Source organism: Jaculus jaculus, chromosome 14 (assembly GCF_020740685.1).
Source record: "Jaculus jaculus isolate mJacJac1 chromosome 14, mJacJac1.mat.Y.cur, whole genome shotgun sequence".
Classification (NCBI taxonomy): domain Eukaryota; kingdom Metazoa; phylum Chordata; class Mammalia; order Rodentia; family Dipodidae; genus Jaculus; species Jaculus jaculus.
This window is the reverse complement of record NC_059115.1, coordinates 62405600-62549778: the sequence shown is the minus strand read 5'-3', so window position 1 is coordinate 62549778 and position 144179 is coordinate 62405600. Positions and strand designations below refer to the sequence as shown.

The 144179-nt window shown below is 42.1% G+C and overlaps 3 protein-coding genes across 6 annotated transcripts; 1 reads left to right on the top strand and 2 right to left on the bottom strand.

The window, feature by feature from the left end:
• Positions 1 to 32400: 32400 nt before the first annotated feature.
• On the bottom strand, positions 32401 to 49164 carry Cdo1 (cysteine dioxygenase type 1). 2 transcript variants are annotated; one of them, XM_004651563.2, is made up of 5 exons: positions 48980 to 49164; positions 43696 to 43773; positions 40621 to 40775; positions 35507 to 35676; positions 32401 to 33293 (listed from the first exon to the last, which is right to left on the bottom strand). In XM_004651563.2, the coding sequence occupies exons 1-5, from the start codon at positions 49147 to 49149 to the stop codon at positions 33264 to 33266; spliced, it is 603 nt and encodes a 200-aa protein (XP_004651620.1). In that variant the 5' UTR covers positions 49150 to 49164; the 3' UTR covers positions 32401 to 33263. The 2 variants fall into 2 exon arrangements, with proteins under 2 accessions (XP_004651620.1, XP_044989755.1); XM_045133820.1 differs by having other exon boundaries at positions 40621 to 40772.
• Positions 49165 to 58866: 9702 nt separating this feature from the next.
• Positions 58867 to 78303, bottom strand: Atg12 (autophagy related 12). Of its 2 annotated transcripts, none has more exons than XM_045134475.1 (4): positions 77884 to 78303; positions 73775 to 73911; positions 64914 to 64976; positions 58867 to 59063 (listed from the first exon to the last, which is right to left on the bottom strand). In XM_045134475.1, exons 1-4 carry the CDS (start codon positions 78047 to 78049, stop codon positions 58926 to 58928), a joined length of 504 nt encoding a protein of 167 aa, XP_044990410.1. In that variant the 5' UTR covers positions 78050 to 78303; the 3' UTR covers positions 58867 to 58925. The 2 variants fall into 2 exon arrangements, with proteins under 2 accessions (XP_044990410.1, XP_004651619.1); XM_004651562.2 differs by lacking the exon at positions 58867 to 59063 and adding an exon at positions 63026 to 63976 and having other exon boundaries at positions 77884 to 78298.
• A 210-nt stretch (positions 78304 to 78513) lies between these two features.
• Ap3s1 (adaptor related protein complex 3 subunit sigma 1) lies at positions 78514 to 139226 on the top strand. Of its 2 annotated transcripts, XM_045134240.1 has the most exons (7): positions 78514 to 78656; positions 99761 to 99852; positions 105214 to 105325; positions 125090 to 125161; positions 129848 to 129955; positions 132917 to 132957; positions 138545 to 138676. In XM_045134240.1, the coding sequence occupies exons 1-6, from the start codon at positions 78588 to 78590 to the stop codon at positions 132950 to 132952; spliced, it is 489 nt and encodes a 162-aa protein (XP_044990175.1). In that variant the 5' UTR covers positions 78514 to 78587; the 3' UTR covers positions 132953 to 132957; positions 138545 to 138676. The 2 variants fall into 2 exon arrangements, with proteins under 2 accessions (XP_044990175.1, XP_004651618.1); XM_004651561.2 differs by lacking the exon at positions 132917 to 132957 and having other exon boundaries at positions 78515 to 78656; positions 138545 to 139226.
• The last annotated feature ends 4953 nt before the right edge of the window (positions 139227 to 144179 follow it).

The following is a 144179-nucleotide window of genomic DNA, read 5'->3' as shown; positions in this document are numbered from 1 at the left end:
GTCTAGCAGCAATAGTCCATCATTTTGGTACCAACTTTACTGTTGCAGTCAGGTTCACATTGCTGCAGTAAACACCTGACCAAAAGCAGCTTGTGAGGGAAAAAAAGATTTATTTTGGCTTTCAGGCTCGAGGGGAAACTCTGAGATGGCAGGGGAAAAGTGATGACATGAGTAGAGGGTGGATATCACCTCCTGGCCAACACCAGATGAACAACAGCAACAGGAGAGTGAGCCAAATACTGGCAAGGGGAAATAGGCTATAACACTCATAAGCCCGCCCCAACAATACACTGCCTCCAGGAGGCATTCATTCCCAAATCTCTATCAGCTTAGAATCCAACATTCAGAACACCTCAGTGTATGGGGGAACACCTCAATGATACCACCACATGTTTTGCCTAAACACAGTGCTGGCAATGAAAATCATTATTTCTCTCATTCACTTACCAAAAAAAGCCATAAAGCTTTGTGCGCTCAGTTCTGGAAATCAACATATATCTGCCACAGGCTCACATTTTTGTTATTGGCTCCACACTTCACGTAGTTGTTCAGACTTATCACAGTAACTGGCTTGCACAATTGTGTGGGCAGGCCGGGCAAGTAAGAAATGAAAGCACGTGGCAGGCCAGGAGACTGGGAACTGGACAAGAAACTGAAGCTGTCTTTAAAGCCTCTGGTTACCTTTAAAGGCCTTGTGGTAACGAGATGAGGCATGAATATTACTGAGAAAGATCTCCTTGATTTATGGTCAACTAGTTGCAGATGTTAGTTACAGCTACAAAAATACCTTCCCAGTAACAAATAGATTAGATTTTATTGTTGTCTTTAGTACTAGAGATTGAATTAGGGCTAGGCAAATGCTCAACCACTGTGTAAGATGTAAACATATAGTAACTTACTTTTTTAAACATTTATTTTTATTTTTATTTATTTATTTGAAAGTGACAGTCACAGAGATAAAGAGGGAGAGAGAGAGAGAGAGAGAGAGAGAGAGAGAGAGAATGAGAATGGGTGCACCAGGGCTTCCAGCCACTGCAAACGAACTCCAGACATGTGTGCCCCCTTGTATCTGGCTAACGTGGGTCCTGGGGAGTCAAGCCTCAAACCAGGGCTTCACAGGCAAGCACCTACCCACTAAGCCATCTCTCCAGCCCTAACTTACTTTTTTATTGAGTTATTTGGTACAGGCTCAAAGGTTAAAGGCTCTTACTTGAATTACTTGGTAATATAAGCTAAACAAGTTGACACATGATACATGTACCATTCCAACAAATGAGAGACATTGATTAGATAAATCAGTGAACAAAAAGAAATCAGTGAGCGAAGTCCCTGTTTGGGGGAAATTGTGTAAATAGATTCTTACACAACTGCAAGGCAACTATGCTTTTGGAGGTGTTTTTTTTTTTTTTTTTTTTTTTTTTTTGGTTTGTTTTTTGAGGAGACAGGCTCTCAAAAATGCCAAACTAGCCTCCAATTCACTATGTGGCTGAGCCTGAACTTAAACAACTCCTTCTGTCTTCCTGCTTCCCCCTCCCACGTGCTAGAATCACAGGTGTATGCCACTAGCTTGTGATGTCTCCAGGGAGATATGCAGTGCCTTAGACATCCCCAAAAGGGGCACAAAAGGTCACATCTATTAAAATCGTCATTCTGGTCCTTATTTAATTAGCTATAAGATTTAGTCGGGTTTCTATCAGTGTCAAGTGAAGTTACATTTCTTCCTGGGATCAGCTAGAACTTTCCACCTTGCTCTGAAACATCTTCCAGGACAACCTCAGTTTATGATGCTTTCTTTATTCACATGCAACCAGCGAACAAGGTCATGGGTAGAGAAGACGTGTCTTTGTTAGCCTGTAGTATTATGTGAGCCTGTAGTATTACATGCTAAGACCAAAGGCAATGTGCACATGCCTGTAATCCCAGCATTCAGGAGGCTGAGCTATGAGGATTATCAGATGGAGGCCAGCCTAGGCTACAGAGAGAGACTTTGTCTCAAAAAGCAAAACAAAAGCTGGCTGTAGTAGTACACACCTGTAACCATCCTTAAACTCGGGAGGTGAAGGCAGAAGAATTAGGAATTCCAAGCCAGTCTCAGCTACACTACAAGTTCAAAGCCAGCCTGGACTGCACAGTGCTCTAAAGGGCTTGGGTGTAGCTCAGTTGGCGGTGTACTTGGCTAGCAAGCTTGAAACCCAAGATATGATCCCCAGCACTGGGTTAACTGGGTAGGGTAGCAAACCCCTGGGACCCCTGAACTTGGGAGGTGGAGGCAGATGGATTAGAAACTCAAGACCATTTTCAGCTACATAGAGAGTCTAAATTTGAAAATAAACCAAAGCTTGGGCTGGAGAGATGGCTTAGTGGTTAAGCGCTTGCCTGTGAAGCCTAAGGACCCCGGTTCGAGGCTCGATTCCCCAGGACCCATGTTAGCCAGATGCATAAGAAGGCACACACATCTGGAGTTCGTTTGCTGTGGCTGGAGGCCCTGGTGTGCCCATTCTCTCTCTCTCTCTCTCTCTATCGGCCTCTTTCTCTCTCTGTCACTTTCAAATAAATAAATATATAAAAAATTATTAAAAAAAAAACAAATCCAATGAAAACATCTAAAAGATAGCTATTAGTCATAGAATTTGTGTGTGTGTGTGTGTGTGTGTGTGTGTGTGTGTGGTTTTCTGAGGGAGGGTCTCATTCTGGTTCAGGCTGACCTGGAATTCACTAGTCAGCCTGTACCAGAATGAGACCCTCCCTCAGAAAACAAACAGCAACAAAAAAAATAGACTCGGGAGAGGACTGGGTTGGAGCTCAGATGGTGGGATGCTTAGCTAGCATGAACGAAGCCCTGGGGGTCATCTCCAGTGCCACAGGAGTCCACAAGGCAGCTTGTGATATGTGAAACCCTGTCTCAAAGCAACAAAACCCCACACAAAATCATACAAAACTCCACATCAGAATTGGGAAGGTGGGAAATAAAGCAAGTATTACCCCATCCTTTAATGAAATTAAGAAATCAAACATACCACAGCAATGGGTAGAATGGAAATCGAACCCTGCTTTTGTATAACAACGAGCAAGTGGATGAATATCTATTAGGAATATGAGAAATTAGAGATTAGCTTTCAGTCAAATGGACAAGTAAAAACTTGGAAAACAAAGGCCATTAGCCAGGAGGGTTTGGAAAGAATCTCCTTCCTGGTCTCATGTCCAAACTCTTACTTATCTGGCTTTCAACATGTAGTTGAGAATTCCGCAACCCAGTTGGTGCCAATCAGAAATCTGCCCCATTGCAGTTTGTTCTGGGCCATTGATTTCCTTATCTGTAAAGTGAGGATCAAAGTAGTTCTCTCCCCAGCATGTTGTAAAGGTCAGGTGAGGGTCTGCAGAGGTAACTGAGATGGGAGGTAGAGAGCTTGCCTCCCTTGCATGAAACCCTGGATTGATTCTTAGCAGGGGGTAGCACATGCCTGGAAACCCAGCTCTTGGGAAGTAGAAACAGCAGCATCAGAAGTTCAAGGTCACCCTCTGGTACACAGTGAAGTCTCCGTCAGCCTGGGCTAGAGACTCTGTCTCAGAAACAAGCAACAGGGCATGGTGGCGTACACCTTTAATCCCGGCACTCAGGAGGCAGAGGTAGGAGGATTGCCGTGAGTTCGAGGCCATCCTGAGACCCCATAGTGAATTCCGGGTCAGCCTAGACTAGAGTGAGACCTTGCCTTGAAAAACAGAAGCAAAAACAAAAAAAGATCAGTGAAATAACATGTATAGTGTCACACAGTGAACACACAAGTGCTATTTACACTTCTTGTTATTTGTTATGGTTTGAATCTGAAGGGGCCCCACAGGCTCATGGTTTTGGTTGCATTTTTAAAAATATTTTTTATTTATTTATTTATGAGAAAGAAAGAGATAGAGAGAGAGAGAGAGAGAGAGAGAGAGAGAGGATGTACCAGGGCCTCCTACCACTGCAAGTGAACTGCAGACACATTGTACCACTTTGTGCATCAGTCTTCACTTGGGTACAAGGGAATCAAAACCAGAGCATTGGGCTTTACAAGCAAGTTGAATGTTTTGATTCCCAGCTGTGATTTGAAGGTTATGGAGCCTGTAAGAGGTGGGACCTGGCTGACAAAGGTAGGTCATTATGGGCATATCTTTGAACCAGGCCGTTCCAACTTTTGACATAGTAACAAGGCATTGTCATGTACATAGGTCACACTAGAGAGCTATAAGTTCCAAAAAAAAAATCACAAGCAAATCTCATTATGTTTTAAGTAAGTTGATGATTGTGTGTGTTGGGCCACAGTCATAGTTCTATGGGATGGATGTAGCCAGTGGGCCATGGGTTGGGTATACCTGGCCCCACTTCTAGCTCTGCTCCCACACTTTCTGTCTCCTGGTCTGCTGTGATGTAAACAACCTCCCCCCCCCACTACAGCCTGCATGACCTAAGCTACTTAATGCACGTCTGCACCATTCTGCTGGACTAAAGCACCCTGAAAGTGTGAGTAAAACCATATCTTCCCCACTTACATTGTTTGTCAGGCATTGTCACAGTGAGGCAAAAGTAGGGAACTCATTTCTCATCACATCTTGCCCTGGCCTGCCCACATGCTCTTCGGCCCGGGGTTCAGCTGGGAAGCCCGGGGCTTCTGACTCAGTGTCTGCTGTCTGTTGAGCTCCTTCTAGTGTGACTGCCACCGTCTTATGCTGACACCCGGCACCTCCCTAACATCCTATCTTCTGCTTAGACTCGGGTCTGTTTACTTGAATCTTGTAATTTCTTTTGAATTTTAAAAACCTTTAATGCTAATATTCATGCATGTATATATTTTGATCATAATCTACTCCTGTTCCCTTCTCTTCTTTTTTTGCATGTGTATGTGGTACATGTATGTAGGCCACATATGTGTGTGTTTACGTGTACATGTGTGTGCATGCATGTGGAGGCCCGAGGTTGATGTCAGGAGTCCTGCTCAGCCAGTCTTCACCTTAATTTTTGAGACAAGCTCTTGTCCTGAACCTGGAGGTCACCAAGACAACTAGACTTGGCAGCTGGCAGGATCTGGGCATCTTCCTGTGTCTGCCTCCCCAGCTCTGGGAGTACATACACATGGTGTCATGCCTGGCATTATTGTATGGGTGCTGGGGGATCTGAACTCAGATCCCTGTGCTTGTGTGGCAAGCACGTTACCTGCCGAGCCATCTCCCCAGCCTCTTAAATGTCTGTAAATGAACCGGTTCACCAGTTTCTTTACATTGCATGAAGAGAAGGCGGGATGAAAGGAGCAAGCGCATGACTTGTTTGTTTCTTTGTTTGTTTGTTGAGATAGGGTCTCACACTAGCCCAGGCTGACCTGGAATTCACTATGGAGTCTCAGGTTGGCCTTGAATTCATGGCGATCCTCCTACCTCTGCCTCCCAAGTGCTGGGATTAAAGGTGTGTGCCACAATGCCCGGCAGAGAGAGAGAGAATGAATGCACCAAGGTCTCCAGCTCCTGAAAACTCCAGACACCTGCACCACTTTGGGCACCTGGCTCTATGTGGGTACTGGGGAATCTAACTCAGGTTGTTAGGCTTTGCAGGCAAACATCTTAACTGCTGAGCCATCTCTCCAGGCCCACATGACATTTTTATGGCTATTCTCAAAAGTGTAAAATTATGTCATGAAAGAGTTCTGTGATGGCCACAGTTTCAGATTTTGAAGTTGCAATAATTGAAGTTGTTCTTGGCTTTCCCAGACTAATAGTGATTTATATGTATAAACTGAAAACATTTTTTTTTTTTTTTTCCAATTGGCACTGCTTCAGACTCTGGTGTGGTTCACGAAAGATGTGTCAGACTCAGGAGTGGTTGTCAGGTCATATTTATTACATGGATCTTAAAATATTACAGATTGGGAGGAAGCCTTGATGTTCTAAGAAAGGCTGAACTAATATATGTAGGAATGTTTGATCTTAGAGAAAGATAAAGGGAAATATGTAGGACTAAATTTCCAAAGGCCCTGAAACTACCTTTTTTTTTTTTTCCAAAAAGAAAAACAGTTTTATTAAGTTGTTTGAGATAGAGAGAGATGGGGGAAAGGAGGGGTGGGGAGAGGGAGGAAGAATGAACAAACCAGGGCCTCTGGCCACTGCAGCGAGATTCCTGATACACGCATCACTTTGTGAACCTGGCTTTACATGGGTACTGGGGAATCAAACCTGGGCCAGTAGGTCTTCCACTTTATGATATCCACAGGAACCTTGTTTTGTGTTGTTGTTTTGTTTTTTAAAAATGTAACATTTTCGATCATAAATGTTGGCGGGGATGTGGAAAAAAAGGAACCCTTCTGCACTGCTGGTGGGAATGCAATCTGGTCCAGCCATTGTGGAAAACAGTGTGGAGGTTCCTAAAACAGCTAGAGATTGATCTACCATATGACCCAGCTATAGCACTCCTAGGCATATATCCAAAGGACTCATCTCATTTCCTTAGAAGTACATGCTCAACCATGTTTATTGCTGCTCAATTTATAATAGCTGGGAAATGGAACCAGCCTAGATGTCCCTCAACAGATGAGTGGATAATGAAGATGTGGCACATTTATACAATGGAGTTCTACTCAGCGGTAAGGAAAAATGAAGTTATGAAATTTGCAGAAAAATGGATGGACCTGGAAAGTATTATACTAAGTCAGGTAACCCAGGCCCAGAAAGCCAAGCACCACATGTTCTCTCTCATATGTGGATCCTAGCTACAGATGACTGACTGGGCTTCTGCGTGAGAATGAAAATACCTAGTAGCAGAGGCCAGTAAGTTGAAAAGGAGACATAAAGGGTGGAGAAAGGAAGGGAGGAGGATACTTAATAGGTTGATATTGTATATATGTAATTACAATGATTGTAATGGGGAGGTAATATGATGGAGAATGGAATTTCAAATGGGAAAGTGTGGGGGTGGGGAGGGAGGGAATTACCATGGGATATATTTTATAATCATGGAAAATGTTAATAAAAATTAAAAAAAAAATGTAACATTTTCCCCATCATATAACTAAAGACACTCTACCATATTTCGCAGCAACCTACTTACCCAAGTAAATTTGTTTGTTTTCGGAGTAGTTCTCACAGGATAGGCTGTCTCAGGCTTTCTTTTCTTTTCTCTTCTTTTCTTTTCTTTTCTTTTCTTTTCTTTTCTTTTCTTTTCTTTTCTTTTCTTTTCTTTCCTTTCCTTTCCTTTCCTTTTCTTGTCTTTTCTTTTCCTTTCTTTCTTTCTTTCTTCCTTCCTTCCTTCCTTCCTTCCTTTCTTCCTTCCTTCCTTTATTTTATTTTATGTTTTTGCTTTTAGACAAGATGTCATGCGATCACTATGTAACCTTGAACTTCTGATCCTCCTGTCTCTACCTCTCCAGTACAGGCATTGGGGGTGTAGAGCACCCGCAGTTGATGCACTTCTGGGGATTAAGCCCAGGGCTTCACGTGTGCTCCCTGGGAACTGAGCTACATCTCCAGCCCCAGGTTCCCATCTCTGTTATTTCACTGGTTACATTCATTTTCCTTACCTTTTCCTTCAGGCCATATGCTATTAATGTCATGGAAATTCGGTTTAATAAGAAAAGTACCATATAACAGTAAGTTAATAACACCATTTCCCTATGAAATTACTCAAAGTCAAACTTAATTTTGTCTGCCCAAGCTATGTTTCTTCCTGACTTACCTGCATTAAACGCATCCGGGCCCCTCTCCTTAGACCCTGCTGAGGTCTGAGGCCTCGCTGACGACCTACCCAGTCTTTCCCACAGTTGACGGAGTTCTGCGGATCCTGCATTGGCAATGGCCCCTCTATCCTTTGCCATTGCTGTCTGTTTCTGCAGTCAACTCCTGGTTCAGATCTCCTTGCTCAATTCCTGTAGGGCTCTGGAATAACCTTTAGGTAGCTCTGATCACATAACTCCTCTGTCAAAATCTCCAGGGAAAGATACCCTCTTTAGACTTTTCCTAAAGAGCTAAGCCTCCTTAAGTGGATGATTAATGAAAGGTATTCTAAGAATTTCCTTCTTTCTGTAATATCCTATTCCCTGGGTCTTCCTCCAAAAATTTCACCCATCCTTCATTTATTTTTTGTTTTGGAGACAGGGTCTTATGTAGCCCAGACTGACCTTGAACTTGCTATGTAGCTAAGGATGTAGCCTTGAACTCCTTCCTCATCCTGTCTGTGCTTCCCAAGAGCTAGGACGACAGGCCTCTGCCACCATTCCTACCTCCCCATCCGGTAGGCAGAAGAACTCTCAAGCAAGGCTCAACTCCCCATGGTTCTTGGCTTATTTGTGATTTTTCACCAGTTTTCCTTTTTGCTGTTGTTTTGGCGTTTGTGCACATACGTCCACATCAAGTGGAAACAGACCTTGGGTGTCATTCCTAAGGAACACCATCGCCTTTTACTTAGACTTCAATATTTTTGGCATGTGCATGTGTGGTGTGTGTTCATATATGTTTGTATGTGTTCATGGGAGGGTGCACATGTATGTGTGTGTGCGTGTGTGTGGAGGCCAGAAGTCAATGTCAAGTGTCTTCCTCAAGCACTCTCTACCTTTTTTTTTTTTTTTTTTTGAGAGACAGAGAGACTTTCATTGAACCTAAAGCGCACAGATTCAACTCGACTAGTTAGCCCATAAGTGCCAGGGATCTTCTTATGGCCGCCTCTCTAGCACTGGGATTACAAAAGCAGGCTGCCGTGCCCAGCTGTTTACATGACTTTTCTGACTGAGCCAGCTTCCCAGCCCGTCACTCTTCCCCAATCCCTTCCTTTTTTTTTTTTTTTTGAGACAGGGCCTGCCATTGGCCTGGAGCTTACCTAATAAGCTAGACGGATGGGCCAGTAAGTCCCAGAGACTCACTGAGCGCTGCCCAGCACTGAGATCACCAATCCCAGTCATATCTGGCTTTTCCACCACGGGATCTGAGGAGTTAGGTCCGGTCCTCTAGCTTGTACAGCAAGCACATGACCAGCTGAACTAACTATCCCCAGCCCCTTTCATTATGCTAAAGCAACATTCAGTCTCTCTCTGGGTTATTCCTGTTCAGGATAGGGGATGTGCACTATTTAGATTTGCTGCCAAATACTCATATAGGTTTTGCACTTAAGAGTGGCCAACAGATGTTCATTGAATAAGTGAATAAATTCATTTACAGAATCGATTTTCCCCAGAGCTGTCTTTCTTTCTGCAACGAACCCTCATGCTTACTTTCTAAGTAGGGGAATCTGACCTTTGGGCAATGTTTATTACATTATGGAAAAAAAAAGATTTTAGTTCTATATCTGCAAGTTACATACATATATGGGCTGTAAATATTTATTTTTTCCGATCAGCAAATTTAAGGGCTGCCTATAGTGGTAATGCCAATCTATCTGGCCAGGAGATGACTACACCAGTTGTGGCCACACGTTGACTAAGGGCCAGTTCAATGCTCGTGGCTGAAAGGCTGGGTGGAAAGAAATCAATCGCTTGGTGAGAAGGAAAGAAGAACACTCCCAGATGTTGATGGCAGCTGGAAACAGAGTATCTAGACAGAGATAGCAAGGATTTCCTTGTATTACGCTTTCATATCTATACACATGAATGGACAAAGGATTCTCTAATTTATTTATTTTTTTTGTTAAATATTTTTGCAAGGAGAGGAGAAAGAGAGAGAGAGAGAGAGCGAGTGCATGGGCACACAGAGCCTCTTAGCCCTGCAAACAAACTCTAGACATGTGTTGCCACTTTGTGCATCTGGCTGACGGGGGATCTGGGGGGCTTGAACACCTGTCAGGCTTTGCAACCAAGCACCTTTCCCTGCTAGCCATCTCTCTCCAGCCCTAATTTATTTATTATTCTTTTAAATCTATTTTATTTATTTATTTGAGACAGAGAGAAGGAGAGAGAGAGAGAGAGAGAGAGAATAGATGTGCCAGTGGCTCCAGCCACTGCAAACGAACTCTGGATGCATGTGCCACCATGTGCATCTGGCTTACCTGGGTCCTGGAGAATCACACCTGGGTTCTTAGGCTTCTCAGGCATATGCTTTAACCACTAAGCCATATCTCCAGCCCCTATTTTTATTTTATTTTTTTTTTGCAGTTCTGGGGTTTGAACCCAGGCCTCACACATGGCAGGCAAGTACCCCACCACTGAACTACACCCCTAGACTGCTGATTGTTCATGAATGGAAATCATTAATCACTTCAGGGCCTCAATCCTCCTGGCTGAAGGAAGAATTTGGCTTTTGCCAAGAATCGCCTTACCCTTTCTGCTCAGTGGGTTGCTGTATCATCACTGTTGCCAGCCTGAGAGGAGAAGTCCCTTATTTCCTTACTGGCCAAGGCTGTGCAGTCCCGAGGGGTTTCCCGCTGGGGTGAGAGCATGCTGTTCTTGAACAACGAGAAAGGGCTCTGGGAGAGTGTTTTATCTCATGCTGATGCTGAGGTTCTCTGTGTCCTTGCCACAGCTGCGAGGGTGGGAGTGTGTCAGGCTGTGAAGGGGGTGCAGTGCAGAGGAAGCAGTTACCCCAACAGAGACAGGAAAGCAGATAGATGGGGCATGGTCCTCTGGTGACTCGTGGGCCAGCGAGGGTTAGCACTGAGGGTCGCCTTGGCTGAGACAGCCATTCTTGCCTCTACATCTTCATAGAACATGGTTTCCCAGAAGTGCTTGTTCCTCCCCAAATCATAAAGGGGGCGTCATAGATTGGGATGGGGCAGGGAAATCCCACAAAGATGAAGTTGTGCCAGAGGTTGCACCCAGGGTTCCTGGAATTAGAGCCAAAGGGTCTCTGTAAAGACCTCCTGAAATATGATGTGAGGGAAAAGTTCATTGGCAGGGCTGCCGATCTGCCCAAGTAGAGCTGTTCCTGTAATTGCAAAATATACATTAAAACATGAAAGCCCGGCTGGCCTGCTGTTGAGGAGTTTTAGGATTGGGGCATTAATCCCAGATTACCTTTACTGCTCATGAAACTTAAGGTCTGGGCAAATTCAGGAATCCTAGGACCCAATAAAGCATAGGGTTGGTTTTCTTTTTTTTTTTTGAAGATTTTTTTTTGTTATTTTATTTATTTAAGAGAGAGAGAGAAAGAGAGAGAATGGGTACACTAGGGCCTCCAGCCACTGCAAATGAACTCCAGATGCACGTGCCACCTCGTGCATCTGGCTTACATGGGTCCTGGCGAATTGAACCTGGGTCCTTCGGCTTCACAGGCAAACACCTTAACCACGGAGGCATCTCTCCAGCCCCCCCCCCCACCTTTTTGATCCTTTAATTGAACAGTGAGGAAACTAATGTCCAAAGAAGTAAACACTTAGCAGTCCAGGCTCCCTTGCGTGCGTGTGCAACATTGCGTGCTTGCGTCACTGCGAGTCTGGCTTATGTGGGACCTGGAGAGTCTAAAAGGAGTTATTAGGCTTTGCAGGCAAGCACCTTAACTGCTAAGCCGTCTCTCCAGCCCAACACATTGATATTGAGTCCAGCTTGGGCTGTAGGAGACCATGTCTCAAAAAACCAAGCAAGGGCCAGGCGTGGTGGCGCACACCTTTAATCCCAGCACTCGGGAGGCTGAGGCAGGAGGATTGTTGTGAGTTTGAGGCCAGCCTGAGACTACTTAGTGAATTTCAGGTCAGCCTAGGCTAGAGTGAGACCCTAACCTTACTTCCAAAACTAAAAAAAAAAAAAAAAAAAGACAAAGGCTGGAGAGATGGCTCAATGGTGAAAGGCATTTGCTTGTGAAAAGCCTGAAAACCCTGGTTCAATTCCCAAGGACCCACATAAAGCCAGATGCACAAAGTAGCACATGTGTCTGGAATTCATTTGCAACAGCAGGAGGCCCTGGCATGCCCATTCTCTCTCTTCCTCTCTCTCTCTCTCTCTCTCTCTCTCACTTTTTTCTGTCTCCATCTCTCTGTAGCAAACAAACAAACAAACAAACAAATAAATATTTAAAAAAAAATGAACAAGGGCTAGAGGTTAAGGCACTTGTCTGCAAAGCCAAAGGACACAGATTCAATTCCCCAGGGCCCACATAAGTCAGATGCACAAGGTAGCATATGTGTCTGGAGTTCATTTCCAGTGGCTGGAGGCCCTAGTCTGCCCACTCTCTCTCTCTCTCTGACTCTCTGAAATAAATAAATAAAACAAAACAAACAAGGCTGGAGAGATGACTCAGTGGGTAAGGCACTGCAAGGCCTAAGGACCAGAGTCCAGTTCCTTAGGACCCACATAAAGTCAGATGCACAAAGTGGCACATGCATCTGGAGTTCATTTGCAGTAGCTGGAGACCCTGGAACACCCATTAGCTCTCTCTCTCTCTCCTTATAAATGTGTTTATAAAGGAACAAGCTGGCCCTGGTGGCTCATACCTGTAATCTCAGCCCCAGGAAGGCTGAGGTAGGAGGATTGCTGCCATGAGTTCAAGGCCAGATTAGAATACAGAACGAGACAATGCCTCAAAAACCAAGAGAATATAAAATAAGGCCGAGGGCTGGAGAGATTGCTTAGTGGTTAAGGCACTTTCCTGTGAAACCTAAGGACCCAGGTTTGATTCCTCAGTACCCATATAAGCCAGATGCTCAAGGTGGCACATGCGTCTAGAGTTTGTTTCAGTGGCTGGAGGCCCTGGTGGGCCCATTTTCTCTCTGTGTCTGCCAATCTCTCAAATAAGTAAATAGATATCTTTGAAAAAAGAAGGCTTGAGTTAGGAAGATGATTCAGTGGTTAAAGGTGCTTGATTGCAAAACCTGTGTCCTGTATTTGATTCCTCGGTACTACAAAAAGCCAGACACACCAAGTGGCACGTGCACATGGAGTTCATTTGCAGGGGCAAGTGGCCCTGACACAACTGTTATTTCTCTCTCTCCTTCTTTCTTTCTCTGCTTGCTAATAAGTAAATTAAAAAAAAAATTTAAAAAAAGAAGGTTCACTGTATCTCTGGGATAAACCCCACTTGGTTGGGGTGAATGATCTTTTTGATATATTCTAATATTCAGTTTGTCGATATTTTGTTGGGAATTTTTGCACCTATTTCATGAGGGAGATTGCTCTGTAATTTTCTTTTTTTTCTGTTTTTGTTTGGTTTGGGTATCAGGATAATGTTGGATTTGGAAAAGGAGTTTGGTAGTATTTCTTCTTTATCTATTTTATGGAAAAGTTTGAGAAGAAGCATTGGTGTTATTTCTTATGTGAAGGTCTGGTAAAATTTACTGGTGAATCTAAAAAAAAAAAAAAAAGAAGAAGAAGGTTCAGGCTCTACGAACTGAGCAAGCCACCTATAGACACCACCATCAACAACCCACGCACTGTGACCTTCACCCTGAGGGTGGTTTGGGGCTACACTCTAAGGTGAGGAAGTTAAAAAGGGGAAAGGCAGGGATCAACTACTAACTGCTGTCACCAAAGCTGAGCTAAGAGAAGAGGTAAGGCAACAAAAATTTGCCTCCAAGGCCCAAAGAATAACGGGAAATGCCCGAAGGTTCAGAACCCAGAATTATGGTGGTTAATCTTTATTGTCAAATGAGATTAAGAAATAATTAGGAGATTAGTAAAACACACCTCAGGTGTGAGGGCATTGCCAGACTATTAGACCATGAAGACAGGTCTGACAGTAGCTTAGTCCTTTAGGGGGTTTAAATAATTACATGGCATTTGTTGGGAGAAGATGACAGGGTAAAAGGCCCAGCTGGAGAAAGTGGGTCACTGGGTGTGGGTCCTTGGGGAGTTAGGTCTATCCTTGGTCTCTATTTTTTTAATGGTTTATTTTTGTTTATTTTTATTTATTTATTTGAGAGTGACAAACAGAGAAAGAGGCAGATAGAGAGACAGAATGGGCGCGCCAGGGCCTCCAGCCACTGCAAACTGAACTCCAGAAGCATGAGCCCCCTTGTGCATCTGGCTAACGTGGGTCCTGGGGAATTGAACGGAGGTCCTTTGGCTTTGCAGGCAAATGCCTTAAGCGCTAAGCCATCTCTCCAGCCCTCCTCAGTCTTGTTTTGTGTGTCCCCTTTTCTCTGCTGCTTATCCTCCATGAAGTGACAGATGGCATCTTCCCCATTCCCCCATTGGCACAATATTCTGTCCTAATTCATGGGGCCAAGGGATCATGTACCCAGATCTCTAAAGCCAGGAGCCAAAATAAGTCCTTCCTCTCTTTATTTGCTTATGGTAGGCAGGCAGTCACAACAAGTCAAAAGTAACTAACACAAGAAAAACGGAATCATTCGGAATACAAATCACACTGACTCCTGCCCAGGGTGCTGTGGTCCTGGAAGAAGCAGGCGCCTCCATTATCACCTAACACCACGTCTACTTCCCGCCTCGTGATTCCTCTGCAGCTGGTCTACCTAAGGATTATATGATTTTTATCTGTTTATATTTGCTGTATTGGAACCCAGGGCCTTGAGCATGCTAGACAAGTACCCTACCATTGAACATCCCTACTCTAGGATTGGACTATTAAAAAGAAATAGTGCAATGTAATGTCTAATGTTTCTTCACTGAGCATCAGTTGTGTTTTGTGGTTGCCATTGATCCAGCATTGTGAGGCGAGATTGCAAGATGGGGACAATGAAGGGAATGGAAGGCAACTCTCACCCTAGAGTCCAGATGACATTTCTCATTAGCTGAGAGTCAGGAATTCCAGCAGAATTAAAATTTACTGTGAAAGTTGACAACATAGAAGCAATATTTTTAAAAGTTTATTTATTTGAGAGAGACTGAGACAGAGACAGAACATGGTCATGCCAGGGCCTTCAACCACTGCAAACAAACTGAAGATGCATGTGCCCCCTTGTGCAATCTGGCTTACATGGGTCCTGGGGAATCAAACCTGTGTCCTTTGGCTTTGCTGGTAAGTCCCTTATCTGCTAAGCCATCTCTCCAGCCCACAATATTATTTTCATATGGAGATATTTCAAATAAGAATCTTCAAATAGGTTTGGAGAAATGGCTTAACAGTTAAGGTGCTTGCCTACAGTGCCTAAGGACTCAGGATCGATTCCCCAAGACCCACGTAAGCCAGATGTACAAGGTGGTGCCTGCATCTGGCGTTTGTTTGCAGTGGTAGAGGCCCTGGTGTGCCCATTCTCTCTCTCTCTCAAATAAATAAATAAAAATATTTTTTTTGTTCATTTTTATTTATTTATTTGAGAGTGACAGAGAGAGAGGGAGAGAGAGAGACAGATAGAGAATGGGCGCGCCAGGGCTTCCAGCCTCTGCAAACGAACTCCAGACGCGTGTGCCCCCCTGTGCATCTGGCTAACGTGGGTCCTGGGGAACTGAGCCTCGAACCGGGGTCCTTAGGCTAAACAGGCAAGCGCTTAACCGCTAAGCCATCTCTCCAGCCCAATAAAAATATTTTTTAAAGACTATTAAAATAGAAGGCCTCTACAGAAAGGCACAGGTATAAGGGAAAGGATGGTACCAACATGTGTTGCTTACATACTAAGTATGTACATATGTAATAAAAATAAATTAAAAAATAAAAGGGAGAGTGATTGAGAGGAGGAAGGGATATGACGGAGAGTAGTTATGAAGGGGGGGGTGGGAAGGAATTATCATGGTTTATTGTCTATAATTATGGAAGTTGTGAATAAAAGATTTTTTTAAAGGAAAAAAAGAATGTTAAATAGTAATGAATCATGCTTAATTTCTAAGTGTATATGGTCCTGCTCCTTTCCTCACTATGAACCTGTGATTTTCTGAAAATCTCACAAACAAGAATATACACTAGGTTCACAGTAAAAACATATCTTTTTTGTTTTGTTTTTATTCTTGCCTTTAAAACATAGCTTCACTTCCTTATAAACCCCTGTGACCTATGGTTCTGCCTTATCGGTTGTGATCCTATCGGATGTATCTCAGGAAGGGCCCTAAGAACTCATTTAAATTTTTGTAAATCCCTTTGACACATAACTTCCAATCCCCCCCCCCCCAAACCATACACATGGCCATTGTAAAGATGTGTGAGCATTCCTCTCTCTCCTGAGAATCCCATGTTCACACTTAGATGTGTCCTATTCTTTCCTTGAGCCATTGCCCCCCTGGCCTTCCCAAGGCCTGTGCTTAAATCTGTGTTTCAAATCTCTTCTTAATAAACTCTGGTCCTACTTCATGCAACTCTATTTATTTATATGATTTTTTATACATGTATTTACTATATTTTGATCCTAATCCCCTCCCAGTTGTCTCTGCTGTTCCTGTTCCCATACTCCTCCCTTCCACTGAGTCCCTTCTTCAAAATTAGTCCCTTTCCCACTTTTGTCTTTTTTCCTTTGGCAAGCATACGTGCACATGAGTGCGCGTGTGCGCATGTGTGAGAGGAGAGACAGAGACCCACTGAGTTGAGTCCCCTACTTAGTATGGGTGGGGGATTGTTTACCAGGGCATGTGCTATTTACCAGTGGCTACGCCACTCCCCAGCAACCATTAAGGAGTCAGTGACAGGTGAAATCTGGAAACACAGAATGAAAGCTACTTACCTTGAGACACTGTTTCTATAATAAACTCTTTAAAAAAACTTTTTGGTTATTTTTATTTATTTGACAGTGACAGAGAGAAAGAGGCAAAGAGAGAGAGAATGGGCACATCGCCAGGGCCTCCAGCCACTGCAAACGAACTCCAGACGCATGCGCCCCCTTGCGCATCTGACTAACGTGGGTCCTGGGGAATTGAGCCTTGAACCGGGGTCCTTAGGCATCACAGGCAAGCGCTTAACCACTAAGCCATCTCTCCAGCCCTATAATAAATTCTTAACAGGCTGCAAGTGTAAACTTTAGAGCTTACTTCGGTTAAGTATCTCCATGGCAAAGGCTCCAGACTCCATTGTCATGACTTTGGATCCTGGTCCTTTGTGGAGAATGCACTCTGTGAGACATACAAATGCACACATGTATGTCTTTTCACATTGTCATAATTTGTTGATTAACAATAAATTCACAATCTATGTCAGTTTCATTAGCTGTAATTTGCCAAGTAGTTCTCATTTCACTTGATAGCTGGCCATTTGTAAACACAGGTTCTTTTATTCCTTTTTCGTTCATTCATTTTATTCTTTTAGCCACTTTTTTTGTTTGTTTTTTGTTTTTTCAAGGTAGGGTCTCACTCTAGCCCAAGCTGACCTGGAATTCACTATGTAGTCTCAGGGTGGCCTCGAACTCACGGCGATCCTCTTACCTCTGCCTCCCGAGTGCTGGGAGGATTAAAGGTGTGCGCCACCACACCCAGCTTTTTTGTTTTTTCGAAGTAGGGTCTCACTCTAGCCCAGCCTGGCCTAGAATTCACTATGTAGTCTTAGGGATTCTCCTACCTCTGCCTTCTGAGTGCTGGGATCAAAGGTGTATGCCACCACACCCAACTTAGCCACTCCCATCATGCATCATACAGAAAATACGTTTACATATGTGTAGGTTACAGAATGGCTAGAACATGGTTAAAGATGACATAGACTTCAAAAAGGCCTTACTTGGGCTGGAGGGATGGCTTAGTGGTTAAGGCATTTGCCTGCAAAGCCAAAGGACCCAGGTTTGATTCCCCAGGACCCACATTAGCCAGATGCATAAGGGGATACATGGAGTCTGGTGTTTGTTTGCAGTGGCTGGAGGCCCTGGCATGCCCATTCTCTCTCTCTCTCTCTTTTCCTCTTTCTCTGTCAAATAAATAAGTGAATAAAAATAAAATATTTTTTAAAACTTTAAAAAGGCCTTACTGGAGTTAGAAAACTCACACAGATGCAAAGACAGTCATGGAAGATGCTGCTAAGTCTTTAACGAGCCCAGTCCGAGGGCCCCACACAGAGCTATGCTGAAGGGTCATAGGTCGAACCCCCGTAAGCTTCGGAAGCATAGCTCCCCAGAGGCCGCGGAAGCAAGGCTAGACCCGGGGAAGTAAAGCACCGGCAGGCGGACGGCAGTTGGAGAATCCGCACCACGACGTGGGGACCGAGCTGCACCGAAGCCCTGAGGACCGCTGGGCACTCTCTGCCAACGCGGCCATCGCCGGTCAGGGTCATCCCCATGGCTGTGCGTCGCCCTGCCTCTGCGCTTGCAGTCAGGATGGGCTCGCCCAGGGCAAGGCTCAGCCTGACAGCCATTGTTTCCCACAGTACAGAGTAACTTAGAGCAGGGCACAGCCCGCCCTCCACATCCTATAAACTCCTGTGTGTGTGTGTGTGTGTGTGTGTGTACCAGTTTGTTGACCGCCTCCATATATATAAGCAATATACCATATCATAATCCCCTCCCTCCATCCCCCCTTTCCCTCTCCCAAATCCCACTCCACCGAATCCCTTCCTCTTTCCAACAATGTGTGCTTTTGAGAATGCCTCACACGTGTGCAGCCAGTCCCTTTGGTCGGCTGTGTTGCCAAGCCGAATAATGCTGCCAGTGATTCCCATGCATGACTGGTCTTTGGGCCCATGGCTGAATCTCCAGTTCTGGCCTCAGCAAGAAGGCAGGCACCCTACGTTCTCTGTGGGCCACATCCGACCTTTCCACGGATCCCTAACAGCCCTTCGATGACCAAGTCGCCCTGCATCTCACTGAACACAGTGAGATGAGCTGCACCGAGTGCAGAAACTCGCAGCCGTCCGCTGTGGCTTGTTTGAGACCTCAGGCTCAGGACTGCTCTAGTGCCTGCCTGCTTTGCTTAGGCCATTTTAACTTTCTTATTTCTCAGTAGTTGTTATATCTTCTTCAATGGACATATAATATTAAAAAGAAAAGCGAAAAGTTACGTTATTTAAGTTTTCATCAATAACTGTGAAATCTGTTGAGTAGATAAATGGCAACCATTGCAAACAAACTCCAGACGCATGCGCCACTTTGTGCATCTGGCTTCTGTGGGTCCTGGGGAATCAAACCCGTGTCCTTTGGCTTTGCAGACAAGCTCTTTAACCACTAAGCCAGCCCTCTACTTTTCTTTTTTAATCAATAATATTATAGATGTGAATAATGTATTTTGATCATAACGCCCTCCCATTAACTTCTTTTGACCTCCTTCTCTGTCCCTTTTCCACTGGGCCCCTTCTTTCCAAGTAGTCTGTTCTAGGGCCTTTTAAAAAGTCGCTTTTTTGGGCTGGAGAGATGGCTTAGCGGTTAAGCGCTTGCCTGTGAAGCCTAAGGACCCCGGTTCGAGGCTCGGTTCCCCAGGTCCCACGTTAGCCAGATGCACAAGGGGGCGCATGCGTCTGGAGTTCGTTTGCAGAGGCTGGAAGCCCTGGCACGCCCATTCTCTCTCTCCCTCTATCTGTCTTTCTCTCTGTGTCTCTCGCTCTCAAATAAATAAATAAAAATTTTTTTAAAAAAGTCACTTTTTTAATAGGAAACCTGCTGACCCCATTCCTCCTTCCTCCCACTCACCCACCCACCCACTTTTGGTCTAGTCCTTTGGTCCAGACAGGTTTTTCGAGGGAGGGTTTCACTCTAGCGCAGGCTGACCTATGTAGTATGGATAGTGTCAGGGTGGTCTTCAACTCATGATGGTGACTATCCTCCTACCTCTGCCTCCTGAATGCTGGGATTAAAGGTGTGCAACACCATGCCCGGCAGACAGGATATTCTTAAGAAAAACAGTCCAACACCAATACTGTCTCAAAGTTTGGCTGATCTATTCTTGAAAATATGAAGAGAAGAATGTCCCCAGCCTATGCCATTCCCTTCTGTGGTCTCATCCACAGAATGAGGTGCCCCTGAGAGATCTTGGCTCTCTTGCAGGTCTCTACAACTGGTTTCTTTCTGATGACCCCAGCTGGAAGACACAACATCCATAAAAAGGAAGGATTTATTCCAAAGGAGTAACAAAGTCTGCAGAGGCATAAATCCAGGTCATATCACATCCAGAGCATTTAGCTGACTGAATTAAAAGTCTGCACATAGGTAACAATGACAGCACTTTTCCTAAGCAGAGAGGTAGGAGCCTTCCCCATTCTTTGAATTATACTTACTTCATTAAAATATATCTGAAAATGTTTTTCAAGAATAAAGAGTTGAACCAGGTGTAGTGGCATATGCTTGTAGTCTAAGCATCCAGGAGGCTGAGGCAGAAGGATTGTTGTGAGTTTGAGGACAGTCTATGACTACAGAATGAGTTGCAGGTCATTTTGGGCTAAAGTGACACGCTGCATCAAAATAAACAAACATCAATAACAACAAAAGAATGACGAGTTAATATTTCTCAAAAGTAAATTCAGATAGTACTAGAAATATTTAATTCATATTTTTCCAATAAAAATATTTTATTTGTTTGTTTGCAAGCAAAGAGAGAGAGAGAGAGGCACATCAGGCCCTTTTGCCACTGCAAACAAACTTCAGATGCATATGCCACTCTGTGCATCTAGCTTTACATGGGTGCTGGGGAAAAAAGAATACCTAGGTCTTTAGGCTTTGCATACAAGCATCATCTCTCCAGCCCTCCCTAATTTTTCATTGTCATCGAAGTTCCTAAGAGTATCAAGGTGTTCTACAATACTTGTCCATCTCCTGCCTAACAAAGATTTGAGGATTTCTATGTTTAGCATATGTTGATATAGAAAGACTTTAACAGTTGTGTTGGTTGATGATGCACATTTTGAATCTCTGTAAATGCCTTTTCCAGGCTATGAGCCCAGAACGACTATCTGTGTAACCTGCTATACAGCAGGAGTGCACTTTTTCAGGAGAAAGCAGAACGAAGTTCATCTTCCTACTCCATAATCTGAAAGGGCTCTCCTGATTCAAGTAACTGTGTCCTCTGTTCTTAACACTGTCTTTTGCTAATGATTTGGATCTTCGAAGTTCATCTTCCTACTCCATAATCTGAAAGGGCTCTCCTGATCCAAGTAACTGTGTCCTCTGTTCTTACACTGTCTTTTGCTAATGATTCGGATCTTTTCTAAGTGAGACAGTCCTGGGCTTTCAGTATATTCTTGTCCTGATGTCAGATGGAGTGCCAGTCTATGAATAAATGCAGCAGCCAGAATCCTCCCACCTTTACAAGCTCTTTTATTTCATTTTCGATGAGTCAAATTCACTTCAATTCTTATCCAATATTTACTAGGCCAGTAGGAAATTCCATTTATTTTTATTTATTTATTTGAGAGAGAGAGAGATTGAGAGGAGAGGAATGGGCACTCCAGTTCTTCCAGCCACTGTAAATGAACTCCAGACACATGTGCCACCTTGTGCATGTGGCTCATGTGGGTCCTGGTGAATCGAACCTGGGTCCTTTGGCTTTGCAGTCAAATGCCTTAACTGCTTAGCCATCTCTCCAGCCTATAACTTCCATATTTATTTATTTATTTATTTATTATATTTATCTATTTTTGAGAGAGAGAGAGAGAGAGGCAAACAGAGGAAGAGAGAGAGAGAGAGAGAGAGAGGCAAACAGAGGAAGAGAGAGAGAGAGAGAGAGAATGAACATATGAACATGCCAGAGCCTTTTGCCACTGCAAGCAAACTCCAGAGGCACGTGCCACTTGTGCATTGGCTTCACATGGACACTGGGGGAATTGAGCCCAGGCCATTAGATTTTTCAAGCAAGTGCCTTTAACTGCTGAGTCATCTTTCCATCCCCTATTTGTTTTTATTAGATATGGACATACTTAGTATGTAAACAATACACGATGGCACCAACCTTTCCCTCCTCCCTGCCCCTTTTCCAAAGAGGCCCCCTCCTTGTTGGGGATGCAGGTTAACCCCATGGGGATCGTGGGTCATGCATTATGGGGGCAGCAGTCAGTGATGGGGGAGAGGCAATGTGTCTGTGCATAATGTCCCAACGTGTGGCTCTAGCAATCTTTCTGCCTCCCTCTTCCACAAAGTTCCCTAAGCCATATTGGGTTTGTTTTAAGTCTACTCCAGTGATGGGCTCTTAGGAGACTCTGGATCTCTGGTTTGGTAGGAGTTGAGTGTCCTCAGTGTCTGTCTCCTTCACCCTTGTGCTGCTATCAAGTTCACTGAGAAAGCAGCTCTCTTGATCATTTCCCCATTACTCTGTCATTGCAGCTGGGGCCAGGGTGAAGTGTACTGGGTCATTTGTCTCCTCAGCTTCTGCTCTCATCTGAAAAAGAAGCAGATTCTCCAACAGAGAGTGAAGTCAACACCGGTTAAATGGGATAACCATTATTAACTTAGAGAGAATTTAAAGGGTGTCAACCCTTTTGTAGTCCAAGATTAGTGGGAGCTTGACATTGGAAAGAAAAATTATTATCTGGATATGATTCTGCCTTGTTTCCCAGTTCCAGATATGGGTTCCTTTCCACTGAGTGTGTCTGTTAGCCAATCCAAGAGCAGTTGGTTACCCACCATGGCTGTGTGCCACTATTGCACTTGTGTGAGCATCACATCAGGTTGTTTGCTTCTGAGTAGCTTAGACTTTGAGTTGCTCAGACAGATGTTGGCCACTTTCCCCTGGTAGCTCATGTAGCACCTTCCAGCACTAGATGGGCTGTCTGGGGACTGACTCTCTTCTAGATTCCAACCAAGTCTCTCCATGGTCCATGTTGACAGTGTATGGCGTCTTCAGCTGTAAGGTCTTACCATTAACCTCTGGTGGGTAATCAAGTATTCTGACAGAAGTCTCTCTTGTTTGTTTTGGGAGAACTTGTAGGTCTCTCCAATCAGTAGCTTGTTATGGATGCTAACTATGTCCTAATATAGGGAATTACAGGCCAGTGCCAAGGGGAGGGGCGGGGAAATAGAAAAAAAAAAAAAGAAAAACAGGAGAAATTTAAGGTTAGGCTTTATCTCACCCTCTCCACAGTCCTTCAATTCAGGTTCCAGCCCCTATTTTTGCTAGAAGAAGTTCTCCTTCTCTGGTATTGAGGAAGAATTGAGGAAACATATAAGTGAGATATTGAGAAAATTAACAAAATACATTTAGGTTTCATTTCATCTTGGTTACCACTAATGTGCTTATTGCTTAAATCTGTATGGTTCCTTGAATGATCCTATTTTGTGGTGAGTCTGGACACACTAAAATCTGAGGCTTAGAAACCAACTAGCCTTCTATTCTTTTCAAAATGGTTTTAAACAGCCTGGTGTGGTGGTGTATGCCTTTAATTCCAGCACTTGGGAGGCAGAGGTAGGAGGATTGCTATGAGTTCAAGGCCACCCTGATACTACATAGTGAATTCCAGGTCAGCATAAACTAGAGTGAGACTACACAGACACACACACACACACACACACACACACACACAGTTTTAAGATTTGGAAAAGGTCCCTGCCACAAAAATGAAAGCAAAATAGGTCCTTTCCCATTTGATTCTCATCTGGAGAGGCTTCTAAAAGTGGTCTCCTCACCCTGCCCAACCCATGAGCCCCATGATCTCTGTAATCACCACAGGCTTTTGAAAAAGAACCCAAAATGGGCTGGGAGGAAAGAGTTTCTGAAAGCATCTTCAGTCCCTGGGGGGAAGAATGCACAAGTAACCTGAACCAAGAATTGAGGGAAGGAAAATGCAATCAGAAAAATCCTTACCCTCCTCCTCAAAAAAAAAAAAAAAAAAAAAAAAACCTGGCTGGGCGTGGTGGCACATGCCTTTAATCCAAGCATTCAGGAGGCAGAAGTAGGAGGATTGTGGAGAGTTTGAGGCTACCCTGAGACTATATAGTGAATTCCAGGTCAGATTGAGCTAGAGAGAGAGAGAGAGAGACCCTACCTCAAAACACACAGACACACAAAAAAAGAATATTCATTTTCCCTCTCTCTCTCTCTCTCTTCAGTGCTGGGGATGGAATTCAGTAACTGTGCATAGCCCTTGACCCCCAGGCTGCATCCTCAAACCACTGAAAATCATTAGGAGAGAGATTTGAGAAACTCATAATGGCAACAGCAAGGTGACGGTGGAACAGCAGTCCACTTAGAACCGGCTCAGTATATCCTACGGGAAGGGGCAATCAAACCCGAGCATTTAGCCTTTCCTTCTCATAATGTAATGTGGGATTTCCCTGGTGATCCCAACATGCACACCAATTCTGGGCTTGAGTCCAGAGACACAGGTATGATGCAAGCCAAGTCAGAGACCAGACTCTACATCCCCAGGAAGGTGCTAGGGAGAGAGGCAGGCAGCGCAGTCAGATATACATATAGCTACAGTCCTTACCCGCCATAGACAGACCGTAAGAACATCCTGGCAACATGCAAACTGAAGGTTCGGGTTTTTAGCCTAGAAGGGTTGGGGATCACGTGAACACTAAGTCAGACTTTAGAATCAAAGAAACGTGGTGAGTGAGACAGAGCCCTAATAGATTGCATGACCCCTTGGTCTAAATTCCCTCCGGACTTTGTAGCAGCAAAACTTCATTCTCCTCAGGCCCATTTGGGTGTCTGGGTCACATTTTGTCATTTGTAGCTTAGTGACTCCAAATTGGGACAACTTGGTGCCTCAGGGTAGTTATGACTCAGTCCCAAAGTTTATAACCTGCAACAATAAGTAAGACTAAAGCTCAGTATAGTCCCAGCCTTTGCTATGATGTACTATGAATCAGAACACTTAGAAAAAGTAAAACTTAGGTGCCTCATGAATATTTTGTAAGCTATGAAGTCAGATACCAGTTGATAGATTTCAGACAAGAAGCCATATAGTCACCATTGCATGGGCCACACAGTTAACTTTCTGTTCCTGCTCAATAGTTGTTTCTTTCTTTCTTTCTTTTTTTTTTTTTCCTCTCTCTTTTGCCAAAGGTCCAATGTGCCCTGGGCAGAACTGGTATTTATTTATTTTCCTGTTACCTAGCTGTGTGTCCTTAGGGGAAAATGTATTTATGTGTTCCTGAATTTTCTTGTTTCTGAAATGGGGTAGGGAGAAGTAGTGTTTTTGTCTTATCTTAAAGGATGTATTTTTCTGCTATAATAATAACTCACATGTGAAATTAAAACAAAATAAAACTTACAAGTCCAATAAAAACAAAAAGCTAAAAATGTGGATTAAATAGTCTAGGGAAATTTTGTCTTTACTGTGAACTGATTTTGAACCTTGTACTTTATGGTTTGCTGTCAAATGTTTGAATAACAGGCTCTCTCTAGGAAGAAAACTATCCCAATTTATAGTGCTAGCTAATTTGCATGGAATAAATGCTTCTATTGTGGTGAATTTTTTTTTAATGTTTATGTATTTATTTGAAAGTGACAGACAGAGAAAGAGGCAGAGAGAGAGAGAGAGAGAGAGAATGGGCCTGCCAGGGCCTCCAGCCACTGCAAACGAACTCCAGATGCGTGTGCCCCCTTGCACATCTGGCTAACATGGGTCCTGGGGAATCGAGCCTTGAACTGGGGTCCTTAGGCTTCACAGGCAAGTGCTTAACCACTAAGCCATTTCTCCAGCCCTTGTGGTGAATTTTTAATCTGCTAATTTTAATTTTTTTTTTTTTGTTTTTGAGGTAGGGACTCACTCTAGTCCAGGCTGACTTGGAATTCACTATGAAGTCTCAGGGTAGCCTTGAACTCACAGTGATCCTTCTACATCTGCCTTCCAAGTGCTGGGATTGAAGGTGTGCACCACCATGCCTGGCTTTAATCTACTAATTTTTAAAATATATTTTATTTATTTATTTGAGAGAGAGAGAGAATGGGGCACACCAGGGCCTCCAGCCACTGCAAAAGAACTTCAGAAATATGTGACACCTTGTGCATCTGGCTAATGTGGGTTCTGGAGAATTGAACCAGGATCCTTTGGCTTATGAAGGCAAACACCTTAACAGCTAAACCATCTCTCCAGCCCCCTAATCTACTAATTTGATTGAAAATGTTCTGCACATAAGTTCAGCCCCATGGGACTGTATGAGTCTGTACCTGCTCACTTTGGTTGACTTCACCTGCCTCAGTTTCCTCACTTATCAAAAACACCTGTTTTGGCCAGGCGTGATGACACACACCTTTAATCCCAGCACAGAGGTAGAAGGATTGCTGTGAGTGTGAGGTCAGCCTGAGACTACAGAGTGAATTCCAGATCAGCCTGGGCTAGAGCAAGACCCTACCTCAAAACAAACAAACAAGCAAACAAAATAGTGTGTGTTGGTACACGTGGTCATCTCAGGACTTGGGAGGCTAGAGGCAAGCTCGATCCACATAGTAAGTTCCTGGTTAAGGCTCCATAGTGAGCACTTTGTCCCCCAAAACATCAAATAACAGGAACAACTGAGGCCAGGAGTGGTGGTGAACGCCTTTAATCCCAGCACCCGGAAGGCCAAGGTAGGAGGATCGCCATGAGCTGAAGGCCACTCTGAGACTTCACCGTAAATTCCAGGTCAGCCTGGGCTAGAGTGAAACCCAGCCTCAAAACCAAAATAAATAAATAAATAACCAAAAATTTTTTGTAAAAATTAAAAAAAAAAGCTGGGTGTGGTGGCGCACACCTTTAATCCCAGCACTCAGGAGGCAGAGGTAGAAGGATCGCCGTGAGTTCAAGGCCACCCTGAGACTAGAGTTAATTCCAGCTCAGCCTGGACCAGAGTGAGACCCTACCTCGAAAAACAAAACAAACAAACAAACAAAAAAAATTAAAAAAAGAAATGTTATTAATTCAGTTGTGTTTGAGAGTTGTTTGGCCTTGTGATTGTTAAAATGTTTAATTTCACAAAGTTGTTTTTTATTTTCCTGAAATTAATTTGGGGGTAATATTTAAAACGAGAGACATTTTGTAGCCCTGTAAAATATATAGGGAATATAACATTACAGTGTACACAAAGAAAGCAAATTCTTTAATCAAATAAAACAGTATTATAAAATGAAAAAAAAAAAAAAGAGTGGCGACTTTAAGAGGTAGGTGATAAAAGGCGCACCACAAGGGACCCTTCATGGGCTACCTCTTTTCCTAGGACTGCCATCATGCTTGACTTAAAACAGAGAAACAGACCAACTGTTACCTGTAAAGTGACATGAACCCTCCTGGTGTTCATGACGGAATTGTTTACAATGGTAAAAGGTTTGGAAATGTCTGCATAAAAGTCTACTGGTACAATACAAGGCCGTTTAATTGAACTTAATGTAGTGGAATAACACAAAACAGCTATGCAAAAGGATAAAGGAACTGAGCGAATTCTGATGTGCAAAAAGTGTCTGAGTGCCCAGTATTGACTTTAAAATACTGTCTTGTTTTTATATTAAAAAAAAATGGAGACGAAAATGAGGAAACATGGAAGTGGTATACTGTTTGCCTCTTGAGAAGGAAACTGTTTACCTGGTGATAGGAATGGAAAACATTTACATATGCTTTTTATATTCTGCAGCAATTTATGGACATGGTATCTTTCCTATCCCAAAACACACGTATACACATTTTTTTCACATATAATTTTTGGAATAACTTATCATTGTTGGAGATATATTTCCTCTACACAATGCTGTGGTATTAAATTCATTTATGTAGATGTAAATCTATCATCATCATCTATACATAAATGTTTATGGTGGTTTGATTCAGGCGTCCCCCATAAACTCCGGTGTTCTGAGTGCTAGGTTCCCAGCTGATAGATATTTGGGAATTAATGCCTCCTGCAGGGAGTGTATTGTTGGGGGTGGGCTTATGGGTGTTATAGCCAGTCTCCCCCATGCCAGTGTTTGGCACACTCTCCTGTTGCTGTTGTCCACCTTATGTTGGCCAGGGGGTGATGTCCACGCTCTGCTCATGCCATCGTTTTCCCCTGCCATCGTGGAGCTTCCCCTTGAGCCTGAAAGCCAAAATTAATCTGTTTCCCAGAAGCTGCTCTTGGTTAGGTGATTTCTACCAGCAATGTGAACCGACTGCAACAATGTTTTATTATCTTTTTAATAAATAACTTCTATTACCTATTAAACAATAATATTTTTTATCCTTCCTCCCTCCAGCCCCCAGCAACCTCTATTCCACTTTCTATCTCTGAAGTTGCTTATTCTAGGTACTTCAAATAAGCAGACTCACACAATATTTATTGTTCTGTGTTTGATTGACGTCATTCTTTCACGTGCATTTTTCCCCCTAGAAACACCTTACCTGTTGGATAAATAATTATGAAAGTCTGAAATGTCCTCAGAAACAGAGAGTAGATATTTGTGAAATGTGTAGATGCACCTTAGACAAAGAGACTCATGCCTCTTATGCTTCTTAGAAATCCACTGTGGGGCTGAAAACACAGCTCAGTGCTTAAGACATGTGCATTACCGCAGCATGATGGCCTGGGTTCGATTCCCCAGTGCCCATGTAAAGCCAGATGCACAAAGTGGTGCATGCGCCTAGCATTCATTTGCAATGGCAAAAGGCCCTGCTGAGTGTGCCCTCTCTTTCTCTTTTATTTTAAAAAATAAAAAATATTTTTTAAGAAAGAAAGGAAACCCCACTGTGACCTTTACAAGGTGGCTCAGGGGAAAAACACTCACTTGGCATGTAAAAGGCCCTAGATGGATCCCCACCTCCGAACAACAACAACAAAAAATTAACTGCCTGGCGTAGTGGTGCAAGCCTTTAATCCCAGCACTCAGGAGGTGGAGGTAGGAGGATTACTGTGAGTTCGAGGCCACCCTGAGACTATAGTGAATTCCAGGCCAGCCTGGACTAGAGTGAAACCCTGCCTTGAAAAACAAAGCAAAACAAAACAAAACAAAAACAAAAATTAACTACTGTACCAGCTACCTTCTTGTTACTGAGACAAAAACCTGACAAGAAATCAGTTTAAGGGACAAAGGCTTTACGGCACTGCGTGGTTCTAGGTTACAGTCTGTCGCTAGGGAAGCAACGGCGGCAGGATCTTGAGGCAGCTGTTCACATTCAGTTCACAGTGAGGAAGCAAGTCGAGCAATGAATGCATGTTGGGGCTCGGCCAGCTCCCTTCTGTACAGTCCAGGACTCTGGCCCAAGGAATGATGCCTTCCACATTTAACATGAGTCTCCCTCCCTCAACCAGCCTAAGCAAATTTACCAAAATAATTCCTCACAGATGCAAGCCGAGGCTAACCTGATCTAGAGAATGCCCCATGGGTTATTCTAAGTCCTAATCAATATAAACAATCACAAATTGCTTGGCAAATATAAGGCCCTAGATGGATGCTCTGCACTGAAAAAAAAGAAAGTTCAACTTTTAAAAATATTTAAACATTAAAAAAAAAATTTCCTAGCCAGGCTGGAAATGCATGCCTGTGAATCCCAGCAGTGGAGTGACTGAGGGTAGAGGGCTGGAGGATGATGAGTTCAAGGCCAGTGTCAGCTACAGACAAAAACACTACTTCTGAAAACAGGTTAACTAGGGCTGGAGGGATGGCTTAGTAGTTAAGGTGTTTGCCTGCAAAGCCAAAGGACCTAGGTTCGATTCCCCAGGACCCATGTTAGCCAGATGCACAAGGGGGTGCACGTGTCTGGAGTTCGTTTGCAGTGGCTGGAGGCCCTGGCATGCCCATTGTCTTACTCTCTCTCCCTCCTTCTCTGTCAAATAAGTCAGTAAATAATTTTTTTTTTTTAAAAAAGAAGTTAACTGTTGGCCTTGCATTTCTACATTTTTTTTTTACTTTTTTTTTTTTTTGCATTTCTACATTTTAATGCCATCTTGATTTCAGAAAATAAATGTAAATAAATATGATGTACCATAAACCATTGTTCATAAAGGGGCATTACCACACTTGTATGTTATAGGTGTTATTTTGAGGGTTTAAAAATATATATATAACATTTTGTTTTCATATAATGGGATACACAAACATGGGAAGTGTTTCAGGTTGCTTCTCCACTGAAAGACTCAAATATGAGAATGCATTTTAAATCTATTTATAATGGGGGAGAGAGCAAGGGGGGAGAGAGAAAGAGAGAGAGAATGGGGGTCTCTAGCCACTGCCACTGAACTCCAGATGCATGCGCCACCATGTGCATCTTTTGTGGCTTCTGGGGAGTTGGACCTGGGTCCTTAGGTTTTGCAGGCAAATACCTTAAGTGCTAAACCATTTCTCCAGCCCAAGAATGCATTTTAAAGGGTAGTTGCTTGAGTCCATTCCTGAATTTAAGTCCCAGATCTCTGATGTGTTATTGGACACTTCTGGCAAGTTTCTTAACCATTCTCAACACATACAGAGGAACTGTGTTCAGGGATAGATTATACTGAACTGCCCTCATTGCTAAGTTAGGTGAGATTTAGAGAAGATTTTGATCTGGAATTATAATGAGATGAATTGGAAGATCTAGGTCTGAGTGAGTTTGGCTTGTATGGCGGGTAGACTTGGCTCTTTGGGGCCCAGAATAGACAAGGGTAGGCAAGGGTAGACCACACAAACACATCTGCATCCCAATCTCATTGCCCTTAAATGTCTCTGGCAAGAGATAGGGTTCAGGGCATAACCTCGAGATGAAGGGGACATTGTCTAAGCCCGTGTCCTTCAGACCAGAAAAGGAAAATGAAGGTCATCAGAGAGAGAGGAAGGACCGAACCCACCATCGTTGGCTTTGGAGATGGAAGGGGACAGTCACGAGGCTGGAAGAATCCAAAAGCAAGTAACAGATCCAGCCCGGAACCCCTAGAAAGGGATGAATCCTGATTCCACTTCGATTTTACACTGTGAGGCTGTCAGACTGCTGACTACAATGCTACCCTAGTGTTCCCAGAGTCTCTTGGGTGTTCCCAGGGTCTTGGCCTCTTTCTCAAAGAATTGAAGGAATTGAACAAGTAATGAAGCAGCAAGAAGTTTGTGAAAAGTGAAGTGATTATAAAGGTTTGCATTCAACTGTCAAGAGGGACAGTGAGCCGCTTGAGAGGGGAAGTACTCAGGGTCCTAGTTATTGCCCAGGGCTCCTTTTTAGGGAGTCCACAGGCATGAGGCATTGGCTGCTAGAGGCAGAGTCTGGGTAACGTTCTGTGTGACTGACAACCTCAAGGTGCATACTCTTTTCTCTCCTGTACACATCCCTTCCCCCACGCTGCTGATTTTAATCATACTTAAGCCTAGTTGAACAGACATGCGACAGTAAATGTTTTTTATTTTTTTCTTCTTCTTAAAACTTAAGAAAACAGACTGGGCTGGAGGAATGGCTTAGAGGTTAAGGCATTTGCCTGCAAAGCCAAAGGACCCAGGTTCGATTCCCCAAGATCCACATTAGCCAGATGCACAAGGGGGTGTACGCGTCTGGAGTTTGTTTGCAGTGGCTGTAGGCCCTGGCGCGCCCATTCTCTCCCTCCATCAAATAAATAAATAAACAAACAAAATATTTAAGAATATAGAGTGATCACACGTAATAGCTGAAAGGGGAGGAGAAATTTCTTTCATTGTTTGGACTGGGGTGTATATACAGCTTGGTGCAGGTGTTGCGTCGGGGGTGGGGGGTCCCAGGTGGCAAATAGGTTGTTCGAGTCCAACCTTTAGAAGAAGGAAGTGTTGGTCAAGTGCATCCCTAAAGTACTCCCCAGCTTGTCTGCCTCAGTAATCTATCTTGCTTTAGGGTGCTGTTTGTGTCACGATTTTCAATAGAAAAGCAATAGTGTGTGAGTCATGAAGCTTGCTTCTTCAGCACTAATTTTCTTGGTATGTCCAAATCATCTCTAACACTCTTTATTATGTGGTCAATATTCAGTAAGTGTCAGAGAATTAAGCGAAGCTATAATTCTGAGGGTTTAAAACAACACAGTTTACATAGAGTCCTCCAGAAAAAATTTTCAGACTTTACTTTCTAAGTAGGAGTCCGAAGGTAATATACTGGGTGTGACAGATATTAAGAAAACTGTCTAAGTCAGGGTAGCACATTCAGACGCACACACTCTGAGGGGAACCCCAAGGGACACAAGCGGATTGGGGCTGCAGCAGATGAAGGATGGCCCCTTTAAGGGGAGACCCGAGCCAGTAGGTGCTCAGGAAAGTGTAATGCAGGCTGGCATTGCTAGACACTTCACACTGTTAATACAGTAGAAATCTTTGCCATCTGTCAAATCTCCAACTTTACATGTTGGAAACGAGGTCATGCTTGAACACAGATAAACACAGACACACAGTTTTCAGGCAAAATGTCCCCTGTGTTGGTATTCTGGCCAACAGTGGAAACACTGGAAGCCAACAGTTACTTCGGAATGCTGCTTTTGGGCCCTCACATTCTTGTGTCGTAAAAGCATCTTTTTTAGCCAGGTGTGGTGGTGCTACACCTTGAATCCCAGCACTCGGGAGGCAAAGGTTGGAGGATCACTGAGTTAGTCAGCCTCAAACTACATAGTAAACTCCAGGTCACCCCGGGCTAGAGCAAGACTCTACCTCGAAAAAACAAAATAAATAATAAAAGCAGTTTTTGAGATGGAATATAGCTCAGTGATGGACTTCCTGCCTGCAATGCAAGAATCCCTTGGTGATCTGATCCCCAGTAAAAACACACACACACACACACACACACACAAACTAAATGTTCTTTCACATTGCTGTTAGTAATCTAATCTAAAAAAGTATGCTTTATGAGAAGATTTTGTCACATCAGAAAGACAACTTCAAATTTTGCTAAAATCCAGTTTTATTAAAGTTATTTGGCAATTTTGGCAGTAGTACAAAATCTTTGCCTATGATCATGAGACACATTAGATGTGAGTTTACGTTTTGGTTGGTAGGAGGTTTGGGTATACGCACATTTCTTAACCCTCTGCCCTTCATTATCAAGTGACAAACTACTTTAAGCTTCTCTATTTTCCAGCAAATTAACCCCAGATGCATGTGCCACTTTGTGCATTTTACATGGGTACTGGGCAATCAAACCCAGGTTGGCAGTGGCAGGCTTTGCAAGCAAGTGCTTTTAACTGCTTAGCCATATATCCACCCCACGCTTCTCTATTTTCCATAGCCTAGGAATTTGTAAAGTGGGATTGAAAAAATAAAATCCACAGATGCAAAAATTTCTCTTCAAAGAACATACAAAGTATATTAAAAATTTCTACCTTTAGTTCTCTAGGTAACAAAACAAGCATTTGATAGTTTGTAGTGTCTTGTTTTTACTTATTGATAATTATAGCTCGGAGATCAAAGTGTTTCCAATGGCTTTACCCCCCGCCCTCCACCCAAACCCAATTGAACAGCCAGTGTCGTTTCAATGGAATTAGAGGACAGAATAAAAAGGGAATTTGATTTAGCCTTAAAAAAAAAAAAAAAAATCACAAGATTTTCTCTTTAATGGTATTTTTCTTCCAAGGAGCTCGGAGCGCGGCTGTTCGCTTACTCATGCTTAGCGTTAGCATCGGCCGGGCAGCAGGTCTAAGTAGGGGGCTGGTTCGAGCTGCTACTGCACAGCAAGTGGCCGGCAGCCTTTCCGTCCAAGGCAAACATTCTGCAGACTTGAAACCAAATCCGAGCTGGGTTCGGTTCGCCTTAGTTGTTCTCCAGTGAACCTGAAGTTGGCTATAGGAAAAGAAAAAGGAAGTTGTGTGAGCATCTTCACAGAAGCATCTAAGCAGGCTTGTTTTTCCGAGCAGGACATCCACAGTTGGCCGTGGCAATGCGGTGTTGTTGGTTTGCTCCTGTGAGAAGAACGTCTCCCGGCGTTCAGAAGAGGGCAGACGAGGGCACAGCAGGGCAATGGCTTATCTGAGGGTCGGTCTTGGGCACCACTGCTAGACACTCCAGGTACTAAGTAAAGACTATTCCCATTTATTTTGCCAGAGGCAGAACAAAACTATAGCATGATAGTGTTGGTTATCTTTGGGGGGGGGCGGTAAAAATATATGTTCCTCAAAAAGAAACATGTTCATATGTAGCAAATTCTTGTTTACTCATGGTCTAAATCGCATCATGCCTCAGACAGCAAGAAAATTTTGCACAAGTTCCAGAATAGTTTCAATAGGGCTAGAGAAATGCCTGTGAAGCCTAAGGACCCAGGTTCGATCCCCCAGGACCCACATAAGCCAGATGCACAAGGTGGCACATGCATCTGGAGTTCTTCTGCAGTGGCTGGAGGTCCTGAAGTGCCCATTCTCTCTGTGTCACTTTCTCTCAAATAAATAAAAATAACATATTTTTTTTAAAAAAACAATAGTTTCAGCTGGGTGTGGTGGCGCACACCATTAATCCCAGCACTCGGGAGGCAGAGATAGGAGGTTTACCATGAGTTCGAGGCCACCCTGAGATTACATGGTGAATTCCAGGTCAGCCTGGGCCAGAGTTGAGAACCTACCTCGAAAAACCAAAAAGAAAAAACAAAAAGATACTGGAAAAAAAAAAAAAAGAACAATAGTTTCAACATACATGACTTATTGATTATTGTTATCTTTAGGAAGGAACACACACATTGAACTTTTTTTTTTTGTAAGTATATTTTATTTATTTATTATTTATTTTGGGAGTGTGTGTTGTGTGTGCATGATGCGGGGGTGGGGGATGCATGCCTACTACGGCGGGCATGTGGACATCAGAAGGCAACTTTTGGGTACCAGTCCTTAGCTCCCACCTCCTTTGAGGCAGGCTCACACTGTCCACTGCCACGATAGGTAGGCTGGCTCGCCCCCTTAGCTGCTGTCTCTGCTTCCCTTCTTGTCCACAGGCATGGCTGAGCTTAGATGCCTGCCACCACATCAGACTTTTACATGGTTCTGGGGATTTGAACTCAGCTCATGCAGCAAGTACATTATCTATGGAGCCGTTTCCCTAATTCATATCTTCAAGTTTCTTCTTCTTAAAAAATATTTTAGGGCTGGAGAGATGGCTTTGCGGTTAAGCGCTTGCCTGTGAAGCCTAAGGACCCCGGTTCGAGGCTCGGTTCCCCAGGTCCCACGTTAGCCAGATGCACAAGGGGGCGCACGCGTCTGGAGTTCGTTTGCAGAGGCTGGAAGCCCTGGCGTGCCCATTCTCTCTCTCTCCCTCTATCTGTCTTTCTCTCTGTGTCTGTCGCTCTCAAATAAATAAAAAATTTAAAAAAATATATTTTATTTCTTTGCACACAGAGAGTGACAGAGAGGCGAGAGAGAGATAAAGAATGGGTGCATCAGGGCCTCTAGCCACTGCAAACAAACTCCACATGCATGTGCCACTCTGTGCATCTGGCATATGTGGGTACTAGGGACGCAAATCCCAGGTCATCAGGTTTTGTAGGCAAATGCCTTAACTGCTGAGTCATCTCTCCAGCTCTTGAAGTTTTTTTTTTTTTTTTCCTTGAAGTTTCTTAATAAGATCTTTGCATCTAAGTGAATAGATGGCTCAGTGGCAAAAGGCACTTGTGTGCAAAGCCTGACAGCCCAGGTTCAACTCCCCAGTACCCGTGTAAACCAGTTGCACAAAGTGGCATGTGCATCTGGAGTTCATTTGCAGTGGCAAGAGGCCATGACATGCCCATTCTCTCTTTCTATCTCAAATAAATATTTTAAAAGATCTTTGCATCTAGTTTTTAAAAGTAACAAGAAATGAATATATCATTTCCAAAAATTACGGAATGTTGGGACATAGTGAACTTTCATTATGTTGTTAAAGTTATGTCATTTGTTAATACGATTTAAGACTTGTAATGTTCCGATAATATTTACAACAATAAAAGCAAGGCATGCAGTGTAATGTTGCCAACCCACAAGGCATTGAACCCTAGGACACGGAAGTTGTACTTACAAATGGGAAATTGTACTTACAAATGGAGTCCTGACTCCAAATTTGCTGTGGAATGTCATGGTGACTCTGTTTTTATGCCCTGTTCTCTGATCAAAGGCATGGCATGTGTCAAAAGGTGGGCTGTACAAGTGAAGGCTCACGGCAGGCTCTGTGTGACTGACATTCTCTACTCGATGTAACCCAATAGAATCTGCAAGCATGAGAGAGAGGAGAAAAGACAAAGAATTGAAGACATTAGCTGAAGGAAAAATGTTACTGCTTAAAATCTTCATTACCAGTGATAGGTATGGAATTAATATAAATTAAAATTAAACTGCTGGGTTTTTGTTGTTGTTGTTGTTGTCTTATTCTCTGCTCTCCTGTGGGACTGGGGTTACAGAGATGCATGGCCAAGCCAAGCTATCTGTGTGTCCTGCGGAATCAAACTTGAATGATTTCTCAGACCTCCTCAGGCCCTCATCCTGGCACAGGAAGTGCTCTTAACTGCTGACCCACCTCTCCAGCCCTGAACTGCTCTTACAGTGATATGCATGTAAACGTTCGTGCATCTTTCCAACTGTTTTCCCATTTCAGAGAATAAAGAAGCCTAGGAATGCAGCTTGGTGGTACAGTGTTTGCTTGCAAGGCACAAGGCATTGGGTTCAACTCCTAGCACTGAGACTACATGGTGAATTCTAGGTAAGCCTGGGCTAGAGCAAACCCCTACCTCAAAAAACCAAAAACAAAAAATAGACATTCAGGGGGTTGGGGACTTAGCTCAGTGGATAAGTGCTTTCCTATCAAGAGCAAGGCCCTGGGTTTGGTCCTCAGTGCTGGAGGAAAAAAAAAAAAGCTTCATAGAAAGATTTAAAAGAATAGTAGGTTGGTAAGATGGCTCAGAAGTTGAAGGTGCCTGCTTACCTGGGTTCAATTCCCCAGTGCCCACGTAAAGCCGGATATACAAAGTGGTGTGTATGTGTCTGGAGTTTGTTTGCAGTGGCAAGAAGCCCTGATATGTCCATACACTCTCTCTCTCTCTCTCTCTCTCTATTTACAAATAAATACTAAATTTAAAAAATAAAAAGATTTTCCAGGCATGGTGGTGCACACCTTTAATCCCAGCACTCAGAGGCAGAGGTAGGAGGATCATTGTGGGTTTGAGGCCACCCTGAGACTATTGAGTGAATTTCAGGTCAGCTGGGTTGGAGCAAAACTCTACTTCGAAAAAAAAAAAAAATTAAGAGAATCTTGTTGCATTTTCGACAAGAGCACTCTAAACTTAGAGATGAAGTGATTACTTTAATACTTTTGAGGGTTAATGACTAATGGGCTAATGGGTGACTATCAATATCAGCTAAATTACCTATCAAGTTGCAAGGGTTATTACAGGGGTTTTCAGATATGTAAGTCCTAATAAAATTTTTGCCTTCCATGACTCCTTTCTTATAGAGCCACTGGACAATATGTTCAGCAAAACACGGTTTGAACCGGAACAAAGAAAACGTGAGCTCAGGAAATCAACTCAGGAAAAGGGAAAGCTCACCAAGACGCGGAAGGGGGATCTCTGGCTGAGCCCTGGCCTAGAAATCAACCGATCTGTACAGCACCAGTCACAAGAAATACCTTAGCTGGGTGTGGTGGTGCACACTTTTAATGCCAGCACTTGGGGGGCAGAGGTAGGAGGATCACTGGGAGGTCAAGGCCAACCTGAGACTTCATAGTGAATTCCAAGTCAGTCTGGGCTAGAGCGAGACCCTACTTCCAGAAAAAAAAAAAAAAAAAAATCTATAAGAAGATTTTAAAAAGAAAAAAAAAAAAAAAAAAGAATTACTTAGCGTGCTATTACTCCTGGTAAATAAAACTAATGTGAAGTCGAGACACCATAGCACATGCCTACAATTTCAACCTTTGGTAGGAGAGGCAGGAGGATCACCATGAGCTCTACTCTAGCCTAGTTTACCTAATGTGAGCTCCAAGCTAGTCAGAGCTACAGAGTGAGACATTTTCTCCAAACACCCAAAACCAAGACAAATAAAACCAAAGCCCAGAAGCCGTAGGGTCCACTCCAAGCCAGAGTGACCAGCCAGGCTACCTTTAAACAAGTTAAAACGCTCGGGATCTTCCATTTTCCTTATTTCGAAGACTGGGACCTACTCTTCACATATACAAATACTTTGATTCCTTTACTTTACTGCTTAACTTGCTTATGCACAATTGTATTCAAACATCCAATGTACCTAGGGGCTGCTGTTTATACAGATCACTGCTTCTTTAATTGCAGGGTCACACACTGTGCGGTTTGTGATAGACAATCCCGTAGGCAAAGACCCTGCCCGTTCTTTAGAAGTGTCCGAGGTTCATCATGAAACGCCGTTAATAATCTTGCATCTTCATTATTATATTTTGATCTTTCCTTCTTTTTCCTTTGTGTTTCTGATGTACCTTATGTCACAGTAACACTTTACCTTTCTTGGTGATTTTTATCAAGGCCAGTTAAGTCCAGGCCCAGTGACCTTTTGCCAATTGCAACAGGCACCGTGGTCTTTGCCCCAATTCTCCCCCTCTTCTCCACTCAGTGCTGTGGACTGCTAACCAAAGCGACAGCTCTGCTGACGGAAGAAAGGTTCTCTGGCAGGCCTCCTTCTTGATCTTGCTGTATCCTCCTCTCCAAGCCTTCCTTCCTCCCCTCCCTTTGCCTCCATTGCTGAAGTGTCTACCCTTTGCAGGGACTGTGTCTTCAGTCACAGACTCACTCCCCTGTTCGTGAAATATCTTCCCCCTGATTGCCACCTATCTCCACCCTTAGTCTGCAAAAATCAGAGACTAAAAACTTGTAGCTTTAAGTTATATATATATATGATGGGCTGGGGAGATAGCTTAGCGGTTAAGGCACTTGACTGCAAAGCCAAAGGAACCAGGTTCAATTCCCCAGTACCTAAGTAAAGCCAGATGCACAAAGTGGCGCATGTGTCTGGAGTTCATTTGCAGTGGTGGGAAGCCCTGGCGCACCCATTCTCTCACTTTCCCTCCCTCTCTCTCTCTCTGCCTCTTTCTCAAATAAATGAATGAAATATTTTTAAAAATTATATACATGCAGGACATGGTGGTGCATGCCTTTAATCCCAGCATTTGGGAAGCAGAGGTAGGAGGATTGCTGTAAGTTAGAGGCTACCTGGAGACTACATAGTGAATTCCAGGTCAGCCTGAGCTAGAGTGAGACCCTACCCCCCCCCCAAAAAAAAACCAAAAAATTATATGCATAAATAATTAAACTACAGAAATATTTAGTGTAGTTCTCACAATATTTTGTTGGTTGGCAAAAATATATAGAAACTAGAATTCACAATTTCTTTCAGTTTTTCCCCCCACGAGGTAGGGTCTCACTCTAGTCCAGGCTGACCTGGAACTCACTCTAGAGCCATAGGCTGGCCTTGAACTTGCAGCTCTGTTCCCTAACTCAGTCTCCCAAGTGCTGGGATCAAAGGTGCCACTTTGCTCAGTTGAAATTCAAAATTTCTATGGCAAAGAAGACAACAGGAGAGTCTCACTGGAGCCGGTGACCACTGCTGTTCCTTTAGCAGAGCTCTGGCCTTTCACTTCCTCAGGACCTGCCAAAGCCCTTGTCCCCAGCCTGCATCTCCCCTCCCCTTCCACATGTGGCTGTTACAGCCTCTTCCACTGGGAACCCCTGACAACACTTACTTATTTTTCAAGATCTAATGTATTTTCAAAGACTAATTCTACTTTAAAGTGGTTATTCTGACAGGCTTTTAGCTGTCTTCTTGTTTTTGTAAATCTGGAATGCCTTAAATATAGCAGCCCTCAAGTATTTGAGAAAATGAATTTAAAATTTCCTATCACATAGGAAACATCTTTGCATTGTGAATGGAAAGTTTCTCATACAATTGGACCTTTTGTATGTGACTTGTATTCCTAAACTAATAATCTAACAAAGTTGGGCCAAGTAACAAAGCCAACACTAGACTGTAAGATATATGAAGGAAGAACTGGATCAGCCAGAGAAACTCTATGTAATACTTTATTTATATAAGTAGGAAGGCATCTTGATTAAAAACATATGTTTGGAATCAAACTGCTTGGGTTAAAATCCTGGGTCCCATTTAAACCTGGAGTGAATTCAGACATGTTATTTAACCTTCAGATGTGTGGGCAATCTTAACTGCAGATGAGAATACAAAATTATGGATCTCATATGTTTTAATGAGCCTTTGGAAGGTCACTGTCTTTTTTTTTTTTTTTTTTTTTTAGAATACAGAAAGAAAACACTGCCTCTCCTGAGAAGTATTTGGTCTATCTCACAAGATCTTTAAGGGAAAGAATGCATTTTTAGTAAAATATCTATAGATCACTGCCCAATAATTTCCCTTGAGGGATGACTCTTAGATTTGCTGTATGCATTTTAGAAAAATAAGCACTAGCTAATGTTCTTAATCAGTTCCAGAACACGACCTTACATTTTCTACCACAAAACATTACACCATTTCCCACTGGATAAAACTCTTATTTTTCTGTCTGGCCTTTTCAAAAATCAAATTTATTTAGTTATTTTTGTATTTATTTAGGTAGGGTCTCATTCTAGCACCGAATGACCTGGAACTCACTCTGCAGTCCCAGGCTGGCCTCAAATTCACAGCCATCCTTCTACCGGAGCCTCCTAAGTGCTGGGATTAAAGACATGTGCCAGCATGCCTGGTCCCAAACTTTAGTTTTTAAATTGAGAACATTAATATATGAATGTGTTGCAAATGTCTCCTCTCCCCAGCCCTCATTCCACTGAGGGCTCTCCTCAGTGGGGTCACTGGTAATCACTGAGGCACTGTCCCCTCCCCTCCCAAGAATCAGTGGTAACTCTTTTGCTGAAAGACTACAAGAGGTAAATTTCATATTCTATTCTGTGTTCTAAGTTTTGGCAGGTAAATGATTTTTCAGTGAACAGTAATCTGCAGGTACATGTTCTGAATAAATGAGTCCAACCCAGATGCAGAACCTTGGGAAATAAGACCATTGTGGTCATTCACCAAGTGTTTTTCTTAAAATGACATGGAGGCTTTTAGTACACATGCTAAGTAACCAGTGTTTCCAATACGAGTTCAGCTTCTCCCGCTTGTCCTTAAGAGAAAGGGTAAGTCGTTACCGTTAATGTAAGCACACTGGTTCTCCCTCAAGGTCCTTTCAGACTTCTTGGTCATCTCATTGGATTTTTTGTCAGGCCAGGCAAATAATGTCTCCTTTAGGTCTCCCTGGAGCATCTTCAGAAAGCAGTGGGAGTCCGTGTGGTCATGGATACTGCTGTAGACACAGAACGACAGTCGAATTCAGGAGTTATCCCACCAGCCTGTCAGCCTGCAGTGGAGCCCCGCACATTATCACGAGGATGCCTCTTAGGCTTCAATCCATTTCCCGTGAATTTAAAACACAATCTATTTTATTTACTTTCATGTGTGTATATGGGTGTGGTGTGTGTATACACGTTTGTATGTGTCTGCACACCTGTATGTGTGTGTGAAGGCCAGAGGTTGATGTTGGGGGTCTTCCCCAGTCACTCTCCAGTGTATGTTTTTGATACAAAGTTTCTCCCTGAACCTAGAGCTCATAGATGCTGCTAAGGTTCTCCTGTCCCCCATTCTCCAGCACTGGGATTACAAACACATGCCACAACGACTGGCCTTTATGTGGGTACTAGACATCCAAACTCAGGTCCCTCATGCTGTGTGGCAAGCACTTTACCCTCAAAGCCATCTTGCCAGTCTTTACATGAATTTTTAAAAATCCATCAGTTTATAACTCAACATTGTTCATGGCATGATAATAACATATCCATAACAAAGTTCTGGATGTTTTCTTTCAGTTTTGATGTTATCCTCTGCTAAAGAGGAGTTATTTTAAAAATATTTTATTTTTATTTATTTATTTGAGAAAGGGAAAAAGGGGAAGAGAGATAGAGAATGAGAAAGAGAGAGAATGGGCATGCCAGGGCTTCCAGCCTCTGCAAATGAACACCAGATGTATGCGCCACCTTGTGCATCTGGCTTACAAGGGTCTTGGGGAATCGAACCAGTGTCCTTTGGCTTTGCTGGTAGGTGTCTTAACCACTAAGCCATCTCCCCAGCCCGAGGAGTTACTTTTAATTGTTATGCTAATTTGATATAAAAACATAAAAACTATGGGCTGGAGAGATGGCTTAGCGGTTAAGCGCTTGCCTGTGAAGCCTAAGGACCCTGGTTCGAGGCTCTGTTCCCCAGGTCCCACGTTAGCCAGATGCACAAGGGGGCGCATGCATCTGGAGTTCGTTTGCAGAGGCTGGAAGCCCTGGTGCGCCCATTCTCTCTCTCTCCCTCTATCTGTCTTTCTCTCTGTGTCTGTCGCTCTCAAATAAATAAATAAAAAAATTTAAAAAAAACATTTAAATAAAAACATAAAAACTAAAAACCTTTTATTTGCCTTTTTTCTTTTCTTTTCTTTTTTTTTTTTTTTGAGTTTTTGTTTCTTTTGAAGCAGGGTCTCACTATGTAGCCAAGGCTGGCCTGGGATGGATGATCCTCTGACCTTTGCTTCCTTAGTGCTATGATTGTAAGTATGTACTGCAACACTAACAAAAATGGGGCTTTTAATAATTCATTTAAGCTGAGCTAGAATTTGATTATGAAAGCATATTAAAAGTAGAAGGTGCTTGCTTAGTTTGTGAGGCCTTGGGTTCTATCTCTAGCATGAGAACAAAACTATAGTAGAGAAATTGTAAAAAGAATAAGGATAATAGTCTATAATAACTGTACCACACTGGAGTAAATTAATATGTTTTTCCCCTAAGCTTTTTCTTCCTTCTAGGAGGTCATGAGAAGGTATGCATATGCTGTCATCCTAAAAGTATAATGCAAGGTTAACTTAACATAATGTTAGCCGTGTGTAGGTTAAGGGTAGCCTACCTGTGATTACCTCCCATTGTTGATGGGAGAAAACAAACTGCATTTAAGGTAAAAAGGATTTATTCATGTAATCTTAGGTCAGATAATTCTGGGTATAGGAAGCAGTAATGACTATAAATACAATATATGAACTTGTATATTTTAGCCTTTATTTTATGTTTAATTCTATTAACAAACCATATATATATATGTATATGTACATACATACATGCATGTACATATACACACACATATGTACACACATATATACATACATGTTTCCTGAGTCCACATTATAGCCTTTCCTGTTTTCAAAAAATTTTGAGAGAATGAATAAACACTATTCAATCCCATATGAGTAAATAAATATATTCTAAAGATCTAACTTTCTAAAGCCTTATAAATCACATTTTGTTTCTTCCCAACTATGGGACTACACTGGTTTTTTTGTCTGTTTGTTTTTTACTGAAAATTGAGAAATCTCTCTTTTAAAAGGTAATAATATTCAGTTCAGTTGTTAATAAGATAAATTAGTACAATGTAACAAGAAACTAATTTGTTTTTTTTTTTTTTTGGTTTTTTGAGGTAGGGTCTCACTCTGGCCCAGGCTGACCTGGAATTCACTATGTAGTCTCAGGGTGGCCTCGAACTCGTGGCGATCCTCCTACCTCTGCCTCCCAAGTGCTGGGATTAAAGGCGTGCGCCACCACGCCCGGCTCAAGAAACTAATTTTTAAAGGACAATTTCTAGTTAGGCAAAGAAGCTAAACAATCACTTAGAAGTAGAGAGAAATATTCTGAATTTGTGAAGTGTTTTTCTGACTTGAAATCATACTGGTTTGGTCTTTGGTCCCACACTTGTTTACATACCTCAACCACAAAGGTCAGGTTTAAGCACAATTGCATAAACAGTTTAACTCCATAAAAGACAGAGGGGTTAAATTAAGGTGAATGTTTGCCACCTTTAAGTTACTGCTCATTTGGGGATTTAGTTTTAATATACATAGCATATGCCTGAGCCCTCCATGCTAACTATCATGGGAAGGTTTGCTGAGATCAGGGGACAATAAACAGCTCTAAAATATGATGTTTTAGTTTTGGAAAACTGTTGCTAGCCTTGTTACTATATGATGGGCCAAGTGTTGTAAGAAATATCTTGAATAGACTGGGGTGTATGCCTGTGATATCGCATTTGCCTCGTAGTATACGTGAGACCCTGGATTTAATTCTTAGCACTTCCAAAAGAAGGAAGAGGAGAAGGAGGGGGAAGAAGGAAAAGAAAACCTTGATGAATCATTATGATATTACCTGCCATGTCCTTCTCCCCAGCATAGAATCATCAGGTTAAATTTCCCATTTCCTTGATCCACAAGATTTCGAGTATACCTAAAAAACAAACAAACAACAAAAAAAAAAAAACATATTCACAGGTTTTTTAAAAACAGTATTTATTTGAGAGAGAAAGAGGCAAATATAGCAAGAACGAATGGGTGTGCCAGGGCCTTTAGCCACTGCAAACAAACTCCAGATGCATGTGCCACCATGTACATCTTGCTTGTGTGGATACTGGGGAATTGAACATGGGTTCTTAGGCTTCCCATTTCATAGGCAAGTACCTTAACCGCTTAACTATCTCTTTAGCCCATAAAATTTCTTTAAAAAATATTTATTTATTTGCGGGGAGAGAGAGAGAAAGAAAGAGGGAGAGAATGATTGTGTCAGGCAGGGCATTGTGCCATGGCAAATGAACTCCAGAGCCAGGTGCCACTTTGCGCATGTGATTTTACGTAGGTACTGGGGAAATGAACGTGGGCTGTCAGGCTTTGCAAGCAAATGCCTTTAGCCAGTGGGCTATCTCCTCTACCCTACTAAATGATAAGTTTTCTACTTCTAAGAATTTTGAATATGGTTTTATAATTAGAAATCCAGCACAAATAAAAAAAAAAGTTTTCAGTTGATTTTTGAATTTTCTGTATTTTGTGACCTTTCTGTATTTTGAATTACTGCATTTACTGAGGTAACAGGAGAAAGATTTCCAAATGCCATGTTTCTCTGTTTATCAGTCTCAAACTGACCAAAAGTAACTTTCCCACAGAAGGTATTTGGAAAGTGAGTTATTACTCCAGGAAAGAATGTTGCTATTGTTTTGGGCTCTTTTCCTTCCAGTAGCAAAGTGGGACTTGAGAAACAATGTTTCATTAATAGCTGTTCTAGAATTCTCCTTAGTTTTACTACTAAAGGCCAGACACAAAACCACATTCAAAAGCATTCATAATGAAAAGTTCCACACAAATAAGTTGGGGATTGACCTAAGTATGAGAACAAAGGCTACATTAGGTTAGAATACTAAACTTTTTACCATCAGAAGAAACAAATGATTGGCAGAAAAAAAAAAAAAAATCCAACCCCCAAACAGCTATTTTTTTTTAGCGTACCCCTACCATGCGTGGTGACAAATGAATTTTGCAATTGTTGTTTGGTCCAAAGGGTGCTCTCGCTACCATCTCACTAGCAAAGTTTGGCAGTGGCGTTCTTTTCAGGCTGCCATATTTCAGGACAGGTCCACACTTTGTCTGGTGGTGTTTGTTCACTTGGTCATCAGTTAACTTGTGTCCTTCATGCCGCTTCCCTCCTGCCCAGCCCCTCTTCCCCTCCCCCAGGCTCGGGGCTGGGTGCTTGCAAACAGGATCCACCCAGGAGTTGCTTTGTATGTATTTGTATTTTAGGAATTAGTCTTTCTTACTTTGTAGCTCTTTATGACCCAGCAAGGGGCTGTACACACAGCCTTTAAATCGCAGTCAACTGAGTCCTTTTCTACAGAATTCACTATCTGGGCACACTGGTGCATAGTTTGCATTGCCCCTGACCCCAAGGTCACAGATCAGCATGCTTCAGAGTACCAGGCACCTACTGTGAGCCAAAGCACTACAAAACTCATTTCTGCTCTCCCCACTGCCCATTCAAGCGACATCAGGACTACACCTTGATTGCCATGAGCTATGACCTGGATCCAACAATCCAACGTTTGGTTTGTCAGTGAAGACCAGTGCAAAGACCCTGGAAATACTTGTTTTAAGTATTAGGAGCTGTTATAGCTTACTCTGGTTAGTTTCAGTTGGCCGGTGCTATCTGCTACTATAATAAGTCTGTCTAGAGGAAGTTGAGTAGTGGATTGGAGTCTGGCTTCTTAAACTGTGGGTTCCCTAACTGAATGTGGGGTCATCAAGGTACTTGGCAGTAGTAAAATGCACATTAATTCAAACTCAAATGCAACAAGCCAGTCATGGTGGCACATGCCTTGAATCTCAGCACTCGGGAGGCAGAGGTAGGAGGATCACTGTGAGTTTGAGGCCACCCTGAGACTACACAGTGAATTCCAGGTCAGTCTTGGCTAGAGTGAGAACCTACCTCGAAAATCAAAAACAACAACAAAAATCAAATGCAAAAGGTAATAAATCAGTTTCTGGCAGTGCGTGCCTGGGCTGCATCATGTGACTTCACTACTTTCTTGGTTGGGAACATACAACATATGTGCACTTTGCAGTGTGCAATCCATCAATACATCTGTTTAGCTTCAAATCTTGTATGGTACAACTTACAATTTTATTATACATACAGTTTTCAGCTCTTCTAGAAACATATAGCTTAGGTAGGAAACAAAGACTTTAAATACTTTTCTTCCATCATGCCTCAGCACGTCAATATCAAATTAGTGTATCATTGGCTTGTATTGTATTGTATTGGAATATTTAATTATTATTTTTTGTCATTTTTTGAGGTAGGGTCTTGCTCTAGCCCAGGCTGGCCTGGAATTCACTATGTAGTCTCAGGGTGGTCTTGAACTCACGGTGATCCTCGTAGAGTGCTGGGATTAAAGGCGTGTGCCACTCTGTCCAGCTCACATATTTTTAAAATTGCTTTTGAAGGGGTTGACGAGATGGCTCAGTGGTTAAAAGCACTTGTTTGCAAAGCCTCTGGTCCTGGTTCAATTTCTCCAGCCACCCATGTAAAGCTGCATGGGTGTGTGTTTGTAGACCCTGGTGCGTCCCCCACATGCGCACAGGCATGCAAATAAGTAAATGTAAATGAAAGTTTAAAAATTGCTATTCGAGTTCCTGACCTAAGTTTCATAAAATGTCATTAAATGAAGTTTGTCTTAGGATTAGGTCAGAATTTCCAACCATTTCTGAAATGGCCATAAGATATTTGAACCATTTTTTTTTTTACAACATATGTATGTTAAGCAGAATTCTCATAATGATGATTAGAAAATCAAAATCTCAAGCAACTCTAAAAACTGGCAAAGATATTCGACATCCTGCAGCATCAAATGCCCAGCTGAGATATCATACTTTATGTAAAGATAAGCAAGCCCAGTCATCTCATTAGTTTGCAAATTTCAGCTTTGCTCCATGGTAAAATTGGGCCCGGGGCGCTGGCTCAGCGGCTCAGCACTTCCTTGCCAAGACTGCTGGCCTGGGATCAACTCCCCAGGCACCCGTATGAAGCAAAGCAAGCTTTCAAGTGCAGTGGCCAGAGAGCCTGGCGCACATGCTCACGCATACACCCACGTGCAAATAACTTTCAAAAATTTATTTATTTATTTGCAAGAAAGAGAGGGAAAGAGTGAGAAAGAGGCAGATATAGAGAGAAAGAGAATGGGCACACCAGGGCCTTCAGCCACTGCACACAAACTCCAGACACATGTGCCACCTTGTACGTCTGGTTAATGTGGGTCCTGGGGATTTGAACCAGGGTCCTTTGGCTTTGTAGGCAAGTACCTTAACTGCTAAGCCATCTTTTCAGCACCCCAAATTTTTTAAATTAAAAAATGATGAAATTGATACATCTGCCACTTTGTTTCCCTGGAGAGAGAGAGGGGGGGGGGTAGATATTCTATATTTGACAGAGAGAAATAGGCAGGAAAAGAGAGAGACAGAAAGAGAATGAGCATGTCAGGGTCTCCAGCCACCATAAGAGAACTCCAGATGTGTGCGCCCCTTTGTGTATCTGACTTACATGGGTTTTGGGAATCCAACCTGGGTTCTTTGGCTTTTCAGGTAAGTGCCTTAAACACTAAGCCATTTCTCCAGCTCTCCATCTGGTTTTATGTGGGTACTGTGGAATTGAACCCAGGTCATCAGGGTTTGCAAAAAAGCACCTTTAAAAATATTTATTTTTATTTATTTGAGAAAGAGGGAGGGAGGGAGGGAGGGAGGGAGGGAGGGAGGGAGGGAGGGAATGGGTGTGCCAGAGCCTCCAGCCACTGCAAATGAACTCCAGACGCATGTGCCATATAGTGCTTACGTGGGTCCTAAGGAATCAAACCTGGGTTCTTTGGCTTTGTAGGCAAGCGCCTTAACCTCTAAGCCATCTCTCTAGCCAAAGAAAGTGCCTTTAACCACTGAACTATTTCAGGCCAAAATGGCTAACAAATGGAAAAACGTTAAGAAGTCCCGGTTTGGAGTGTGGGCTCTAGCACAATAATGCCAATGGGAACTTCAAGAACAGACCCTGTGCAGGGCATCCTGCGCTTCTTGCCACAGTCATTGCTTGCGAAAACAGAGACGACTGGACCTTCTGGTAGGTCTACTGACAAGCCATGACAGGACCTGGCCAGAAACTGAGTGACAGGAATCAGAGGAAATTCCTACGGTCCTCACTTCTAAAGTAGGCAATCAGAGTTCTGTTTTAAATACTAAAACATCATTGAAACGCCCTAGCTGACAAAAACTTTATCACACACCGTACAGGTTAGGGAGAGTCAGCCCAGAGAAACTATTTCCAAGGAAGACACATTCCATTCCTTCCCTGCCTTCAGTCAACGACCTCTGGGTGGCTTCAACCTCATCAAGCCCAGCGACTTAAGTGTCTGTCCGCGGCTGCCCTTCTGCAAAGCGCAAAGCTTCCATGGAGACTGAATTTTACTTCTGGCCCCAGAGGACTGACCCGTCATTCTTTCTTAACCACTAACCTCGGGTTTCAAAGGTCCGGGGCTCCCAGGACGCCTTACTCAAGCACGCTGGGAAGCAGAGGTCATTAGTTTTCTAGATCCAGGGAGCCAAGGATAAAAGACCCAAGTTTCCTGGCTGAAAAAATGGGGTGCGGTGTGCCCGGTTTGCAACACCCCCTCCCCACCCCACAGCGATCAGAGAGTGACTGGAGTGGTTTGGGAGAGGGGACAGCTGCCACTGACATTCAACTGCTCCAGGGGTGCAGATGGACTGACTTTGGAAGCGTGATTGATTTCGGGAGCCTGATTGATTTTCTCCGGGAGCATCTGACCTCCAGCTGACAGCGTTTGCCTTGTTTGGGGGTAAGGGGGACGGGATGTCCCCTGCACGTCCAGCCTGGGGTAGGTGACCGCTCCAGAGAGGAGGACGCTGCTCTCCCCAGGCTGCACGCGAGCGGTGGGGGAACGGGGCGCAGGGTTGGAGAGGGTAGCACACCTGTGTGTCCCACGGTGGCCTCCCCCGGACGCCGGCTCGCCCGCTATGCCCGCTGCGCCCGCGGCTGGAAAAGCGGGGCCCGGCGGCTGCGCGCGCGCGCGGAGGAGGAGGAGAGCCCGGGTCCCGGGCTGCGGCGCGCTCACCTGTACTGGTCGAACTTGGCGTAGAGCGCCCACTCGGCGGGGTCGCTCTCGTAGGCTTCCAGGACGGCCTGCACCTCCTCCACGTTGACCTCGTCGCCCGCGAAGAGCTCGTGCAGGACGCGGATGAGCTCGGCCAGCGTCCGCGGCTTCAGCACCTCGGTCGGCTCCATGGCGCGCGGCGGGCGGCGCGCTCACGGCGGGCAGGGGGCGCGGAGGGGACGGGGGACACCCGGGGGTGTTGGGTGGGGTGGAGGAGGGACAGAGCCTCGCCACCGCCGTCCCCGCTGGGGAGACAGCCGCACCGCGCACCCCCACGACGCGCGGGGACACCGCGAGCCTGCGGAAAGCTGCCGCGACGATCTGGAGACACCCACGCGCCGCAGCGAGGGCCCGGAGACGAGCCTGGCGCGCGGGTCGGCACCACGTCGGAGGGGCTCGGCCTCCAGAGTCCCTTCTTTTATGCTCCCCCCGAGCGAGCCAGAACGTACCATCGGCCCGCGGGGGGTGGAGGGAGGCGGAGAGAGAGAGCGCGGGGCGGGGGGGGGGGTGTCAGCGGGAGGCGGGGACAGCAGGGGTGGGCCAGGTCCCCGGGTGCAGCCCAGACTCTCCAGCGCCCCCAGTCCCCCCTCCAATCCCGCTCGATCCTCCCATTCTCGCCCACGCACAATGCCTGCCGCGGTCTTGGTGTAATCTGTCCCCCGCCTTGGTGGCCAGTTTTGGCGGTCCATCCCACCCTGGCTCCTAACTCCGCCTCTTTTGGGCATGGTCCACAAAGGACAGGGCCGAGCCGGGTGGTGGAACGAAAGGTTCAGAATTTTGGGGACGAGAGAGTGGACGCAGGAGAGGGGAGACAGAGAGCCCGTTTTCCGAGTGCAAGAAAAGTGTCCGTGAAGATCAAAGATGTGACCCACTCCCAGCTAGGGAGTGATTGTTTTGTGAGGTGACGCTGTCAATAGATTAAAAACACAAACAAACAAACATAAAACAGGCCAGGTGAAAATGGGTAGATTTTTAAGAACAGTCAACTGCACAGTAGGATAGTCTAAATTTTAACAAAGGAGACTGGAGCTGCTTAGTAAAATCAGTGACAGGACAGGAGGCCATACACGCCGGTGCTTTGATTATTTATTTATTTATTTATTTATTTATTTATTTATTTATTTATTTATTTGAGAACGACAGACACAGAGAGAAAGAGATAGAGGGAGAGAGAGGGAATGGGCGCGCCAGGGCTTCCAGCCTCTGCAAATGAACTCCAGATGCATGCGCCCCCTTGTGCATCTGGCTAACGTGGGACCTGGGGAACCGAGCCTCGACCCGGGGTCCTTAGGCTTCACAGGCAAGCGCTTAACCGCTAAGCCATCTCTCCAGCCCCGGTGCTTTGATTTTAAACCGTAATTAACATGCAAAGAACCCAGGGTTTCGGTCTATGGTGGAAATAGGCTTCTCATTTTCTAGGGGTGGCAGGGAGGTGATGATGCAGTTATTTAAAAGGCTTTGAATCCTTCAATTTTAGGCCTTTGCTTAAAGGAGCTTTCTGGTGCACACACTTAAGGAAATACATTTCTAATGTGTGGCACCTAGCATGCTTTGGAAACACCACAAATCAAACATGGTTGAAAAAGAAAAAAATAGGAAAGACAACAAATTAGATTCTTTCCCAAGCACCTTTAACCGCTGCCAACTCCCTTGCACCATGCCACGCAGCCTTCAGCATCCCTGATTAACGTCTAGCATGGTTAAGTACTCTAGCACAGTTGTTAAGGGCAATTAACAGCTCAATCACCATTGCTTAAAGGCAGGTGTGGCCACAGGCACCTGTTATCCTAGCAGTTGGGAGGCTGATACAGGAGGATTGCTATGTTTGAGGCAGTCTGAACTACATAGTGTGTTCCAGGACCCCTAGGCTACAGTGTGAGACCATCTCAAGAGAGCCAAAACCCACTAAGAGATACCAGTTTATAGAAAACATCCCAGAAACCAACCTTAGAGATAATTTTTGCTGGTGTGATAGCAAAAAGTATTTGGGATCAGGTTAACTTTTTTATTTTATTTTATTTTTTATTGTTTGGTTTTTCAAGATAGGATTTCACTCTAGCTCAGGCAGACCTGAAGTTCACTCTGTAGTTTCAGGGTGGCCCCAAACTCACAGCGATCCTCCTGCCTCTGCCTCCAAAGTGCTGGGATTAAAGGCGTGTGCCACTACACCTGGCTAACTTTTTTATTTTTAACTTTTTTGAGGCATGTCCAACAGATTGGCCTTTTAAAAAATATTTTTATTTTTATTTATTTGAGAGAGAGAAAGAGGCGGGGGGGGGGAGAAAGAAAGAAAGAAAGAAGAAAGAAAGAAAAAAAGAAAGAAAGAAAGAAAGAAAGAAAGGACACTCCAGGGTTTCTAGCCACTGCAAATGAACTCCAGCTGCATGCACCACCTTGTGTATCTGGCTTATGTGGGTCCTGGGGAATCAAACTGAGGTCCTTGCCTTTGCAGGCAAGCACCTTAACCACTAAACCATCTCTCCAGCCCTTTATTTTTGTTTTTTACCCCTGAGGTAGGGTTTCAGTCTAGCCAAGGCTGACCTGGAATTCACTATGTAGTCTCAGAGTGGCTTCCAACTCACAGCAATCCTCCTACCTCTGTCTCCAGAGTGCTGTGATTAACATGTTTTCTCAAAACGTATTCTTGTTGGTTTTTTGTCTTGTGGTTAGGATGTGAGGTGTCCCCAAAAGGCGCATGTGTTTGAGCACTTGGTTCCCCAACTGGGGCCACTGCTTGGGAAGGTTGTGAAGCCTCTAGGAGGTGGACCCTAGCTGGAGGAAGTGGGCCACTGGGGGTGTGTTAAGGCTTTGTCGTCTGAACCCCCACTTCCTGTTCTACTCTGCTTCCTCACTCTGCTGAGAGGTGACCAGGTCTGCTTCTACTGACATGGCTTCCTGGCCATGATGCCGCCTCAAAACTGTAAGCAGAACTACGTAAGCCCTTTTCCTAAGTTGTTTTTGCCCAGGTATTTGTTTACAGCAATGAGAAAGTAACTGATGAGTCTTGTGCTTTGGGCTGGAGAGATGGCTCAGTGGTTGTGGCATTTGCCTGCAATACCTAAAGACCTGGGTTGGACACCCGAGTACCCATGGAAAAGCCAGATGTACTTGGCACATGTATCTGGAGTTCATTTACAGTGGCTGCAGGCCCTGTGAGCCCCATACTCTTCCTCTCTGTATCTGTGTTTGCAAATAAATAAATATTTTGTCTTGTACCTTTAACATAAGCTTATCTTCTCTGTATTTTATACCTGAGAACATTAAATTTTTTGACAATTTAGTTTTTCTAAATCTTTTTACAATTTTATTTGAAAGATAGAGACAGAGAAAGAGGCAGAAAGAGAGAATGGGTGTGATGCAGGTGAACTCTAGATGCATGTACCATCTTGTGCATCTGGCTTATGTGGGTCCTGGGGAATCAAACCTGGGTCCTTAGGCTTTGCAGGCAAGTGCCTTAAGGGCTAAGCCATCTTTCCAGCCCTTTATAAATCTTTTTGATCTTCAAAGATGTTTTTTGTTTTTGTTTTTCGAGGTAGGGTCTCACTCTAGCCCAGGCTGACCTAGAATTCACTATGGAGTTTCAGGGTGGCCTTGAACTCATGGCAATCCTCCTACCTCTGCCTCCCGAGTGCTGGGATTAAAGACATGTGCTACCACGCCTGGTGTCACTCTAAGTAGTACTTTACCTCCTAGCCATTATTTTTCTTGCTGAGTGCTTAAAAACCAAGTAGGTGGGCTGGAGAGATGGCTTAGCGGTTAAACGCTTGCCTGTGAAGCCTAAGGACCGCGATTCGAGGCTCAGTTCCCCAGGTCCCACGTTAGCCAGATGCACAAGGGGGCGCACGCATCTGGAGTTCGTTTGCAGAGGCTGGAAGCCCTGGCGCGCCCATTCTCAATCTCTCCCTCTTTTCTCTCTGTGTCTGTCACTCTCAAATAAATAAATAAATAAAATTTTTAAAAAAAATTAAAAAAAAAACCAAGTAGGAGCCAAAATTTACCTCTCTATATTAATTTTTTCTTCATATATATGTGTGTGTGTGTATGTGTGTGTGTGTAGTATTTTTTATTTTTATTTGGTTATTTGAGAACAGAGAAAGAAGCAGAGAGAGAGAGAAAGAATGGGTGCACCAGGGCCTCCAGCATCCGCAAACGAACTCCAGATGTGTGTGCCCCCTTGTACATCTGCTTAACATGGTCCTGGGGAATCAAGCCTCGAACCGGGTCCTTAGGCGTCACAGGCAAGTGCTTGCTTAACTGCTAAGCCACCTCTTCATCCCTATATTATATTTTTAAGGTCAGTTGTGGCCTGTTTGGACTTCTAGGAATCTCTTGTTTTCACTTAAAAAAAATATTTTATGTTTATTTATTTGACAGAAAGGGTGGGTAGAGAATGGGCATGCCAGGGCCTCCAGCTACTGCAAACAAATTCCAGGTGCATGTGCCACCTTGTGCATCTGGCTTACATGGATCCTGGGGAATCAAACCTGGGTCCTTTGGCTTTTCAGGCAAGCACCTTAACCGCTAAGCCAACCCTCCAGACCTTATTTTCACTTTTGTCTATCCTTATTGCTATTTTACTTATGCAAGCCTTTTTCTACTGTGGTTGGATCATGCGCTGGCCTCCCACACTGGATTTGAGGGCTCCTGCTTCTTTCCATGCGAGTTCTTTCTTCACATCCTTTTAATTATAGCACCAAACTTGGGTTTTCTGGTTACCACTGTTCAGCCTGACCTAAGCTCCCCATGTTTTCCTGGTTCTAAGGTACCTTTTAAAAATCTTTGCACCTTTTACCATTCCATGTTACAATTTTTTTTTTTTCAGCTGAATTGAATTATTTCCCTGTTTCTAGTGCTTATCTATATGCATTCTTTGGCTCAAAATTTTCCTTCTGCCTATATTCTAGGCCCTTCTGGCAAGTCCAAATCTTACCCTGGCTTGTTTCCCTTAGTGAACTATTTGTTCCCCTCCTTCTGAATAACCTGGACAATGGGAGCACTAATCTCTGTCTCCCTTAGGGCGCCGCCAGTTCTCAGCAGGATTACCCTTAAAAACCATGCCTGCTTTTTATGTGGGAGCTGGGGATTGAACTCAGGTCTTAATGCACATGCAGCAAACATTCTTGCCCATTGATACCTGGCACACAACTCTCTGTGCATGTTGGGGAACATAAACAAGTGGTGATTAGGAAAAGCCTACTGATAACTGGCCAGAGCAACTTATTTAGTTCTTTGGGGGATTTCTGAAGGAATTGAGTTTAAATCCAGCAAAGGCATTAGAATTCTTCCTAGGAACACTGTAACCTAAGTAGTCAGTTACTGACATTATAAACTTCACTGATATAAACACAACGTGAAGGTGCAGAGTTTTACTATACTGATTTACATTGCATTTTAAGACACTGGCATGAGGACAAACCAGAAAGACCTACATCAGAGGTCTGGAAATAACTTGTCTATCCACACATACAACATGTTCTCAAAAGCATGTAGTGTAAGCCAGGCACTGCTCATACGAACAAGTTCCCTAGGCTTTAAGTAACTGTCCCCAGAGGATTTAGTCTAAAATAATGCACATGGAGAGACAGACACACAAATACTGTACACAACACACAATGAGCAAAGTAGGCAAAGCGGGACCGTAGGCATTGCCAATTTAGGGGGAGCTCAGGGGCAGGCTTCCTTAATTAAAGTGATGTTTGAGCACAGAAGTAAGGAAAATGTGTGTGTCTCAAGCAGTTTCCAGGTGGAGGAAACATTAAGTGCAAAAGCTTTCAGATGGATCTAATCTTTCTTTTTTCTTTGAAAACAGTTTTATTTTATTTATTTATTTGATACAGAGAAAGAGACAGAGAGAGAAAGACAGAGAGAGAATGGACACGCCAGGGCCTTCAGCCACTGTAAATGAACTCCAGATGCATGCGCCCCCTTATGCATCTGGCTTGCGTGGGTCCTGGAGAATTGAACTGGGATCCTTTGACTTTGCAGGCAAGTGCCTCAACCGTCTCTCCAGCCCAGATCCAATCTTTTTTTTTTTTTTAAATATTTTATTTGATTTATTTTCTTTATTCTAAAGACAGAGAGAGAGAGAGAGAGAGAGAGAGAGAGAGAGAGAGAGAGAGAGAGAGAGAGAGAATGGGCACGCCAGGGCTTCCAGCCCCCTTGTGCGCCCCCTTGTGCATCTAGTTTATGTGGGTCCTGGGGAACTGAACCTGGGTCACACAGACTCTCGTGGGTCAGCCACATTTCCAGCTTGCTCTTTTTTTAACTTTATTTTTATTCATTTATTTGAGAGAGAGAGAGAGAATGGGCATGCCAGAGCCTCCAACCACTGCAAACAAACTCCAGAAGTATATGTCCCCTTGTGCATCTGACTTTTATGGGTCCTGGGGAATCGAACTGAGGTCCCTTGGCTTTGCAGGCCCAATGCCTTAACCGCTAAGACATCTCCCCAGCCCCCTCCAGCTTACTCTTAAGGCAAATGCCTTAAGTGCTAAGCCATCTCTCCAGCCCCCAATCTTTTTTTTTTAAAAAAAACTATTTATTGACAACTACCATAAATGTAGACAATATTCCATGATTATAATACCTTCTCACACCCTCCCTTTTTCTTCTCCCAAGCCCTTCTCCACAGAATTCTGCTCTTTCTAACCAGTCTCTTTTGGTTGAAACCCTTGATAGCAGCTCTAGATACCATCATTTCCCCCTCCCGTTGTGAAGGTCAGTGCAGGCAGTGTCAGGCATTTGGAGGTCATGGATTCCAAGGCCACTGTGTGTCTGGATGAAAGCACTAAGCAGTCCTTCCCTTCCTTGGCTCTTACTCTTTCCGCCACCCTTTCTGCGATAGTTCCTGAACCTTGGAGGGTGTGACAGATGTCTCACTTAATGCTGAACACTCCACTGTCACCTCTCAGAATTATGGTGACTTTGGAGTCGCCCCTGTGGTCACTGCCATCTGAAAAAGAGCAGCTTCTCTAACCAAAAGCAAGAGTAGCATTGATATCTGGGCATAGATCTAAGTGTTCTTCTAGGGCCTATGACCTCCATAGCCAGAGGTTTCGGTTTTCAGTGCCACACATGTATTCCCTCTCCTGGAGTGGGCCTCCAGTCCAATTGGAGGGCAATCAGTTTCCTTCATAACAGACATGCCACTATTGTACCAGCTGGCACACTGGGCTTGGCTGGCTGGCTGTAAGGCCTGCAGGGTTCACTTTTTTAACACTTCTCTCCCCCAAATGGTTACATATAGCCTAGCTCATTCCAGCATTCTTTTTTAAGATTTTATTTTTATTTATTAGAGAAAGAGAGAGAGAATGGATGTGCCAGGGCCTCTAGCCACTCCAAACGAACTCCAGATGTGTGCACCACCATGTGCGTCTGGCTTATGTGGGACATGGAGAATTGAACTGGGGTCTTTAGGCTTCACAGGCATGTGCCTTAACCGCTAAACCATCTCTCCAGCCCTCATTGTAGCATTCTGACAGCCAGACAACATGAAGGTTTCCAGCTCAGGTGTTCTGATTCCTCAGTGACCTGCAGCCCAAGCATGTAGAATCCTCAGGAATAGAGTCCTGATCATCTAGTTTTGGTGGACAAACAAGAGCCTTGGCAATGGCCTGTCATGCTTTGGGGGCATCAGGGGCCTCCCTGGCCAACAACTCACTGGAAGCTATCCCACAGACGGGTGCAATTTTAGTATCTGATGACAGCATGGATGAACTTGGAGATGGCAGAATATGAAGGGGGGCTGCAAATCACACCGGCTCTCGTGGGTCAGCCACATTTCCAGCTTGCTCTTTTTTTAACTTTATTTTTATTCATTTATTTGAGAGAGAGAGAGAGAATGGGCATGCCAGAGCCTCCAACCACTGCAAACAAACTCCAGAAGTATATGTCCCCTTGTGCATCTGACTTTTATGGGTCCTGGGGAATCGAACTGAGGTCCCTTGGCTTTGCAGGCCCAATGCCTTAACCGCTAAGTCATCTCCCCAGCCCCCTCTAGCTTACTCTTAAGGCAAATGCCTTAAGTGCTAAGCCATCTCTCCAGCCCCCAATCTTTTTTTTTTAAAAAAAACTATTTATTGACAACTACCATAAATGTAGACAATATTCCATGATTATAATACCTTCTCACACCCTCCCTTTTTCTTCTCCCAAGCCCTTCTCCACAGAATTCTGCTCTTTCTAACCAGTCTCTTTTGGTTGAAACCCTTGATAGCAGCTCTAGATACCATCATTTCCCCCTCCCGTTGTGAAGGTCAGTGCAGGCAGTGTCAGGCATTTGGAGGTCATGGATTCCAAGGCCACTGTGTGTCTGGATGAAAGCACTAAGCAGTCCTTCCCTTCCTTGGCTCTTACTCTTTCCGCCACCCTTTCTGCGATAGTTCCTGAACCTTGGAGGGTGTGACAGATGTCTCACTTAATGCTGAACACTCCACTGTCACCTCTCAGAATTATGGTGACTTTGGAGTCGCCCCTGTGGTCACTGCCATCTGAAAAAGAGCAGCTTCTCTAACCAAAAGCAAGAGTAGCATTGATATCTGGGCATAGATCTAAGTGTTCTTCTAGGGCCTATGACCTCCATAGCCAGAGGTTTCGGTTTTCAGTGCCACACATGTATTCCCTCTCCTGGAGTGGGCCTCCAGTCCAATTGGAGGGCAATCAGTTTCCTTCATAACAGACATGCCACTATTGTACCAGCTGGCACACTGGGCTTGGCTGGCTGGCTGTAAGGCCTGCAGGGTTCACTTTTTTAACACTTCTCTCCCCCAAATGGTTACATATAGCCTAGCTCATTCCAGCATTCTTTTTTAAGATTTTATTTTTATTTATTAGAGAAAGAGAGAGAGAATGGATGTGCCAGGGCCTCTAGCCACTCCAAACGAACTCCAGATGTGTGCACCACCATGTGCGTCTGGCTTATGTGGGACATGGAGAATTGAACTGGGGTCTTTAGGCTTCACAGGCATGTGCCTTAACCGCTAAACCATCTCTCCAGCCCTCATTGTAGCATTCTGACAGCCAGACAACATGAAGGTTTCCAGCTCAGGTGTTCTGATTCCTCAGTGACCTGCAGCCCAAGCATGTAGAATCCTCAGGAATAGAGTCCTGATCATCTAGTTTTGGTGGACAAACAAGAGCCTTGGCAATGGCCTGTCATGCTTTGGGGGCATCAGGGGCCTCCCTGGCCAACAACTCACTGGAAGCTATCCCACAGACGGGTGCAATTTTAGTATCTGATGACAGCATGGATGAACTTGGAGATGGCAGAATATGAAGGGGGGCTGCAAATCACACCGGCTCTCGTGGGTCAGCCACATTTCCAGCTTGCTCTTTTTTTAACTTTATTTTTATTCATTTATTTGAGAGAGAGAGAGAGAATGGGCATGCCAGAGCCTCCAACCACTGCAAACAAACTCCAGAAGTATATGTCCCCTTGTGCATCTGACTTTTATGGGTCCTGGGGAATCGAACTGAGGTCCCTTGGCTTTGCAGGCCCAATGCCTTAACCGTAAGTCATCTCCCCAGCCCCCTCCAGCTTACTCTTACGTGGGAAGCCGCTGGGAACTTTTGGCTGAAGTGCAGCTATAGAAGAGCTAGTCAGTGATTACAGTGGAAAACTATGTATCACATCTAAATAACGTGAGCACGTATGGATGGATTTGTTATATAAATTATGATGGAGCCAGGTGTGGTGGTGTACACATTTAATTCCAGCCCTGGGGAGCCAGAGGGAAGAGAATGGCTGGGAATTCAAGGCTAGTCTTATACTAGAGAGAGTGAGGTCCAGGTCAGCTTGGGCTAGAATAAGACCCTACTTCAAAAAAAAAAAAAAAAAAATTGATGATGAAATAGGCTGGGGAGGGTATAGAAGAGGCAAAGAGTGGGAGGAGTCAACACGTTTTGAAGGTTAAGCTGTCGGGATTTGGGAGACTGGAGCCGTCTTTGGGCAGGAGCAAGGCAGCTGGGCAGCTACAGGGATGGGCTGCAGTTCCGAGACTTGGAGGGCCAGCAGGGGGACGGTGCTTCGCAGGTCTCCAGGCTGCAGCTGCGGACAAATGGAAGAGGCAGGGATGCAGTTTGACATGGCTCAGGGCAGTTCTGTGTCAGTCATTTCAAATGGGTTAGGGCTTCCCTAAAAGTAGCAATGGATGATTCACAGTTCTATGCTCTGATGGAAACGAACTAGGGGAGGTGATTTAGATTCCTCCAAGATTCTACTCACACTAGTGGACATGTTTCACTTTTGATTCACTAAAGCTAAAGAAAAGAGTTAAAAGTTAGTGTTACCAAACTTCCCAGTCTCGGGATTAAAGGCCATCCAAGCTATTATTTCTAAAATTTTTTTTTAAAAACACCATTAAGATTTTTTTTTTTTTTTTGGTTTTTCGAGGTAAGGTCTCACTCTGGTCCAGGCTAACCTGGAATTAACTCTGTCATCTCAGGGTGGCCTTGAACTCACGGTGATCCTCCTGCCTCTGCCTCCTGAGTGCTGGGATTAAAGGCGTGCGCCACCACGCCCGGCATTAAGATTTTATTTCAAATAAATTGTCTCATTCTAATGCTGAGGACACTCAATACATGAATGAAATTCATACTCAGTCTCAAGGATTCTTAAAGTACCAATCCATATTCCATTCACCAAGAACGACAAAACTTATTTCCCCACTACTTTGTCAAGATTTGTTTTAACTTACTGAAATTTAATAATCAGTACCTCAGTTTTTAGATTTTTTTTTTTCACTTAAGGACTAAGGTCTTTTCATGATTTTATTGGCCTTTTTTGTTTTTCCTGCAAAGTGCAGTTTAAATCATTTCTAGGCTGCTCAGATTAAACCACCAAGTTACAAATCTGGCAGCATTTTCTTTCCACCCATATTTGTTTTGCCTTCTTAGCTGATATGAATTCTTCCTATGTTAAAAGCATTAAAACTTGTCATGCATTACAAATATTTTCCATTACCTTTTGCTGTATAAAGCATTATGCTTATTTCCTTCCCATTGCTTTGTAACTTAAACATTTTGTTAGTCACACCTAATTCCACTCGCTGAAAGACAAACAACGCCAGCAAACCAGTTCCCCCTGACCTCCCTTCATCATGGAGCAAAGATACCTGAGCGCCTTTGAGGCAACACGCAGCTAAGTTCTGTACGGGGGGGTGGGGGGGTCTGCTGCCAGCGTTCTGAGAGGAAGATGAATGACTCCTTGAGCGATTCCACACTTCAAGAAAGAGTTACAAGCTGAATCAGACCCTGGAGTCAGGTTGAAAGGGTGGAACTGCACACACACACACGCAGGGAACCAAGAACATCAAGAAGGTTTGGCAGTTACAAAATAGGTAATACCAAATAATAAATCACCTGAGATGTCACTTCTAAGATCTAACATGCTAGTACATAAGCTCTTGTGGGTCAACCTGATTTCCAATTTACTTTTTTTCTCTTTTAAAGATTTTTAAATAATGGATTTTTAATTTATTTCAGAAAGGGAGAGAGACACAGAGACAGATAAGAGAACGGGCGCGCCAGGGCCTCCTAGCCACTGCAAACCAACTCCAGACATATGCACAACCTTGTGCATCTGGCTTTACATGGGTCCTTTGGCTTTGTTGGCAAATACCTTAACTTCTACGCCATCTCTCTAGCCAATCCCAGTTTACTTTTACATGGGAAGCTGCTAGAGATTTTTGGCAGGAATGCAGCTGCAGGACAGCCAATCACTCAGATAGTATAATGAAAAACTATGCATCATATGTACATTAAGGAATATACATGAATATATTATACAAATAACGATGGAAAAGGCTGGCGAGGATAACAGAAGAGGCAAGAAATGGGTGGATTCCACACATTTTGAAGGTAAAGCTGTTCTGAAGATACTATTTGTAAGACAAAACCAGAAGTTTTCTCAACATTTACTCTGCCATTTTGTGGCCTGCAACTGGATTCCCTAGTGTGAAAAGCTTGCTCAACATATAACCCTTGGGAAATGAAGGAGAAACTGCGCCGCTTTCATACTTGCTTCATCACATAATGTTTTCCTGCTTGGGGCGCACACAAGTAAACTGGCTGACTGATGTTACATAATCTGAGGCAAACCCTTCAATTTTTAGTTTTCTTATCTGGATGGAGAACATGTAAAATCCCTTTAGGATTAAAACTTCTAGAAACCAGACTCCAGGAAGTGTTCAATCTTACTTTGGGTAATGATAAAACACTCTTAACTTACTTTATGCTTTAATATGGAAAATTCATTATGAAATCCCTGACATACATATATATATATATATATATATATATATATACACACACACACATATATATATTTATTTATTTGATAGAGAAAGAGGAAGAAGGAGGAAGAGAAAGAAGAGAATGGGCACATCAGGGCCTCCAGCCACCCCCTTGTATATCTGGCTAACGTGGGTCCTCGGGAACTGAACCTGGGTCCTTTGGCATTGCAGGCAAACACCTTAACCACTAAGCCATCTCTCCAGCCTGACATAAGTATTTTTAAAGAGAGTACAATATCCTAGTGCCATGCATACCTTACACCTCACTGAAGGCATCTTTGCACAACAAGATAAAGTGTGTTGTTATTGGCTTATTCTCCTGCATGTGGAAAGCTGTAAATAGAACTACAGGTTGGCTGTTTTTTTGTTTGTTTGTTTCTTCCAAATTTCAATTACACTTAAGACACTTTAAAATCCTGCAAGAATATTGGCAAATAAATTGTTCAAGAGGCTAGACACAACATAACTTGTGGACTCCAAACTTACAAGGTCAGGTTAGACAGTTATTTGTATTAAGATCAAGGGATCATGTAAAACATAGTTTGAAAAGTGTAGATACCCACATATTTTTAAAGGCTGTTAGGGGAAGAAAACAAATAAGGTATACATATTTACTTAACCTGTAATAAACTAATCAGATGAAAAGAATAATGTTTTAAATTCAAACTCAAGTAATTTTAATTGCACAGAGGCAGTTAACATTCCATTATCGGGAACATCAGCAGGAAGTGTAATGAATTCAACATGTTTCTGCTGTTAAATATCTACAGATCTACTCCAACAGCGTGGGCAAAGTTAAGAGACGATGTTCCATATCAAATCTATTAGCTAAAAGTTAATAGTTTCCAGCTTTGACGATACAAAGTCCTTTTTCTAATCTTTTAATTTTACACAATTTAATCTAACAGCATTAGTTCATTACAGAACAATGGTAAAAGGGGAAATCAAAAATTCACATTCTTGAACCGGGTGTGGTGGCGCACACCTTTAATCCCAGCACTCGGGAAGCAGAGGTAGCAGGATCACGGTGAGTTTGAGGCCACCTTGAGACTACAGAGTGAATTCCTGGTCAGCCTGAGCTAGAGTGAAACCCTACCTTGGAAAACAAAACAACAACAAAAGTCATATTCTTGGTCAGAAAATGAGAATGAACATGAACTTCTTCACCATAAGTTATTATGCAGTGCCCCCTACTGCTAACAAGTGATTAAAATGCTATTAAAAACTTCACATTCTTTGATAAAACCTCATTTCTACTACTACTTCTGTAAACAGACACGTGGAATCTTATTATGTACCTTAAATCCTGTCTGGACATCCTACTTGTTACTGTAATTTTTCTGGGAGGTAGAGGTTTTTTTTTTTTTTTTTTTTTTTTTTTTGAGACAGAGTCTTGTCTTGAACTTGACGGGTACACACCAAGCCCAACTCCCATTATTATGCCTTTAAAATATGGCACAGTAACAGGAGAAAGGAAACCTCACTTCAGGCAATGACTAGTCTAGCATCATCAATAGTTATGGCATGAAACAAAGGAAAATTGGAGGCTATTTTCCAAATAGTAGCTGTGAATGTTTTCAATTTGGAAACACATTATGAAACAAATTCAAGTTGGAGCTGGGTCTCCACATGATGAGCATGAACAAAGATTTAGGTTTCATTCCCCAGCACTGTGAAAACATAAACTGAAAATAAACAGGTCTTGGAAAAAAATCTCTCAATGTTCAATAATGTCAAGTTTATTCAGTGAATCGTGTGACATAGTAGAGTATAAGTAAGTGACAGTACTACCACAGGGTGGAAGGTGTTCAAGAATCCTTGTATTTTGGTCAAGCTCCTGCAGCCATGTCTGACCTTCAATTCCTGATCCTCCTGTGTTACCCCGAGAATACCGGGATTACAAGTGTGCATCACATTCTCTGCCCCTTGGGACTCAAAAATCTCAAATGACAGGACTGAAAAGACCCATAGACTCATTGTCCCTGAATTTGCAAATTATTTGCTTTTCAACCTAACTAAATGTAAACTATGCGTATCCTCCAAAGGTCTTCCCGTCTGTCCACATGCTTGCTGTTCTGATTACATGTGAGCAGGAAATGCGCCTGAGCAGCCCTTTCTCCTGTCTGTGCTGCCCTCTGCTGGACCGTGTGCGGTATGCAGCTAATAGGACAAGTAACTTGGTAACATGGCAGATAAAAATACAAACATCCCATACCCCAGGTTCTCTGAATAAGTTAACCCCTCAAAATAACAAAATCTTTAGTAAATTAACTTTACCATGGGAAAAAATCAGCAGAGTGCCAATTCTACAAGCAAACATTTCAGTCATCTTGACAACAGCTCTAGTCTCCCCTTTAGCCTTGGACAGATCTGAAACAGCAATTTGGAAGGAGCAATGGGCGTCTCTAATATCAATCTTTATGATGATTTTCATATTAACAAATTTGTGAGTCCATTCACTCTAGAGGTGTTTACTTAGGGATAAATATGAGTCATAGTAGATACATGCTGAAGAGCTGATATCCATGAATTCTCTTCCCACAACAGAACATTTTGGAGCTGTTTCTTTTGTGAGAATACCAAGTTGTAACACGTTGCTCTCCAGGACTCATCCCCAAGCTTGAGATTTGCAATAATGAAGGACCAGTTTGCCATCACTACCAAAGCACTACAAAAAGAAATAAAGATAACAAATTAAACTCATTTTTTGTCATGTTAAAAGTCATTTGTTCATAAACATCCACATATAGATACATGACCGTGTAAGGATACTTTCAAAATATGGCAGCTTTTAATCAGATATATTAATACTCATAATGATTAACAAAAAGCAGAGTACCGAGCTGGAGAGATGGCTTAGCGGTTAAGCGCTTGCCTGTGAAGCCTAAGAACCCCGGTTCGAGGCTCAGTTCCCCAGGTCCCACGTTAGCCAGATGCACAAGGGGGCGCACACGTCTGGAGTTCGTTTGCAGAGGCTGGAAGCCCTGGCGCGCCCATTCTCTCTCTTCCTCTATCTGTCTTTCTCTCTGTATCTGTCTCTCTCAAATAAATAAATAAATAAATAAATAAATAAATAAATAATAATTTTTAAAAAAAGCAGAGTACCTTGGGTACGGGCTTATTTTTATTGCACAATCTTCACATCTCTGATTGCAATATAATTCCAGCTCCCCCCAGGGCCATCAAGCTTTGCAAGCAAGTGCCTTTAACTGCTAAGCCATCTCTCCAGCCCTATTCCTGGATTTTTTTTTTTTTTTTTTGGTTTTTCAAGGTAGGGTCTCACTCTAACTCAGGCTGACCTGGAATTTACTCTGTATTCTCAGGGTGGTCTTAAACTCACAGCGATCCTCCTACCTCTGCCTCCTGAGTGCTGGGATTAAAGGTATGCACCACCACACCTGGCCCTGGATTCTTTAATCCTTTTATTAAGCTCACATTATATTTACCAAGTTAGGGAAATGACAGAACAAAGTTATCATTTTTTCCCTCCCACTGATAATCAAGAATGGCAGCTAGCTCTCTTAAAGATGTGAATTAATGAACCCTGCTATATGAGATGCACCCTGTGTAGATATACATAGGGAGGGAGGGAGGGCATTACTTACTTCATACAGGGTTCCAACTTCCTGATCCGGAGAAGGGGCAAAAGACTGATTCACATAAATAAACTAAAGAAAAGAAAAATATATGGAGATTAATTTTTAATGGTTTCTTGATTCACTTACAGTCTTATAGGTTCCTACTGAACAATTTCAAACTCTATATTCAGACTCAAGAAACGTTCCCTAAGCTCCTTATATGTCATCAATTTGAAGTGAGCTTTATGAAGATCACATTTTTTCTTCTAAATAAATACTAATAAAAGAACTTTTGTCCCTAGAACAATGGCCCTCAGCTTTTTTTGGAAAAAAAATATTTTTCTTATTTGAGAGAGAGAGGGGGATAGAGAGGAAGAGGCAAATAGAGAGGGAGAACAGGCGCGCCAGGGCCTGCAGCCACTGCAAAGGAACTCAGACATGCACCACCTTGTGCATCTGGCTTACATGGGCAATGGGGAATCGAGCCTGGGTCCTTAGGCTTTATAGGCAAGTACCTTAACCGTTAAGCAATCTCCAGCTTAGCCCTCAGCTTTCTGTAATTAAGCTTTAATTTTTTTCCTACAGATTTTACACTGTTTTATTATAAAACCCAACATTTCATTTGTTACAATTCAGCTTGTTGTAATAATATTCAAAGGGGTTTATACAGGGTATTTGTACACTTTTAATTAAAGCACTTATTTTACAAAAGAGGAACAGGAATAGGTGGGCAAGGGCTGACCATACGTTGGCCACTATAATATAAATACATCCTTGCAAACCACCACCATAGCAAAGACATAACTTAAATCATCAAGGATTACCTGTCAGAGAGCAGCACCTGATCCTCTACTTGCAAGGAAGGCCAGTCTAGTTTAAGCTCCAGGTTCCCTCTTTCCTCTTTAAGTCTTCTCACTGATCCAGACTATTAACTTCATGCAGTACCTCTCTAGAACCCCTCACTAACAGAGTCACTCATGTGGAAGACAGAATCTCTGATCTGGAAAACCAGACAGAAGAAATTGATCAGGAGTCCAAAAGTTTTGCTACGTGCAAAAACACATGAACAGAACATGAGGGAACTGTGGGATACCCTAAAATGACCAAACATGTGCATGGGTATACCAGAAGGGAAAGAAATCTAGACCAGAGGCATAGAGAACGTACTCAACAAAATTAATGAAGAAAAATTTCCCAAACTCACAGAGAGGTCCACACAGATACAAGAAGCTCACAGAACACCAGACAGGACCAGAAAAGAAACTTTCCAAGGCATATAATAGTTAAAACTCTTTAACAATGAAAACAGAGAGTGCTAAAAGCAGCAAGAGAGAAACAATGCAGTACATACAAAAGCAATCTCAATCAGAATTACCTCACACTTCCCAATAGAAACCCTGAAAGGCAGGAAGGCCTGGAATGAACACCTCAAAAGTCTAAAAACTACAGCTTCCAACACAAAATATTATAGGCAGTGAAGAGTATCCCTCATAATAGATGGCCCTAGCCTAAGCAATAAAACAGGAGAAAGAAAGAAAAGGGATACAAATTGGAAAGGAAGAAATCAAATTGGCCCTATTCGTATATGATGAGATCCTACACATAAGTGACTGCAAGTCTCCATTTCAAAACTTATAAAGGTGATTAATTTCTTCAGCAAAGTGGCAGGATTCAAAATCAATATCCCCAAATCAGCCACTTTTCTATACGCAAAAGACAAGTATACAGAGAAAAATCAGTGAGGATGTCCCATTTTCAACAGCTCAAAACAAAAAAAACCTTAAATACCTTGGAATGATATTAACCAATGATATGCAAGATCTATATAATGAAAACATAAAAACACTTAAGAAGGAAACTGAGGAGAACTTGAAAAGATGGAAAGCCCTCCCATGCTCCTGGATAGGTAGAATTAATACTGTGCAAATGGCAATTCTACCAAAAGCAACAGACAGATTTAATGCAAAACCAATAAAAATTCCAGCATTTTCTTCACAGAGAAAGAAATACCTATGAAAGTGTCACCACAGCCAATTTCAAACTATATTACAGAGCAATAGTAAGAAACCAGCATGGTACTGGCATAAAAATAGAAAGATAGAGAAATGGAACAGAACTGAAGACCTGGACCTTACGTCAAGTATCTATAGCTCCTGATCTTTAACAAAGGCGCCAATAACATACACTGGAGGAGAAGACAGTATCTTCACCAAGCAGTGCTGGTTAAATTAGATACCACATGTAGAAAAATGAAACCTGACCCACTCATCTCACCATAAACACACACAAGAAAATGAACTCCAAATGGATTAAAGACCTCAATATAAGACCTGAAACTCCTCTACTACTGGCATTAAAAAGCAGGAGGAACACTCCATGATGTAGCAGCAGAGAAAGACTTTCTGAACAAAAAACCCCAATAGCCCAGTAAATTAAACAATCTCACACAATGGGATCTTATGAAGCTAAAAAGCATTTGCAGAGACAAACATACCTTAAGCAGAATCAACAGAATATCCACAGAATGGGAGAAAAATTTCACCAGTTATACAACTGACAGAGGCCTAATATCCCGAATGTACAAAGATCTCAAAAAATTAAACAATTTAAAAAAAACAAACAAACAAACCACTCAAAAGATGGGTAGAGAACTGAATAGGGAGTTCTCAGAGGAAGAAATACAAATGGCTAACACACACTTAAGAAAATGTTCAGTATCCCTAACCACCAGGGAAATGCAAATTAAAACAATTATGAGATTCCACTTTATCCCAGTAAGGATAGCAAACATTAAAAAAAAAAAAAAATCAAATGACAACAAATATTAGTGAGGATGTGGTGAAAGAGGAACCCCCACTCACTGCTGGGGAGAATGCAAGCTTGTACAAGCACTATGGAAATCAATATGGAGCTATCTGAAAAAGATGAATATAGATCTACCAACAGATCTAGTTGTTCCTTTACTGCATATTTACCCTAAATGCTCCATGCTTCACTACAGAGGTATTTGTTCAACCATGTTTACAGCTGCTCAATTCATAATAGCTAAGAACTGGAATCAACCCAGGTGCCCATCATTGGATCAATGGATAACAAAGCCATGGTACATACACACAATGGACTTCTACTCCTTAGTAAGAAAAAAATGATACAATGAAATATGTAGGAAAATGGATGTAATTAGAACAGATCATACTCAGGGAACTGACACAATCACAGAAATACAAGCAATGCATGTTCTCACTCATCTGTGGTTCCTAACCTGGATCACCTTGAGGTTCTGGCAACTTGAAGCCCAGACAATAGGGATGGATGGGTTTGGGGGGAGGGGAAGTGGAGAGTGGGGAGAAACCTAACATTAACCAGTACCATGGAAACCTCTCTCTTGAATGTACACCAAAGGATAGAACCCTCAACTGGAGTATAAGGGGAGTGCCTGAAGAGAAGGCGGAATGAAGCCTAACCTTAAAAACCTTTGGGTCTGACCTTCAACTTGCAGTAACAGAAATAGGTGCTACCTACATTGAGCTGTTGATCGGAGAGACCTACAAGGACCCCAAACAAGACAGGCTTCTGTCATTGCACTTGATTACCCACCTGAGGTAAAAGGTAAGACCCTACTGCTGAAGATACCATATGCTGCCAAAACAGAACATGGAGACACTTGGCTGGAATCCAGAGGAAAGCCAGTCCCTAGACAGCTTGTCTGGTGCTAGAAAGCGCTACATGAGTTGCCGGGAGAAAATGGCCAACAACCGTGTGAGCAAGCAGGGCTCTAAGCTACTCCGAAGCCACCAGCCTGACAAGAAGTACACAGCAGTGCAATGGTGGCACACAGCCTTGGTGGGTAACCAATGGCTTTCTGATTAGCAAGAGATCCACTCAGTGGAAAGGAACCCATATCTGGAACTGGGCACCACATCTGAGTCCTATGGAGACAAAGATTATGCTCTTCAATGTCAAGCTCCCACTAGTCTTGGCTAAGAGGGGCTACATGCATCAAACTCTCCCTACATTATTAAGACTTATCCAATTTAACCTATGCTGACTTGAAGGTAGTGAGACCTGAGGAGATAAACCACCCCTTACATCTCAGCCAAGGCCCAGGTGAAACCACACAGGAAGTGGGGAGACCAGCAAGAGTGCTGCTTCCATGGCGAGCCTGACAATCAATGCCAGGGTGAATGAGACATGCTGAGGATACTCAATACATACCAAGGCAGAAATTCAGAGGTTCCTAAGAGCTCATCATGGAAGTAGACTTAAAACACACCCACCAAGGCTCAGGGGAATTTTGCAAAGCAGGGGGTGGAAAGATAGTAGGAGCCATAGATTGGGGTGCCATGCCCACAGGCACTGCCTCTCCCCAGTAACTGACTGCTGCTCCCCCATGCATAACCCACAACCCCACGGAGGAGGGCCCACTGCAGAATGGGGCAGGGGGAAGAGATGGCACCAACACACAACATATCCATACTAAGTATGCTCGTAATTAAAGAGAAGATAGAATTTAGTCATTTCATACACACAACCTCTATCAATGCATCTAATATCATTTTGATTTCTGAATATATTGTAGACTTTGTGCTGGGATATCAAATTTCAACCATGAATTCAGTAACTTAATAGTCTCACTACAGGGGGAAAACTTAATTCCATGCTGTAGCGGTTTAAGTGCGTGGCTCATAGACTCGGGCTTGAACCTTGCGCCTCCAGGGGGCAGCATCTTACTGGGGAAGAGGTTATGTCACTGGGGTGATCTTGGAGTCCAGCCCTAAGGTGTCTGGAGAACAACTGGAGCTCTGGCTGGCGTTTGCTGCTTACTGCAATTATTTCTCTCTGTGTGGCTCCACAGAAGTGAGCCAGCTTCTTCTGCCATTGAGGGTGTTCCCTTGTAGTTTATCAGCCTGCAATAAACCCCTTTCTTCCCATACACTGCTTCTGGTTGTTTAGTTGGTAGAGAGTGGAGGCTGTTGCTGTGATAAAACTGACCACATGGATTCTGCTCATTTGGAACTTTGTGCTGTAGGAATGTGTAAGGAGTTGGCACCTGGTACTGGAGAAGCCTCAGTGCAGTAAGCCAAATTTTATGGACTCTTTTGGTGAGTATGAAAATGCTAAATATAGAGAAAATGATGGACTGTGAAAGCTTGTCTTAGGAACTTCAAAGCGAAGCATATAACAGAATTTTGCTGGAAGTGGGCTACTGGCAAAAAGATTGGCTGTTTCTTCTGCATATGCCCAGAGACTTTGTTCAAGATTTAATTTCAAAGTAATGGGCTGGCATGCTTGGCAGAAGGTACAGAACAAAAAGATTAAAAACATGTAGGATTTGTCACAGAAAACTTAAGTTTACAGGCTCTTGTATGGATCTGTGAGGATGGACTGTGGTTTGCAGTAGAGACTTAAAGACGTTCTGGATGCACTAGGACTGTACAGTGGCTGCTAGGGAGCACTGTTGGCTCAAGATGAGAGTTTCCAAGGCTACTCAGCCCAGCTGAGGCGTGGAATAAAAGAACCCAGAGACTGTCACCACTGGTTATGGATGCTGGACTTGAACTACTAATGTCTGATATTTACCAGCTGTTTTTTTTTTTTTTTTTTTTTTAATTTTCATTGGTCCTGTCTCTTTCCCACTATGGCTTATTACAATAGAAATGTTTACTTTGTGCCAGTACATGTTGGAAGTCTGTAATTGTTTTGATCTTATAGAACTCACAGTTAAGAGACAGTCATATCTGAGATGAGATTTGGGACTATGGAACAGTCTCATAATTGGGGAAGGGAATTCAGCTACATAGCAACCAGTACAGGCAATCAGAGCAGGTACACAGCCAGCCAAACCCACAGAGCAGTAAGGAGGGACCCAAGTGGGCATGCAGCATAGCTGAGACCAAAGCCATGCCAAAAAGCACCAGGGCCCACTTACAAAAGGTCAGAACCACCGCAAAGTACGGTACATAAACCCGCACTGGAAGTGCTAATTGTACCTTCCATGCCGGGGCAGGCTTTGTGGTAAATCGGATGGGTGGTTGGATTTGCCATGTGTTAAAAATATTTTTATGTATTGAGAGAGAGAGAGAGAGAGAGGGAGGAGAGACAGACAGACGATAGGCACACCAGGGCCTTCAGCTACTGCAAACGAACTCCAGATGCATGAGCCTCCTTGTGCATCTGGCTTACGTGGGTACAGGGGAAATTGAGCCTTGAACCAAGGTCCTTAGGCTTCACAGGCAGCACTAAACTGCTAAGCCATCTCTCCAGCCCTGGATTTGCCATTCCTTTTCTTTCTTTCTGTTTTTTTGTTTTCTTTCTTTCTTTTTTTTTTTTTTGGTTGTTGTTTTTGTTTTTCGAGGTAGGGTCTCGCTCTAGCTCAGGCTGACCTGGAATTCACTATGTGGTCTCTCAGGGTGGTCTCAAACTCACAGTGACCCTCCTACCTGTCTCCCAAGTGCTGGGGTTAAATAAATGTGTGTACCATGACATCTAGATGTATTTGAAACTCTTAAACAAACTATATATTGGGGGTGTCTTTTCTTGCTTCCTGATTTAAAGTGCCTTTGTCTCTTTTTCTGTCTTCATGGGGACAGGGTCTCACTCGGCCATAGGCTGACCTGGGACCTTTTACAGACCAGAAATTCAGCCTCCCAGTTGACAGGGTCAAGGGTGTAGGGCAACACATATCTTTATGGACTTTGACTTTGTTAGATGATCTGTTGTTTTAACACCTACTCTTACACCATGCTGGTTTTGATTGTGCACTGTTCAGTTGAATTTTATTTTTGGTTTTTCAAGGTAGAGTTTCATTATAGACCAGGCTAACCTGCAATTCACTATGTAGCATCAGGGTCACCTCGAACTCACGTGGTCCTCCTACCTTTGCCTCCCAAGTGCTGGGATTAAAGGCATGAGCTATCACGCCCAGCCCTAGTTGAATTTTAGAATTTGCCTGTATTTTGCTCCACTGAGCCTACTAGGATACTCACATAGTAGGCAAACCTAACACCTAGGGTCACTTTTGCTGCTACTCTTGAGAGTCATTTAAGGGCCAGACGTGGCACCATAAGCTCTTACCCTGAAGATAAATAACGTCAGACTTACACATCTAAGAATACTGCAGATAATTAGAAAACCCAAGCATCAAGTTAATCCAAGGTAAAAAAAAAAAAATCTGTATTATAATACAAGAAACACAAAAAATCAAGATAATATAATTCTACCAAAAATTATAAATCCATCAGAAATGACCTCAAGTGAAACTGATTTAGATGAAATGCCTGAGAAAAAAAAGATTCCAAAGCATGATTATAACTATGCTCAAATCAAAGCAGACACAACAAACCAATTTAATGAAATATGGTCAGTACAAGACATGAAAAAATAGAAATACTGAAGGAAAAAAAAAAACAATCAGAAATATAGCAATGAAAAACACAGTAAGTCAAATAAAAAAGCACTGTAGAAAGCCTCACCAACAGAATGGATGAAGGAGAAAAGAAAATATCTAGACCAGATGGTAGATCTAATACAGTCCAACAAAGAAAAAGACATACTAACAGGAAGGAATGAATGGGAATTTCAAGATATTCGGGACACGATGAAAAGATCAAACATAAGAATTCAGGGCTGGAGAGATAGCTTAGCAGTTAAGGTGCTTGCCTGTGAGGTCTAAGGACCTAGGTTCGATTCCCCAGTACCCATGTAAGCCAGATGCACAAGGTGGCACATGTGTCTGAAGTTCATTTGCAGTGGCTGGAGGCCCCTATTCTCTATCTACATTTCTCTCTCTCTCAAATAAATAAACTAAAAAAAGAAGAATTCAGGGTATAATAGGAGAAGAATTTCACTCCAATGTAATAGTAGATGTTTTTAGCAAAATCAGAGAAGAAAATTTCCCCCAAATTGTTAAAGAGATGTCAATGCAAACACAGGCAGCTTTTATAACACTAGACAAAACCTGGAAAGAACCTTTCCTCACCATATTATAATTAAACTACCAAACATGTAAACCAAAGAAAATATATTGAAAGCAGTTAAGAGAGAAAAAGCAAATTGCTTATAAAAGCAAGCCTATCAGGGTAACAGCAGATTACTCAACACAAACTTTAAAAAGCAGAAGGGTTTTTAAAGGAATGATATATTCAAATTCTGAAAGGTAACAACTGAGAACCAAGATTACGTTATCCAGCAAAGCTATCCATTCAAATTGATGGAGAAATAAGAATATTTCACAACAAAAATAGGCTAAAGGAATATATTACCTATAAGCCAGATCTATAGAAAATACTTGAAGGGATCCTTCACTCAAAAAGCACCATAGGGCTGAGAAGAAGTAACAGTGGAGTTTATTTATTTGTTTTCTATCACACCATCCAAGGCTCAGGATCTACTGCCAAAGAGGTGGAGGAAAGAATGGAAGAGTCAAAGGAAGGGTAGGACTACTTACAAAGCCAATTGTCCAGATAGAAATTGGCCTTGATATCCATGACCTCATAATGCCTAGTACTATCTTTACAAGACTCATAATAGGAGGAAAAGATGATTACATCAAAATAAAAGAGAGACTAACTGAGAAAGGGAAGGGATATGATGGAGTGGATTTGTGATGGGGAAAATGGGGGAGGAGAGGGAATTATCATGGTTTATTGTCTATAAGCATGGAAGTTGTCAAAATTACATCACATTGTAAAGCAAATCTCAAATTCATCTGATTTCAGGGTTCCCACAAAAGTCTTGTGATAAAGTACATAAATCTCACCAGTAAGATATTAAAAGGTATAATAAAAGCAATATGTAGCTATGTATGTATTTCTAACATGTGTTACTCATTATTGCCTAGGAACTAGTGTGAATTTTTGTAAGGAAGCAACCATTTATTGGTTTCATACCAACTGTTCCGAGGCTACAAGTTTAAGAAACTTTTTGATGAAGTCGATGAGTCCTTGGATGGTTCGGGTTCGTTCAACAGCCCATTTCTTTGTTTTCATTATAGGGGTGTCTCCCACAGCCTTTAGCAGGATGTCAACTGTAAAAGAAAAAAATTACTGACATACTGATGCACCTAATAAGGATGTGACACATGATAGTTTAGGAAACTCAAAACAACGTTCTCTTTGTAAAAATTTTATTTATTTATGAGACACACAGAACAAGACAAAGAGTGAGCATGGGCATGCCAGAGCCTCCTGCCACTGCAACTCAACTCCAGATACATGCACCTCTTTGTGCATCTGGCTTCACATGGGCACTAGAGAATCAAACCTTGGCCATCCCACTTTGCCAACAAGCACCTATAACCACTGAGCCAACTCTTTAGCTCCACAATGTTAACTATACCAGTCTGCTATGTGGCAGACAGGGATGCTTGGTCTCATAAATGTCAAAAACTTAAACCTTTAACCTAGTTTATGTATTCATGATTCCAATCTGTGTTAAAAATAGAAAGATTTGGGTGGAGAAATGGCTTAGTGGTTAAGGTGCTTACTTGCAAAGCCAAAGGACCCAAGTTTGACTCCCCAGGACCCAGTAAGCCAGATGCACAAGGGGGTGCATGCATCTGGAGTTCGTTTGCAGAGGCTGGAGGCCCTGGTGTGCCCATTCCCCCCGCCCCAGCCTGTTTCTCTCTCTCTCAAATAAATAAAGAAAAATTTAAAAAAATACAGAAAAAATTTAGGTTCTTTTCATTTGTTTCTTCACCTTGATCCTACAAAGTTCTGCCCATGGGACTAATCTTTAAGATACACTTTAATATAACAGGTTAATTCTAAGAAATAGAAATGGTCTATAATGATATATAACAGTATCTAGGCTTACAAAAACAAAGTAAAATAACTTCATGTATTTTTCACCTATCAAATTATTCAAATTTAAACAGTGTGGTGATGTTGCTGAGAATATAAAATGGCAAACCCTTTCTAAACAGTAACATGAGCAACACATATATGATACCTGAATACATACTTGAACTCATGCTTCAGCCCAAGCTGGCCTTGAACTCACAGTGACTCTTCTACCTCAGTTTCCTGAGTGCTAGGATTAAAGGGGTGTGCCACCGATCCTGACTATATTAAACATTTAAATAAACACACACACACACACACACACACACACACACACGACTAGACAGGTAACTCAGCAGTTAAGGCGCTTGCCTGTGAAGCCTAAGGACCTATGTTCAATCTCCCTCCAGATCCCAAGTAAGCCAGACACACAAAGGTGAGGCAAGTGCAAGGCTGTACATGTCCCACTAGGTGGCACAAGTATCTGGAGTTCAAATGTAGTGTCTGAGGCCCTGACACACCAATTCTCTCTCCTCCTCATCTCTCTCTCTCTCTCTCTAAAATAAAAAGAAAAAAAAAAAAAGAAAAAAGTTAAAATTTATTTATTTGCATGCAGAGAAAGGGCGAGGGGGGGGGAATGAATACCAGCCACGGCAAACAAACTGCATATGCATGTGCCACTGTGTGCATCTGGTTTTACGTGGGTATTGGAGAATCAAACTCAGGTCGTTCTGCTCTGCAGGCAAGTGCCTTAACCACTAAGCCATCTCTCCAGCCCAATACTAAACTTTTTAACAAAGAAAAACAAGTTTTATTCAAGGGTGATGGTTGGGCATGGCTTAGCAGTTAAGTTCCCTGCCTGAGAAGCCTAAGGACCAAGGTTCAGTTCCCCAGAATTCACATAAGCCAGTATACATGGCGGCGTATGTGGGAAGAGCACCTTTGCAGTGGCTGGAGGCCCGGGCGCATCCATTCTCTCTCTATCTCAAATAAATAATAAAGAGTGATGGTCAATCTCTGGTTGCCACTTGATTTGCTTTAGAATCACCATGGTTTCTGAGAATGGAAGTGATTTTCTAGAGTAGGTTAACTGAGGTTTGAGGGCCCACCCTAAGGGTGGCACCATTCTCTCCACAGACCAGGGGTCCTGGACTGAAGAAAATGGAGACAGCCCAACTGAGCAGCAGCACCCATCACTATCTTCATCCTCCCTGGATGTGGATGCTGCCACAAGCTCCTGCTGCCTGTCTCCTGGCCAGGATGGACTAGTAACATTGATGTGTAAGCCGAAGTAAATCCATCCTGCCTTAAGCTTCTTGTCAGGTATTTAACCACAGCATGAGAAAGTAAGCAATACAAAAGGTAGTAAAAGTAGAGGTCAAAAAAGAAGTTTCAGAGACAAATTATAAAGTTCCAAGAATTTAAAATACAGCAATGTGAACTTTAAAAGAAAAGGACTGAATATGCCTGTTGAAGCAAGTAACTTCCCTTTAAAAGATTTAAATTTAAAAGCAAAGCTGAAAACACCACCATAATACTGCCCCCTAAAGCTCACTTTGTACTATTGCACACTGGTCCCATTCTTTGGCACTGAAAATTGGGATTCTGTGAGATCACAGAGCTCACTCAGTTAAACACATGATCTTTCTGGCAAAGAACTATGTAAGTATTCTCCCCTCAAGAACTTTGAGAATAGGGATAAATTTGGAGAAAATAATGAAGGTTTCGCTTAGCAGGCTTTTCACATCTTCTTTCCCAGTTCCCTTAAGCCCCTGGAGCTATTAATAACTCGTGGCAATTAGGCACTGAATTGTATTACTAAAAAAACAAGAGCCAAGGGTAAAAAGGTAGGGAAGGCAAAGTAGTTATTGCAATTATTTTTAATTCTAAAGGAGATATGCTTTTAGTTCAGAACCTGGCTACACATTAAATCAACTGGGGAACAGTTAACATACAGGCTGAGTATGGCAACCACATCAGAATCCTTTGGAAGTAGGACCTTAGCACCAGTGTGTGAAAAGCTTCACCTAGTGATTCCAACATGCTACCAGAGCCAACGACCTTGGTCTGTTTCAACAAACCTTCTGAATATTAAAGTGGTATATATGAAATATCTAAGCTTCTGTCTCCAGCTATTTCAAAACCAACACAAAAATCTTAGGGCTCAATTTGTAATAGAAACATCATGAGGGTAAATTACTAAGACTTCTAGACCTTAAAATAAAAGGGGCCACAAGAGGGCTCTATAGCTAACGGTGTTTGCTTGCAAAGCCTACTGGCGTGGGTTCAACTCCCCAGTACTCATGTAAAAGCCAGATGCCAAATGGCCCATGCTTCTGTGATCCCAAGGCACCTATGCCAATAGCAAGAGGAGTCACATGCATTTGCAGTCGGGCAATTTATTTGCAGCGACAAGAGACCTGTAGCAGACAATTTCAGGTTTACTGAGATGAACTTCCAGACCAGGCAGTTATGGAGGGAGGGGTATTTATAGAAGCTTACAGATCCAGGGGACGGTCCATAATTGCAAAAGAAGCTGGCCCTGCGTTCACAGATTCTAGCAGAGAGCGAAGCCAAAAGCCACACAGCACACTTCAGGGACTCCAGGTAGAACTGGGTTATTTTGCATATCTTTAGATCGGAACTTCAAACCTACCAAAGCACCTTAAGATATGACCAGTGACATCTCCTCCAGCCAGGTGGCTGCAGACCCAAACTACAAACTAATAAATTACTTCCGGGAAGGACTCTATTCTTAAATTTTGCCGCTGCTTCTTCTTTTTGGTTTTTCGAGGTAGGGTCTGCCTCTAGCTCTGCCTAATCTGGAACTATGTAGTCTCAGGGTGGCCTCAAGCTGGGATTAAAGGTGTGTGCCACCAGGCCGATATTGGATTTTACTGTTTTTTTTTTCTTGGGGGGGGGGGTGGCTGGAGAGATGGCTTAGTGATTAAGGCGCTTGTCTGCAAAGCCAAAGGACCCAGGTTCAATTCCCTAGGATCTACGTTAGCCAGATGCATAGGGTGGTGCATGCGTCTGGAGTTCGTTTGCAGCGGCTGGAGGCCCTGGCGTGCCCATTCTCTCTCTTTCTCTCAGATAAATAAATTAATTTTTATTAAAAGCAAAAAAAAAAATTGTAATTTGCTTCTTTATTGGCCCTCTACCCCTTAGACGCAACTCAACCTCCCCCGCTTCTGCCTAGAAAATGCTCTGAAAATTACTTTTCTTCTTGGTGTCGCCAGCAGGTTCCTCTGTCCCCGGCGAGACTGCAGCAGAGGAAGGGGGCTCCGGAGTGACAGTTTCTGGGGAGGTCTCCGAGAACCCCTCGCCGCCCGCAGCGGCACAGGAAGGAGGCAGCTGCAGCACCGCATCCGGGTCCTCCGCCATCTTGCCCTGTGCACAGCCCGGGCGGAAGTGACGCTGAGCGCGTGCAGGGCAGGCCAGGCAGCCGGGGTAGCTTGGGGAGGGGAACAACTCAACGGGGTGGAAGTGAGCTTGTCAGATAGTCGTCCTTATAGGGTTTATCCTTTTTCTGAGAATAAGAGCAGATCTCACAGCCACGAATGTCTTCGGGTTGCTGCAAGCTTGCGGAAGCGCCCGCGGGTAAAGCTCCGTGCGCGCCAGCAACCCTCAGGCAAATGGGTTCCGGCCTGGAAACGTTTCCGCTTCCTTGCGCGCCCCTCCCCTCTCTAGCCTCCTCCGGGCCCCGCCCCGCCCCGCGGGAGCGCGCGTGTGCGTGCGTGCGTGCGCGTGCGTGCGTGCGCGCGCCGCGGGCGCGCCGCGGGAGGGAAGGGGCGGGTGGGGAAGGATCGCAGGCGACGTCCCTCCCGGAGGCGAGGTTCGCGCGCCCGCCTCCGCCCCGGGCATTTCCCCCTCCCCACCCCCCCCCCTCCCAGCGCGCCCACCCGGTCGGCCCGGCCCAGCCATGATCAAGGCGATCCTCATCTTCAACAACCACGGGAAGCCACGGCTGTCCAAGTTCTACCAGCCTTACGTGAGTATGCGGCCGCGGCACGTCCGGCCGGGCGCGAGTCGTTGGCGACGGGCAGCGCCCAGCGGCTTCCTCCGAGCGAGCCAGCGCGACTCTCCGGAGCGCCGCGGCCCTCCGCGCGCCCGGCCGCCTCGGGCTCGGGGAGTGGGGTGTCACGGGGTGTGTGTGTGTGTGAGAGAGAGAGAGAGAGAGAGAGAGAGCCGGGGACCCCGGGAGAGGCCCGCCAGCCGCAGCCCACCTGCGCCCCGGCACCGCGCGCCCCACCTCCCTCCCAGGTGCGGCGCTTCCCGTGCCCGGTTCCCGGTGCGCGGACCGGGGCCGCCGGCGTGTCCGCCCTAATCCGCTCGCTGCAAAGCAACTTTGGCTTCCTTGTAACGCTCTCTCGTCCGAGAGGTATTTCCATGCCCGAGCGTGACTTTCAGATGAAGTCTCCTCATCGAGGGCCACAGGAGTTGAGGACCTGGCTTTTTTCTTTTTCTTTTAACTGCTGGCTGTAATTACTTACTGGATAAATGAGCAGCGTCGTCTTTTTTTTTTTTTTTTTGTGGTTGATAATTAGAGCTGTGATTCTATATACCCGACAGCTATGATTTCAGCCTCTCTGGGTTGAGTTTTGTTTTTTTTTTTTTTTCCTCTTTTGAACATAAATGCATTTGCCCTGGTTTTTTATTTTATTTTATTTTTCTTGTAAGAAGTAGTATTTGTAAGACTTCTCTTTTCGAATGACTTTGAGAGCAAAGGTAATTTATAAATGATTGAGAACGGGTTTTAGATTCCAGTGCCCTGAGAACAAAAAGCACCACTAGGTAAAACATATGGGGAGGAATCATGTAAGATGTAAATACTGGGGGCATTTCGCTTATATCCAGAAATGGATTTTCAATTCAGCTCTGAAACTGTGCCAAGACTGGCACTTTATGCTGAGTAGTCCCAGATGGAAATTGTTCCTGCCATTAAAAATTAAATGTGAAAGTGTTAGGTTGCCTAAGATGATAATGTAGTCTGTGGAGGTGTTGCTTGAAGTGAGATATCTTTAGCTGATTCTTCATTTCCTTAAGTTACTTTGCTTTTCCTAGTAAGAAAGACGTTTTCCATTACTCCCATGTGGTTTTGGCTTAGTGTAACTTAAATACTAATGTTTTATTTAAAAATTCTGAATCATTTATTAATCCAGAATAAAATTATTCTGAGTGAACTCACTTTATGTTGTTACTTGTTTGCTTAATATGTTACTAGCCTTTGTTAAATTTCTTTTTTTTAATATATTTTATATTTATTTATTTATTTGACTGAGAAAGGGAGAATGGGTGTGGCAGGGCCTCCAACCACTGCAAATAAACTCCAGATGTGTGTGCCCCTTGTGCATCTGGCTAACGTGGGTCCTGGGGAATCGAACATGGGTCCTTTGGCTCTGCAGGCAAATGCCTTAACCACTGAGTCATCCCTCCAGCTCCTTTGTTGAATTTCTTAATCATTTTCAGTGTATAAAAGAAATACTAACATAGTGAAATAAAATTAAAATTTTATTTTTCCTGAGCTGGACGGTTTGCTTAGTGGTTAAGGCATTTGCTTGCAAAGCCAAAGGATCTTGGTTCGATTCCCCAGGACCCACGTTAGCCAGATGCACAAGGGGGCACACGCATCTGGAGTTCGTTTACAGAGGCTGGAGGCCTTGGCATGCCCATTCTCTCACCCTCTTTCTCTGTCAAATAAATAAATAAATAAAAATAAAATATTTTTAAAAATTTATTTTTCCATAGTTACATTTAGTAATTAGACAAACCTGCTTGCATAAGTTTGTAATTCCAGCTATTCAAGAAGCTGAAGCAGGAGGGTTGTGAGTTCAAGGTCTACCTGGTGTACTGAGTGAGTTCAGGGCCATCCTGTGCAACTTAATGAGACTCTCAAAATAAGTGAAAAGAGTTGTAACTTGTGATAGACCATTTGTCTAGTTCCTGCAAAGCCCTGGATTTGATCCCTAGTGTAACAAAAATCAGTAAATAAACTTAGTAATTAAGCATTATACACATAATGTTTTTCTTTTTTAAGCTCATCCCTATTACCAGTATAGCTGCTACTGCAGGGAGAGTATGGCCATCTATGACGGAGGGATTTAATTTGAAAACTAGAAATATATCTTCCTTTTGGCCAACATGTGAGTAGAAAGACTTTTTTTTAAACCTTTGTTCACGGGTTAACAGTGAAGGTTAAAGTTAAGAGACAGTGTGGCAGGCATGGCAGCTGTGGTGGCATTTTGGTCATCGTATGATGACGGCGCTGCTGGAGACATGGAGCTAGAGGTATGAAAGGATTAGTCTACTATCTGAAGAGTGGCGGAGCGCCAGAAACTGTTTCTGTGGATGAATCTTCGTAAATTGGATTTTACCAGCTGTGTATTTGCTTGTGTTTCAGAAGACCGAGGGCTGTAGTTCCTTCCTCCATTAGGTCAGGACTGGTGGGTGTGAGGCTGGTACCATGTTCATTCTCTCCCATTAGTTTGTCAGCACATTTTATTTCATGTTTACCCTGCACAGGCACTGCAGATGAACAACAGTGTCTACCGCTGGTCTTGTAGGAGGGGTACACAGTAAATAAGGAGACCTTGTCATATGCTAAGCAATAATAAATAATGTGGGAAAATAAAGCAAAGCCCAATAGGGAGTGAGGATGACCATTTAGTATACTGTATCCAGTTAAGCTGTCCCTGAGGAGGTCACCTTTAAGTGCAGGCTTGAAGGTAAGAAAGGCGCCTCAGAGATGAGGAAAGAGCCGCCCATGCAGTGGGGGAGCGCATGCACAGGTCCCCAAGGCAGGAGAATGTGTTCAGAGAAGGAGCACCAAGAGTCCAGGTGTGGCAAGAGGAAAGAAACTATGTCAGCGATAGACAGGCGGGTATGACGAGAGGACGCTGTCGGGGAAGTGCGGTTGGAAATAATATCTGTTTGCACAGATATTGAAGTCCATTCTTTTCTCACCACCTGCAGTGTTAGTTCCTTCCTTTGCCACGTGTCCAGGAACACTCCTTGTTTCCCACCCTAGTCAAACATCATCTACTACATCCCGAAGGAGCTTGCCTCTCTGTCGCTCTTGGCTCCTAGAGTTTTTATGTTTTAGCCTTGTGACACCCTACTCTATTTGACAGCCTACAATTCCTTTGGGCATCCATCTGTAGAATTTCTGAAGGAAGTTATAATTTAGGCATATTTGTGTCACCCCAGCAATCAACATTGAGTCTTTGCTAAATGTATTCATTTAGAATCTAGCTTGGGATAGAATTTGGATTAGGATTGATTTGCTAAATTTCCTTCCAACTGTTAAAATTTAGCTCTTCATTAAGCAGAGTTTTTAGTTTTTTTTTTTTTTTTGGTTTTTCGAGGTAGGGTCTCACTCTAGCCCAGGCTGACCTGGAATTAACTATGTAGTCTCAGGGTGGCCTTGAACTCATGGCGATCCTCCTACCTCTGCCTCCCGAGTGATTTTTAGTTTTTACTTGAACTATTTCTGTATTGAGTTGAAAGAAATCTCTAAAGGAGTATGTAGCAGCCAGGCATGGTGGTGCACATCTTTAATCCCATCCCTCAGGAAGCAGAGGTAGGAGTATCGCTGTGAGGTCGAGGCCACCTTGAGACTACATAGTGAATTCCAGGTCAGCCTACGCTAAAGTGAAACCCTACCTTGCAAAAAAACAAAACAAACCAACCAAGCAACAAACAAATAAACCCTCCCCCCAAAACAAAAAATAGTATGTATCAAATAAGATTGACAGGTTGGTTTTTTTTTTTTTTTTTTGGTTTTTCAAGGTAAGGTCTCACTCTAGCCCAGGCTGACCTGGAATTCACTATGGAGTCTCAGGGTGGCCGCAAACTCATGGCGATCCTCCTACCTCTGCCTCCCCAGTGCTGGGATTAAAGGTGTGAGCTACCACACCCGGCTAAGATTGACAGTTTTAAGTTAAATAAATTAAGAGATATTTAGGGATGTGACAAGGTCAACAGTTCTGTACCCTGGCAGTATGCCAAAGTCCAACCATAATGGTTTTATACTGACTGAGCAGTTTGAAAATTATTTCCCCTAATATATGGCATTTCCTTAGGATATAATAATTGACTTGTTCCTTTTATATTTTCTCTTTGTGCTGTATTAGCTTTGATTGTGCCTCCCAGCTGTTTTCACGTGTTAGACACGATATAACCCATCTGTTTGGCTAAACTGAAGTTTTGGTTTATGCTTCTGGAGTCAGATATTAAGAATTCACAGATAGGGCTGGAGAGATGGCTTAGCGGTTAAGCGCTTGCCTGTGAAGCCTAAGGACCCTGGTTCGAGGCTCAGTTCCCCAGGTCCCACGTTAGCCAGATGAACAAGGGGGCGCACACGTCTGGAGTTCGTTTGCAGAGGCTGGAAGCCCTGGCGCGCCCATTCTCTCTCTCTCTCCCTCTATCTGTCTTTCTCTCTGTGTCTGTCGCTCTCAAATAAATAAATAAATTTAAAAAAAAATAAAAAAAAAGAATTCACAGATAGACGCAAACTGCCCCTTTTCGGTTTTGCTTGCTCTATCCTGAGCTTGTCATTGAAGAGTTCAGAAGATCTTTGGTTTTCTGCCCTTCAGTTGATGCTTAGCCACAGCATCTTGGCAGTAGTAGCCTTTATAGTCTTTTAATAGTTACCTGGCTATATTTATATATTACTGATACATATTTCATAGACCAGGTATATTTTTACATAGCTATTAAACAAGAATGCACCCACAGTAAAAATTCCTTTGGGCTTGATTTCTGTTTTACCAGTGAACTATAGTATTTTTTGTAAGTCATTCCATTAAAGCAGAAATGTTTTTTTTTTTTTTTTTTTTTTTAATAATTAACTTGCAAGCAGAGAGAGATACAAAAATGAGAGATGGGGCTGGAGAGATGGCTTAGCGGTTAAGCGCTTGCCTGTGAAGCCTAAGGACCCTGGTTCGAGGCTCGGTTCCCCAGGTCCCACGTTAGCCAGATGCAAAAGGGGGCACATGCGTCTGGAGTTCGTTTGCAGAGGCTGGAAGCCCTGGCGCGCCCATTCTCTCTCTCTCCCTCTATCAGTCTTTCTCTCTGTGTCTGTCGCTCTCAAATAAATAAATAAATAAATAAATAAATAAATAAATAAATAAAAAACAAAAATGAGAGATGGAGCGAACGGGTGTGTCAGGGCCTCTAGCCACTGCACATGAACTCCAATCACATGCACCACATTGTGCATCTGGCTTACTTAGGTCCTAAGGAATCAAATCTGGGTCGTGGAGCTGGCATGGTGGTGCATGCCTTTTATCCCAGCACTTGGAAGACAGAGATAGGAAAATCGCTGTTAGTTCAAGGTCAGCCTGAGACTACATAGTGAATTCCAGGTTAGCCTGAGTAGAGTAAGACCCTGAGTCCTTAGGCTTTGCAGGTAAACACCTTAACTGGTAAGCCATCTCTCCAGCCCAGAAATGTTTTCTTTTATGAGTTTGTTGGTTCTTTTTTAAATTTTTATTTATTTATTTGAGAGTGACAGACTGACAGAGAGGCAGAGAGAGAGAGAGGGGGAGGGAGGGAGGGAGGGAGGGAGGGAGGGAGAGAATGGGCGCGCCAGGGCCTCCAGCCACTGCAAACGAACTCCAGACGCTTGGCCCCCTTGTGCATCTGACTAACGTGGGTCCTGGGGAATCAAGCCTCGAACCAGGGTCCTTAGGCTTCACAGGCAAGCGATTAACCACTAAGCCATCTCTCCAGCCCTTGTTAGTTATTTCTAAAGGTGCAAAGCATTGTATTTATGTGCGATGGGAGCACCAGGGCTTCTACCCACTGCAAACAAACTCCAGACCCATGCACCACCTTGTGCATCTGACTTAACGTGGGTTCTGGGGAGTTGGACCTGGATCCTTAGGCTCCACAGGCAAGTGTCTTAACTGCTAAGCCATCTCTCCAGTCCTTAAAAAATTTTTAACATAGCTGGGCGTGGTGGTGCACGCCTTTAATCCCAGCATTTAGGAGGCAGAGGTAGGAGGATTGCCGTGAGTTCAATGCCATCCTCGAGCTTCCAGGGGTCTTTCCCTGCCTCCCTTCTCACCCTGGGTGGACTCTGGTTACAGACACACAGCCGTGTCTAGGTTCATGTGGCTGCTTTATCCCCTGAGCATCTCCTTAGCCTGCTCTCTGTAATTTTGGGTTGCGTCTGAGGTTGAGATTGGGAACAGTTCTTTGATATGCATTCTGGAACATGAAACACAACAGTTCAGTATTCACTGTGTAAAAAGAAACACAACAGTTCAAGATATTCACTATTAAAACGAAACACAACAGCTCAAGGTATTCACTATGAAAAAAGAAACACAACAGTTCAAGGTATTCACTTTTAAAAAGAAACACAACAGTTCAAGGTATTCACTATGTAAAAAGAAGCACAACAGTTCAAGGTATTCACTATTAAAAAGAAACACAACAGTTCAAGGTATTCACTATGAAAAAAAAACACAACAGTTCAAGGTATTCACTATGAAAAAGAAACACAACAGCTCAAGGTATTCACTATGAAAAAGAAACACAACAGTTCAAGGTATTCACTATGTAAAAAGGTCACTGAAAAATTCATATTCTGAGGTGGTCATAATTTTTATAGTGCATAAAGTCTTACCTTTTAAAACTCAAGGTTAAATATTTTGAAAATTAAATTGTAAAAAGATATAAAATCTTCAAGATTACATTGAATTTTTTGGTTTGGAGGAACATAATAATGTTAGAGGTCATTTGTTGGCCTTTTAATTCAGAACAGAGGCTTTTATAAAGTTGCTCCAGCACCATCATTAGTTATTACTTAGAATTTTGTGTGTGTGTATGTGTATGCACACACACGTGGCATTGTGTGCTTGTGAAAATCAGAAGAACCTTGATGAGGCACTGGTCCTGTTTCCACCTCATTTGAGAAAGGGCCTCATTTTTTAACACTGGGAATGCCACACTCGTTGATCTGCAAGCTATGGAGTCTCTTGATGCTTTCTAAGTGTGTTGACCTTACAGATTTGTGCACTTTGAACCTGCCCCTCAGTTCCCCGCTCCCGGATCCCCTGCCCCAGAGGGTGCATGCATGGTGTGAGTAGGCCAGAGCTCCCAATTCATTCCCCACCTCCCCATTCCCTGGTCCAGGTACCCCTACTGCAGGTTCGGGGCGGCCTGGAGCCTGCGTGCGTGCTGCGGAAGTAGGCCTTTTGCCCTGCCCTCCTGATTGACCTCCCCCTGGCACCCCGCTCCTAGATCCCCTGCTCTGGAGGGTCCACGTGCAGGATGAGTAGAGCAGAGCTCCTGGTTTGTTCCCCACCTCCCAGTTCCCTGGTTCCAATGCCCCTGCTGCTGGCTTGGGATGGCTTGGACCCTGCACGTGCGCTGAGGAAGCAGGTCTTTTGCTCTGGTTTCCTGATTCACTGGCCCATGGGTCCCCAGCTCCCTGTTCCTTTGAGCCAGACAGTGCAAGGGCCACTGTGGGAGTTGGCCCCTTGCTCCTGGTTCCCCAACCTGTGGGGTCCCTGTGCTGAACAGTGGAGTAAGTAGACCTGAGCTCCCAGTACCCCAGGTGACCCTGATGTACTTGCTACCTTCATAACCTGCACATCCGTGGTTTTGACCCCATTTGACTCCAGTCTGGTTCATAACTAAAACAGAACACTCACTGAAGATCGTCCAAGGACAAATACTTGCTTCCTCATCAATAAAGTGAGACTTTTTTTTTTTTTTTTTTTTTTTTGGTTTTTCAAAGGTAGGGTCTCACTCTGGTCCAGGCTGACCTGGAATTAACTCTGTAGTCTCAGGGTGGCCTTGAACTCACTGCGATCCTCCTACCACTGCCTCCTGAGTGCTGGGATTAAAGGCATACACCACCACACCCGGCTGAAGTGAGACTTTTAACCCAAGATGGGTAGAACACAGTGAGAAAACCAGCGAAAGTCAGATAGCCGAGCTTTCCACCAAGGCTGCCTTATTCGCGATGGCAACCTCCAATGAAAACATAGAACACAAGAGAATTGAACTGGAAGCATTTGTCAAAAAAGCCAACAATTGCAAAAATGAAACTGGGCAAGATCGTCTCCTAGAGCTCTCAGCTTTTGTCATTAGGCTTAATTGAAGAAAACAAGAGAGGCCTCAAAAGAGGTAAATGGATTGAAGGAGAGTCACTAAATGGAATATCTCAGTAACCAGCTGAGTAAGCCTAATGAAGATAGGATCAAATGCAGATTTGTGCACTTTTGCATCCAAGTTTATGTGGGTGTATCAACCACTTAGCCTTCTCTTAATCCCCACTTTTAAATGTTAAGTAAATTGTTGTGATTATAAGAAAAGCATTTACATATTAAGATGGCCAATGTCATCTTTGATTTTATCACACCAGACCATTATCAACATTTAGTGTGTTGTCTCCAGTCTATATTTTTCCTTTCAGAATTTCCTAATGAAGACACACCATTCAGATACTAATAACAGAAAACACTGGTAGATTAGCAGACATTTGTGGCTTTATGATAACCATATGTTAATGTCTGGACATTATTGTAATTTTAAAGATACATGAATATATGTTAGTGATACATTAATGATTTGCCCATTCTTTTCCTCTGTCATTCTCTTTTTTTCCTTGAGGGTTTTTTCAGCTGGGATTGAATCCAGTGTTTTGTGCATTTAGTTCAGGTTGGCCTTGAACTCATGATCCTTGTGACTCTTTCTGCCTTGTGCTGGGCTTATAGGTTACTGTTCCTTTGTTTTTCACAAAGCTGAACTCATTTATGTATCAGGGCCCTTCACGTTTTAATTGCACAGGAAAGTCTTTGCTAATTTTTGTTGGAGCCCTGGGATTTGTTTTTGCGCTTAGCATTTGGAGTCATTGTACTTGGTGGGTTACAAATGTCATCACTGGTCCTAATAACACAAGGTGATTCTGAGTTGGGGACCATTGAGGGTTCTGTCCCCTTCCGGCCTTTTATTATGTACAGCTTTCACATTAGCGCTGCTCTTCCTTTGTCCTCTCATTACTGCCAGCATTTCCCTTATTAGTTTGAACTGCAGTGCTTCACTGAAGGCTCCAGCAGCTCTTCAACAGTGTTGTGGTATCAGAGGAATAAAGGGCAATTCTAGCTGACAGGTGTGTTCTAATAATCCAGGTGACATTCCTGTACTCTTTGGCCCTAGGAGGAGTAGGGACCTATCTCTGGGAGCTGTCCAACTTTTCTTCATTGTATTTCTTTCTCTTTCCCTGCTCATCTCCCTAAGACAGACATTGGTTTGCAGGGCCCTGTTCTGTCCAATAATACATCACTCAACTCAGTGAGTTTGCATTCTGGTAATAGGAAATAGATCATAAATTAGGTGAGATTATGATTAATCTGTGAAGAAAAAAAAACAGTGGAAGGGGGCAAAGAATGTTAGGGTGGGAACAGCATTATATTAAATAGGGTCATTGAGGAACTGGCGTTTGAAAGAGAATGATAGGAGCTCAGCAGAGGAAAGAATGCTTTAGGCAGAAAGCATTGTGGTTTTTTGTAAAGAGGCAGGGATGGGGGAAGTGGAGAATGAATGTGAATGGGCATGCTGGGCCCTCCAGTCACTGCAGATGAACTCCAGATGCATGCACTACCTTGTGCATCTGGCTTACCTGGGTCCTGGGGAATCAAACCTGGGTCCTTTGGCTCTGCAGGCAAGGGCTTTAACCACTAAGCTATCTCTCCAACTCCAGAAAGCAGTCCGAATGGTGTGGACCTTGATGTGTTCAGGAGTAGCAAGAAGGAAACTTGAATAATCCCAGGTGAGGTGGCTGGAAGACAAGGGCACATCATGCTTGCCCGTTCATCCCTACTGGTGGTCTGAGCCTTTCACATACCTCCTCAGAGTTCTCGGATCCTGCTTTGGTTTTCAGAGTTGAGCACTGCTTCCATAACAGGCAGTCATTCTTTCCTCTTCAGCCCTACCCCGAGCTCTGAAGAGTTAGAGGTGCGCAATGAAAGAGGCTAAAGAGCACATTCTAATTCTGCAGAGACCCGTGTTCAGCTTGATTCCATGATGCAGTGAGAAAGAAAATAATTTGTTAGGTCTCTCACAGTGCTCATTTTATGCTAACAGTTGATGTGAAGCATCTAGAGCATCACGGTTGCTGTACTAAGAAACATTTATCTTTCCTGTTTTGCTTGCTGCCACATTTCCATAACACCCCCTTTCTCCCTTTCTCCTATTACCTACAAATAGCGTTCTGTTCTGTCTTTGTGAAATTCATTCTTTAAGAACCTCATTGAATGTTTGTCCTTTTGTGATGGCTTATTTCACTTGGCATATTTTCAGTGCTCACCCAAGTTGCAGTATGTTTCAAAATTTAATTCCCTTTTTTTTTTTTTTTGAGATAGGGTCTCTCTCTAGCTCAGGCTGATCTGGAATTCACTCTGTAGTCTCAGGGTGGCCTTGAACTCATGGTGATCCTCCTATCTGTGCCTGGCTTAAAATTTAATTCCTTTTAAAGCTAAAATTCCATTGCACCCATATGAATACTGTCAGTGGCAGTGGGATTTGTAGCTCCATGTCTCCACCTGTAGCAGCTTGAGTTCTTTTCAGAGACCTCTGTGCAAGTGCAGCCAGGACCCTTGAGTATGTAGCAGAAGAGAGCTTTGGGAAGAGTCAGCCTAAAGCAGCTTTGGAGTTTATTATTAAGAAGAGGTTTGTAAAGCCAGGCATGGTGGCACACACCTTTAATCCCAGCACTCTGGAGGCAAGAGAGGTAGGGGGATTGCTGTGTGTTTGAGGCCACCCTGAGTCCCCTACCTCAAAAAAGGAACAGGAAAAAAAAAAAAAAAAGGTTTGTAGCAGTCACGTTCTTGTTGCTGGAACAAAATACCAAACCAGAAGCAGCCTATGGAGGAAGAGGGTTTATTTGAGTTTCCAGTTTCTGGGCGAAGTGTCTCGGGCAGGGAAAGCATGGCAGGAGCGGATAGCGGACATCCCATCTTCACATGCGCAGGGAAGGAGAAAGAATGTGCTGAGTTTGCAAGTGGGGCTGGACTGTCAAACTCTAGTTGTCCTCAGTGACACGCTTCCTCCCAGACGCTCTACAACCTCCCTGAATACATGAGTCTATAGGGGACAGTTCACATTCAAACTACCAAAAGATTTTCCTACAGATTTAAGCTGTTTATGTGTGTCTATGACTTCTAAAGTTCCATGCCAAGGGGTTGCTAAGAAACTTAAATGAGGTCACTGGGCAGTTCCTGGTGTGCATTGGATAAGATTAGACCTTACTAGATAAAACTCTTACACCAGGGTTGCATGGGAAGTTAGGTTGTATTTGCTGTAAACAAAATTTATTGTCTTGGTTTTGTGAGATTTCCAGAAAATTTCACGCTTACATTTGGGTAAGGAGTAAGGCTGTATATACCAGCCTTATTTATGGCTTGTTAGTATTTTAATCTTGAAACATTTCATATAAAATCAATATTGTCTCTATTTAGACAGCTTTCATAGCATTTTTTTTTTTTTGGTTTGTTTGTTTTTGTTTTTTTGTTTTTTCAAGGTAGGGTCTCACTCTAGTCCAGGCTGACCTGGAATTCACTGTGTAGTCTCAGGCTGGCCTCGAACTCACGGTGATACTCCTACCTCTGTCTCCCGAGTGCTGGGATAAAAGGCATTCACCACCACACCCAGCTAATTTGTCCCGGAATATTTTACTCTCAGCTGGCCAGTCAGACCCTGGAGTGAGAAGACCCCTTTCCCTCGTATGACCTCTGATTTCCCTTCTACCCTGCCCTGCCTCAGTACCCGTTTTGTTTAGTCGTTCACTTACCACTGGGGCACTTGGGTCGCTTCCACTTTTGGGGGGGAGGAGTGGGGGAGACAGTATGTATCCTGGGTTGGCCTGGAATTCTTGCTTTCACTTTGGACTGTGTATCCAGAGGTAGACTGCTAGCTAGACTTTATGTTCACACTTGTTGGTGGTAATGGTTGTTTTGAAACAAGGTCTCCAGGCTGGCCTCACACTCATGATCTGCCATGGCCTACTACTTGCTGGGATTCCAGACATGTACTACCAGGCCTGGTTATGTTTATTTTTTGAGGAATCACTGTATCTTTTTCTCCAGCAGTTGCACCATTTTTACATACTCACCATGTCCTTTACAGTACTTATTTTCTGGTTTATGATAATAGCCATTCTCATAAGTGTGACATATCACATTGTGGATGTGGTAGTTTGAATATATGTCCCCCACTGCCTTAGGTATTTTTTGATTAAGGTTAAACTTCCTGCTTAAGTCTCCAACCTACTGAAGGGGTGTGTTTGAGACAAGTCTGATTGCAGCCCAAAGGCATAGAGAGAGCAGGTTGGACCCCTGGAGGGGCTATGCTGTCTGCTGATGTTGGTGTTTTGTTTGCTGAAGTTTTTCTGTTTGGATATATGGAAATAAGCAGCTTCTGCCATTGATAGAACTTCCTCTGGATCTGTAAGCAGAATGTGGATATGACTACAACAGTGGTTATGATTTCTATTTCTTTTTTTTTTTTTTTTTTTTTTTTTTTGTTTTCGAGGTAGGGTCTCACTCTGGTCCAGGCTGACCTGGAATTAACTCTGTTGTCATCTCAGGGTGGCCTTGAACTCACGGCAATCCTCCTACCTCTGCCTCCCGAGTGCTGGGATTAAAGGCGTGCGCCACCACGCCCGGCTGATTTCCATTTCTTGAATGACTGATACTGAGTATCGTTTTATCTGCTTATTGGCTATTACTGTATCTTTTTAAAAATATTTGTTTATTTGAGAGAGAAAGAGGCAAGAGGCATATAGAAAGAGAGAGAATGAGCACATCAGAGCCTCCAGCTGCTGTAAATGAACTCCATTCCATGTGCTACCTTGTGCATCTGGCTTATGTGGGTCCTGGGGAATTGAACCTGAGTCCTTTGGCTCTGCAGGCAAGTGTCTTAACCAATATGCCATCTCTCCAGCCCTATTTTTGTATCTTTGAAGAAGTGTTAATTCATGTCCTTGGCTCAGTTTTTTAAAACCATTCTGTTGTGGAGATGTAGCACTTATTTGTATATTTCAAGTATCACTCTCTTATATAAGATTTGAAAATACTTTAATTCAGTGGGTTGCCTTTTCACTGTATTCATTTTGTTCTCTGACACACAAAATTTTTTTTGAGGTAGGGTCTCACTCTAGCCCAAGCTGATCTGGAACTCAATCTGTAGTACCAGGCTGGCCTTGAACTCACAGTGATCCTCCTACCTCTTTCTTCCAAGTGTTGGGTTTAAAGGCATGTGCTATCATACCCAGCTTTAAAAAAATGTTTTTAAAAATATTTATTTGCAGGGGGTGGCATGGAATGAGAATGGGCACACCGGGGCCTTTTGCCACTGCAGACGGACTCCATATACATGTGCCACTTTGTGCATCTGGTTTTGCATAGGTACTGGGGAGTCAAATCTAGGTTGTCAGGCTTTGCATGCAGGTGCCTTTAACCACTGAGCCATCTAACCTCAAAACATGTCTTTGTACAAGTGTTTATCTATTTGTGAGAGGGAGGGAGACAGAGGCAGAGAGAAAAAGTGGGCACTCCAGGCCCTCCAACCACTTCAGGTGAACTCCAGACACATTTGCCACCTTGTGCATTTGGCTTTACATGGGTACTGGGTAATTGAACCTGTGTCCACTAGTGCCTTAACCACTAAGCCATCTCTCCAGCCTCCCAAACATGTTTTCTTTTGATGAGCTATATTTTTTAACTTTCTTTTATCATTTGGGCTTTTAGTCATATCCTGAAAATACTATTTAATATTTTTAAATTAAAAAACTACATAAACTATATTAGTATGCCAAAATTTATTTAATCTATTGTGGACTTACATTATGAGTAAAATTTATTTTGTTAAAGATTAAGTAAAAAGATACTTATTAACCCTGACAATTAATAAAAACTACTTGTTACCTAAGCTAATAATAACAGTTATTTGTTATTACTAATACTTGCTACTTTTTTTTAATGTTTTTTTGTTCAGTTTTTATTTATTTATTTGAGAGCGACAGACAGAGAGAGAAAGACAGATAGAGGGAGAGAGAGAGAATGGGCGCGCCAGGGTTTCCAGCCACTGCAGACGAACTCCAGACGTGTGCGCCCCCTTGTGCATCTGGCTAACGTGGGACCTGGGAACCAAGCCTCGAACCGGGGTCCTTAGGCTTCACAGGCAAGCGCTTAGCTGCCAAGCCATCTCTCCAGCCCATACTTGCTACTTTTGATCCTTGGTTGGAAGATCATGTAGCCAGAGGGTTGGACATATGAAGTTTCAGAGATTGTTCTCAAGATACCATTTCCTCACTGGATTTCCTCTTTTTTCTTCCTTCTAAAAGACCTTAGTGTTCAAATTATGTGGGTCCTGCTTTGGAATGAATTTCCTTGATACTACAAAATTCCAAGAATCTTCCAGGAATAGTCAAGCAAGGACACTTAGAAGAGGAAGTGAGCCCTAAAACTCACCCTCACTTCCTTTTTGTCCACGTGTGTCTGTGCTTGATTGTGTGTGTGTATATGTGTGTGTATGGCACAGCGCATGTGTGCCTGTGCCTGATGATGTGTGTGTGTGTGTGTGTGTGTGTGTGTATGTGGCACAGCGCGTGTGTGCCTGTGCTGATGACGTTTGTGTGTGTGTGTGTGTGTGTGTGTGTGTGTGTGGCATAGCGTGTGTGTGCCCGTGCCTGATGTGTGTATGTGTGGCACAGCGCATGTGTGCCTGTGCTGATGACGTGTGTGTGTGTGTGTATGTGTGTGTGTGTGTGGTACAGCGTGTGTGGAGGTCAGAGGGAAACCTCAAGGTGTTGGTCCTCCTCCTGTCTTTTTGGAGACAGGGTCTTTCTCTTGCCAATCTCAAATCACAGCAATTTATATTTCCAAGAGTTTTGTAGTTTTAATTCTTAAATCTGTAGTCCATTTTGAGTTTGTAGTATACAGCATGAGATAGACTACACTTTGTTCTTTCTATGTGAATTTCCAGTTTTTTGAGTGCTTTTGTTGACCCTTCTTTTCTTATATTAAGAGGTCTGGGTTCCTTACCTCAATTCACCCTCCCCATTTTATTTTGTTCTTGAAGTTCTCAGATTTTCTAGCTGCGAGGAGAATTCAGATTTTCTTTAGATATTTCAAACTCAGCCTGTTCCTTCTCATCTTTTGGTTATTTAAATAAAATAACAGGGTCTTTTCCAATAAAACCAGAAACAATATAGTAGATGATGGCTAGGGTTTTAAAAGTAGCCGCCATTTATTTAGCACATTATTACCATCTACAATTATGTGAACTCAGTATTCAAAACAGCTTCATGAGGTAGTTACTATTTCTGCTGCATACTATACATAAAACTCACCTGCAGTGTGACCAACTTGCTCAGACTTTCACATTTTACACAGGCCACTTTCAGGAATAAACCCAAACAGTGTGATTGTTGATTCCTCCCTTCTCCTGTCCCCTTCCTCCTCTCTCTTCCTTTTTATGTTTTAGATAGTCTTAGGTAGCTTAGACAGGCCCAAACTCAAGATCCCCCTGCCTCCATCTCCCAAGTACTGGCATTATAGATGTTTACCCTACATCCCATCTCTTTTCTTAATTTTTAGTTTGTTTATCCAAGTTATAGTAGATACAGACAGGTTGAGGAATTTATCAAGCTTATTGTGATAGCATTCCGTTGTTTCCCTTTCCCCACAGCTAACACTAGTAGCTGGTAATCACAGCATTTATGACATAATGGGCTTGCTTTGCTGGCTGAGTTCTCAGTTGTAAGAAAGAATGGTCTGTTTGGTTCTACTATTATATTATATTATGTTATGTTATGTTATATTATATTATATTATATTATATTATATTATATTATATTATATTATATTATATTTATATAAGAGATAGAATAAGAGGCAGATAGTGAGAGAATGGGCGTGCCAGGGCCTCCAGCCACTGCAAATGAACTCTAGACACATGTACTAGCTTGTGCATCTGGCTTACATGGGTCCTTGGAAATCAAACCAGGGTCCTCTGGCTTTATAAAGCACCTTAACCACTAAGTCATCTCTCCAGACCCTGGTTCTGCTTTTGAAAAGAATTATTTAGTGTTCTCCCACCACATCTGATTTCCATTTCCCTCATAGTTATTTCAAGCTTTTTTCAAATATTTATTTTTGTTTGTTTATTTGAGACAGAGAGGGAGAGACAGTGAGAATGGGCACGCCAGGGCCCCTAGCCACTGCAAATAAACTCCAGATGCATGTGCCACCATGTGCATCTGGCTTACGTGGCACCTGGAGAATTGAACCTGGGTCCGTAGGCTTGTAGGCAAGCACCTTAACTGCTAAGCCATTTCTCCAGCCCTGTTTCACACTTTTGGTTAGATCTCTACTCAGTGCTTACATTAACTTACTGTGCAAGTGCGTACACCTTCAGCTGAGCCATGTTATAAATTGTGCCTAGATGATTTTTTTTTCTTTTTTCTTTTTTTTGGTTTATCAAGGTAAGGGTCTTACTCCAGCTCAGGCTGTCCTGGAATTTACTGTGTAGTCTCAGGGTGACCTTGAACTCATGTAGGTCCTCCTTCCTCTTCCTCTTGAGTGCTGGGATTAAAAGCAGTTTTTCCCTTGACATTTTATCTCCTTGAAGATAATTGCTGTGATTGGAATGTAAAATGGCCTCCATAGGCTCATGAGTTTGAGCACTTGGTCCCCAGCTGGTAGCAGTGCTTGGGAAGGCTGTGGAACCTCTAGGAGGGAGCTTGTTGGAGGAGCTGGGTTACTGGGGTGGGCCTTGAGGGTTCATAGCCCAGCCCTACTCCTTCCTAAGTACAGTGTTACCAGCTTTGCTTCACGCTTCTGCCACCACGCCTTTCCTGCTGTGAAACTGCTGCCAAAACTATAAGAAAAAAATAAACCCTTTCCTTCCTGAAGTTGCTTCTGGTCAAGTATCTGTTCACAGCAACAAAAAAGTAATGACAACAGGTGCATTTTCATTTGATCTAGTTTTTAAATTTACATCTTTGCTGTCTAAATTTATGCATCCTTTGTTAGTTTCATGTTTATAAAAAAAAAAATCTCTCCTGGAATCTAGGATAAATCTAAGTTTCTATCAGTCCTGTTGGGTTTTCCTCTTCTGAGGAATTCCTTTTGGCTATTTTACTTTGTTGAATCTCCAACTGTTTGATACTTTGTCTATTACCTTATCATAGTGAGGCTGTAACTTCTTGAGAAAACAATGAGAAGTAGATTGTATGAGACATTGCATTTCTGTAAAGTGTTATTAATCAAGTATTACATTGACTACATTAAAGAATTTGAATTAGAAACTCTTTCCTGTGCAGTGCTCTATTTCCTTTTATCAAAAAGTCTGATGCAATTCTGGTTGCTTGTGATTTTCATGTGCTCTGTTGTTTACTGAGCAGGAAGTTTATAGACTCATGCTTGCTTGTGGTTTCTAGCTCCAGAGGCCACTCACTTGCTGAGGATCTGCCTGCGTGAATCTGTTGTTCCTTAATGGGCTCTCTCGTTTCTGGTACCTGTCATCTGAAGCATTTCTCAGTTTCTTGAGATTCTGTTTTTGGTGCCGGGCATGGGACCAAAGTCTTTAAATGTTCTGGACACTCTACTATTGAGCTGCACTCAAGTCCTGATTTTTTTTTTTTAATCTTTTATTCTTTTTTCCTCTAGTCTGTTATAGCAGTTAACTTCTGACCAGAAGCAGCTTACGGGAGGAAAGGGTTTGCTTCAGGCTTACAGTTTTGAGGGTAAGTTTCACATTGGGGAGAAAGCAGCCAGCTCACATCTTCATTTATTCGCTACTGAACGAGAGGGCTTGAGAGCAGCAAGAGAGAGCTCACTGTGAACAGTCAAGGAGGCAGGTGAAGTTCTGTTCTCAGCGACACACCTCAAGGCTCCTCCAGCTAAGGGGACTAAGTAGGAGGCTGTGGGGCTATTTTGCACTCCAACCACATCTGTATTTTTTATCTCTATTTTCTTTTTGCCCCTTGACTCTTCTCTGGCCTTTTTTTCTCATTTATTTCCTAATTTTCCTCCTGAATTTAAATTTTGCTTTCTATATTTAAAATTTTCATGCTATCCATTTTCTTTTTTTTTTTTTTTTTTAACTTTTGAATTGTAGTGTTTTATAGTAGACTTTTCTTCTTAGTATTATAGCTACGAAGCTCAGATTCTGTATTAGAATTTGGAATCACAAAGGAAGCTCAAGCAGTTGTCCTACATGTGTACCAAAGGTGCATAGAGGAGGAAGGCACTATTTTTTTTTTTTTTTGTCTCTGAGAGTCAAAAAAGACTACATAGAAGTAATAATGTTTGAGCTCTGCCTTAAAAAGGTTGTTGCTAACCAGTAAGATTCCGAGAAAGTTGTTCCCGGATAGATGTGGGAACATGCGAAGAGAGGGTGAATAGTTCACTTTGCTGGATCTGATTGAGCAAGGATAAGAAATAGATGATAAAATTTCACAGGTAGGGCTGAAATAGATTTTGGAGGCATATAGGAATTTTTGTGTATTACCTTTGTATTTTTTCACTTTGCTAATAAGTTGGTTTTATTTGTGTATATGATTCTTTAAATTTTTGGGGGGGTGGTTTCTGAGGTAGGGTTTCACTCTGGCCCAGACTGACCTGGAATTCACTATGTAGTTTCAGGGTGGCCTAGAACTCACAATGATCCTCTTACCTCTGCCTCTCAAGTGCTGGGATTAAAGGCGTGCGCCACCATGCCTGGATCTTTAAATGTTTTTGATATGAGATCATTTCTTACCAAAGAAGGTAGTATTATTTCCTCCTTTCCAGTTTGTGTGTCTAGTGAAGATCTTATTTTTAGTTTATTTTTTGAGATCTTTAAAAAATGGGACCTGCTTTTAATTGTTTTTTTTCACCTGTGATATAAGTAGAGAATATACTTTTTGTGAAACTAATCTTTTAAAATATGTTACTCCTATAACTAATTAATTGAGGTTTTTCTTTGAGACAAAATATCTCAAAGTATATAGCTGTGCTATATTCTATCTCTCTATGTAACCCAGGGTTGTCTCAAACTTTGAATCCCCATTTCGCCTCTAAAGTGCTAGAATTATAGGCATCTGCCTCCGTACCTGACAGTGGTTTTATTTTTATTGCCTGTAATATATGTCTTTAAACAATATATTCAGCATTGCTTAATTTTGAATTTCATGATTATGTGTTATTGTAGTAATTGTCTTTTCCACTCCTGCTATGGACTGACTTGTGGCTACCTGAATTTCATATGTGTCAGAGTTTTCTAGAGGAACAGAACCAATAGAATGAACTGTATTAAAAAGGGAATGTACTGCATTAGTTTACAGTAGTCCAATAAGCAGTTGCAGGCCCAAGAATCAAGGAACCTGCTAGCTGGTCAGTCCATGTGGCCAGATGCCCCAGCAGTCCTGATCCGCACTGCAGGCCTGGAGGGTCCCGAGGAGCCACTGGTTTTCCATCCATGCTGGAAGGCAGCAAGCAAGCAGCTCTGGTAGCCAAGTGGAAGGAAGGAGCTCTTTTCACTAAGAGCTTCCTTATATAAAGTTCTCATCTGAGAGAGGTCGCCCACCCTGGAAAGAACTTCCTCCTTCAGTTACTCCTTCCTGGAAACAACCTTGGAAACCCACCAGAAAGGGGTTTGCGTGGATTACTAAACATAGCAAGTTGACAACAACGTAACCATCACAGTGCCCTAACCCCAATGTAATGGTATGGAAACAAGCTTATTTGGATATTATTCCACTTAGATGAGGTCATGACAGAGGGACCCTCTTAGGAGATCCTTTTAATAAGATATACTGGAAACTTGTCTTCACATTCCTTTTTTGCATTGTGAGAACCTGGGACGAAGGTGGTCATCCACAGGGCAGAGGAGGCCCTGCATCAGAAATGGCATCTTGATCTCGGCCTTGTAGTCTTCAGAACTGTCAGAAAATAAATTTGCTACTTAAGCCACCCAGTCTGAGGTTTTGTCATGGTAGATTGAGTTAAAACACTCCTTTGTGCACATTTAGATTTTTAAGAGTTTTACATGCTTAAAGGGTAAAAATGTGCCATAATTGATCCATTGTAGGAGTGAGTGAATGGTGGGTATTTGGATTATTTTTAGCTGTTTTGTTGTTCCAGTGCTTTTATCAGTATTCTGTCATGCCTGTCAAGATATACACACATGTGCACAGACATACACATGTATGTGTGATGTATCTATTTATATGTATATGTAGTTATATATGTATAATTGCCCAGATTCAGTTATTTTTGACTTTCAAAAACAGTGGCTTCATATGGGTTATAGTAACACTTGGGAATAAAAACACTGCCTAATGCTCCTTGATGGCTGAGAGTTTCCTCAGCTCTCTATCTTTGTTGACGTTGGATGTTGTACTTTTTACTTCTAATATGGTGCCTGTGGAGCTTGATCATTGCTATTTTAATTTGCATATGGCTTAATTTGATTGAAGCTTAATGGTTTTGCTTTTTTTTGTGGATTACCATATTGCCTTTCTTGTGAGTTTTCTGCTTATGATTGTGCTCAATATTTTTATTTTCATGTTTGGCCAACTTTTAAAAAAAATTTTATTTTTCCTGGGGTATGTGTTGCTAAGTTGAATTTAGTATCTATTCAACCCCTTCTTGGTTTTATGTCCTGTTATATGAAGATGGATTTAGCCTTAGTCTACATTTAGTTAAGGGTAATTTAATTGCAAGTCTAAGCTTCTATATTATTCTTCCATTTGGATATTATCATCTCTATGAATTAATTCTAATTTCAATTCTCTGCTTCAATTTGGTCATTAAACAATGGGCTTTGACTAGTTGGTGTCTACTTTCCATTTTATTAGTGTATCGAAGTCATTGGTTGCTTATTGGTTTTTGAAATGTAGAAATAAGTTACTTTCATTGTAATAATTTTATTTTCCTTTTTCATCAAATCTGTTGGATTTTGCTTCTGTTGTTCAGGTCTACTCTCCAAGGATCCCTTTCTTAGATGAATTTTGTTATGTTATATTTTTAAAATTCTTAAAATGTTGTAGACCTTTAAACTTGGTCCTAATGTGTACTAATTATTCTTTCTCAGAGTGAAGATACGCAGCAGCAAATCATCAGGGAGACTTTCCATTTGGTGTCTAAGAGAGATGAGAATGTTTGTAATTTCCTAGAAGGAGGATTGTAAGTAAAGTACTTTATGGATATTTGTGATTTTGACTGTGGTTGAAGCATAAGTTATCTAGTCAGTTTAGGGTAAAAAAAGTCTTCATTCTAATTAATTGGATTGAGTAAACTAATTGTCATCTATATTAGCCATAATTCTAACCTAAAGATATTTTTTTAAAGATACACAATCTTTCTAAAAATTTTGTACAGGCATTTTAGGTAAAGGTAACATTCACATGGCAAAATTCAGTGATAACAGGGAAGTGTAAACTGCTAAATGACTCTCCCTATCCCAACCCTAGTCCTTCCCAGTTTGTCTCCCTCTCTCCCTTCCCCCTCCGTCCCCCCTCCATCCCTCCCCCCTCTCTCTGTACACACACACACACACACACACACACACATACATATATACATATATATACACATACATACATACATACGTGTGTGTGTGTATTTCTTTCTTTATTTGATAGGGAGGCTGAGAGAGAAAGTATGGCACACCAGGTCCCCTTTCCACACTGTAAATGAACTCCAGATGCACGGGCCTCTTCAGTGGGTACTGGGGATTGAATCCAGACCAGCTGGTTTTTTTTTTTTTTTGGTTTTTCAAGGCAGGGTCTCACTCTGGTCCAGGCTGACCTGGAATTAGCTCTGTCATCTCAGGGTGACCTTGAACTCATGGCAGTTCTCCTACCTCTGCCTCCCGAGTGCTGGGATTAAAGGCGTGCGCCACCACGCCCGGCTCAAGGCCAGCTGGGTTTTTTTTTTAAATTTTTTTTTATTTGAGAGCGACAGACACAGAGAGAAAGACAGATAGCGGGAGAGAGACAGAATGGGCGCGCCAGGGCTTTCAAGCCTCTGCAAATGAACTCCAGACGCGTGCGCCCCCTTGTGCATCTGGCTAACGTAGGACCTGGGGAACTGAGCCTTGAACCGGGGTCCTTAGGCTTCACAGGCAAGTGCTTAACCGCTAAGCCATCTCTCCAGCCCAAGGCCAGCTGGTTTTGTAAGCAGGTTCCTTTAACCACTGAGCCATCTCTTCAGCCCACTTCCTAGTTTTTTATGTATCCTTCTAGAAAATTTATTTTATATTTACTTACATATAACCTTAAGTATAACTTTAACCATTTTACATGTGCTATCACACTTTTGCTATTTGCATATGGCTGGTTTTGCTTATTATTTTGAAAAGCTTTACCAGTAAACACAGATGGAATAGTCTCATTCTTTTTAATGGCTACACATTATTCTTTAGGGTAATGGTTATAAAAATTGAATTACAGCTGGGCGTGGTGGTGCACGCCTTTAATCCCAGCACTCGGGAGATAGAGGTAGGAGGATCACTGAGAGTTTGAGGCCACCCTGAGACTACATAGTTAATTCCAGGTCAGCCTGGACCAGAGTGAGACGCTACCTTGAAACCCCCCCCCCCCCAAAGAAAGAATTACATCCTTTATTTATAAGCAAGTCTGTTTTCCACATATACTTATATGTCTATATACTCACTGTATAGATTAGAATTCAGCCAATAGATATTTTCTATTTTTTTTCTGAAAAAAATTACATAATAAACTTGCCAGATATCCAAATACTGGGGCCTGGTGGCTATGCAGGAGCAATGGCGGCCATGGAGGCCCATAGGAACCCACCATCGGCCGCGATCCGCTGTGCCAGGGCCACTGGCCTGGGAGCTGATTCAGCCTTGGTGAGCAAGCTGTCCCGTGCCATGCTGACCAACATCATGTGCACCGAGCATGGCTGTGGCACGATCCTGCCCAACAGCCCTGTGCTCAACATGCACCTGGTCTTGAGCCACCGGCTGCAGGATGGCATAGTAAAGCCAACAATAAGAAAAGATTTGAAAACCGTCCCAGAATTTTACAATTGAAGGAAGTCCTCAAGGTCCAAATACTGTAGATTTTTTTTCTTTTCTTCTTCTCCAGTATTGGAGATCCAACCTAGGCCCTTGAGTGTGCTGAGCAAGTGCTTTACCACTGAAATATAGCCCTCCTAAATAAGTATCTTCAGGGCTGCACAGATGGCTTAGTGGTTAATGCTCTTGCTGGAAAAGCTCAAGGACACAGGTTTGATTCCCCAATACCCACGTAAGTTAGATGCACAAGGTGGTGCATGCATCTAGAGTTTGATTTGCAGTGGCCAGAGGCCCTGGTGTGCCAATTCTCTCTCTCTCCCTCTCTCTCTCTGCCTCTTTCTCTCTCAAATAAAGAAATAAAATAAGCGCCGGGCATGGTGGCACACGCCTTTAATCCCAGCACTCGGGAGGCAGAGGTAGGAAGGTTGCCGTAAGATCAAGGCCATCCTAAAACTACATAGTGAATTCCAGGTAGGCCTGGGCTAGAGTGAGACTGTACCTCAAAAAAAACAAAACAAAACAAAAGGAAAAAACCAATAAGTGCTTTTAAATTAATGGGTTTTATGGAAATTTATTTTTAGGTTTGCTTTAAAATGTTTATAATGTTTTTATGACTATTTCTTCCCCTGTTTATATAATTGATACACTTAATAAGATATTTCCTCATTGAAAATTCAAACTAAAGTTAGCTAAGTTGTCTCATGAATGATCAGTAGTGAGAAACCTAGACATTACTGTATTTTACTGTATGTGATATGTATTGTGAGAAAGTGTAGAGGTGCTTGACCCCATTCTTATCTGATGATAAGTTACATTTTACCATGTGTAAAGTATACCTGCATTTCTTAAAAGGTTGTATCATGCTTCACTTAAATGTATAATGCATACTTAGATGTGTAAGTTTTGCTTTTTCTTCCTTTTTATTTGTTTTTGAGACCATGTCTCCCATATCCCAGGCTGGCCTTGAACTCACTATGTATCTGAGGGAGGATGACCTTGAACTTCTGATCCTCCTTCCTCTACCTCCAGAGTTTGGGATTAACCACCATGCCTGATGTTTAACTCCAGAGTTGCAGTTGCAATTTAATGACTGCCTACCTGCTTCTGTTTTTAAAATTTACTTGTATTTAATCTTCTTAAACTTTGTAGGAGTTCAGTTGTCTTTGCCATAACTCTCACTTCACCTTAGTTTCTTACCTCATGGGAAGTTTATCCCGAGGTATGATGCATCGGGTAGAGTAGATCTGTAAGAACCAGACTAGTATAAGTAGGGTCGTGTTGGAATGAGAGGTTGTGGCTTGGGATTGACTGTTACAGAAAATCAAAAGCAACAGAGATGAAGCTAACCCATCTGGGTAGGTTACTGATTTATTTATTTATTATTTGCAAGGAGGTAGAGAGAATGTGAATGAATGAATGAGAATGAGAATGAGAGTGAGCATGCCAGGGCCTCCTGCCACTGCAAATGGAATTCAGATGCGTGTGCCACTGTGTATCTGGCTCCCCAGGGGCACTGGGGAATCAAAACTGGGCTTCTAGGCTTTGCAAACAAGCGCCTTTAGCCGCCGCGCCGTCTTTCCAGCCCCCTAGTTTAGTTAGTTCTGAACCCCAACAAGGTGGTTTCCTTGATCACGTTGCTCCAATTCTTAGATTGTTAAAATTATGCAGTTAATATAGTACTTTGCATCCCATACAACAATTTATATCAGACTGTAGCTTAAATATGAAATTTTGTTTTGAAGGCCAATATATAGTTGCCATGTTAATGTCCATACTTTCTCTTAACATCAATGCCATTTTGTAACTTAGAGTTTTCAGAAGTTTGGTCATCTGTTTGGGTTTTTGTTTTTCAAGGTAGGGTCTCACCCTAGCCCAGACTGACCTGAAATTTACTACGTAGTGAGTGAATGCCTCCTCTTAACTCTGCCTCCACAGTGCTGAGGTTAAAGGCACACCTGGCTGGTCATCTTTAAAAGAAAAACAAAAGAAACATTTAAGATGAGATTGCTGATTCCAGATGAAGAAAAGCCTGCTGTTTGTGCTCTCTTAGTCACTTTCTGGGAACAGTTGTAACTTTAGTTATAAATGTAATCTCAAAATATTTAAAGGGTACATGTGTACTTTTAAATTAAATAATTTTCTAGAAAAGTATCTAGTGTGGTAGGAATTTTGAATTCTTATTTTAATAAATGCTGTACTTAAAAAATTATTTATTTATTAGAGAGAGAGAGAGAAAGAGAATGGGCATGCCATAGCCTCCAGCCACTGCAAATGAACTCCAGATACATGTGCCAACATCTGGTTTATGTGGGTCTTGGGGAATCGAACCTGGGTCCTTTGGCTTTGTGGGCAAGCATGTCACCTTCCAAGCCATCCCTACAGCCTGGAATTTTTAATTCTTTTTCCAAAATGGTTTCTGTTTTTACTATTAGAGGACAAAAGTACTACATACATAGAGATGTGATTTCCACAGAAATTATAAGCTTAGTTTTATATTTACTGAGGAAGAAATTCATGTGCTATTCTGTGTTGTTTTGAATGTCTAGTTAGCTTTGCTTATGTATAACCTTCATTTGAAATTATGTTAGTGTTGATTTGTCTTTTATGTAAAGGTGAATTTGTTATTGTAAATTTGAATATGGTCTTGCTAAACTATATTTAGAAAAATATAAGATGTCTGGAATGATTCCTCAATTACAATTTTAAAATGCTGAATTCTCGTCAATATAAATAAATGTTTGAGAAATAATTGAGTAGTCATTAGCCCAGTTTTCTTGCATTTATACTTCAGAACAATGTTTTTGGAGGAGATCTTGATGATAAATTTAAAACTTAAGGAATATTATTCTTTTTTTTTTTCTAGTCGATAATCAATCTTAAGCTGTGTATCTTACTGTGACCTATGGAGTTACATCTTGTAAGCACTTACAAATGCCCTATGATCTCATTTCTGCCTGTGTCTTTGCCCTCAATGTTTACTAATCTTTTCTTGTCTAATGGCCTTGTTACTCTTCCTTGAAAGTCCCTACTTTGTCCTTGATGGAATGGCCCCTGTTACTAGTCGTTCCTCGCCCTGAAATGCTCTTTGCTGAGTTTTTTATGGCTGGCTCTTAATCATTAGATCTCAGCCTGAATGTTGCTCTTTCTTAATCCCCGGTCTGAAGTAGAGAGTGTGGGTGACGTGGCCTCTGGTTGCCCGGGAACTCCGCTTGTGTGCTTCTTGCTCTTTGCGCAGTCAGTCCCCGACGCGTAGTAACTCCTCAGTGAGGAGTTTCACGGATAAATGAACAGATTAAGTGCTGTCTTCTACGTGACATTTGTGAAGAAAACAGCTGTCCTAATTGACTCAGTTTCTGAAATAGGTTAACTTGAATGCTGTGCCATTAAAAAATGCTCTTTTGTTTTATAAAAGGTTTTAATCAAGTTGTCACTTTGCTTGAGCTAATGAAATGTTTTACCTTGTGTTCTATATAACGTTTCAATTATTTTGTTTTGTCATTTAGATTAATTGGAGGATCTGACAACAAACTGATTTATAGACATTATGCAACACTGTATTTTGTCTTCTGTGTGGATTCCTCAGAAAGTGAACTTGGCATTTTAGATCTAATTCAAGTAAGTTAACTATGGCTTCTTACTATGTTAAATAAGTTTTGCACTTATGTTTTTAAGAAACTTTTGTTTTAAATTTTTCCAAAATAATGTTTTGACAATAATAAGTGTTACATTTATATTTGGGGGGGTTTCGAGGTAGGGTCTCACTCTGGCCCAGGCTGACCTGAAATTAATTTTGTAGTCTCAGGGTAGCCTCGAACTCATGGTGATCCTCCTACCTTTGCCTCCTGAGTGCTGGGATTAAAGGTGTGTGCCACACCTGGCAAGAAATAAGTTTCCTGCAGGCCGGAGAGATGGCTCAGGTATTAAAGGCACTTGATCGCAAAGCTGATGACCTGGGTTCTTCTCCCCAGTATCCAGGTAAAGCTATATGCCAAAGTGGTGCATGTGTCTGGAGGTCATTTCCAATGGCAGGGGGCCCTGCCTTGCCGCCGCCCCCCCCCCCATATGCTTAAATTCTTCCCCATCCTCTCTCTCTCTTGAATGTACTGCCTGTTTCTCAAATAAATCGAAGTATTTCAAAAGACTTTTTTTTTTTTAAAATAAAGTGTTCCATAGTAGATATTGGATACGTGTGTTGTGGCATGAATCTTGACATAAATCAAGTTAAAAGAAGAAAGATTTATATCGGTTCAGTGTGCTGGCAGTTTCCGGCTGCAGTCAGCTGGTTCATGGCAGGCAGAATATCACAGCGGCAGGGCGTGGCTGAAGAAGGATGCTGTCCTCATGGCAACTGGGAAGCAAAAAGACCAGGGACAGGATACGCTTTACAAAAACACACCCCCAGGGACCCACTTTCTGTGCTAGACCTCACCTCTTAGTAGCCCCTTCAGCTGTGAGTCATCGTTTTAATCTGCTAATGAAGGCTTATCCTTATGATCCTGTCATCTCTCAGTAGTGCCCTTAGCTGGTGACCAGCCTTCAGTGCAGGAGCCTTTGCTCATTGTATATACAACCATAACAGTGGGCAGAAGGGGGAGGGATAAAGAAACTAATCTGATGAGGACTAATTTCAGCTCATGTCATCCTGCTGGTTTCCTCCTGTTGATGTGAGTCACTACAAGGAGCCCAAGACTCATGAACCTCTCTCCTGGAAAGCCTTTATAATGACCCTATACTCAAAGTCATCAGGAAGTTCTTTGCTTTTAATCTCTTATGTTAATATTACTTTACCTTTTGACTTTAAGCTATATCTTTCTTCCTGTGTGAAGTTACCTCCAATCTTCTCAAATCATTGTTGTTTCCATTTTTTTTGTTACTTGTTTTGTATATTTGAGCTTAGAGGCACTTTCTTTCTTCCATAACATTCTCCCTTTTAAACCATCGCAGATTTCATCTCATGTTGTCCAACATTTCTGAGTTCTACCCATTTGTGGTAATCATCTCTTCTCACCTTTTATTCATTGGAAATTTTGTCAACAACTGGCAAGGGTTTGAGCTTTTTACACTACTTAAGAGCAAGTTAACCTAATACAGTTTTATAGATGCTGGCGGAAGACAGGTGAGACAGATTTCCTGGCGAGAGACAAAGAACTTTATTACTAACTGCAAAAGTACATGTGCACGCGCATGTGTAAAACAAACACATGCAGCGTTTGTTCCTTAGTTGTAAAAGAGTGATATAAAGAAGCCAATGTGTGTGCACACATAGCAGCTTAAAATACACGGTGGAGGTGTTATGCCCAGTTCTTGGCGCCCCCAGCGACCACCAAGGAGAACCAAGCACGCATGCAAAGGCAGGGAGCTTTATTTCGTGCTTAAGCTTGGACTCTTGACTTCAGCTGCACAGTGGATCCGTACAAGAGGCCTGAGTAGCCAGGGTCAGGTTTCTTATAGGGATTTGAACAAAGAAGTAGGGGAATGGTTACATGATTGGTTGATTTAAGCAGTAACTGCACTTGTATTTTTCTGATAGGCTTAGGATACTGGTGGGCAAAGCTGGTGGACAGGGGGATAGGGGGATTCCAAGCAGATTAGGTAACCTTTTTTTTTTTTTTTAAATATTTTTATTTATTTGAGAGTGACAGAGAGAGAAAGAGGCAGAGAGAGAGAGAGAGAGAGAGACAGACAGAGAATGGGCGCGCCAGGGCCTCCAGCCACTGCAAACGAACTCCAGATGCATGCGCCCCCTTGTGCATCTGGCTAACGTGGGTCCTGGGGAATTGAGCCTTGAACCGGGGTCCTTAGGCTTCTCAGGCAAGTGCTTAACCGCTAAGCCATCTCTCCAGCCCAGATTAGGTAACCTTTATAGTAATTGGCTATGTGTATTTTAGGAACTTTAAGCAAACTTATTTTAAGCAAACTTATCTATGACCACAGGAATGCATGGTACAGTCTGTTCCCTTATCAGGAAACTGACCTTGGGAAACAGAAACTTAGGCCTATTGATGATTCTGAGGCCTGTCATGCCTTCCTGAGTCCTTCAGAGGAACCCAAAGCTTAGGGAGCTGGAATCCTCCACAGTGGGTAGGATGCATGTCTGCTCCATGTAAGAAGAGGAGATTGTCTCTTTCTTTATAAACTTGCCTTTTTCTCTGGAGGAAGACTATTTTCCAAGGCTGTTAGTGGCATGATTGAAAAGTAGACTAGGACAGAGACAGCAAATGCTTCTGCTCACAATATGTGTAGAGACAGCGAGTCTGTAGAGAACTGACTCTAGTAATAGATTTTTGTCCTTACCTTTCTCATTGCTGGGACATGATACTTGACAAAAGTAAGTTAAGAAGGAAGGGCTTAGTTTGGCTCACAGTTAGAGGCTACATTCCATGATGGTGGGGGAAGCAGATGGTCACATTGTGTTCATAGTCAGGAAGCAAAGATCAAGGAATGCTGGTGCTCAGTCCACTTTCTTCTTTGTATTTAGCCTAGGACTTCATCCCATAGAATTGTGATGTCCATAGTTAAAAGTGAGTCTTCCCTCCTTACCAGGCCTAATCAAGATAATTTCTCAGATAAAGCCTAGAAGTTTGTCTCCTAGGTGATTCTGAGTCATGTCAGCTTGACAGTCAGTATAAACCACCACTGAAACTCAATACATACTGTTCCTATTGTTGGATTTCAGTGTTCATGTGTGTTAGAACCAGAATGTCTCCATTTTTGGACTCTGACTGCCAGTTTATTGTAACTCTGTTTCCCAAGAGTGACCCAGACCACCCATTCCAATTTTCACTTACTGAATGGCCTAAATCACCTGATTATCATTTCCCTGAAGTGGCCCAAGCCTTGAGGCAAGGTAGACTGCCCTGCAACCAGAGAATTCCAATGACTACACCCCCCACCACCCCAAAGTATCCCCTAGTTTGTAAGGAAAGTTGTTTGTTTATATGGGCGTGTGTGTGTGTGTGTGTGTGTGTGTGTGTGTGTGTGTGAGAGAGAGAGAGAGAGAGAGAGAGAGAGAGAGAGAGAGAGAGAGAGAATGGGCATGCTAGAGCCTCCAGCCACTGCAAATCAACTCTAAATACCTACGCCACCTAATGCGTCTGGCTTACATGGGTCATAGGGAATCAAATCTGGGTCCTTTGGCTTTGCAGGTAAGAGCCTTTCTCTGCTGTTGAGCTGACCAAGTCTTCCCTGCATTTCCTCCTCTCCACTTCTCACTTTTTCTAACAATGTGTATAATTCTACCATGAGCTGTCCTGGCATTGTGAAACCTGGAACCCCTCTTCTTCAGTGAATTTTGCCTTCTGTTCCATCTTCCGTTTCATAACTAGACTTCATTTTACAATCAGCCACCTTTTCAACAATTGGTTGTTGGATGAGTGAATGAATGAATGAATTTTATGCTCATATTTAATATTCTGTGTAATATAGCTGACAGTAAAGGCCAAAGGTTAATCAGAAGAGTTAGACAGAAAATAAAATGTAGGGATTACTATGTGCTAGAAACAACATAAAATAGACAATATACCATGATCATAATCTCCCTCTTACCACTGTTCCTTTCCCTCCTTCCAATGAAGCCCCTCTTTCTAACTAGTCTCTTCTATTTTGATGTCATCATTTCCCCCTCCTGCTAGGCAGGTCCTGTGTAGATAGATTTAGTCCCTGTGAGGTCATGGGTATCAACGCCACTTTGAGGTGGCTGACAGCGTTGCAAACAGTCCTCCCCTTCCTTTGACACTTAACATATTTTCTGCCACCTCTTCCACAGTGGCTAGAAACATTTTTTTCTCTGAATGCTATTTACATTGGTGTGTTAATTTTTGAAAATCATTTTGCTCTTATTACATTGTAGATTTTGTACTTTGTAGTATCATCATTAAAAGTTTAAAAATTAACATAGAAAAACCATAGTGGCTACAAATTAAGGGGAAAACACCAAATTTATGTTTTTGTTCTTTTTTTGGATAGTTTAAATATGGATATGGTGTAAATGAGTTGTAAGGTGGAGAAAATAGCCTTTAAGTAGGAAGTTTTTTTGTCAGATAAATTTTATGTTTTTTTTTTTTTTAAATAAGAAGGGAGACATAGTTTGAATGTAGTTATAGAATAACTGAGAAATAACCAAGCATTGGAGTTTAGTAATAAATACTGAGTTACCAAGCTTAGAAATATTGCAAGTGGCTAAACTAAAGCTTTAAATAATTTTTGTAAAAGCAAAATAAAAATAAAAATGCTAAGTGATAAGCAGAAATAAGATAAAAAGCAAAGCTATCATACCCAGCTTTTAATTAAAAAAAATTATTTGCAAGCAGGGGGGATGGAGGGCAAAATGGGCACACGGAGGCCTTCAGCCCCTGCAAACTAACTCCAGGTGCATGTGCCTCCTTGTGCATCGGGCTTTATGTGATACTTGGGAATCAAACACCGGTTGTTACAACTTTGCAGGCAAGCATCTTAATGGCTTAGGCATCTTTCAAGCCCTTGTATTTTTATTTCAAAGCATTGTATTTCTATAACAAAAATTATATAGCACTGTACTTTCTGTTAGCTATCTACCACATATTGTTCACTAACTGAGTTAATCAAACCCACTAGAGTCACTGGAGCTAAGATAGAACAAGGTTCTCGTTTAACATTCAGTTTCTTTTTTCTTTTTTTTTTGGTTTTACGAGGTAGGGTCTCACACTAATCCAGGCTGACCTGGAATTCACTCTGTTGTCTCAGGGTGGCCTTGTACTCTCAGCGATCCTCCTACCTCTGCCTCCCAAGTGCTGGGATTAAAGGCGTGTGTCACCATGCCTGGCTTCAGTTTCTTTTATTAAAGAGAAGTATTATAATTTAAAAGGATTAAACTGAATGTGAATTTTCTTAGAGGTCAATCAGAAGTATTGTGGACTTGTGTCCTGATACTTTCATCTTTATTTGGAAATAGCTTCCTATTTATTTGTTGTTATTTTTATTTGCAAGTAGAAAAAGACAGCGATAGGAGACAGAGAATGGACATGCCAGGGCCTCCAGCCACTGCAAACAAACTCCAGATGCATGTGCCCCTTGTATATCTGGCTTACATGGGTCCTGGGGAATTGAACCAGGGTCCTTTGGCTTTGCAGGCAGATGCTTTAACCATTAAGCCGTGTCCCTATCCCCATCTTTATTTTGATGTTGTGGTTCATCTTAATTACAAAAGAGTTGATTTATCTCAGATGGGGGAACTGTCGGAAGAACAAGGGCCTAACAGTGTATGAGATGAATTCTTTTGCATACTTGTGGAAAGTGAAAACTGTCTTTTGTGCTGCAGATTTTTTTAGCCATTAGTATGCAAACTAATGGCTGTGGTGGTGTGTGGTTTTTGTATGTGTAGAGTGTGTGGTATGATGTGTGTCGTGTATGCATGTGTGTACAGAGGCCAGAGGACAGTTGTGGGTGTCCTTCTGTATCATCCCTGCAGTTCCTTGAGAAGAGGTCTCTCCCTCACCCTGGAGGCTGCTTTTTCCTGCTAGTAACTTTCAGGGATTCTCTGGTCTCTGCAGATTATGTTTATAGACACACCTGGCCACACCTAGCTTTTTTCTTTTTTTGTGTATGGGCTGGGGGTTTGAGGTAGGGTTTCACTCTATCCCAGGATGACCTGGAATTCACTTTGTAGTCTCAGGGTGGCCTAGAACTCAAGATGATCCTACCTCTGCCTCCTCAGTGCTGGGATCAAAGCCGTGCCTGGCTCACACCTAGCTTTTTTGATGTGGGTGCTGAGGAGATAAATGGGGGTGGTTTGATGCACTTCTCTTGCTCTCATGCTTAAGTGCTCTTATCCATGGAGCCATCTTTGCAGCTCCTTTGTTTTTGTGTAAGTGATGGAACCCTGGTGTGTTTACATGTGCTATGCATGCCTTTACCACTGAGCCAGACCTCATACTGGTCATTAATTTCGATATTAGATAAGTGCATAAAAGAGGATTTTAGGAAAATTATATTGTTTTTCTCATTACAGAGTTTTGGGAGTTATCATATGCTGGCTTACTATGTTACAAAAAAGAGAGAGAGAGAAAGTTCTATAATTTATATAACAGGTCACTACCAAGAACCCATTGAAAATTCAGAAGCTGATGTCTTTCCTTTTGATTATCACAGTTCATTAAATGCTTAAGGAGGAGTGCTGAGCATTTGAGTCAGTCACTTTAAAAACATTGGCTGAGTGAACAGCAATGAATCGAGTAGCTCAGTTTTTGCTTTTATCTCATCAAGTAGCTATTCAGAGTTTATTTAGAACTGATTTTCTTGATTTGTTCATCTTCTAGTTTTGAGAATGGCAACTCTGAAATGAAAATTTAAATGGAAAATTGGAAACCAAGAAGAGTGTAGGTCAGAACTTCCTGGTCTTGTGTGTTCCTTAGAGAATACATCAGAAAGGCATCAACTAGACATAACAACAATTTTGATAGTTCAGTGTTAAAAAGATACCACTCAAATGATCATGGAAGCATATATTTTTATGCAAAGATTTAGTGTCCGTAAAGTATCCATATGTTGCCCCAGATAAACCTTTATATCTTGTATAAAATCTGGAAGCAGGCATTATTAATACTTTTATGTGAAGCTTATATCATTGTATTGTACAATCTGTTTGCTTTAAGATTCCTCATAAGTTGATAAAAAGAAAATCTTTCTTATTTGTGATTATATACTATTCAGGTGTACTGACTGATAAATTTCAGAATTAGTAGCTAGCTTTTTTTTAATAGTTTATTTTTTATTTATTTTTTTGAGAGAGAAAAGCACAAAGAGAGAGAGAACGGGCATGCTGGGGCCTCCTGCCCATGCGAACAAACTCCAGATGTGTGTGTCCCCTTGTGCATCTGGCTAACGTGAGTCCTGGGGAATCTAGCCGTGAACCGGGGTCCTTAGGCTTCACAGGCAAGTGCTTAACTGCTACGCCATCTCTCTAGCCCAGTAGCTAGCTTTTTAAGAGTCCTTTCTATTGTGTTGGAGAGATGGCTTAGCAATTAAGGTGTTTGCCTGCAAAGCCAAAGGATCCCAGTTTGATTCTGCAGTACCCACGTAAGCCAGATGTATAAGGGGACACACACATTTGGAGTTTGCTTGCAGTGGCTGGAGGCCCTGGCACGCCCATTCTCTCTCTCTCTCTCTCTGCCTCTTTCTATCAAATAAAAAAATAAAATATATATTTAAAAAAAGAGTCCTGGGCTGGAGAGATGGCTTAGCAGTTAAGCGCTTGCCTGTGAAGCCTAAGGACCCCGGTTCGAGGCTCGGTTCCCCAGGTCCCACGTTAGCCAGATGCACAAGGGGGCGCACGTGTCTGGAGTTCGTTTGCAGAGGCTGGAAGCCCTGGCGCGCCCATTCTCTCTGTCTCCCTCTATCTGTCTTTCTCTCTGTGTCTGTCGCTCTCAAATAAATAATAAAAAAAAAAAAAAAGAGTCCTTTCTTCTGTATCATGTCTTCATTGGAAGTGTTAAAGTATTTGCACAGTAAACAGTGCGCCACCTTGTGCATTGCAAGCATGCATGCTGTCATCAGTTAGTATATCATGCTGCAGTGATCATGGAGACATAATAATGGGTCATTCTAAATTTCTGCTGTGGTTTTTCTGTACTACATGTGTAGCAGACAGATTCAGGTTCACTGAGATGAACTTCCAGACCAGGCACAGTTATGGAGGAAAGGATTTTTACTGAAGCTTACAGATCCCGGGGAAGCTCCATAAGTGGCAGAAGAAGACGGCCTGCCTCCACAGGACCAAGCAGAGAGAGAGAAGCACTTGCCAAAAAGCCAAAAGCCACAGCACACTTCAGGAACTCTTGCTAGGCACACTTTGCATATCTTTAGATTGCAATCTGAAACCCACCACCACACCTTAAGATCGGCCCAGTGACACTGCCTCCAGCCAGGTGCTACAGATGCAAACTACAAACAAACAACTGAATATATTGGGGGCCATCTATTCTATTCAAACCACCACAACATGTAACAATTTTTAACAGCACCCACCTAGTGAATTTTGTAGTGAAAACTTGAGAACTAACAACTAAGCTTTTCTTAGGATATTTGTTTTTTTGTTTGTTTATTTTAGATTTTTTGAGGGAAGGTCTCACTGTATCCCAGTGCCCTTATACTGTAGTCATGGAAAATGTTTAAGAGAAAGGTTTTAGAAAATTGTTTTTAAGCCAGGCATGATGGCACATGCCTTTAGTCCCAGCACTCAGGAGGCAGAGATAGGAGGATTGCCATGAGTTCAAGGCCTGCCTGGGCTACAGTGAGATCCTACCTATCAAATTGCATATGCCTGCAATTTGAAATTTGAGCGCTCGGGAGTGAGGCAGGAAGATTTCAGGTTATAGGCCAGAAGCAACCCTTTATACACTGCTAGTGGGAATATAAACTACTTCAGCCACTATGGAAGGTTCTCAACGTTGTACCAAGACCCCTGACCAGGAGCCAAGTCCCCCAGTCACCCAAGAGTCACTCAGAGAACCGCCACAGAAGCTGAGACACTCGAATGCAAAAGCAACAGGTTTCTTTATTGCAAGTCTAGGCCTGGGCTCCGTCCCCACAGTCCGGCACAGAGAGAGCCCCCTGGGGAAGGGGTTCATATAGGAATTCGAACAAAGAAGTAGGGGATACATACATAATTGGTTGATTTAAACGGTTCTGATTGGCTTGGGGTTTCAGCAGGCAAAGTTGGGGGCAGGAGCTAGGGGCACTCTAGGCAGATGAAGTCATCTCCATTGTCCTTGAAGTACAGACTCCTCAGTTTCTTATCTAATTAGGTGGTCGAACCCCCCCCCCACGCCCCCCCCCCCCCCCCCGTGGAGTGTTTCTGCAATGTCCTTGAAGTGGAGATTCCTCAGAAACATTAGGGGAAAGGCAGCAATTAAGCAAGCAAAGTTTACAGAAGCAAAAGGTTAGCACATTGGCCAGCTAGTTCTCTAAGTCAGGCCTGGGCCTGTTTTTAAGATGGTTATATTTGGTTTCACACTCAAAACACTAAGAATATATCTTCCATATAGCGCGGCTATACCATTCCCCGTTAACATGTTACAAGAGACTGCTTGCATGTCAGGTTTTTTTTTAAAGCATTATTCACAGTATGTAAATTTTGGAACCAACCTGGTTGTCTAACAACAGAGAAAGGGATACAGAAAATGTGACATATATGCACACAACAAAAATTTTCTTAGCCATAAAAAAGAATTGTCAGCCAGGTGTGGTGGCGCATGCCTTTAATCCTAGCACTCAGGAGGCGGAGGTAGGAGGATCGCCATGAGTGTGAGGCTACCCTGAGAGACTCCATAGTGAATTCCAGGTCAGCCTGGGCTAGAGTGAGACCCTACCTTGAAAAACCAAAACAAAAGTCATTTGCAGGAAAATGGAAACAAATATTTAGTCATATTAAGCCTATCTCAGACAAATAGCATCTATTTTTTTTTGTTGCTCCTAGATTTTTTTGTAGATACATAAATTATGTATGTTTATATGGCATGAAAGGAGAAGTAAAACTCTGTAGGTTCAAAGGGGACTCTCATGGGAGAGGGGAAGAAAAGTAAAAAGAGTAGGGGATGGGACAGAATATGATCGATGTACAATATATACTTGTAGGAAAAGTTAAGAAAATGTAATAAAGGGCTGGAGGGGATGGCTTAACAGTTAAGGAGTTTGCCTGCAAAGCTAAAGGACCCAGGTTCAATTCCCCCAGGATCCACGTAAGCCAGATCCACAAGGTGACACATGCATCTGGAGTTTGTTCACAGTGGCTAGAGACACTGATGCACCCATTCTTTCTCTCCCTGTCTCTCTCTAATAAATAAAAATCTTTTAAAAAGGTGAAGAGCTGGGTGTGGTGGCACATGCTTTAATCCCAGCACTTGGGAGCAGAGGTAGGAGGATGCCTATGTGTTCGAGGCCAACCTGGGAGTACGGTGTGAATTCCAGATCAGCCTGGACTAGAGTGAGACCCTTCCTCAAAAAACTAAAAATACGAAAGGAAGAAAGACAACTAAATCAGAGAAAAGCACTCCCTCATGCCCCTCATTGGGAAATTAACATTGATAACTGCTGTTACTGAATCTAAACACTTCAAGTTTTCCAACTGTACTTTTTCTTATTTTCAATTTTGACATTTTCAAAATACATGTGTCTCTCTCCCTACTTAAACCTCTCCCTCCCATGATTATCCCTCTACTTTTTGTGTCCCATGCATCCTGTCCTTTATAACCGCCCCTTCCCGTGGCCTTTTTCTAGCTTCCTGGCCTCTACAGACACTCGTTCTGATTTACACACCCACTAATCTAGAAATTGGAATTTGAAGCTAGGATTTGCAAATGAGAGTGAACATGTTTCAGAATCTGGTTTATGTCACCCAGTATGAATTTTTCTAGCCAGTTTTATCCATTTTCCTATGAATTTCATAATTTCATTTTTTCTTTACAGCTGAATAAAATTCCATTGTGTTAAATATATCACATCTTCATTAACCATTCATCAGTTGGTGAACATCTAGGTTGGTTCTATTGCCTAGCTATTGTGAATAGAGCAGCCATAAATATGGCTTTATTAAAGTGTAGAGAGTCCGTAGGGTATATGCCCAGAAGTGGTATAGCTGTATCACGTGGTTAAATCTAGTTTTAGCTTTTTTTATTTGTTTGTTTTTTGAGGTAGGGTCTCACTCTAGGTCAGGCTGACCTGAAATTCACAATGTAGTCGCAGGGTGGCCTTGAACTCATGGCCATCCTCCTATCTCTGCTTCCCAAGTGCTGGGATTAGAGGCATGTGCCAGCACGCCCGGCCCTTAGTTTTAGCTTTTTGAGAAACCTCCACACTGATTTCCATAATGGCCATCCATACCAGTTTGTGGACCCAACAGTGAATAAGGGTTCCTTTTCCCCCATATTCTCACCAGCATTGTTTATCTTTTTGTTGCTAGCCATTTTGACTCAAGTGAGATGGAATCTTAGGGGGATTTTAATTTGTACTTCCGTGATGGCTAAACGTGATGAACACTTTCTTTGTATATGTGGGATGAATGTGAGGGTAGACAAGTCTCTTTAAAGCCCTAGGGACAGTGGCAGGACGTCAGCCTGCTTTACTAGATGGCACCTGTTGTTCAAAATTGGCTTTGTGTTTTTTATAACTAGACACAAGAGGGTGCTATTGACTACGTCACTTCTAGGTTCTGGGCTTTTAAAATTCATTCTTTAAAAATTATAATATGACAGCAGTTGTATTACTATTTTGTCCAGGTTAGAACCTCCAAAAGTACTTTAATTTTTTTAAAAAGTTTCTTTAAAAGTTTATTTATTTGTGTGTGTGTGAGAGAGAGAGAGAGAGAGAGGGGGAGGGAGGGAGGGAGGGAGGGAAGGAGAGAGGGAAGGAGGGAGGGAGGGAGGGAGAGGGAGGAAGGGAGGGAGAGAGGGGGAGGAGGAGGGAGAGAGAATGAGAATGGGCACACCAGGGCTTCTTGTTGCTGTAAATGGAATCCAAATACAAGCACCACATTGTACATCTGGCTTTATTTGGGTAATGGGGAATTGAACTCTGGCCATCAGGTTTTGCAAGTAAGTACTTTTAACTGCTGAGCCATCTCCTAAGCCCTTAAGATTTCTTTCTGTAAGTCTACAGATTGTTTTTTGTACTCATATTAAAGATCAGTTTATATGCACTACGGGACTCTGCTTTTTTAATTACATTAAATATCTGTTGACTCAAAAGCAAACTAATGTCAGGTTTTTAAGAGAATCTGGTTTTTTAAAAACTAAACATTGAGTTCTTCATGAATCTTGTGTTATTTTCATAAACTAAGAACATATAGTTATAATGACATTTTGCTGAAAAGGCACTTTTGTTTTAGTGTTGGCTATTGTCAAATTGGTACTCTGGTTTAAGTGTGGGTGATGTTTATTTTATTTATTTATTTATTTTTAAATTTTTATTTATTTATTTGAGAGCGACAGACACAGAGAGAAAGACAGATAGAGGGAGAGAGAGAGAATGGGCGCGCCAGGGCTTCCAGCCTCTGCAAACGAACTCCAGACACGTGCGCCCCCTTGTGCATCTGGCTAACGTGGGACCTGGGGAACCAAGCCTCGAACCGGGGTCCTTAGGTTTCACAGGCAAGCGCTTAACCACTAAGCCATCTCTCCAGCCCTTATTTATTTTTTTGAGGTAGGGTTTCACTCTAGCCGAGGCTGACCTGGAATTCACTACGTAGTCTCAGGGTGGCTTTGAACTCATGGCGATCCTCATGCCTCTGCTTCCCGTGTGCTGGAATTAAAGGCATGTGCCACCATGCCTGGCTGTATTTATTTATTTATTCACTTAAAGCAGAGAGGAAAGAGAGAATGAGAGATAGAGGGAATTGGCATGCCAGGGCCTCCAGCCACTGCAAATGAATTCCAGATTCATGTATCACTTTGTGCCTCTGGCTTTATGTGGATACTGGGAGATCAAACCTGGGCTGTCAGGCTCTGCAAGCAAGTGCCTTTGACTACTGAGCCACCCTCTTCCAGCCCTTTTCTTTAAAAAAAAAATTATTTATTTATGAGAGAGAAAGAGAATGGGCATGCCAGGGCCTCTAGCCACTGCATACGAACTCCAGACACATATGCCCCCTTGTGCATCTGGGTGGGTCCTAAGGAATCAAACCTGGGTCCTCAGGCTTTGCAGGCAAATGCCATAACCACTAAGCCATTTATTTCCCCAGCTCCCACCCCCAGGCTTTTTTTTTTATGTTAACAGGGAAATCACAAAGTCTTAGCAGCCAGGGCATGTATTCTTGCTTTTGCATCAGTATTTACCAGAAAAATTTGACTTGTATCACTATTTTAATTTTACAGTCATCATATTTGTAAACATTCCCCAGATACACAATATTGACTGTCATTTGGGAATTGTGCTGTTTTCTAACTAAGTAGTTGAGCCAAATCTTTGTGATAACATTGGAAGTAGTTATATCATCATTTTATAGCTTTCTGAGACTAATGAAAGGTTAAATGATACTGAAGGCTAAAAGGTGGATAGCCGCAGAGCGGGAGCGGAGGCCCCACCATCATGCTCCCAAAGCCTGCTCTCTGCCTCTTCATACTCTAGGTGGCACACTTACAGCTCTCAGAAAGTTATTTTCTTTCTTGGTCAACATAACCTATACATTCAGTAGGTTCTACTAAACTTTTGTAAGTACACATAGTGAAAGGAAGCAATTTAGGAGGCATTTTTGCTAGTTATTTTGTTGTTTGCTTGTTTTATTTTGAAAGTTAAAGTGAGGTGACTAACATGAACCAAAGCAATACATGTTACTTCTTTCATTGCTGCAACAAAATACTGAAGCAAGTTGAGGGAGGAAGAGCTTATTTTTGCCTGTGTTCCGGGGACGCGGTCCATCGTGGTGAGGAAGGCGTGACGGCGGGAGTGTGAAGCAGCGGGTCACATTCAGTCTGCAGTCAGGAATACTCAGCTTGCTTCTCCCCTCTTTTCAGTTTGGGACCCCAGCCCCTGTGCTGCCCATGGTCAGAGTAGGCTCTCCTACCTCAGTTAACCTGTTCTATAAACAGCCCTCAGGCATGCGCAGAGACTTGTCTCCTAGGTGATTTCAGATTCTGTCAAGTACCAAGTGAGATGGGTAAAAGGAAGCAGCTGGAAACCTCGTTCTGATTAGCATTTCTGTTAGTTACTCTGATGATGCTTGGGAATCAAGACGTACACAAAAATCAGCTCTGTACAGATTCACTACAAACATGGAAAATAAAAACCTTGCTGTAGGCACTTGCTATAAAGTAAGAAAATTAGACTATATTGGAACTCTAAAGCTTTCGTGGACACTACTAGAAGACTAAAAGGCCAGTCAGAGTGGAAGATGAGGTTTGAGCATGCATTGAACAAAAGACTACCGGGATATATCTAGAATGTAGGATTTTTTTGGCTATATACAAGAAAAAAAACAGACTGGTAGAGAAATGAGACATCTTGAACAGGAATAAAAATCAGGATACTTGGGCTGGAGAGATGGCTTAGTGGTTAAGCGCTTGCCTGTGAAGCCTAAGGACCCCGGTTCGAGGCTCGGTTCCCCAGGTCCCACGTTAGCCAGATGCACAAGGGGGCGCACGCGTCTGGAGTTCGTTTGCAGAGGCTGGAAGCCCTGGCGCGCCCATTCTCTCTCTCTCCCTCTATCTGTCTTTCTCTCTGTGTCTGTCGCTCTCAAATAAATAAAAAATTTTTAAAAAAATATTTGAAAAATCAGGATACTTAATTGGCTAATAAAAATGAATTGCTACACTCTCCGATTCATATCATGATACACATAACATACCCAATGAGTATGACTACAGTTAAGTGATGGTAATAGAACTGAGAATCATGTGGAACTCTGGTAACTCTTGGGTGTTTTGTTTTTTGTTTTTTGTTTTGTTTAAGGTAGGGTCTCGCTCTAGCTCAGGATGATTTGGGATTCACTCTGCAGTCTCAGGGTGGCCTCGAACTTAACAGCAATCTTCCACCTCTGCCTCCTGAGTGCTGGGATTAAAGGCATTCCCCACCATTCCCAGCAACTCTTGTTTTTTTGAGGTAGAGTCTTGCTCTTGCCCAGGCTGACCTGGAATTCACTATGTAGTCTCAGAATTGTCTTGAATTTACTTCAGTCCTCCTGCCTCTTCCTCCCAAGTGGAGGGAATAAAGGTGTGCACCACCATGCCCAGCTTGTGGTAACTCTTACTGGCTGCTATTTAAGTGTAAGTTTGTATGATCACTTCTAAAACTACTTGCCAGTATAAGCTAAAGCTAAACTTCCAATCCTAATGATTCAGCATTTCCAGCCTAGATACACATTTTAGAGATATGTATACATTCATTCACTAAAAGACTGGTAGAAGAATAGTCTTAGCAACACTGATTATTATAATATCCTTCTACTGGAAATAGACCAGATTTGTAACAATTGCATGGATATATTCACTCAGTGTCATACTATATAAGAGTAAGTGAGCCATTGTATAATCAGGAAGTGAATTTCATAAAAGTAATCATGAATAAAAGAAGCCATCCCAAAAAAGTGCATAGTGTGTGGTATCATTTAAATATAATTCAGAAAGAATAATTGCTTAGCATTAAAAAGCAGGTATATTTATCATTGTTGGTAATTGTTGCAGTCAGGTTTGCATTGCTTGCTGGCAGAAATCACCTGACCAAGAGGAGCTTACTGGGGACGGGTCGTCAGTGGGGAATTTTGGTGTACAGACTTGAGGGGAAGCTCCATGATGGCAGGGCAAAACGATGGCATGAGCCAAAGGTAGACATCACCTCCTGGGCAACATAAGGTGGACCACAGCAACAGGAGAGTGTGCCAAACACTGGCAAGAGGAAACTGGCTATAATACCCATAAGCCCACCCCCAACAATACATTACCTCCAGAAGGCGTTAATTCCCAAATCTCCATCAGCTGGGAACCTAGCATTCAGAACATCTGAGTTTATGGGGACCTGAATCAAGCCACCATGTATGTATGTATGTATGTATGTATGTATGTATGTATGTATGTATGTATGTATGTATAGTGACTGATAGACAATGCAAAGGGGTCTGACAGGTGCTGGTTATGTTCTGAAATTTTATTTAGGTGTTGGTCACAGAGCTATTTTTACTTTGTGTAAAGTTACCATGATACACACACACACACACACACACACACACACACACGCACACACACATACACACATACACACACATATATTTTTTTTGGTGGGTGGGAGAGAGAAAGAGATAGATAGAAAGAGAGAATGGGCACACCAGGGCCTCCAGCCACTGCAAAGGAACTCCAGACCCATGTGCACCTTTGTGCATCTGGCTTACATGGGTCCTGGGGAGTCGAACTGGGGTCCTTAGGCCTGACAGACAAGTGCTTAACCGCTAAGCCATCTCTCCAGGCCACTTTAATGAGTTTTGAGTCTCTCCAGTAGTCACCACTATCTGAAACAATTTTCCTCCTTTTATGGAAGGCTCCTATGATAGAAAGAACAAGCTATTTTTAGTAAGAAAATCATACTTACAAAATTATGGGAAGGCTGGGAAGGTTAGGACAATTGTTGTAGTCAGGTTCGTAGTGTTGGCAGAAATAACTTGACCAAGAACAGCTTTTGGGAAAAAAGGTTTATTTTGGCTTACAGGCTCCAAGGGAAACATCACGATGGCAGGGGAAAACAATGGCATGAGCAGAGGGTAGACAATAGCAACAGGGGAATGTGCCTAACATTGGCATGGGGAAACTGGCTATAATGCCCATAAGCCCACTTCCAACAATACACTGCCTCCAGGAAGCATTAATTGCCAGATCCCCATCAGCTGGGAACCTAGCATTGAGAGCACCTAAATTTATGGGGGACACCTGATTCAAACCACCACATTCCCCCCTGGCCACCATACACTGATAACCATACGTGATGTAAAATGCAATACATTCATTCGGCTTTAAAAGTCCCCATAGTTTTTTATCAATTCCAATGATGTTCATATATCCCCCTAGTCCAAGATCTTTTTTTTTTTTCTGGCTTTTTGAGGTAGGGTCTCACTCTAGCCCAGGCTGACCTGGAATTCACTATGAAGTCTCAGGGTGGCCTCGAACTTACAGCAATCCTCCTACCTCTGCCTCTGAGTGCTGGGATTCAAGGTGTGCAACATAACACCCGGCTGAAGATCTTTTAACTGAGCCATAATACCAAAAAGTCTCCCCCAAACCCATAATGGCATAGAATAAACATTCACACTATAAAAGATGGCATTGGGCATAGCAAAGAAACATTTAACCAACACAAGATTTAAACAGGGAAAATATCAAACTCTGTAGCTCCAAGTCCAACAACTCTAGCCAGTGACAGATCTCCGAGTCCAATAATACGAACTAGCAACAAGTCTGTGGAATTCCAATTCTGCTCCTCAAGCTAGGCTACTGACAGTCCTAGAAAACTTCATTGGGTGGGCAGCTTTTCTTAGCAGCCATCTCATGTCCCGGCATCTCCAATGGGTCTCCATGCAGGCGTCCAGCTTCACACTGCCCATGGCCATTTCCAAAACACAAGACCATATTGCAATGACCCTCTCTTTCCTGGATTTCTTATCCTCCATAATACCAGGTAGGGTGCCAGTTTGTTAATCTAGGGGGGATTAAAGCATACTTTGAAGAACAGGACACTCCTTGAGCACTCAGGCTGCTTCAAAAGAGTCTACGTTCTTTCTGCTGCCCCAGTGCAGGTCAGCTGGCCCAATCTCAAAGGTTGTAATCTCTCAAACAATTTGCAGGTGAATGGGCAGTAGTTTAGGCCCAAAGATTTCATTTCTTCTGTGCCATATCCCTCTGCTCACACCAGTTCATTTCTGCGCAAAGCAACCCTGCACAGCTTCTCAGGACACGGGCATAATAGCAAGCTTCTCAAACAAACTGCTAGCCCAGTCTAGGCAAAGCTGTTCTCACCCTCATAATCTAAATTTCACAGTCCATAGTTCTTATTACATTTAGGTCTTTCAACTCTGACCAGAATAGTACATCAAGCTGTACTTACAGTGCTGCAAGGCATCTCTTAGGCCAAAGTTTCAAATCATTCCACATTCCTCTTGAAAATCAGCCCCAATAGGCCAAAGCCATACATGCAGGTTCACATTGCTGGTAGAAATCACCCAACCAAAAGCAGCTTCTGGGTAAAAGAGGTTTAGTTTGGCTTACAGGCTTGAGGCGAAGCTCCATGATGGCAGGGAAAATGATGGCATGAGCTGAGGGTAGACATCACCCCCTGGCCCACATAGGTGGACTATAGCAACAGGACAGTGTGCCAAACACTAGCAAGGGGAAACTGGCCCAACCTCAAATCTTGTGATCTATCATTTGTAGCCAAACAGGCAGCAATTCACCCAAAGATTTTTCTTTTTGTGCTATATCCCTCTGCTCGTACCAGTCCGTTTCTATGCAAAGGAACCCTGCACAACTTCTCAGGACAGGGGCATAACTGTAAGCTTCTCATAAAACTGCTAGCCCAGTCCAAGCAAAGCTCTTTCTCGGCCTCATACGCCAAACCTCACAGTCCATAGTTCTTACTGCATGCAGGTCTCTCAGCTCTGACCAGAACAGCCCGTCAAGCTGTACTTGCAGCACTGCAAGTTGTGTCTTAGGCCAAGGTTTCAAGTCCTTCCACCTTCCTCTTGAAAATCACCTCCAAAAAGGCCAAAGCCACATAGTCAGATGTCTATCAGCAGTCCCACTCCTCGGTACCACTTTACTGTTGCAGTCAGGTTTGCATTGCTGGTAGATAGCACCTGACCAAGAGCAGCTTCTGGGGAAAAGGTTTATTTTTGGCTTACAGGCTCGAGGGGAAGCTCCACAATGACAGGGGAAACGATGGGGAAATGTTTAGGGTTTGAACCCAGACCTACTTACATGACTCTTACACATTCAATACACTTTATCCAAAATGGTTTGAACCCAGTTAAATCTGATCATGTGGTCTTTCTCTTTTGTATATAAGTAATTTTACTGGTCTTTTGAACTGATGCACTAGTTAAAAATAACTGGTTTGGGCTGGAGAGATGGCTTAGCAGTTAAGGCACATGCCTGCGAAGCCTAAGCACCCTGGTTCGATTCTCCAGGTCCCACATAAGTCAGATGCACATGGTGGTGCATGCGTCTGGAGTTTGTTTGTAGTGGCTAAAGGCTCTGGCTTGCGCATTCTCTCTTTCTCTAATGAATAAATAAATTAATTAAAAAAAAATAACTGGAGAGATGACTTAGTGGTTAAGGGGCTTGTCTGCGAAGCCTACAAACTTACATCTGAATCTCAAAAGTCCCACATAAGCCAGATGCACAGGGACACCGGGAGCAGTGTCACATGCGCACAAGGGGCGTGGGCACCTGGGCTGTGTTTGTGGCAGCTGAAGGCCCTCGGGCACCCGTTCTCTTCTCTCTCTGCCTCTTTCTCAAATAAATAACAAGAAAAAAGCAACCAGTTCATAATATGGGGAGCGATTTGCACCCTTGTTTACTTATATACTTTAACAGCTATTTCTAATGAGTGTTTTTCCAAACCCTCTCTTGATGGTAATGAGCCTTATTTGTGTGATATTAAGTTTTTTTAAAAATATAAGTAATGGTGCTGATATTTGAACTTTTAATAATTTTCAAAAAAATTTGTTTTATGTACATATGTAAAGTATAGTTTACTTAAAAATAGTTTTGGTTCTTTCCTTTTTGTTGCGTTTGTATAGTTTTTAGTTTTCAAAAGGGTGTTGTAGTAATGGAAACATTTTGGTACAATTAAGACTTGCTTGCTTTATAAGTAATGAGCTTGAATGTACTTTCACACTTTTCAAAATACCTTCTTTCTTTTTGTCTTTCCCTATAGGTGTTTGTGGAAACATTAGACAAATGCTTTGAAAATGTCTGTGAACTGGATTTAATATTCCATGTAGACAAGGTACTACTTCTATATTATCGAACACTTAAGTTTTTTACTTAGGAAAAAAACCCACTAATTTGTATTTGTCAGAGTAAAATTGCATTTGGTTACTAATACTATTTTTATCCCATTCACAAATTATAATTATTATTATTATTGAGGTAGGGTCTCATTCTAGCTCAGGCTGACCTGAAATTCAGTATGTAGTTTCAGGGTGGCCTTGAACTCACGGCAGTCCTCCTACCCCTGCCTCCCGAGTGCTGGGATTAAAGGTGTGCCCCACCACGCTCGGCCACAAGTTATTTTTACCATGAGCCAGTCACTGCCTGGTGGGGAAGATTGAAACTCTGCTCTAGCAGAGTTCACATATAGGAGAGGAAATGGTATTTTCAGAGTGTTCATGGAAACTTAGCAACCTCTGCCTGGAGGGGCTGTGAGTGGAGGAAGTTATATTTTACTGGATTGTAAGGTATGAGGAGATGTTTCACAAACAGGAGAGGCGAAGCGTGGCATGGCCTACTGACAGATGAAGTAAAGGCTCTTCTGAGAGGAGTGGTTCATACTGATGATAAAGACTGACTCTGAAGAGCTGTGGGCACTGTGAACCTTGTTCTGAAGCAACTCAGTGCCATTGGGCAATTTTCTCTTTGGCACTGTTATTGCTTTGAATGTTTTGGAAGGAAGATTCTTAGGTATGGAGATTAAAGACAAAGAAGCCAATTAAGTGCTAGCTTTGGCAGCACATATACTAAAAGAAGCCAATTAAGAGTCTAGGGCTGGAGAGATGGCTTAGCCGTTAAGGTGCCAGACACACACAGATGAGGCAAGTGCCAGGTTGCACATGCCCACTAGGTGGCACAAGGGTCTGGAGTTCAGTTGGAAGGTGGCCATGATGGTGCATGCCTTTAATCCCAGCACTTTGAAGCACAAGCCGAGGTAGGAGGATGGCTGTGAGTTAAGAGGCCAGCCTGAGGCTACATAGTAAATTCTATGTCAGCATGGGTTAGGGCAAGATCAGACCCTACCTCGAAAACCAAAAAAATAAAAATAAAATAAAAAGTCTGTTGGACTAGGTGCCAGAGACTCTCACAGTATGTGGGAGGCTGGGTAGGAGAAACGCCATGAGTTTTGGTTCTAGTCTAGGCTACAGAGTGAGTTCTAGGTCAGCTTGAACTAGAGTATAACTATCTTTTTAAAAAAGCAAGATAGGGCTGGAGAGATGGTTTAGTGGTTAAGCGCTTGCCTGTGAAGCCTAAGGACCCCGGTTCGAGGCTCGGTTCCCCAGGTCCCACGTTAGCCAGATGCACAAGGGGGCGCACGCGTCTGAAGTTCGTTTGCAGAGGCTGGAAGCCCTGGCGTGCCCATTCTCTCTCTCCCTCTATCTGTCTTTCTCTCTGTGTCTATCGCTCTCAAATAAATAAATTTAAAAAAAAAAAAAAAAAAGCAAGATAAAAAGGGTTTTGGAAGGCATCTATGCTAACCACAGTTATCTTAAAGAATACCTAGGAACTTCTTACTTTTTATTCTAAATAAATAAATCTATGCTATCTGTCATCTTTTTTAAAAATTTAACTTATTTATGGGGCAAAGAAAGAGAGAGCAAGAGAGAATGGGTACACCTGGGCCTCTAGCCACTGCAAACTAACTTCAGATGCATGCACAACCTTGTGCATCTGACTTTAACGTGGGTACTGCAAAATCCAACTTGAGTCCTTAGACTTTGCAGGCAAGCACATAACCACTGAACCATCTCTCTATCCCTCTACTTTTTTTTGTTGTTGTTTTTTGTTTTTTTTGAGGTAGGGTCTCTAGCCCAAGCTGACCTGGAATAATTCACTCTGTATTCTCAGGTGGCCTCAAATTCATGGCAATCCTCCTACCTCTGCTGCTTCCCAAGTGCTGGGGTTAAAGGTGTGTGCCACCATGCCCAGCTTTTTTTTTTTTTTTTTAAAGAGTCCATTGGAATAGTCCAGAAGGAAATTTCCATTAAGGGGCATGAAAACAGTAGTATTGATAGGACTTAATGACTTATTAAAAATCGAAGGCGAGAGGAAGGAAATTGATATTTCTGAACAGTATTGCTGATAGTGATAAGAGTACAAGAAGAGATTGCACTTTTAAGCACAGTTTGCTTTTCTTTATTAATTGTATTATTTGATTTTCTTAAATGAGTAAACCATTGTATAAAGGAATTTAAATCTGGAAATTTTGGCAGAAACATAACTAGTTTTTAAAAATTGTTTTTATTGAGACATAATTTATTTGCATTAAAAGGCAACAGATTTAAGCATGCAGTTAACTACGTTTTTGTAATTGAGTGTAGTTAGGCAGCCACTGTCATGATCACGAAGAGAGTACAGGAAATGCATTTCATTACTTTTGAACACCAAAGAAATATGCCTGTTTAACCAGTCCTCTATACTATAGTTCTCATTTACTGAGAGATTTGATTTAATACATTAACTCACTTAGGACCAGTGTAATGGTTAATCTTGATTGTCAACTTCATTGGACTGAGAAATTCCTAGTTCACTGTTTAGTAAAGCACACCTCTGGGTATGCTTGTGAGGGTGTCCCCAAAGATGATTAGATCATGAACACTGACCTAATCAGTGGTTTTATCTAGTGAGACATTAAAAATGTGCGTAGATGAGCCAGGCGTGGTGGTGCACGCCTTTAATCCCAGCACTCGGGAGGCAGAGGTAGGAGGATCGCTGTGAGTTTGAGGCCAGCCTGAGACTCCATAGTGAATTCCAGGTCAGCCTGGGCTAGAGTGAGACCCTGCCTCAGGAAGAAGCAGAGTAGCCTGTCGGGAGGCGGTAGGGCACAGCTGGCAGTGGGCCGCTGCGGTGTGCCTGAAGGGTCTGTCTTCGCTGCTCTGGCTTCCCGTCACTTTCTGTTTGCCTCCTGGCTGCATGAAGCCTCGGCCATGCTCTTCCTGGTTCTGTTTGCGTTAAAGCCAGCTGGCCATGGAAGCCTCTGATACTCTAGTCAAGATGAAAATTTCCTCCCTTGTCTCGTTTCTCTCGGGAGTTTGTCATAGTATTGAAAGTTGGTATTTTCAGGAGTGCAGTGTCTAATGCGCATCTTAACACGCCCTGTGCTCCTTCACACTGAGAAAGACTCCTGATGTTGAGGGTGTTTTGAAGTGTCAAACTTTATATTACATAGTTTTGTTAGTAATAGTCGCACAATACTTCCCCTTATCCAAGGATGACACGTTGCACAACTTCTTCGTGAGTGCCTGGCCCTCACGCAGTACTAAACCCTGTATATGCTGCTTTTCTATACATAAGGAAACACCGATACATAGTTTACTTTATAAATTAGGCACAATAAGAGCTTGACAACTTTAATGATAAAGGATACACTTATGTGGTGGTTTGATTCAGGTGTCCCCATAAACTAGGTGTTCTGAATGTTAGGTCCCCAGCTGGTGGCAATTGGAAATTAAAGCCTCCTGGAGGCAGTGTATTGTTGGGGGCAGGTTTATGGGTGGTATAGCCAGTTTCCCCATGCCAGTGTTCGGCACACTCTCCTGTTGCCACCTTATGTGTTGCCCACACCTTATGTGGGCTAGGCAGTGATGTCCGCCCTCTGCTCATGCCATTGTGTTCCCTGCCATCATGGAGCATCCCCTCAAACCTCTAAGCCAAATAAATCTTTTTTTTCCAAGCTGCTCTTGGCCGGGTGATCTCTGCCAGCAATGCTAACCTGACTGCAACAACTTACAATCATAATACTGTGATAAAAGTTTGTGAATGTAGTCTGTGTGTCTGTAAAAACACCTTACTGTACTTGACTTTATCACTTTGATAATGTGAGGTGATAGGAAGCCTACTCGATTTGAAGTGCACAGTGCTGCAGGCTCGTGCCAGGGCAGCGCTACTGTGAAGCTGCTGGTGGCGTCAGACACATCTGCCCTGAGTCATCCTGGATCACTGAGACACAGTGCTGAGCGGGGTGACGGGCACAGTGTGGGTGTCCTGGTGACTGAGTGGAGTGGGACTTGCAATTTTAAACTTACAAATTGTTTATTTCTGGAAATTTCCACTTACTATTTTGGGGCCAGCATTGACTCAGGTAACTGAAACCACCAGAAATTGAAACTAGCAAAGGGATGGTGATTCCTATAGTTAATATTTGTTACTTTGTTTGGGGTACATATTATCTCTTCCACTTCTTTTTTTTTTTTTTTTTGTCAGAGTGCTGAGAACAAGTGACTGTTCAGTGTTAAGCACTTTATCTTTAGTTATGTATTTATTTGACAGAAAAAGAGGGAGAGGGGAAGAGAGAGAGAGAGAAAGGGCGCGTCAGGGCCTCCAGCCACTGCAAATGAACTCCAGGCACATGTGCCCCTTGTGAATCTGGCTAACGTGGCTCCTGGGGAGTTGAACCTGGGTCTTTGGCTTTGCAGGCAAATGCCTTAACCACTAAGCCATCCCTCATTCACTTCTTTAAATGTTCCTATGGAGAAGTACTGTTATCTGTGTTTTCAGCTTATTGAACTAACATGTAAACAGTTAGGAAATTGCCTGCAGCCTCAGCATAGTGGTGAAAGTGTGTTAGGAGCCCTGAGCCCTTTCTCCAGAACGTTTACTGCTCATACCCAGAAAATGGACAGCAGCACTTGAGATAAAACTACTGAAATCTTGAAAGGTTTGGTAGTGAGATTTCTGTGTTTATATTATTTTTTTCCTTCAGGTTCACAATATTCTTGCAGAAATGGTGATGGGGGGAATGGTCTTGGAGACCAACATGAATGAGATCGTTACACAGATTGATGCACAGAATAAGCTGGAGAAATCTGAGGTGAGACTGGAAGACGTTGTCGTGAGTGTGGGTTCTAAGTGTGGTCATGAATGATGCATGGTTTGTAGCTTTCAATGTTTGTCCTACAGAAGCACTCTGGAGGGCCTATTCAGGCTTTAAAAATAAATATAAACATCTTAGAAGGTGAAATGTCTCATGACTACTATACAACAGATAGCTTTCTATTTTCTTCTTTTAGCTACAGTTCTAGCTGCTTTGGGTACAAATGCAGTTCTAGTCTTTCTGGAAAGGAAAGGAGAAGGAAAATTCTTAGTTGGAAGTCATGTTTTGAATTGGAACTTTGGAAAAAGAAATTCAATACTGTAACCTTTTTCTGGAGCCTTCCCAAAGGTCACTAGCATATACTAGTTAAGTTACATGTTTTATACATTGACACACCTCGTGACTTTATTGCGTTAGGTAAGAGGAACTTTTGCTGAACTTGGCTGATCCCATGCTGTTCGATCAGCTTTAGAATGGTTGAGCTCATGGCACTTGTCCCTGAGTGCTCTGTAAAGCCCTTCAGAACTTGACCTTCCCTCAGGAACTAAGCTCAGTATCAGCCAGAAGGGCCTTGTCTGGGTCACTTCAGTTCCCATTGGTGGCTTCTTACTACAGCAGAATTTGGAAGGCGAATAGTCCTGCTCTCTTCTCAACGCTATGCTTGTTTACATACACTCTTGCATTTGGTATTTGTGCTCATATTAAAAAACTTACAATTATTAGATCAAGCTCCCATGATTGCTTGGCTTAAAGTAAATATTGTTATAAAAGGATCACTATAAAGGATCAAGGAATGCAAATTTACAACAGGTGAGTTCTAAGAAATATTTTGTTGGTATTTAGTTGGAGGAAATAGAGGCTGATAAATAAATCTGAAATATAAGAGTTAAAAACAATTGAAGTTTTCTATAAAAAACACTTCCGCTGGTATTTTAGAGTATTTTGTATAGAAACACTTCCCCTGGTATTTACATAGCCTTGCCTTTTCCCTTGTCTCAGTTTGCTCTCCTTTGGGTTGTAGTGGTGATGAAAAGCTGAGGAACTGTGTATGTGTGTACCTAACCAGGTGTTCAAGTACTCTTTGAAAGGGGAAAACATGAAGTAGGTTGATAGAGTAAATTTAGTTTTAGGACAGAAAAAAAGGATAGAATCTTATTGAGAATAATTGCTCGACAGTACATTATTTAATATAGTAATAGAACTATAAACCTTAAACTACCTTTTTTTCTTTTTCTTTATTTTTTGGGGGTCTTTATGAGGCAGGGTCTCACTTTAATCAAGGAAGTTGGAGCTCACTCTGTAGGCTCAGGTTGGCCTCAAGCTCATGGTGATCCTCCTACCTCAGCCTCCTGAGTGCTGGGATTAAAGGTGTGCACCACTGTAACCAACTAAACTATCATTTAAAAAATCTTAAAATGATGACTTGAAATATAAGTAAATTGTTCACCATTGCTTCACAAAACTGTATAGAGTTATAGATGTTAAATGCCAAGGAACAAATTGTAACTAATCCATCAGCAGTTGGTTCAGAATGGACAGACAATTTGTGAACTTTGTGGTCATCTGTAGAATATTGGCCACTTGACAGGATTTTCACATTTCTGATCTCACCTATTGGTGGTATACCCTCTCTTTCTTTTTTCTTTCTCCTTTTGCTACATAATGCACTTTGCATAGTATTTTTTAAAGTCATGATTGACCTTTAGTAAGCACATTATAGATATTCCATTTTTAATTGTCTAGTGAAATTTGTTATAAAAGAGAGTTTACATTTTTGATGTCATACCTAGTTATCTAAAATTACTATAAAATCATTTCATACATGTAATCCTATTCAGTTTAGAATACTAGTAAATGCTTCTAATTTCCATCTACTGATAATATTTTAGCATGCATAATCAGTTATCTGCTACCAAACTAGTTTTTTTCCTGTTTGCGTATATTTTATAAGAAGATTTTTAAATCTTAAGTAGGATTAAACATGAAATTATGTTTATCATGTTTTTCTATATGTAACATTTAATAATATTTTAATCATGAGATTGGATTTTGAGTATTTTAAGTATATTTGGGAGGCAGCTTTATTCTACATACATTAAAATTCAAAAGTCTTTATATGCCTTTTATTTCCAGGTTACTTCATCTGATTAGATCTAACAGAGATGTACTTCTGCAGATTAATCCAAAATTATTTGAGAGCAAAATATAAATTTACTAATCTTTTACTAAATTTCAGTTGAATTTATTATAAAGAAAACAGGGGGCATTTAATTACAATTTTGTCCTGATTGATGAAAATAACTGTCATATTTTAAATGCATGAACCACAATATTTTAGGAATAACATTTGGCTTTTTAAAATCAGCCTGAACCAGGTTTGGTGATGCATGCCTTTAATCCTAGCACTTGAGAGACTGTGGTAGGAGGGATCTCTGTGAGTTCAAGGCCAACCTTAAATTACAGAGTGAGTTCCAGGTCAGCTTGAGCTAGACTAAGGCCCTGCCTTGGGAAAAAAAAAATTAAAAATCAGCCTGGATATGATTGAAATATACCTGTTAAGTTATAGCATAGTTTTATCTACTTGAATTGCCAACACCCAGACAGGTAGGAAAAAAAAAATCTACCATTCTTGAAAGAGAGGAGAAGCAAAAATATGCTCAAGTGTACTTTCATCTTGTGTGTTTGATAGAAAAAATTATTTTTTATGACCTTGGGATCTTGGAAGAGGAGGGTTAAAGTGGGGAGGTTGGTGGGATTTGGGGAAGTTAAGAGGAATCTAGGAATATGGCTAAGATTGAAAGGACTCCACAAGGGTGGGAAGACTTGTTAAATTGATATATTTCATGTTATTCTTAAGATGGAAATACGGGTCTGAATTTAGTCACTACTTTTGAAGTCAGTCCTTTTTTTTCTGAACATCCTGATCTTTCTAGCTCTTTCCATTCTTCTCTCTTACAGACCTTTATCTTTCAGTCTCCCAGACAGGACAGGTAGACAAGGTATTGCTGACTTTGAGAAAATGTACTTTCACAAAGGGAAAGCAAAATGATGTCAAAGGCAATTAATTTTTTTAGGCCAGACTCAAAAATTCTTTGTGTTGATGAACCCATATAGTCCCTGTAGCCTATTTTCCATTCTAGTTTCTCCTTGTAGTTTCTTCATCTTTTATTGAACTTAGTGTATTTTACCTAGTATATCATTAATGTCATGTTTGTTCTGTTTGTCTGCCTGCATTGTAAAAGGAAAGTTTAATTTTTTTTGTTCTTTGAAAAAACATATTGGCATTTAATTGACAAATTGGATTTGTAGAAATGACAGTTTACTTTGTGTATGAAAACAGTTTGTTTTGAGCATCATACAGCAGAACCAATCTCAATTTAACTCTCTATATAAATTTACTCTTACCTCTCTAAGTTAGGATTCTGACATAAAATTGCCTGCTGGGTTTTTGAAGCTATAAATTTAAAACCAAAAGACCAGCCTTTAGTGTCTTGTATATATGGAGTAGGGAGCAGTGAGGGCTTAGAGTAATGACTTACAGATACTCCCTTGCCCTATAAAATGGTTTTCAGTTCCAAAGTCTTAACAGAATTACTTTCACATTTGCAACCTGCAAGTGCCAAGGAACGTAAGGTCAAACTTCTAAAACATGAATTAAGTGCTCCAAAATAGAATTAGATACATAGATCAAAATATAATAGCTTTCTGCTATAGCAAACTATCTGCCACTTAAAAATGCCATAATCAGAATAAAATGATTTTTACAAAGTTATTGGCATATATCAAGAGTGATTTCAACTGATTGCTAGGTTTTCTTACTCACACCTCTCTACTTTGTTTCATTTTCTTGTACCCCATAAATTAATAGAGGGAATAACTATTTTAAAAGTTTCATGTAAATGGTGATGAACAATTATGGTCAGTATAAAACTATTTCAAGAAAAAAAAATCCTTCAATTAACAGTTTCCAATTCCAATAATGTATTGAATGCAGTGGAAGAAAAAATGTATAAACTTAATAAGGCAAGTTTATAGCTTTATCTAATGAGAAACTATCACTGAGAATTTGGTAGTGATTTTTAGCTACCATGGTATCATTAGTGATGGGTTTGAGAGGTAGCAATATATTCAGATATATGCATAATATCTTATTCTGAGGTTACGGGCTGTATCATGAAGCTAGGATACAACTTTTGGTGCCTGTATCCATGTTACTTTACTTCCCAGTATGGAAAGTACATAGTGACCTCATTCACTCCATTGATGGAGATTACTGCCAGTTTCTATGTCCTAATATTTACTTTGTATTAAACTATATCTTCTAGACCCAATTGGGTCTGTTAACTTGTATTCGTAAAAGTAGATATTGGCTTGAAAAGAAAACCAGGTACCTATTTTTAAAGAGTGGGTAATAGGAAGAGTGTCCCTAAGATGTGTATGTGGTCTCCTTTAATTTGACAAGCATATTTCTTTTGTATTTTGACAAAATTCAGAGTCCCGAGGTCTCTAGTGATAGCTAAAGCCACTTAAAATAAATCTATGGATGTCACTACCTGCTGGATTTAGTTCCCACGGGCAAATTTCTCTATTAGAAATTTAAGATATAACTGATGGTAATACATGAGTAGTAATTTCCAAGGTTTGAAAATTTTGAACATTTTACTTTGGCTAAAATTCTTTGTAACACTAGAACTTCTGCTCACTAAATATTCATTGGCACTGTGGTAGAGCACATGCCTTCAAGCCAGGAGCACGCCTCTTCCTTTTGAGACAGGGTCTTGCTCTACAGTCCACACTGGCTGGCCTTACCTTGCTGATCCTCTTGGCTCAGCCTCCCAAAGGCTGGGCTTCAGGTGTGTGCCACCGTGCCCAGCGAGGATGAGCCTGTATGTACATTTCCAGATTAATCTGCCTCACATTCAGAAATTAAAATACTAAAATTGTCTGTTTTACTCAAAAAACATGTATTCAAAATCTGCTGTTATTTTGTTAATGATTTTGAGTCTGAAACCATTTAATGCTGTGCTTGTGAACGTTGGTCTTCTTTGACTTTGCTGTTAGATCAAAATTATGAATGTTTGCATAGCACCTTCCAGCAGGAAGGGTAAAGAAAGGTTTGTTTGTACAAATTATTCCAGCTACCATCTTATTATGCTATATTGCAAGCTTGAAGAAAAGATTTTAAGATGGTAGGATGGCATTTTATGTCTAATGAAATAATGAGTTAATAAAGTATTAATTTCTATTTCCCTTCAAGACAATTGCTTATTGCATGAGAAAAAGTGAGCTTTCTGGTTCTTTGAAATATATCTTAACAATGCTGCTTTTCAGTTCTGCTTGCACATATTTTGTTTATTTTTGGGTCTGGCAACTTAAAAACAAAATCAAAAACAAATCATATCCATCCATTACTATCTTTGTGATTCAAGTGCTTGGAATTCCCAAGAGTCTGTCTGTACAAGTCTTCTCTCTGTTTGGCCTCATTTTGGTATACTTGCAGACTTCATTTTGTTTTCTTTCTCTTAATTCTGTTGATTTATTTAATCTCATGGGAGAGAAAACATGACCATTCTTTTCTATACTGTACTCGTTCTTTCATCCAGCCCATGTTCCTAGCTGCTTTGGACTCATGCGTTTGTTTCCTTAGTGGAGTCGCTGCGGGGTCGCTGCCGCGGCGGCGCTCTAGTGCGGCATAGACGGAGACAAGTTATTTCTCCAGTAGACTTCCGTTCCTTTCGCTTGGGCTTTGTGTCAGCTCTGCAGTCTTGAATCTTTAAGAACTATGCTGCGTAGTCAGGAATATCTAATTTTACATTTTTAAATTGTGTCTAACACTAAGAAATGAGGTAAACCTAATTTCTGTAAATATTAGTGTTGAAAAAGTTGTGTTAGTGAAAGTTATCCATTTACTTTAAGTGTATCTTACTGAAAAAAAAAAAAAAAAACCAAGATGAAAATTACTTTACACCTCCGTGTTAGAAAACTGATTTCCTAATGGAAAATCACTTCTTTCACACTTTACATTTTAAAAAATGTTTCAGACTTTACTTTTATGGGTGTCTGAAAATGAGATTTGTTTTTAACTGTTCTGGTGTTGATGACCTGGTAATATAAGGTCTTTTTGTTTAAAAGTCATAGTTTTTACATATGAACATCGATAGTTCATGTCAGCATTTTCTTACTGATCAATAGTCCTAGTTTTCTTTACATTTTATACTGTGAAGAATCTGAATTTTAAAACATTACCTTAATTAAAACACATTACATTTTCAAGTCTTCATTTAATTTCATGATGTACTACATTAAAGTATTGAACATGCTTGAGAAATAATTTGATTCTCCTAATTCATCTGCGTGTTCTAAATAGTTACCATCCTTTGCATGTATATGGCTTGCTGCTTTTGTTTAGAAGAGTTCTAGATTATTGTACTTAGAAACTTCTGGCTTTCTCTAAGGATGTGGCACATAAATGCTGTTGAAATCAGTTGCTCTGTGCTGTATATTTTCATTAGCAGCTAATGGTTGACACCATCTTTAATCTCAAACTACTTAATCCAATGAAACATAACAATGTCTTTTTATTCTCATTTTCTTTGTTGCTTAAGCTTAGCTATACATGATACAGAAAACAAGCCTTCACAACAGTTAGTACTGAAAAATTATGTTTACTGTTGATAAATGTAAAACATAAAGCCAATAAAATTGAACACACATTTTTTTCCACAGTAATCCTTTACTTTAAAAATATTTGTACAAATATATTATCAATACTCTTCCATATTCCATTTGTCATGGAAATTCTATAGTGAAAATAGTGGCAGAAATGTAGAAAAGTTATGCTGTTTCCAAATGTCTGCAATTTTGTAAAATAATTTTTGTCCCCTTGGCAGACACCATCCTTTCTGGCAAGAAAAAATTCTCTGAGCTGCATTCTTCTTTAGTTCTGAGTTACTCTAAATTTAGTAGCTAGGACTTACTTTAACTTGCAATTGACATAAATATCCAGTGGCTAATGAAACCTTAAAATACTCAGCTATGGTTTTTGATAACACAGTATTCAGTTGTATCTCTAATGTCTTTTGATGAGTGGCAAGAAAGTGAGGTTTAACATAAACTTCATTGCGTCAGGTAGGTATAACTATAGAGGTCAAATGACCAGTTGTACATCAAAAACAACTTCCATTAAATTATAAAATAACATTCTCCAGCCCTATCTCATCTTTTATTTGGGTATGGAGTTTTCCATACGTCACCACCCATATCATTGCCTGTGTGGACCATATCTATTATTAATACAGCTTTACTGATTTTTCTATTTCCAATCCTGAATTGATAATCCATGACTTTTATTTCATTGCTTAACAATGTTTGTATCCTTTATTCAGCACATAGTTTACACTGGCCTATTTTGTATCAGTCAAGATTTTTCTCAGGTAACAGCTTTATTATTATTATTATTAATTAACAAGAAAGAGGTAGGATTACATAAAATAAAAATGAAAATAATGAAAGAGCCTTTAAAAACTATCACTTCTGATTTTGTGGACACTGTCTTTTCGCATGTGTAATTCAAGTAGAGTGGAGACATTTCTACATGTTGGTTTTTGTGCAAGATGATGCCACTGAACTCTGATGTGTTTGTGGCCGTGCTTTTGTGTAGCTTGAATAAAAATGATGAAATCCTACTGATATGTAAGTTAAAACTCAAATATGAAGCCCACTGATCTCCTTCAGAAAAAATATACATATGCATTTTTCTTTTAAGCACATTTTAGTTTACAATTACTTGAAAATTTTCAAATTTTCCTACTAGAAGAAAGCTAGTACTATGTTCTAGTAGTAGTTAATGAAAATGTTAGAGTTCATTATTTCTATGTACTATTCCTTCTCTAAATTTGTATGCTTTAAATTAAATATATGTTGTTGAGTCTAGATGACAAAATATTTTTAATCTTTAAATTTTTACTGATGGTTTGGTTGGAATAATCTTGTGGTTTTCACCTTTAGGCAGAAGTATTCTATTTGGATTGAGGCCTCACTCAAAGGCCCAGTTTCTTTAATGTTCTAGAATTTTCTTAGAAAAGTTTCCATAATATTAAAAACCAATCTCATTGTTCTGAAATGCTTTAAGGGTTTAACCCTGAATGAAGAAATTAAACAAATATAATCTACTCATTTTTTTTACAACATATTGATAAGTGCTATTTTTAAACTTAAGAAAATGCATCATGATTTCTGTAAGAGATGCTTAATAAGGAAACTAAATTATGCTTCATGCTTATGCCAACAACAGGCACAAATTTAGCTTTTATGTGAGTGTTGTGTATAAGACCTGGGCAGTTCACATTAAGTTGTTCTTAAATCTTCACATTGTTGCTGCATGTGTTCAGAGTAGTTTTAATGTGTCGGCTGTTTTCTCTTTAGAGTAGTATTTCAAAGTAACCATCTCATACCAACCCAAACTACCATCTGGTCTCTGAGCTTGTTACGTGAAACTCTGTTATCATTGTCCTCCATCGTTAAGTTGTTTATGCTGAGCTACACCTGAGTTGTACATTTTCTTCTTTTATTTGCTTCTGTATACAGGCTGGCTTAGCAGGAGCTCCAGCCCGTGCTGTATCAGCTGTAAAGAATATGAATCTTCCTGAGATCCCAAGAAATATTAACATTGGTGACATCAGTATAAAAGTGCCAAACCTGCCCTCTTTTAAATAAAATATTAAAAAGGCCGCTCCCAGGTAAAATCCAGGGGGGAGTCATCTAAGTTTACCCTACAGTTGTTTACCAAAAATAGAGAGTGTTAACTTTGCTCTTGGATTTAAGTCAAGGTACTGTATAGAAGTTGTATAAAATCAGTATGGAAGTTCAATGTTACTTTTCTTGCTCAGTGGTTTTAAAGAAATTGAGTAGTTCCAGTGTGATTCCCTCCCCTTTTCTAAACTGCATTACTGTGCCCACGTACAGGCATGCCTCTATGTATTGGCTATCACAGTATTTCGAAAAGTGAGATATTTCTTTAATTGTGTACAACCCAAAATGTTGGTGTTTTGTATGGATCCCAAGTGCAGCATTCTTAAATTCTTTCTGCTGTTTGTCGCAATTGTTATTTAAAAAACCAAGTGTGTATTGCATGAAAACATTAAATAAACTCCAAGGTAACTGGACTCTAAAGGACCTTTCTGTTTTGCCTGGTATCTACTTCAGCAATAATGTTTTTACAACCTTCTGACTCAACAAAGTAAATAAAAATATATTTTATCACCATTAAGACGCTATTAATGTTGATTTATTTAATTTATACTCTTGTTTTAATATTGACAAACGACATCATTCTGAAGTATCTGTTTTAAATACTAAGAGATCTGAAATGGAGATAACATATTTTCTCCGAAAATATTTATTAAAAATGTAAATTTTAAAATCTTTATTATTTATTTGAGAAGAGAGAGGAAGAGAGAATGAGAGAATGAGTGCGCCAGGGCCTCCAGCCATTGCAAATGAACTCCAGACTCGTGTCCCCCCTTGTACATCTGGCTAACATGGCTCCTGGGGAATTGAACCTGGGTCCTTTGGCTTTGCAAGCAAGTGCCTTAACCACTAAGCCATGCAAACCCACATGTGTTCATGAATAGTCCATTGCCAACATGAATATCAGTTTTCCCAAGTTTCTTTTATTTGCACAATCTTCATTTTATAAGCTTTCTAGTGTTGAAAAGTTTGTGGCCATTACCATTTGATTCTTGTGGTGTCTGAGTCTGCTAGGAAGTCCTGAAGCAGATACGTAAAGACAAAACAACCCAACAACAAAAGTTTGCCATTTCTTTAAAGGCTATGCAATTTCTTGCCTCCTCCTTCCTCGCTCTAGCGGGGGAGGGGTCAGGCAGGCAGAGAAAGACAGACAGACTGAGATTTAAGGTCGGGTTTTGGAGTCTCACCTAATGAGTTGTAGGTCAGCAACTTATAAGTGGGGCCTCTTGGTACCTGGTTCTATGTAGTCTACCTGTTGGGGGACATAGCATCATATAGTGCTTATTGATTTAGGGTGCTCCCTGGAGAGTGTTGCTCTCTTTGCAGGGTCTCATCCCCAAGTGGTCTGTGACATGTTTATGACCAGCCAGTCTCACAGATAGGCCTACCCTCTACCTAATGCATGGATTTATAAAAGGTTTAATTGACCTGCATAAGGTCCTTTATAACATCACAAAGGACAAGGAAATGCCCAGTAGGTAGACTACATAGGACTAGAAAGAGGAAGAAGTCAGCATGAACTTGTCCGTAGCTTTCAAAGAAATGGCAGTCTTGTCGCTGGGCTGCTGTGTCGTCATGTGTGTGCTTTGGGGGACTTCCGAGCAAATGGAGAAGGAGCTCAGACCACCTGCACTCTCAGCTGCTTCTGACGCTCAGTTTGCTAAGCCCGCTGCTCACCCACCAGCTTCCCCAGGGCTGGGGGAGGCTGCATGCATGTTGCATGTAAATTAAGGTCACCGAGTTCTTTTCGTTTCAGAAGGCAAGAATTTTAATTATTATGCTTAGAACCCTCATTGTAGTGTATCTTCCATTTCTGGGAGGTTTTTGTTTGTTTGTTTTTCAAGGTAGGGTCTTACTCTATCTAGCCCAGACTGACCTGGAATTCACTAAGGATTCTCAGGCTGACCTGGAACTCATGACATTCCCCTTACCTCTGCCTCCTGCGAGCTGGGATTAAAGACGGGTGCTACCCTGACCAGCTGGGTGTTCACTATTTATTGGTACTTTTATGTTCCTAAGAAAGTGAAAGAGACTTCATATCCAAACCTCAAGATTGTCTGGAATTACAGCAATACAAGTAAGACATACCCCCAGAGGGAAGCTAAAATAAGTTCATATTCATCCTCTACCATTAACCACAGCTCCATCCATTTTTTATGACATTCTTTAATTTGGGGGGAGGGGACTTGGTATGTGTGCATGATGTGTGCATGTTCAAATGTGTGTGTGCACAGGTACATGTGTGCGTGTGGAGACCAGAGATTGATCTCAAGTGTCTTCCTCAGTGGCTCTCTATCTTACTATTTTTTCATCTTATCATTCTTTTTTAAAAATTTATTTATTTAGTATGTAAACAACACATGTTGGTACCATGTTTTCCCTCTTCCCTGCCCCTTTTCTGAAGTGGCCTTCCTCATTGGGGGTGCAGGTCAACTCAGTGTAGATTGTGGGTCATGCATTATGGGGAGAAGGGGCAATGTTTGTGCAAAATGTCCCAACTTGTAGTTCTAACAATCTTTCTGCCCCCTCTTCCACAATATTCCCTGAGCCATGCTGGTAGCATTTTAAGTGAATTTAGAGGATCGTAGAGCCCTGGGTGAGGCTATAGAACCTTGCCCCACATGTTGATCGCAACCTCATGACACCCTGCACAGAAAATGGACTCCAGATCTGTGTGGAAACTGAAGTTACAAGTCTGTATTGCCTTAAGCCCCTAAGTTTGTGGTAATGTTTCACACATCAATTAAAAATGAAGTCAGGCCCTCAAGAAATCACCAGAGGATATATATGATGGTAGTAGTAGTACATGGGTATTAAAATTAAGTAAGTTTGTGCAACAGCATAAACAAATCTTTTTAATATTTATTTTTATTTGAGAGAGCAATATAGAAATAGGCTGGTAGAGAGAGAGAATGGGCATGTCAGGGCCTCCAGCCACTGTAAACGAACTCCAGATGCATGTGCCCCCTTGTGCATCTGGCTTATGTGGGTCTGGGGGAATCGAACCTGGGTCCTTTGGCTTTGCAGGCAAACGCTTAACCGCTAAGCCACCTTTCCTGCCCCCATAAACAAATCTTTAATTTGACTCTTGTTGATTGAAGTAAATCAGACCTAAAAGATTACAAATGTATATCTACATTTACATGATTTTCTAGAGAAAGAAAACAATGGGAAAGAAGAATGTGTTCTGTCATGTGCGCGTGTGCGCACACACACAAAACACACATACACTTCTGTGAGCCAAGAAGGTTCAGCTCAGGTGTGGTAGTGCAGTGGAACTTGCTCAACATAAATACCAGTGCCTTTGACCTAGCACTTGTATGCTTGCTTGTATGAACCCAAATAAAGACTACCAAGGAGTCTATTTCTCTAAAAAAATTTTAAATTATGCTGCAAACTTAAAATATTTTCCTGCAGCTTTTCTGCCTTAAAGATCCCTTTATTACTTTTCAGGAGCAGTAAATTTGAATGAAGTTCCAAATGTAAAACTTCAAAGTTTGTTTATCCCGCGATGATCCAAGTGCTTATGGTTAAGACATTCCCTCTTAAAACTTCTGGTTGGTATACAAAGGATTCATTGCTCAATAAAGAATGGCGTTATCAAATCAAAGTGAAATGATTTGTTATCCTCCATGGGCTGCTCCTGTGAAGATGAAAGTACCCTCAAAGATTTATTAATTTATAAAGAATGCTGGCTATCCATGAGCTTATCCCAGAGATTAACAGCTAGTATGCAGAATAAAGAAGGGCAGTTGAACAGGCCTGTAACCCTAACATTTGGGAGGTGGAAGCAGGAGGGTGAAGAGTTCAAGGGAAGCCTGCGCTGCCTGCATAAGACCATGTTTTAAAAAAATAAAACAGGGCTGGAGAGATGGCTTAGCGGTTAAGCACTTGCCTGTGAAGCCTAAGGACCCCGGTTCGAGGCTCGGTTCCCCAGGTCCCACGTTAGCCAGATGCACAAGGGGGCGCACGCGTCTGGAGTTCATTTGCAGAGGCTGGAAGCCCTGGCGCGCCCATTCTCTCCCTCTATCTGTCTTTCTCTCTGTGTCGCTCTCAAATAAATAAATAAAAAATTTAAAAAAAATTTTAAAAAAGTGACTCAGTTTCCACACGAAGTACAGGGAAGACACTCTTCCCCTCTCTGCTGAGACCAAGTTGCCAAGCAGGAATCCGTGTTCACAGGCACACAGAGACAGTCAGGTTTACAACAACCATTTTCACTCTTTAATCCACTTTCATAAAGTGAAATTTATAAAGTGTCAAAAAGCAAAATCACCTCCCTGGTTTAAGGCTGTTTGTATATTAGGTTTATTAGGTTGCACAGACCGAGTAGAGGTGGAAGAAACAGGATTGTTAAAGGTAGACGAGATCAGGCTTTCGGGAGTATAAGACTACAGGCAGGGAGTGATAGCATAATAATATTTGGAATGCAAACAAAACCTTGAAAATCAGCCATAAGAGTTCTGGTATTATCCTCTGGAAGCAAGCCTTGAACACACTGACGATCTCTGATTGCACCAATTTGGAGAATGGTTCAGGGATGAAACACTTAGGAAATAAACTGTTCTAGTCAAGTATAACTGAATGAAGCATTTTACTCCATTGTTCTTAAAAGTCACTAAAAAAAACAATACAAACAAAAACACTTTCCCTCCCCTCACCACCAAACACACACAAATAGCCTTTCTATCCTAAATAAAATCAAGAAATGGCCAAAAGCTTAGGTCACAAGCTCTAAAGTGTGCTTGAAAATACTGTGAAATAAAATCAGGAGAGTGAAATTAAAACTACAACTTACCTTCTTGGATCTTAACTGGAAACATTGCCCGGAAAGAAATTGTTGTATTGTAAAGAGATATATCTAAAAACAACAACAAAACTCTGCTTATTGTGGCCAGACCTATGAATGTGGATTGCCCAGGGAAGAAACAGGACCTGTCCTTAGGGACAGGCATGTACAGATCTGCAGGAAAGGGGCTTAAGAGAGCTCTGCTAGGGCGTCGCCCATGCCCAGGTCATGCCTCCTAGTCTGAAGAGACCACGTGAACTTGGAAGCTACTGTAGATAGCCACACAAAGCCTGGGACTTAAACCTTTGGTTGCCACATTGCCCATTGAACCCAACAACTAAACAAAACATGCTTCCAAAACAAAGAAAGTAAGAAAAGTGGCCATTAGCACTAATCTGAAACAAAGCAGGCTACTTCATGAACTCTACTCTTCATACTATTTTTTTAAACTGGTAATAATAATGTTTATGCCAAAGACTGAACCAAACATAAAAGTGCCAAAAAAGAGAAAAACATTAAATTCTGCTAGTTGTTTTCCTTGCAACTTCCAACAAGATGAAACTTTGTACTTTTTAAAATATTTTATTTTTTTTAATTTATTTGAGAGAGAGAGATACAGAAATAGGTAGAGAGAGTGGGTGCACCAGGGCCTCCAGCTACAGCAAATGAACTCCAGAGGTGTGC

Bases quoted from the DNA above. Each gene is read 5' to 3' on its own strand.
- Ap3s1 (XM_004651561.2), top strand. From the start codon at position 78,588: ATGATCAAGGCGATCCTCATCTTCAACAACCACGGGAAGCCACGGCTG. The intron at 78,657-99,760 runs GTGAGTATGCGG...ATTCTTTCTCAG, and splicing joins CCAAGTTCTACCAGCCTTAC to AGTGAAGATACGCAGCAGCA. The intron at 125,162-129,847 runs GTACTACTTCTA...TTTTTCCTTCAG, and splicing joins TAATATTCCATGTAGACAAG to GTTCACAATATTCTTGCAGA.
- Cdo1 (XM_004651563.2), bottom strand. From the start codon at position 49,149: ATGGAGCCGACCGAGGTGCTGAAGCCGCGGACGCTGGCCGAGCTCATC. The intron at 43,774-48,979 runs GTGAGCGCGCCG...TTTGTTTTTTAG, and splicing joins GCCAAGTTCGACCAGTACAG to GTATACTCGAAATCTTGTGG. The intron at 33,294-35,506 runs GTAAGTACAATT...CTTTTCCTATAG, and splicing joins TTGGAGTCAGGACTCCATTT to CCAACTTCAGGTTCACTGGA.
- Atg12 (XM_045134475.1), bottom strand. From the start codon at position 78,049: ATGGCGGAGGACCCGGATGCGGTGCTGCAGCTGCCTCCTTCCTGTGCC. The intron at 73,912-77,883 runs GTAATTTTCAGA...TTTCTTTTACAG, and splicing joins TGGCGACACCAAGAAGAAAA to TTGACATCCTGCTAAAGGCT. The intron at 64,977-73,774 runs GTATGAAACCAA...TCTTTTCTTTAG, and splicing joins TTGTAGCCTCGGAACAGTTG to TTTATTTATGTGAATCAGTC.